General features: G+C 40.8%; 1 protein-coding gene, 1 long non-coding RNA gene and 1 other non-coding gene across 4 annotated transcripts; 2 read left to right on the top strand and 1 right to left on the bottom strand.

The window, feature by feature from the left end:
• Nucleotides 1-5,806: 5,806 nt before the first annotated feature.
• LOC126162772 (uncharacterized) lies at nt 5,807-102,743 on the bottom strand. Of its 2 annotated transcripts, none has more exons than XM_049919474.1 (6): nt 102,591-102,743; nt 79,724-79,882; nt 51,749-51,993; nt 37,886-38,057; nt 26,889-27,340; nt 5,807-9,682 (listed from the first exon to the last, which is right to left on the bottom strand). In XM_049919474.1, exons 1-6 carry the CDS (start codon nt 102,624-102,626, stop codon nt 8,755-8,757), a joined length of 1,992 nt encoding a protein of 663 aa, XP_049775431.1. In that variant the 5' UTR covers nt 102,627-102,743; the 3' UTR covers nt 5,807-8,754. The 2 variants fall into 2 exon arrangements, with proteins under 2 accessions (XP_049775431.1, XP_049775430.1); XM_049919473.1 differs by having other exon boundaries at nt 102,230-102,707.
• Nucleotides 102,744-119,112: 16,369 nt separating this feature from the next.
• Nucleotides 119,113-119,818, top strand: LOC126162775 (uncharacterized). The gene is made up of 3 exons (XR_007535111.1): nt 119,113-119,198; nt 119,352-119,462; nt 119,622-119,818. It is a non-coding gene; the product is annotated as an uncharacterized LOC126162775 (long non-coding RNA).
• Nucleotides 119,819-138,109: 18,291 nt separating this feature from the next.
• On the top strand, nt 138,110-138,184 carry Trnas-uga (transfer RNA serine (anticodon UGA)). Its single transcript has one exon. It is a non-coding gene; the product is annotated as a tRNA-Ser (tRNA).
• The last annotated feature ends 3,621 nt before the right edge of the window (nt 138,185-141,805 follow it).

The raw sequence follows: 141,805 nt of genomic DNA on the forward strand, positions 1-141,805 counted from the left end.
CTAAACATATTGCAACACCATCTTTTTCTGTAAACAGATACAATTCCTCCCAGTGGGGGTTGAACTGCGAAATCATGGTTGGGGTTACACAACGGCGACTTGACATGATTCTTAACCAGCGGAGTGACTGTTATCTGAGCTGATCGTAGTACTTTAAACGTTCCCAGTCGGCGCGAATTCAATAGGCACGCTGCGGCCCTATTCAAGCATGCGCACGCATTTCCCCTTCCTCCCCTCCCTCCCTACTCAGCGACCTAGCACCTGCTCGCGAGCACGTGCCTGAGCAGACGCGAGTACTCGCGCTCAAAACCGGCCAGTTGTTAAGCCCTGCTCTAGACGGCCATGTGGCATTACCGAGAGGGAAGACCATCATGTTCAGCATGGCTCTAGTGCATCTTACTGCATCTGCAGCAGCAATATGAGCTGTAATTGGCACCACAGTGACAAAACTAACTGTTACAAATTGGTTACTTCAACGACATCTCCAAGCCAGAAGTGCTGTAGTATGCATTTCACTGACCCCAAACCACCGCCATTTGCGACTTCAGTGACGTCAAGTGAGAGCTCGCTGTAGGGCAGTCTCGTCTTTCACAATGAAAGCTGATTCTGTCACGGTGCTAGTGATGGCCGTGTGTTGGTTTGAAGGAGTCTAGTTGAGGGCCTGCAGCCAACTTGATTGTGTACTAGACACACTGGACCTACACCTGGAGTTAGGTCTGTGATGCTACTGCCATTCATGAAAAAGAATTCCAGGAGGTGTTTCCTAGCAGGATAATGCTTGCCCATACCGCTGTTGTAACCCAACATGCTCTATAGTGTCAACATGTTGCCTTGGCCTGCTCAGTTCAAATGGCTCTGAGCACTATGGGACTTAACATCTATGGTCATCAGTCCCCTAGAACTTAGAACTACTTAAACCTAACTAACCTAAGGACATCACACAACACCCAGTCATCACGAGGCAGAGAAAATCCCTGACCCCGCCGGGAATCGAACCCGGGCTGGCCTGCTCAGTCACCAGATCTGTCTCCAATCAAGCACTTATGGGACATCATCGGACAACAACTCCACTGTCAACCGCAACCAGCATTCATCATCCCCCATGTGCAATAGTCACGGAACTCCATCCCAAAAACTGGTATCCGTCACCTGTACAACACAGTACCTGCACATTTGCGTGCTTGCATTCAATGTTCTGACAGTTACGCCACTCATTATTATACCAGCATTTGACATTTGTATGAGATGCAAACTATGGGCCTCATTGTCTGGTGGGAAAATTAGGGTAATTGGCATAACAGAACCAAAACTTGAATAGCACGTCATCAATAAAGTGCTGCCTTGTTTGAGCAGCCTTCTTAAGTCTTTACAGCATAAACAAAGTCAAACAAGCCCAAAGGCATGATAATAGCCATTTCATGAATATCGCCAGGATTCATAGTGGTTTGCAGGTATTGCAGTCAATGACACTAAACACAGAGGCATTTGTCAAAAAGTTTGTGAAATCGGGGTTATTCAGAACTAGGTGCTTGTCCAGCACAATGCGCGCATTGAGAGCTCTGTAATCACCATACAACCTGATAGATCCATCTTTCTTTGGGAACCAATTTGATGAGTGAAGCCCAGGAACTTTCAGAAGGTCGTCAGCAGTAGTCTACAAGGTCTTTGACACACCAAGGGACTGGACATAGTGATGATCTTATGAACCACTCTGTTTTTAATGGCAAAAGCACAAACTAGCCTTGTGGGGAAGAGCACAAAGACGTGCCGGTCAGAGACCAGCAATATGTAGGGGTCTGAAGAATATCTCTATATTCTTCATAATACTGTATAATGTAAACGAATGGAAAAAGAAATCCACTCACAAAGTGGCAGCAGGAAAGATTCTTTCTTTCACATCTTGTCCAGTACATCTCCTCTGAACTGGAGTTCTGGGTAACTTCTAAACTGTACCCCTTGTCCTAAACCTCTCCAGTCCCTTTCCTTCCCCTTCAGCTCTTCTGCTGTAAGAAGGAGCCACTGGCTCTGGAAGCTTGTGAAAGTTAAATCTTTTTGTATGTGTGTGTTCCACAGCCACCACTTGGTGAGTAGATTGTTTTTGCTGTCCATTTACATTATATTATCTACATTCTTCATGTAACACTGTTACTGAAACTTTGTAGAGTAGGCTTTTGCTGGACAGCTAGCATCCCTAATCAATCATCTGCCAATTTAGAATTTTCACCATTTCTTTCAAGCTCTCCTGTAAGTCAGACAAATGCATCCAAAAATATGGTGCTCCAAATCTATTTCATCACTTTTACAATAAACAGAGCTCTGGTGGCAGTGACAAGGTTCATGAAATTGTTTCAACACTTATAAAACTTAACCAATATTTGAATATTAACACTACAACGTATCACAAATCGCGTCATCGCAAGCGGACTGCGATTTAAAAAAAAGATTATATCACACACCAAAGCAATGGATTAATTGTTATGTTAACTTTTATTAATTCTCAGATTACCATGTTATTAGCAAAGCAAACAATTGCCTCCAGGACACTGACGTTAGTTTTGTCATCTTGTTAAATAAATTTCGCTTTTATAAATTTAATTTTTTCACTGCCCATTGATTGCCTAAAATGGTCTATTCCTTTCCACGGAGGGTGTCTATTGCTAGTGCCCAATTTCAACTGTTCACTTAATTTTATTTACTCATTTTCATTTTCTTGCAAGTACAGCATTAGCAGACCACATGTACGAATATCAATAGCTCCAATGGCAAAACAGTACTAAGCAAAGAAGAGAAAGCAGAGAGGTGGAAGGAATATATAAGGACCCATACAGTGTAAACAAACTTGTGGATAATATTGTATAAAGCGAATAAGTAGGTGAACATGGGACAGGAGAAATCCGTTGAGAATAACTTGACAGAGCGCTGAAAGACTTAAATGGAGTAGATACTTTCCTTCAGAATTAATGAGATCCTGAGAAAGCCAGCCATGACAGCACAATTTCACATGGTGTGCACGACATGAGACAGGGGAAATGCCCCCAGACTTCAGGAAAAAATTTGATAATTCCAATTCCAAAGAAGGCAGGTGCTGACTGGTGTGAATACTATCAAACTCTCAGTTTTGCCCCTAATGGTTGCAAAATATTGACACAAATGATTTACAGAAGAATGGAAAAACTGGTTGAAGCCAAACTCAGGGAAGGTCAATTTGGATTCTGTAGAACTGTAAGAACACGACACAATATTGACCCTAATTTTTATCTTAGAAGATAGCTTGAAGAAATGCAGACCTATGTTGTATAATTAGAGAAAGCTTTTGACAATGTTGACTGGACTACACTGTCTGAAATTTTGAAGGTAGTGGAGAAAAAATAGAGTGAGCAGAAAGCCATTTGCAACTAGTACAGAAACCAGATTGCAGCTGTAAGAGTCAAAGGATGTGACAGGAAAGCAGTAGATGAGAAGCAAGTAAGAAAGAGTTGTAGTCTAGCCCTCACGTTATGCAACTTGTACACTGATCAAGCAGCAAAGGAAACAAATGAGAAATTTGATAAAGGAATTAAAGTTCATAGAGAAGAAATAAAAACTTTGAAGTTTGCCAATGACATTTTAATTCTATCAGAAACAATAAAGTGCTTGGAAAAGCAGTTGACCAGAAAAGATAGTGTCTCAAAAAGAGATTATATGATCTCAATTCCATTAAATCCATATTTATTATATTCAATACACAGAAGCAGTGGAAAACGGGTGTTAGAGACATCAACAAAAGTAAGACAAGGGTAATGGAGTATAGTCAAATTAGTTGATGCCGAGGGACTTAGTTTAGGAAATGGGACACTATAAGTAGTAGACAAGTTTTGCTATTTGGGTAGCAAAATAACTGATGATGGTCAAGGCAGGGGGGACATGAAAAACAGACTGGCTGTACCACGAAAAGCATTTCTGAAGAAGAGGACTCTGTTAACACTGAATTTAACTTTAGATGTTACAAAGTTGTTTCTGAAGACACTGCCTGGAGTGCAGCCTTCTACAAAAGCGAAACATGAATGATAAGCAGTTCAGACAAGAAGAGAATAGAACCTTTTTAGATGTGTGCTATAGCAGAACTTTTATTACATGGATAGATAAGTAACTATTGAGTTGATACTGAATCTAACTAGAGAAAAAAAATGGTACAACTTGACTAAAAGTAGGGGTCAGTTGATAGGATACATTGTGAGGCATACAGGAACTGTCAATTTGGTTGTGGAAGTAAGTGTGGGAGGTAAAAATTGTACAAGGAGACCTAAGCATGAATACAGTAATCAGGTTCAAATGGATGTAAGATGCAGTAGTTATTCTCAGATGAAAAAGCTTGCACAGAATAGACTAACATGGAGAACCGTGTCACATCCGTCTTCGGACTTAAGATGGAGGCGTCAACGGCAATGGCATATCATCGTATGACACGATGTTGTGAATTATGGGGAAAATTTGCATCCCAAAAACCTCACCGAAAAGCGTAATGGCTGGTGAGCCTACTTCACTGTGAATCTGGGCATATCTGTGCACACTGTAACATGTTTCCTTTAAAGTGACTCAAGAGTCAAAATTGGTCATTACTACAAAATAAAACTTTTCATCCAACAGACACATTTTGACACCTGTGTGTTACTTTCTCTAGCTCTCTCATTATTTCTTAGTGTCATTTATGCCTTAAATTTATGGAACATAATTTTTGGTAAATTGTTGATTGGTAGAAAACTGTGTTTTTATCATCATAATGCATCTTCCATGAGTAATGTGCAAGACATGTTCATCAATATATTTTCATTAATACATACTAAAAAAAACTTTAGTTCACACATTCCAGGTGAGTTATTTTGCTACTGTTGTGTTCTACACAACTGTGTACAAATGCTGATAGTTTAATGAGGCAGCAGAATAATTTCGAATGAAAACTTTGCAGCACCACGTTCCTGAACTTTAATGTCTAAGACAAAGAATTGAGAGTGATGTGAAAACTGATAGCTCTGATATATGCCCTGTGTTGGAAACTAAATTGTTAGACTTGTGGATCCAAATTTATCTTAAGTGGCAGATACATCCCATTAAATTACAACTTGGACAAAATATGTTACATTAATGCTTAATATAGCATAAGCTCAGAGACTGTTCACACTGGTTTTATAGTATAATGTATGTCCAGATTACTCTCTCCAACTAGCTCAGACACTGTTACCACTTAGAAAGGAGCCATTACAGCAATGATCAGTACAAAGCCAACTGACACATTTACACCCTCTATTCCAAAATCAGTTCTTGCCAGTTGACCACAGATTGAGAAAATAGTTTGTTGGAAGTAACACCAATAAACTGAATGCCCATGGCAACAAATATTCTGTTATGAAAATTTCCTTTTGGAACAAAGAATTCACATACTTCACAACCCATGCCATCTGGATCTCACCCCCCCCCCCCCCTCCTCCTTCCCTTTCCCTTTCCCTCAGCTTCACAGACTGGAGTTATCCTCACAACACAGCCTTTGTTCCCATAATCCTTCTGGACTCATTCTCTTTTCGTTCTCTGGCACAGGTCGACCTCCACATGAAAGACCTATATGGTGCCAGAGGACCCTAACTCCGCTCATTCTGCACCCACAATGTCTTCCACATAGCCCCCACTTCCTCTGTTTTGTCGTCCCCTTATAATGCACTACTCCAGGTTATCACACTGCTCCCCACCTCCTTTCCCCCCTCAACACAACCTCTTACCCCTGTCAATGGCTGAACTGTAGTCTCTGTCACAAAACCGAAATAATAATTCAAAGTTATTTGTATACACATTTATTAGAAAAGAGATTACATAATATTCAAAAAGTGACTATACATAACTAGAAAAAGAGATCATCAAATACACATCTAAAAAGTCATTACACTTAAGCTATTGGAAGCTTATGTTGCTATTTATTCATTGATAATAATTTAGTATTTCTTGAGCACTGTTGGTGAAACCACCGCAGAACTTCCTATTCTGTTAAGTGTGGTTCAAACAAGTCATTTTGTTTAAACACTGATAAGTGCACAATTTGTTCTTTTACAAAAAAATTTCAAAAACAACTGAACAACATCAGTACAAGTTTATACAAATATTATGGAAAGAAAACCAGAAACACTACGACAGCATTATATATTGGATAACAAAAAGAGTCAACAAGAGTTCCTGATTTTAACAGATAAAGTAAATTTTAATTACCATCTATTGAGGAATAAAAGTTTTCCTACTCTTAGCTGAAATTAAGTCTGATGAAATAATTGTGACAACTTAAATTTTTATACCGGACTAGCATTCTCAACCTGGAAGAGGTGGGAAACATGCAAGAAATGAAAATCTTAAATCAGTCTGTGAGGCATGCACAATTAATGCAATTCAGCCCACTGTCAGGCAGAAGCAAGTATTCTGGTTCAAGTCCCAGTCCAGCAAACAATTTCAACTAGTCACAAATATTTCAAATTCATTTCCATCTACTGACTCCTTTTACACTCCAAATTGACAATTTCCATGCCAGAAATTCCCAGAAGGTAATAAAAAAATTACAAGTCAAACATTCATAAGCCGATGAATGAAGGATGATGCTTAGGCACACTAAAATTGAAAAAAAAAATAAAAATAAATAAATAAATAAAAATCATAGAATTGCACTACAAAGTAAAGTAGTTCTCAACTTGAAAGTTGGTCTGAATGTGGCAGTGCTTTAGAAAGGTTCTGCTGTAGTGGTATGTCCCTACTGTAGTGGTATGTCCTTGCCTTCCTCTGATCTTTGAACTGACTGACCTAGACAGAAAGAGAGGGACCTACAGATTAAAGTAGACTCTAAATCACAATACAAACTTACAATTTTCATATAATAAATCATTTACAGGTGAAAGAAGTGATAACTGGTAGGAAAAAATATCTTATGACCAACCAAGGACTGGATCCTGGACCTTTGGATTCAGTCTGACTACTGTGTCACACTGAGGTGACCCTTTAGGTGTGCCTGCATGCTACCCAAGATTCATCTGCAAGACAATTGTAGTCATCTTCAACTTTTGTTCAGTACTACACAATTGTAAAGGTGGTTCGATGAACCCTCTGCCAGGCACTTAAATGTGATTTGCAGAGTATTGATGTAGATGTAGATGTAGTACTCATTATCTTCAATGGGCAAGTAAACATTGTTCTTCCCATCTACAAATCTCCAGTTCTTTAGAGAAATAAAGGCAAAAGAACACTAATACACTACTGATCATGATAAAAAAAAACTGTTCAAATTACAACGGAAGACAACTTCTCACATTAAATAAATACAGGCATTTTAAGAGACTCTCAAAAATATACTTGACATACTAAAAATTTTCTGTTTTAGTTATTTCCTGTAAATAATCATTTCATATATGAAAAGTTTACAGAATTCAAGTAATGGAAGCTTTACATACTTGGTGATTTTTGTTATATGGTCATTAGGCCACAATCTAAGGCATGCCTCAGTGCATAATGTTTTGTGAAAGCCTGCAAGGTATGGTCAATGGAAGCTTTAGTTTCATTCAGATATAAAATTCACAGACAAAGCTGCACAAACTGCTGAATGAGTCTCATTCGTGTGCTGCAGTGGAATGTTACTCATTAAAAAGTTAACTTACATGATTCAACTTTCTCATGTTCATGGATTCACTTGTAAGGCAAATGAGAGAAAAGACAACACTAAAACTGAAGGCAACAGTTGTATTATAACTGTTATTTTGTAAAAGAGACAATTGTGGAAGAATAATGTAAATACTTTGTTTCTCATCATCATCATCATCACCATCCAATTTTTGAAAACTGGCTACACACTCATGATTATTTCTCCCATTTTTTCCATTTTATAGAAAATAAAAAAAGTTCTTAGATTTTTTCAAAAATCTGTATCTGAGCTGTTTTAAAATATCTCAACTTATCTCAGTTTCATATCCTAATACTGGCACTAGGAAACACATATCACTTCGACACACACATATAGTAATCAAATGTTCAAAAAATTAATAAATACACACACTTTGGCAGTATAAAATCTCATGATAAGCATACCATACATTTTGTCCTCAATTTCTGTAAACAGTGTAATCTAGAAAGTGATAAAATGTAATTGGTAATTGAGACAGACGAAATCAATATGAACTACTGACAGTAAAACACACAATACACATTCAAAAGCTTAATTGGAAAGCAAGCATTATCTTTTGTGTTGTAAGACTATATAATTAAACCTATGACTATGTAACAGTGATAAAACTCTTATATAAGAATAATCATAAATAAAAAAAAAATAACAACCATTACAAAAATTTGTACACATAACAAATGACCACAAATCTCTGAATAAAATAACTGGTAACAACAGAAACTTAAGGGCTCTGTACCAGCCACATTTAAGTGCAAGACACTTACTTGTGGATACGATCATTATTAGCCATTACAGGCCATCCTAAATGCCCTATTTATATTTTAAGTTTTTACGCATCTGCAGAATTTGTATGTATTATACACATAAAAAGACTGCATTTAGCAAGGTTTTACCAAATTATTTACATAAGGCAAGTAAGAAAACCTGATACAAAAATCAGTTACAGGAAAAATAAATATATGCCTTTTAAGAACTTATAATATGCCCTTAAAAAGTCATTCATTACTGCTGATGACAGATAAATGACAAAAATAGCTGAATGTATGGAAAGTACAGTCAAAGCACACAGGTACCTAAACAACAACAGGTAATGACAGCTTGACAGACTTCCTAGGGCACGTAGAACTTTTGCGGCTTCCTCTGCGACGTCTTCTGTTTCCCTTTCCACGGATTTCAGTGTCATCACTGTCTGTACTAATATCTCTGAGAATGCCAGTTCCATCACTGTCATCACTCTCGGACCAAACCTTAGTGTGTGCCTTGAGATGAGCCACCAGGGTAGCATTGCGTGAGAATCGCTGCCCACAGACGCAACAACTATACCGTTCAGAATCTCCAGCTGATGTACCTGCTTTGAATCTTATCTCACCACCAGTTTCTGTCTCACTGCTATTGCTTTCTCCCCCTTCATCACACATGTGGCTATATGCAGTCTCCCGAGTCACAAACATACGCTCACAAGCTTCACAAGTGTAGATATCACACGCAGCTGGAATACGTGTGACAATAATGCCTGGCCGCTCTTCCATTGTCTTATTCTCTTCTAATGGTTCACTTGTCAGTTCTGACGATTTATGGAATTCTTTACTGCTTCTGTTTACATTTCCATTATCGGAATCCCGATTTTCTTGAGAATTACAAATATTATTACGAACATCTTCGCTGGCATCAGAAGCTCCATCTGTGAGGCGATTCTTTGGAATGGTAATTTTTAAAACATTTTTAGGAGCTAGTACTCTTCTTTCTCCCTCATCTGGCTTGGTTGCATAATTAGTATCTTTTTCTTGTGATGTAAAAAATGATCCTCCACGTTTTCGGTTTATCTTTGACAGTTTTGTAGCTGCACTGCCAGACATGTCAGCCTGCTGAGCACCAGGTCTTCGCCGTCGACAGCCAGATGGGCATCCTTCTCTGCTAGCACTGGTCCTTCTTGATCCAATGCTGACCTGGAGGGATTTCTTCTGCTGCTCTTTCATCTGCTTCCTCACATGTGCAATGCCCCTGTACAGAGAGATGTATTTATAAGAATGCACCCACAACTTGAATTCAGTGTTTCATTTTATCACATGAAACATAATTACTGAGATTCAATATCATGTCAAAATGTAAACCTTTTTTTAATTTATGGTTATCATGCTACTGAAGTAATAGTAACCTCAAATAAAACTTTCCCTTAGCTTACAATAAAAGAATTTGGAAAATATTTCGAGTAGATTTCCCCACCATGTTATAGTTCTGGGTGGAGATTTTAATTTGCCAGATATAGACTGGGAGACTCAAACGTTCATAACGGGTGGCAGGGACAAAGAATCCTGTGAAATTTTTTTAAGTGCTTTATCTGAAAACTACCTTGAGCAGTTAAACAGAGAACCGACTCGTGGGGATAACATATTAGACCTTCTGGTGACAAGCAGACCCGAACTATTTGAAAAAGTTAACGCAGAACAGGGAATCAGCGATCATAAAGCGGTTACGGCATCGATGATTTCAGCCGTAAATAGGAATATTAAAAAGGGTAGGAAGATTTTTCTGTTTAGAAAAAGTGACAAAAAGCAGATTTCAGAGTACCTGTTGGCTCAACACAAAAGTTTTGTCTCAAGTACAGATCGTGTTGAGGATCATTGGACAAAGTTCAAAACCGTCGTACATTATGCGTTAGATGAGTATGTGCCAAGCAAGATCGTAAGAGATGGAAAAGAGCCACCGTGGTACAACAACCGAGTTAGAAAACTGCTGTGGAAGCAAAGGGAACTTCACAGCAAACATAAACATAGCCAAAGCTTTGCAGACAAACAAAAATTACGCGAAGCGAAATGTAGTGTGAGGAGGGCTATGCGAGAGGCGTTCAATGATTTCGAAAGTAAAGTTCTATGTACTGACTTGGCAGAAAATCCTAAGAAATTTTGGTCTTATGTCAAAGCGGTAGGTGGATCAAAACAAAATGTCCAGACACTCTGTGACCAAAATGGTACTGAAACAGAGGATGACAGACTAAAGGCCGAAATACTAAATGTCTTTTTCCAAAGTTGTTTCACAGACGAAGATTGCACTGTAGTTCCTTCTCCAGATTGTCGCACAGATGACAAAATGGTAGATATCGAAATAGACGACAGAGGGATAGAGAAACAATTAAAATCGCTCAAAAGAGGAAAGGCCTCTGGACCTGATGGGATACCAGTTCAATTTTACACAGAGTACGCGAAGGAACTTGCCCCCCTTCTTGCAGCGGTGTACCGTAGGTCTCTAGAAGAGCGTAGCGTTCCAAAGGATTGGAAAAGGGCACAGGTCATCCCCGTTTTCAAGAAGGGACGTCGAACAGATGTGTAGAACTATAGACCTATATCTCTAACGTCGATCAGTTGCAGAATTTTGGAACACGTATTGTGTTCGAGTATAATGACTTTTCTGGAGACTAGAAATCTACTGTGTAGGAATCAGCATGGGTTTCGAAAAAGACGGTCATGTGAAACCCAGCTCGCGCTATTTGTCCACGAGACTCAGAGGGCCATAGACACGGGTTCACAGGTAGATGCCGTGTTTCTTGACTTCCGCAAGGCGTTCGATACAGTTCCCCACAGTCGTTTAATGAACAAAGTAAGAGCATATGGACTATCAGACCAATTGTGTGATTGGATTGAGGAGTTCCTAGATAACAGGACGCAGCATGTTATTCTCAATGGAGAGAAGTTTTCCGAAGTAAGAGTGATTTCAGGTGTGCCGCAGGGGAGTGTCATAGGACCGTTGCTATTCACAATATACATAAATGACCTGGTGGATGACATCGGAAGTTCACTGAAGCTTTTTGCAGATGATGCTGTGGTGTACCGAGAGGTTGTAACAATGGAAAATTGTACTGAAATGCAGGAGGATCTGCAGCGAATTGACGCATGGTGCAGGGAATGGCAATTGAATCTCAATGTAGACAAGTGTAATGTGCTGCGAATATGCAGAAAGATAGATCCTTTATCATTTAGCTACAAAATAGCAGGTCAGCAACTGGAAGCAGTTAATACCATAAATTATCTGGGAGTACGCATTAGGAGTGATTTAAAATGGAATGATCATATAATGTTGATCGTTGGTAAAGCAGATGCCAGACTGAGATTCATTGGAAGAATTCTAAGGAAATGCAATCCGAAAACAAAGGAAGTAGGTTACAGTACGCTTGTTCGCCCACTGCTTGAATACTGCTCAGCAGTGTGGGATCCGTACCAGATAGGGTTGATAGAAGAGATAGAGAAGATCCAACGGAGAGCAGCGCGCTTCGTTACAGGATCATTTAGTAATCGCGAAAGCGTTACGGAGATGATAGATAAACTCCAGTGGAAGACTCTGCAGGAGAGACGCTCAGTAGCTCGGTACGGGCTTTTATTGAAGTTTCGAGAACATACCTTCACCGAAGAGTCAAGCAGTATATTGCTCCCTCCTACGTATATCTCGCGAAGAGACCATGAGGATAAAATCAGAGAGATTAGAGCCCACACGGAGGCATACCGAGAATCCTTCTTTCCGCGAACAATACGAGACTGGAATAGAAGGGAGAACCGATAGAGGTACTGAAGGTACCCTCCGCCACACACCGTCAGGTGGCTTGCGGAGTATGGATGTAGATGTAGATAGATGTAGAATGCAAAATTTTTTTTCCTTTCACTACTGGGATGGATACTGAAGCATTTTTCATAATGACCATATTGTATTATGCAGTGACTTTGCATTTATTTCTCTATGCGAAGTGTGGGTCAAATTCTGTTAAGAAATAGAATTATTTCTCCTTGAAAATTGTTAAATATTATTATTTCAAGTACGGTTCATTTTTAATTTTGCAGATGTTGCTCAGCCCTTTCATTATGACATTTACTGTTTAATTTGCAAGAGCTTATCAGTTCTGAAGTGATTGTATCACAACTGTTAGCTGATGTGATGAGCTGAATCTATATCTTTGTCAGTTTTCTTCATGTGATACCAGTGTAACTAGCTCTTTTTGTTGAAGAGACACTACTCTCAGTTGAGATTGTCTCCCCCGGTACACGATACGTTTGGAGTCATCCAACTGCTCATTCTTACCAGACTTCAGTTCATAAGTGAACAGGCTGGACAGAGGCTTCCACTGTTCCAATAATCAAAATAAACATTTGCTCAACGGAAGCAATGGGTGCAAACGTTCTTCAAAAATTTCTCACTTCTTGACATTATACAGGGTGAGTCACTAACTATTGCCACCAAGAATAGCTCCGAAAGTATGACAGGAGCTGAAAAGCTTGTGGGACAAAAGTTGCATGGGACAACAGGGGCCATAATATGACAATGGTTTTTTATTGCTAGGTGGGGTCGCATCAGAGATATGAAGGTCAACTTTGTTTTTTTAAATGGGATGCTATAGTTTGGTGCTTATTTTCTGATAGCGGCTCTCGAGACGAATCCAATGATGTGTAACAGTAAGGTCTTTGAAGGTCAACAAAGGCCACAAAGGTGGCATGAACATCCATTTACAGAAGGTGTTCGAAGTGATGACCACTGGTATCAATGCAGTGTTGCAATCTTCTTATCATGGATTGAGTGGTATTCCTTATCACATCGGCACTTGTCGAAGCTCATGCTCTGACAGTTCTCTCTCGCATATCTTCAGGTGTAGTTGGAACACCTATGTATACAATGTCTTTTACGAATCCCCAAAAGGAGTAAACAGAAACAATGGATGTGTGGCTAAAAGCTTGCATAGTTTAATTTAATTGTTGTCGATGTATACAGTATGACAGCAAAGGCAATTAACGGGGGCGCGGATGCAGGAGCATTGACTCTGACTGCTTGTTCCTGTTCCTCTTCTGTAATGATTTCGCTAGGCACTGGCCTCTCGGTTAGCGATTGATTGCTTGCAGTTCTAGGTCGAGGTCAATCTGTGTGACATGCAAACTATATCGAGTTGGAGACCACCCATCTAAATTTTTAAAATATTGTAAACATAGAGTGAAAATACCCATCACCATTAGTTTTTTGTTAAAATATGCAATAACTGGTGAAAAGGAGCCAAATATGCAAATGCATATGCAACATGCCAATGCATATAATCCGGTCTATGTACTATCCTACTTCAGAATGCTAAGGAGTGTTCCTACATAAAGACCAGTGGAATACCCTTTTGAGTTACGAGTATTAATAAACTGCTTTCAATTTTTGGGTAGTCTTATGACAAATGGTAATAAATACATGATATAGCTCAGTTGGTAGAGCACTTGCCCGCAAAAGGCAAAGGTCCCAAGTTCGAGTCTTGGTCCGGTACACAGTTTTAATCTGCCAGGAAGTTTCATATCAGCGCACACTCCACTGCAGAGTGAAAATCTCATTCTGAATATATGATATAAATTAGAACACTGTTTGTTGGTACTGTCAGTTGAAATAGAAAATGGCCTGTCTTTCAAAGTTTCTATGATTTCTTCTTGTTCCTTTTTTTGCCATTTCTCCTATAACTGCAACAGTTTTTGTTCTTGCACACTTTTTCCAAATATGTGACTCACATGGCCAGTGCAACTGATTGGCAAATTGTGTTTTAAAATAAATTATTTGAATAAGCATTCAACTTTTATCATCCCATCACTTTCATTTGTTCAAACATTCCAGTCCTTTATTGTTATTCACATCTTAATGTTTTCTTGGTGCTCTTTTGTTTCCATGTTTTTTGAAACATGCTTTCGCTACCATGTGACATACAAACATGACATCGGTAAAGAGCACAAAATGCAAACAATGGACCTTTCCTAGATTTGATAATACATGGAAACTATTATGGAATCTTTTTCAAGAAAATGGAGTTATATATTTTTTGGTATAATGAAAAACGAAACACCAAATAAAAACACTAAGAATATTATGATACTGTGAAAATGATAGTTAATACAGCGGAGAAGCTGAGTTGCAGACAGGCACAGCCGAAAGACTGTCAGAAAGTAAGCTTTCAGCCAACATGGCCTCTTGAGCCAGAGACTGGTCGTGTGTGTGTGTGTGAGTTGCATTTGCAGAAGTGTGTATGTGTATTTTGCCTATTTCTGACAAAGGCCTTATTGGCTGAAAGCTCACTTTCTGACAGTATTTTTGTTGTGCCTCTCTGTGACTCAGTTGCTCCGCTATACGGTGAGTAGCAACTATCCTTTTAATAATACTGTTACGTTCCATCCTGGATTTTCCATTGTTTCAGATTATTATGGATAAGACAAATGTGAAACAACCTCTTACAAAAAAATAAAGCTGTTCAAGGATTCAGGTAAGAAACACTGACAATAATAAGTGACAGGATGGAAGGACACGTGTTGCGACATCAAGGAACAACCTCTATGGTATCGGAGGGAGGTGTAGAAGGTACACTCTGTAATGGAAAACAGAGATTGGAAGACATAAAAAAAACTGAGGACATAGGGTGCAAGGAAGAAGAAGATGTAAGTTCAATAATAAATGACTTCAGTTAAGCACAATGACAATACACAATCTTAGGTCCAAACAGAGCATAACACTGACCAGCAGAAGTATACATTCTACAAAATGCATGGGAAAGAGAAAAAATAACAATCAATATACAACAGGTCATGCATGACTTCCTGATTTCTATGAACTTCAATATGTATATCGATTATTAATGACTAATTAGTGAAGGACTTCCAGCCATTGTCCAAAGAAAATTGAAATGCAGGGTTTTTAAAAAAAATCTTAGGTTTGTCGATAATTATGAGTAGCTAACAATCATGAGAGCCAATGGCCTTGTTGCAGTGGTAACACCAGTTCCTGTCAGAACACCGAATTTAAGCGATGTCGGCCTGGGCAAGCACTTGGATGGGTGACCATCCAGTCTGCTGAGCTCTGTTGGCAATCGGGGTACACCCAGCCCTTGTGAGGCAAACTGAGGAGCTACATGATTGAGATGTAGCAGCTCCGGTCTTGTAAACTGACATATGGCCGGGAGAGTGGTGTCCTGGGGCCACATGCCCCTCCATATCTGCATCCAGTGACACCTGTGGGCTGAGGATGCACGACAACCAGTTGGTACCATTGGCCTTCCAAGGCCTGTTCGGACGGAGTTTAGTTTTAAAGATCACGAGAAATAATGGAATAACCAATAGGCATGGGGAAAAAAAAGGACAATAGGAAGCTTCCCATCTTAATTGGGAGACCTGGTAGGTATGCAAGTGAATAACTGATGAAATGCAATGTTCAAGGTGATGTAAGAGAGATGGTTATGGAAAGACAAAGACAGAGATGGTCTTGGAAAGACAAAGACACAGATGGAGGGAGAATAATGTACAAATCATGAAATAATTTATTTAGAAGGGAGACTGGATAAGTAAAAGACAAGTGGTTGAAGAGTAACTGACAAAGAACATACAACTTAAATAAGCAATGGGGGTAGGAAATTATGTGCATGAAAACTGAGGAGACCGTGTCTGTAGGAAGAAAAGAAACACAAAGTGAATGGTAATTGATTCAAAGGGCGAATTACAATAAGTGGTCAATAAGAAGTGTTGGATGGATGGAATGAGCACAGCAAAAAGATGATACAAGGCACTTACCTATTAAAGAAGAACAACTGGTGGATGGAGATATATATATATATATATATATATATACCTAAAAACAAAGATGATGTGACTTACCAAATGAAAGTGCTGGCAGGTCGACAGACACACAAACGAACACAAACATACACACAAAATTCAAGCTTTCGCAACAAACTGTTGCCTCATCAGGAAAGAGGGAAGGAGAGGGAAAGACGAAAGGATGTTGGTTTTAAGGGAGAGGGTAAGGAGTCATTCCAGTCCCGGGAGCGGAAAGACTTACCTTAGGGGGAAAAAAGGATGGGTATACACTCGCGCACACACACATATCCATCCACACATATACAGACACAAGCAGACATATTTAAAGTCTTGGTCTTTAAATATGTCTGCTTGTGTCTGTATATGTGTGGATGGATATGTGTGTGTGCGCGAGTGTATACCCATCCTTTTTCCCCCCTAAGGTAAGTCTTTCCGCTCCCGGGACTGGAATGACTCCTTACCCTCTCCCTTAAAACCCACATCCTTTCATCTTTCCCTCTCCTTCCCTCTTTCCTGATGAGGCAACAGTTTGTTGCGAAAGCTGGAATTTTGTGTGTATGTTTGTGTTCGTTTGTGTGTCTGTCGACCTGCCAGCACTTTCATTTGGTAAGTCACATCATCTTTGTTTTTACGTAAATTTTTCCTTCGTGGAATGTTTCCTTCTATTTTATATATATATATATATATATATATATATATATATATATATATATATAAGAAAATATAATATATTAATATAAGAAAAAAATAAAATTGCTACTTTCGGTATAGATGCCATGCTAAGCTGCAGACAAGCACAATGAGAAAGCACTTACACATTGGCTTTCGGGCAAAGCCATTGTCAGAAAAGCACACACACACACACACACACACACACACACACACACACACACACACACACACACCTGACCACCATCTCTGGCAGCTCAGACCAGAATGCCACTGTCATGTAGAACATAAGCAACAATCTAGAAGGGGACGGGGAAGAGGAAGGGATAGCAGGATATGGGTGGTGGAGAGAACAGTGTTGTCTGGCAGAGTGTGCAGGGACTAGGATGCCAACAGGCGCAGTGTCAGGAGCCTGTGAGGTACAGAGGTGGGGGGGGGGGGGGGAGAGGAAGAAAGGAGAGCAGTGGGGAAGGGGAAAGATGGGCGGGTGTGTTGGCAGAGTGGCAGAGGGCAGCACACAAATATAGTGGGAGATAAGAATAGGGAGAAGGTAATTTATGACAGAGGGTAAAAAATTTTGGGTGAAGGGTGTGGGAACAGTAGGTTAATGTAGGTTGAGACCAGGATCATTTTGGGATTGGAGAATGTGTTGTAAGGATAACTCCCTTCTGCAAGTCCAGACAAACGTGTGGTAGAGGGGATCCAGATGGCTCGTGTAGTGAAGCAGCCATTGAAATCAAGTATACAAGACTGGAATAGAAGGGAGAACAGATAGAGGTACTCAAGGTACCCTTCGCCACACACCGTCAGGTGGCTGGTGGAGTATGGATGTAGATGTATGTTGTGCCACAGGATGGTCAATTTTGCTTTTGGTCACAGCTTGGTGACAACTGTTCATCCTAGAGGGTAATTGGTTGGTAGTCATACCAACATAAAAGGCTGTGCAGTTATTGCAGAGGAGATGGTATACAACAAGGCTTCTTTCACTGGTGGCCCAGCCTCTGATGGGGTAGGATAAGCCTATGACAGGACTGGAATAGGATGTGCTGGATGGGTGGATTGGGCAGGTCTTGCAACTGTGTCTTACACAGGGATACGATCCCTGTCGCAAGGGGTTGCGATTGGGAGTGGCATAGTGATGGACTAGGATGTTATGGAGGTTGGATGGGTGATGGAAAATCACTTTTAGAGGGGTCGGAAGGATGTTGGGTAGGATGCTCTCCTTCCAGGCAAGATAATACGTAAGCAAAGCCCTGGCTAAGAATGTGGATCACTGTTCCAGTGCAGGATGGTATTGGGTGATGAAGGCGATACTCCTTTGCACTTGTTTCCTGGGGGTGATATGGGTATGAAGAGAAATGGCACAGGAGATCGTTTGCACACTAGGTCTGGTGAGCTGTGCCTGTCTGTGAAGGCCTTGAAGACCTTCAGCATAATACTGAGCACAGGAGTTCGTGTCACTGCAGTTTCACAATCCATGTGTGGCCAGCCTGTATCAGAGGGATTTTTTTGGTGTGGAAGGGGTGACAGTTGCCAAAATGTAGGTACTGTTGTGTTGGTGGGTTTCATGTGGACAGAGGTGTGGGTGGAACAATCAGAGGAGGAGGTCAGCGTCTGGAAAGGTGGCACGCTGAGTTGAGGAGGACCAGGTGAAGTGAAGTGGATGGGAGAGAATGTGTTGAGGTTGTGAAGGAATGAAGGTCGGGCACCTTAGCCCTGAATCCAGATCATGAAGATATCATGAATGAACCTGAACCAGACTAGAGGTTTGATGTTTTGGAGCCTAGGAAGGTCTCTTCTAGATTACCCACAACAGGTTGGCACAGGAGGGTGCCGTGCAGATGCTCATGGCTGTGATGTAGATTGGTTTGTCTGTCTTCCCTTCAGAGGAGAAGTAGATGTGATTTCAGATACAGTTAGTGAGGTATATGAGGAAGACGTGGTGGATTTGGAGTCTGAACAGTGTTGGGAAAGGTAGTGTTCAATAGGAAGGTGGCGTCAACAATGACAAGTAGGGACCCAGGAAGTAAAGGGGTGGGGTTGGTGGAGAGTCAGTAAAGGAACTGGTTGATATCTTTGACACGGGAGGTTAGATTATGGGCAATAGGTTAAAGATGTTATTCAACGAGGAGTGAAATTCTTTCAGTGGAGGCACAATAACCAGTTTCAATGGGGCATCCAGGATTGTTAAGTTTCTGGGTTTTGGGGAGCATGTAGAAGGTGTGAGGTGAGTGAGTAGAGAGAGGGGGGGGGGGGGAGGAATGGATTCAGGGGAGAGGTTCTGGGAAGGGCTTTAGGCTTTAAACAGGGACTGGAGGTTATGTAATTGGCAGAGGCCTTCTGCCAAGTAATCACTGTGATTCATAACAACAGTGTTGGAACCTTTTTCTGCATGTAGGATGATTAGGTCAGAATTTGTCTTGAGGTCGTATATTGCTGTCCTTTCTTCTGCTGAAATGTTGGTATTTGGAGTACGGGACCTGGGGAAGGATGGTGAGGCCAAGTTGGAGGTAAGGACTTCCTGGAAGGTGACCAGAGGTTGGTTAGCTGGGAGGGGGAGTATCAGATTTGGAGGGTGGTATGAACTGGAAGAGGCAGGGTTCAATATTAGGATTAAGTTGGGTTGGTTGGCAAAGACGTGTTTCTATTGCAGGGACTGGGAGAAGGAGAGTCTATCTTTGCATGGTTGGTTAGTTGGTAGAGCTAAGACGTCATCAGTCCCTTGTTCCTAATAAAACAATGCCACAAGTGTGAGAATAAAATGCAAGAGACATGTAACACAAAACGGAATAAAAAGAAAGATGACAAGAATGCAGAAAAGGCAACGAACACTAAAGGGAACAAAAGAGGACAAGAAAACAACAGAGAGATGCTAGAAACAGAAGAGAATAAAACAAGAAAGCAGATTACAGTGGCTGGCAGGCCACGAGAATAAAAAGGAAAAGCCTGCCACTCTGCAACACTTTAAAACTTCCTCCCTAAAAACACTAGGGTGGAGGACACAGAGGAACAAAGGACATGCGCTAAAACCTACATAGAAGTATAAAACCCACTCTCACAGATAAAATATAAAACCAAAGCTGCTGCTGAGGCGTCATCATCCAACACCGAAGGTATGGAGCTGGGAAAGCTAAAAGTCTGCCAAAGAGCGGCTAAAAGTGGGCAGTTCAGCAAGAGGTGGACAACCGTCATTTGGGAACCACAGTGACACAGAGATGGGTCCTCGCGACGGTGTAGGTAACCACGCGTTAGCTGTGTATGGGCAATGCGGAACCGGCAGAGGACAACTGATTCCCTGTAAGAGGACCGCATGGAAGACTTCCACATATTTGTAGACTCCTTAATGACACACAATTTGGGATGTGTACTGTTATGCTATTCCATCTCCCAAAGCCGGAAAACCATGCGGTGTAAGACAGAACGCAGGTCAGCATCAGAGATTCCCATCTCCAGAAGCGGTTTCCGCGTCGCCTGTTTGGCCAGCCTGTCGGCAAGTTCGTTGCCTGGGATTCCGACATGTCCTGGAATCCACACAAACACCACTGAGGTGCTGCCAGCACTTCTGCTTAAGCTGACGAAGATGAGGAAGCCAAGTCAATGGAGCATCGAAAACCAGTCCTAAGAATAGTAGAGCCCTGCGGGGCGCCGTTCTCCTGGATATGGGGAGAACTATGGGAGGCACCAACTTGGACAGTGAAAGTACGAAGTGACAGGAAATTTTGGACGTAAACTGGGAGCAGGTCCCGAAGACCCCACTCATACAATGTGGCAACAATATGTTGTCGCCAGGTCGTGTCATATGCTTTACGTAAGTCAAAAAAGACGGCAACCAGGTGTTGGCATCTGGAAAAGGCTGTTCAGATGGCAGACTCGAGGAATACCAGATTATCAGTAGTAGAGCACCCGTACCCAGTAGCTGAGCGGTCAGCGCAACAGAATGTCAATCCTAAGGGCCCGGATTCGATTCCCGGCTGGGTTGGAGTTTTTCTCCGCTCAGTGACTGAGTGTTGTATGCAGTTTCTACATCGCCTGTTTGGCCAGCCTGTCGGTAAGTTCGCTGCCTGAGATTCCGACATGTACTGGGATCCACACAAACACCACTGAATGACGGGACCGTTCCAGGGTATAGATGAACTCCTGGATGGATGCTACCAGAGGATGGTGGGATAGCACTGGTCGATAGCTTGTAGGCTGCTCAATGAGTCACTACACAGGAGAAATGATGCACTAGGGCATGAGCGGATGTGCTCAAGAGCACGGGATATGGCCGCCAGTTCTGCAGTGAAAACAATGCAGCCATCTGGCAAGGACTGCTATTAAATATGTACTCCATGAACATATGCAAAGCCTACATCGTGACCATCAGTCATTGAGCCATCAGTGTAAACCACGTCACAGCCCCAGAACACGTCAAGAATTGAGGTGAAGTGACAGAGGAGAGCGGTGGGGTTAACGGAGTCATCATTTCATCCCCATTGATGCAAGTCATCGAAATGGTGTCAAATCGAAAGACCTGCACCTGGCAAATGGTCTACCTGACGGGAGGCCCTTGTCACATGACATTTTAGTGGTAGAGCAACCCTGGCTGAAGCCACCGTGGCATGGGGGCAGGAGGCTATGTGACTCCAGGACCCAACTTAACTGCTGACACACCATACGTTACTGCTGACACACCATACGTTCCAGCAGCTTACAAAGTACGTTGGCGAGGCTAATGGGCCAATAGCTAACCACGTCAAGCAGGTTCTTACCAGGTTTGAGCACCAGAATGACGGTGCTCTCACGACATTGTGATGGAAAAACACCATCGCACAACATCCGGTTGAAGACAACGAGAAGATGCCGCTTGTAGTCAGGCAAGAGATGTTTAATCATCTAATTGTCGATCCGATCTGGCCCAGGAGCTGTGTCGGGGCAACATGCAAGGGCACTGAGGAGCTCCCACTCTGTAAATGGGGCATTATAGGGTTCACTGCGGCGTGTGATGAATGACAGAACCCTCCCTTCCATCCACCATTTGAGGATGCGAAAGGCTGGGGGATAATTCTCTGATGCAGGGGCGCAAGCATAGTGCTCAGCAAAGTGCTCAGCAATTGCATTTGCATTGGTAGACAACATGACATTGATGTGAACACCAGGGACACCCGTTGGGGTCTGGTACCCAAAAAGGTGTTTGATCTTCGTCCATACTCGGGAAGGTGACGTGTGGCACCCAATGGTTGAGACATACCTCTCCCAACACTCCTGTTCCATCTTTGTACAAGTTGGAGAACACGGGAATGGAGCCATTTAAAGGCTATGAGGTGCTCTAGGGAAGGGTGCCACTTATGTTGCTGTAGAGCTCGTCAACACTCTTTAATGGCCTCAGTGACTTCTGGCGTACACCATGGGACTGTCTTTCGCCGGGGGCTCCCTAGAGAATGAGAGATCGCGTTTTCCGTTGCAGAAACGACTGTTGCGGTGACCTGGTCAACCACAACATTGATGGCACCATGAGGGGAAGATTCAATGTTGACAACAGAGGTTAAGACATCCCAGTCTGCCCTGTCTAAAGCCCATCTACATAGGCATCCATGCCAGAGGAGTGACAGGAAGATGGGGAAGTGGTCACTACCATACAGGGCATCATGTGCTCTCCAGTGGATAGAAGGGAGGAGTCCTGGGCTGCAAATTAATAAAGCAATGGCTGAGTAAGTACCATGAGCCACAATGAAATGTGTGGCGGCCCCAGTATTTAAGAGGCAGTAAGCACGGTACTACCCCACAAGGGGTTGTGGGCATTAAAATCTCCCAGAAGTAAGAAAGGTTTAGGGAGTTGATCAACGAGTACAGCCAGGACTTTCAGGGGTACCACACCATCTGGAGTAAGATGTAAGTTGCAGACAGTTATTTCCTGCATTGTCCTTATCCTGACAGCCACAGCTTCAAGAGGAGTTTGAAGGGGTAGAGGTTCACTACACACCGAGTTCAGGACATAGACGCAGACACCATCTGACACCCTATTATATTCGCTACGATTCTTGTAATATCCCCTATAGCCGCAGAGGTTCATATTACCAGGAACCAGGTTTCCTGGAGGTCAATGCAGAAAGCAGGTGTAAAGCATAACAACTGCCATAGCTCAGCCAGGTGGTGGAAAGACCCGCCGCAATTCCAGTGGAGGATGACGTCAATGTTAGGATGGGAAGGCATGAAGTGCTGAAGGAGGCAAGTTATGCCTCAGGGTCACCTGCTGCCACTGTTTTAGTACCTGTGCGATCAACATCTATTGTCTTTGAGGGTTCGGCGAGATCTAGGTCCTCAGCGGATGCCAGAATCTCCACCACATCCTCAGATGCAGAACTTACAGGGAGCGGTGGTAGGGGTGCCACCACAAGGTCTGGATTCTTGGGTGCCTTCTGCTCTTTTGGTTTCTCTTGCTGTTCCTTTGGGGTTTCTGGCTGGGTGGGCTTCACTGGGTCAGTCTCAGGGACTGAGGAGGACCGTGAAGCCCTACGACCAGCTACCTGTGGTTGCTTCAGCCACTGGTGGGTATCCACTTTTCCACTGGTCGGAACCTGGGAAGGGAGTGACCCAAGAGACACCTTCCTGGCAAGAGGAGCCAAAGAAGACTTATGCTTCTTCAGCTGAGAAGTGGAGACTGATGTCCCCGATGGTTGGAGAGGGAGGGGAAGTTGCTCCCAAAGAAGGTGGTGCAGGAGCAACAGGGAGGAAGTGCCCCCTACCATCAAGGGGGCACGTGGAGTCTGACGGCTCTGAGAGCCAACTGGATGTGGCAAAATGGAAGATGGTAGAATCGTTGTTGTAGCGACAGCATAGGTTGATGTTATAGGCACAGGATGGAGTCTCTCATATTTTCACTTAGCCACAGTGTAGGTCAGGCGGTCCAGTTTCTTGTATTCCATTATCTGCCATTCTTTCTGTAGAATCCTACAGTCCGGTGAGCATGGGGAATGGTGCTCTCCACAGTTGACACAGATGGGAGGTGGGGCAACATAGAGTATTGGGATGGGAAGGACATCCACAATCTCGACAGGTGGCGCTGGAAGTTCTGGGGGAAGACATACTACCGAATTTTCAGCACTTACAGCACCGCATTGGGGGAGGGATATATGGCTTGACATCACAGCGGTAGACCATCACCTTAACCCTCTCGGGTAATGTGTCACCCTTGAATGCCAAGATGAAGGCACTGGTGGCAATCTGATTATCCCTCGGACCCTGATGGACGCGCTGGACGAAGTGAACACCTCGCCACTCTAAATTGGTGTGCATCTCGTCATCAGACTGTAAAAGAAGGTCCCTATGGAATATAATACCGTGGACCTTATTTAAGATCTTATGGGGCATGATGGAAACAGAAACATACCCCAGCTTGTCACAGGCGAGTAATGTCCATGGCTGGGCAGAGGATGCTGTTTTTATTAAGACTGACCCAGAGCGCATTTTGGACAAGCTCTCCATCTCCCCAAACGTGTCCTCTAAATGCTCCACAAAAAACTGAGGCTTCGTTGACATGAATGATTCCCCACCAACTCTCGTACAGACAAGGTACCAAGGTGAATACGCTTCACTGCCATCCTTAGCCATGCTTTCCTCCCATGGTGTGACCAGGGAGGAAAACGATTTGGAGTCATACTTCTGCGCATTGAATTGAGCCCTGGAACGCTTAGAGACTGCTAGTGGGTTGCCACCAGCAAGGGATGACGTATCACGTTTCATTGCATGTCATCCACCCTGATGCTACCCACTCTGACCAACAGCCCTCCCCACGGGCACCACCCAGCCTCAGCAAGGGCCACCTGGCAGGATGGCCATTGCCGGTAGTCGCGATGACCCAGGGAGATAGGCATCTACTCCTTGGCATACGTGGGGAATTAACGGCGCAGGCATCAGAAGAGCGATCCCTGTGTTGTCAGGGGGCTACAACCATCAGGGTACATGGTGGCCCCACCACCACGGACTGGCTACCATGCTGGATATCAGGTGCAAAGAAGTCCATGGTCATCATCGGCGCAGGAAATGGCACTGCATAGTGCATGGTGGGAAATGCATCCAGGAAGGTGTCCTCGCCCAAAAGATGGAGAACGGGTGGGACTGCAATGCAACGACGAGAAAGTGGGCTAAAGATCTCAATGCATGATGGATACGATGCAACATGTAAGGTGTCCTTCCCCAATTGGCTCGCTCTTTGGAAAAATTTTTAAGAATGGAGGTCAAACCCTACAGGGGGCCAACACATAAAGGCCGAAATGTGTGAGACTTCTTTGGAAAAATTTTGAAGAATGGAGGTCAGACCCTACAGGGGACCAACACATAAAGGCTGAAATGTGTGAGACTCCTTTTAGTCGCCTCTTATGACAAGCATGTATACCTTGGGCCTATTCTTACCCACGGACCCACAGGAGGTCTTTGACAGGTCCAACACAGTTAAATTTGAGTGTAGGGCTAAAGGTGAAGCCTGTCGATAGCACTGAAAATTCTGTGGGGCTGAGGGTTTTGGTGGAAAGGTTAACAACAGTGTTATGGGAATATTTCGGCTCTGGATTTGGTAGAGTGTTGGTATGAAGTTTTGGGGGATCTGGCAATTTGAAGAGGTCAGATAGGCAGGGTTTGTGTGGGGTTAATAAGGAGGAACATTTTGTATGTAATGAAATATAGAAAAGGTGGAGTGGCCAGAAGACTTCTTCACAACTGCAATGATTAAAAAAAAGTGAAGCTTCCACAACCGTCAGCCTAGTAGTAAGTGCAGTAAAAGTGCTAATGAGATTGTTAAATAGGAGGATATACCCAAAGAGAGGGAGCTGTAATGATGAAAAACAGAATTATTTAAAGAACATTGGGAGCAAGAGATGTAACTGGATGATTGATAATAAGAGGAGAGAGAGAAATCCAGACAAGAACAGTAAGGATATATTGTCTGTGTTGTCTGGGAAAAAGAATTTGATAGAGCAGAATAAGATAAGATCTTACTGAGTTATTGGTTTTGAGAGATAAGAGAATGGGTTGGAAGGAAAGATATTCAATTACTGCCTGACCATAATATTATTCCATCTGTCCTCCCGTGGCCATATTGGAAATAGGCTGTGATTTTATAGTAAACAAGTACAGTGATGAGAAAGGAAAACACATCATATGGTGAATAACTTCAAAATAGTTATGGAATGTACTATCATGCAGTCCGGCATGTCCTTGTGAAATATGATGACAAAATTCAAGCTACATCGGCTGAAGTACCTTCACACAAGGTGCAATAATATTGTGGTAAACTAATACGAATCTATACGCGGAGCAGAAAGTCAGGACACAGATAAGAAATATTGCCTGCTTCTTACCCACCCAATATTTACTTAGAAGAGACTGTAAGAAATGTTCACTGCAAGTAAGTATTTTGATGTGAAAACTTTGGAATTTCACTTAGCAGTTTCACATGAAGATGAAATAAGATTGAAGTCCATGATACAAAATGTAAATCCAACATATCAAAAATATGAACTGAATATTAGGAAAACCAAGAAGTTTCATCATTGCGACAAAGAAAAAGAAGGCAAACATAACAATATCGCAAAATAAAATTGTGAAAATAAAACAACTCAAACTGAACACAGAACAGAGAAGCGGATTGCTACATTACTGCTCTGAGATCCAGTACCCAGTATTTTTTCAGAAAGCAAGAGTTCAAAAGCTGGCACAACACTCCACGGTGTGAAGATATGCACATCATAGTGGTCAATAAAATCTAAGGTAATTATCAGTATCATCAGCAATACCCACTTAACTAAAAAAGGGTGTCTTCTCCAAAAGGCAATTATCTGCTTCTCCTCAAAGGTGTAAATGAACCACTGAATTGAAATGGAAAACTGTGAATTAGTCTCTTTAGATTATTATGTCCATGTTGTTTCCAGCAAAACTCAAGACTGAATTATATGTACCAACAACTTAAAAGTATATCAGCTCACCTTTCACTGAGATATGCTGTATCTTCAGAAACAGAGGTCGTATGCAGTGCATCAGTATATACTGTTCTGTCCTCCACATCACACTCCAGTGGTTTTTGGGCCTGTGTTAGTAGAGCGCTTTGTTCCTGGCCACCTTTAAGTTTTTGTTGTTGTGCTTGTTCCCCTGTCTGTTCTTCTGCTTTTTGGTGTTGTTCTTGCTCTTTATGGTTTTTCACAACTAGTTTACACTTCCCTTGATCTTCCTTATTTAATAATTTATCCTTTTGTTTAACAATACAAGGCACTTCATTTTCCTGTTCATCATACACTGTGTAGACAAGTACATTCTGATGCTGCTCCTGTACATGCTGCTGTTCGTTTTTAGAGTTATTTGAGAGAGAATTTTCAGTTTCATTAACAACCTTGGTGATTACGCTCTGTGTTGTAGATTTTTCAGCCAAGGTGTTTATAGCCTGTGGAAAAGGCAGCACAATTTTAAATAAAATCAAAAATATGAAAATAAATAATAAACATTAAAAATGCATGTTTCTCAACTAGTTTTCAAAGCCTTTATCTGTTTCTCCCATTGAAAGAAGAGATGAAAAGGAACTATCAGTATGAAATGCAATAGGAAGAGATGGCAGGTACTGGTGGGAAGGACAGCTGTATCCAACTGTGAATCAGGGCATGCTCAAGGTGCAGGAAATAGGGTCTACAGTAACAACGAATTAAATGCCAACACATTCACATTTAAGATTATTATTAATATGTAATATGTAATTGATAGGGTGAATATGCTTCTAAATTAGAATGAAATCACAGAGTGCAAGTGTAAACAACACAAAGGTGCAGGAAATAGGTTCTACAGTAACAACGAATTAAATACCAACACATTCACATTCTAGATTATTATTAATATGTAATTGATTGGGTGTATATGCTTCTAAATTAGAATGAAATCACAGAGTGCAAATATAAACAATACAACGTCACTTCAGAAAATTATGGACCACGTCTAAAAGGGAAACATTCCACGTGGGAATAATACAGGGTGATTCAAAAAGAATACCACAACTTTAAAAATGTGTATTTAATGAAAGAAACATAATATAACCTTCTGTTATACATCATTGCAAAGAGTATTTAAAAAGGTTTTTTTTCACTCAAAAACAAGTTCAGAGATGTTCAATACGGCCCCCTCCAGACACTCGAGCAATATCAACCCGATACTCCAACTCGTTCCACACTCTCTGTAGCATATCAGGCGTAACAGTTTGGATAGCTGCTGTTATTTCTCGTTTCAAATCATCAATGGTGGCTGGGAGAGGTGGCCGAAACACCATATCCTTAACATACCCCCACAAGAAAAAATCGCAGGGGGTAAGATCAGGGCTTCTTGGAGGCCAGTGATGAAGTGCTCTGTCACGGGCTGCCTGGCAGCCGATCCATCGCCTCGGGTAGTTGATGTTCAGGTTTCATAACTAACCTTTTTCGTAGGACTCTCCATACAGTTGATTGTGGAATTTGCAGCTCTCTGCTAGCTCTGCGAGTCGATTTTCCTGGGCTGCAAACAAATGCTTGCTGGATGCGTGCTACATTTTCATCACTCGTTCTCAGCCGTCCAGAACTTTTCCCTTTGCACAAACACCCATTCTCTGTAAACTGTTTATACCAACGTTTAATACACCACCTATCAGGAGGTTTAACACCATACTTCGTTCGAAATGCACGCTGAACGACTGTTGTCGATTCACTTCTGCCGTACTCAATAACACAAAAAGCTTTCTGTTGAGCGGTCGCCATCTTAGCATCAACTGATGCTGACACCTAGTCAACAGCGCCTCAAGCGAACAAATGTACAACTAAATGAAACTTTATAGCTCCCTTAATTCGCCGACAGATAGTGCTTAGCTCTGCCTTTTGTCGTTGCAGAGTTTTAAATTCCTAAATTTGTGGTATTCTTTTTGAATCACCCAGTATATCTAAAAACAAAGATAATGTAACTTACCAAACGAAAGCGTTGGCATGTTGATAGACACACAAACAAACACAAACATATACACAAAATTCAACAGTTGCTTCATCAGGAAAGAGGGAAGGAGAGGGAAAGACGAAAGGATGTGGGTTTTAAGGGAGAGGGTAAGGAGTCATTCCAATCCCGGGAGCGGAAAGACTTACCTTAGGGGGAAAAAACGACAGGTATATACTCGCGAGCGCGCGCACGCACGCGAACACGTGAACACACACACACACACACACACACACACACACACACACACACACACACACACAGATATATCCATCCGCACCTATACAGACAGATGGATAGCCTGGGCTTCAGCAGTGGTGATGTTGAGAGTAGGATTAAGGTTTTTTAAGAAGGACTGAGACGCAAGGCTGTAAGTGAGAAATTCCTGGAAGGTTTGGAGAGGGTGATTTTGTGGAAGAGGAGAGGTGGGTCCCACTGTCACAGAGGACAGAACTGTTCCAGGCAGGGTTCAATTTGGATAGTGTCTTGGTGAGTTGGATCATTAGGAGTAGGATTAGGATTATTTTTCTTCATGGCAAAGTATATTTCCAGCAGAGAGTACGAGTGTAGGACAGTAAATCTTTGACGAGGGCTGTTTGGTTGAATCTGGGAGTAGGACTAAAGGTGAGGCCTTTGGATAGGACAGAGGTTTCGGATTGGGAGAGAGGTTTGGAGGAAAGGTTAACTACTGAATTGGGGTGTTGTGGTTCCAGATTGTGTCGATTAGAATTTTGAGGTTTTGGGGGGAGTGGAGCTGGAAGTGGGAGATCGAGTAGATGGGAGAGACTGGGTCTGTGTGCAATAAGAGGAGGTTGAGGTTTGCTGGAAAGGTTGTGGAGGGTGAGTGAGTTGCCTTTCCGGAGGATGGAAGCCAGGAGATTGGATAGTTTTTTGAGGTGGAGGGTAGCATGCTGTTCTAATTTGCGGTTGGCCTGTAAGAGGATGCTCTGAACAGCCGGTGTGGATGTGGGAGAGGAAAGATTGAGGACTTTTATTAAGGATAGGAGTTGACGGGTGTGTTCATTGGCTGAGTTGATGTGTAAGTGAAGGATTAGGTGGGTGAGGGCAATGGATTGTTCACTTTGGAACTGGTATAGGGACTGATGGAAAGAAGGGTTGCAGCCAGAGATGGGAACTTTGGGGGTGATGCCAAATGTCAGACAAGCCTGAGTAAATAAAATATGGGAGCGTAATCTGGCTAGGGCGAAGGCATGTTTGCGGAGGGAATGTAAATAAAACTTAATGGGGTCGAAGTGGGGATGTTGTGAGGGTGACATGGTATTAGAAGGTGGAAAGTGTAACATGAGGCTGAAATGAAAATGAAAATAAAAATATAAATATATAGGGAGAGATAAAGGGGAACTAGAAAGCAACTGGAGATCAGGTGTGGAAAAAGCCGAAAAAGTCGAAAAAGTGTTGGTTGGAGCTGAGCTATGTTGATCCTGTGGTGAACTTGGGTTGGTAAACTACGATGTGCACAAAGGTTAGGTGGTTGTATTGCCGCCAAAACACGTTAAAGGGTGGAGAAATTTGGGAAAATTTCGAAAAAACTGCGTGTAAATGTATTAAAAGGAGTGGTTTTGTGGTGGCAGATTATGAAAATGAGGCTAACAATTGTCTGACGAAAAAATAATGACGTAAAAACCTGTGGGAAGCAGCGAAAAATGATCAGTGATGTGGGAAAAACGGAAATGGAAATAAAGCAAAAGTTGTTAGAACTAGCCGAAATGGTTGTTTAATAGGTGAAAGGAACTGTATGTGAACTGGAAATAGTGGATTTTATAGCATCGGTAATGTTGAAAGCGGAAAAAAATTTTTGGTTATGGTTTGGAAGTGGGTTACGTATTATTGAGTATATATACGGGGGATAAAATTGTATGGTAGATTACAGTAAAAAGGAGAAGGTGAATTCAAAGTGAAACTACCTGCAAAAACAGAAAGTAAGATGACAGAAAAGATTTCAAAATGCAACAGTGACAATAACAAACATAATTGTTGGGTTCAAATTAATGATATGAATATAATAGAGGGAAACATTACACGTGGGAAAAATATATCTAAAAACAAAGATGATGTAACTTGCCAAACAAAAGTGTGGGCATGTTGATAGACACACAAACACACACACAAAATTCAAGCTTTCGCAACCAACGGTTGCTTCATCAGGAAAGAGGGAAGAAGAGGGAAAGATGAAAGGATGTGCGTTTTAAGGGAGAGGGTAAGGAGTCATTCCAATCCCAGGAGCGGAAAGACTTACCTTAGGGGGAAAAAAGAACAGGTATACACTCGCACACACAAACATATCCATCCGCACCTATGCAGACACAAGCAGACATCTGTAAAGGCAAAGAGTACGGGCAGAGATGTCAGTCGAGGTGGAAGTACAGAGACAAAGATGTTGTTGAATGACAGCTGAGGTATGAGCAGCGGCAACTATAAATTAGCGGAGGTTGAGGCCTGGTGGGTAACGGGAAGAGAGGATATACTGAAGGGCAAGTTCCCATCTCCGGAGTTCTGACAGGTTGGTGTTAGTGGGAAGTATCCAGATAACCCGGACGGTATAACACTGTGCCAAGATGTGCTGGCCGTGCACCAAGGCATGTTTAGCCACAGGGTGATCCTCATTACCAACAAACACTGTCTGCCTGTGTCCATTCATGTGAATGGACAGCTTGTTGCTGGTCATTCCCACATAGAAAGCTTCACAGTGTAGGCCGGTCAGTTGGTAAATCACATGGGTGCTTTCACACAAGGCTCTGCCTTTGATCGTGTACACCTTCCGGGTTACAGGACTGGTGTAGGTGGTGGTGGGAGGATGCATGGGACAGGTTTTACACCGGGGGCGGTTACAAGGGTAGGAGCCAGAGGGTAGGGAAGGTGGTTTAGGGATTTCATAGGGATGAATCAATTGGTTACATAATCTGCCAGCACAAAACCACTCCTTTTAATACATTTACATGCAGTTTTTTCGAAATTTTCCCGAATTTCTCCACCCTTTAATGTGTTCTGGCGGCAACACAACCACCTAACCTTTGTGCACATCGTAGTTTACCAACCCAAGTTCACCACAGGATCGACATAGCCCAGCTTCAACCAACACTTTTTCGACTTTTTTCACACCTGATCTCCAGTTACTTTCTAGTTCACCTTTATCTCTCCCTATATACTTATATTTTTATTTTCATTTTCATTTCCACCTTCTAATACCATGTCACCCTCACAACATCCCCACAACGACCCTATTAAGTTTTATTTACATTCCCTCCGCAAACATGCCTTCGCCCTAGCCAGATTACGCTCCCATATTTTAGTTACTCAGGCTTGTCTGACATTTGGCATTACCCCCAAAGGCCTCACACTTAAAGTTCCCATCTCTGGCTGAAACCCTTCTTTCCATCAGTCCCTATAACAGTTCCAAACTGAACAATCCATTGCTCTCACCCACCTAATCCTTCACCTACACATCAACTCAGCCAATGAACACACCCGTCAACTCCTATAACAGCATGCTACCCTCCACCTCAAAAAACTATCCTATCTCCTGGCTTCCCACCTCCGGAAAGGCAACTCACTCAGCCTCCACAACCTTTCCAGCAAACCTCAACGTCCTCTCATTGTACACAGACCTAGTCTCTCCCATCTACTCAATCTCCCACTTCCAGCTCCACTCCCCCCAAAACCTCAAAATTCTAATCAACACAATCTGGAACCACAACACCCTAATTCAGTAGATAATCTTTCCTCCAAACTTCTCTCCCAATCCAAAACCTCTGTCCTATCCAAAGGCCTCACCTTTAGCCCTACTCCCAGATTCAACCAAACAGCCCTCGTCAAAGATTTACTGTCCTACACTCATACTCTCTGCTGGAAATATCACTTTGCCACGAAGAAAAATAATCCTAATCCTACTCCTAATGATCCAACTCACCAAGACACTATCCAAATTGAACCCTGCCTGGAACATTTCCGTCCCCCGTCACGGCGGGACCCACCTCTTCTTCCTCAAAATCACCCTCTCCAAACCTTCCAGGAATTTCTCACTTCCAGCCTTGCGTCTCAATCCTTCTTAAATAACCTTAATCCTACTCCCAACATCACCACTGCTGAAGCCCAGGCTATCCGTGATCTGAAGGCTGACCGATCCATCGTCATTCTTCCGGCGGACAAGGGTTCCATGACTGTGGTACTTGATCGTTGGGAGTATGTGGCTGATGGACTGCGTCAGCTTTCAGACAACACTACATACAAAGTTTGCCAAGGTAATCCCATTCCTGATGTCCAGGCGGAGCTTCAAAGAATCCTCAGAACCTTAGGCCCCCTACAAAACCTTTCACCTGACTCCATCAACCTCCTGACCCCACCGACACCCCGCACCCCTACCTTCTACAAACTTCCTAAAATTCACAAACCCAATCATCCTGGCCGCCCCATTGTAGCTGGTTACCAAGGCCCCACAGAACGTATCTCTGCCTACGTAGATAAACACCTTCAACCCATTACATGCAGTCTCACATCTTTCATCAAAGACACCAGCCACTTTCTCGAACGCCTGGTATCCTTACCCAATCTGTTACCCCTTGTACTCCTTGTAACCATTGATGCCTCTTCCTTATACACAAATATTCTGCACGTCCAGGGCCTCACTGCGATGGAGGACTTCCTTTCCCGCCAATCACCTGCCACCCTACCTAAAACCTCTTTCCTCATTATCTTAGCTAGCTTCATCCTGACCCACAACTTCTTCACTTTCGAAGGCCAGGCATACCAACAATTAAACGGAACAGCCATGGGTACCAGAATGGCCCCCTCATACGTCAACCTATTTATGGGTCACTTAGAGGAAGCCTTCTTGGTTACCCAGGCCTGCCAACCCAAAGTTTGGTACAGATTTATTGATGACATCTTCATGATCTGGACTCACGGTGAAGAAGAACTCCAGAATTTCCTCTCCAACCTCAACTCCTTTGGTTCCATCAGATTCACCTGGTCCTACTCCAAATCCCATGCCACTTTCCTTGACGCTGACCCCCATCTGTCCAATGGCCAGCTTCACACATCCATCCACATCAAACCCACCAACAAGCAACAGTACCTCCATTATGACAGCTGCCACCCATTCCACATCAAACGGTCCCTTCCATACAGCCTAGGTCTTTGTGGCAAATGAATCTGCTCCAGTCCGGAATCCCTGAACCATTACACCAACAACCTGAAAACAGCTTTCACATCCCGCAACTACCCTCCCGACCTGGTACAGAAGCAAATTACCAGAGCCACTTCCTCATCCCCTCAAACCCAGAACCTCCCACAGAACCCCAAAAGTGCCCCACTTGTGACAGGATACTTTCCGGGACTGGATCAGACTCTGAATGTGGCTCTCCAGCAGGGATACAACTTCCTCAAATCCTGCCCTGAAATGAGATCCATCCTTCATGAAATCCTCCCCACTCCACCACGAGTGTCTTTCCTTCGTAACCTCTTGGTTCATCCCTATGAAATCCCTAAACCACCTTCCCTACCCTCTGGCTCCTACCCTTGTAAATGCCCCCGGTGTAAAACCTGTCCCATGCATCCTCCCACCACCACCTACTCCAGTCCTGTAACCCGGAAGGTGTACACGATCAAAGGCAGAGCCACGTGTGAAAGCACCCACGTGATTTACCAACTGACCTGCCTACACTGTGAATCTTTCTATGTGGGAATGACCAGCAACAAACTGTCCATTCGCGTGAATGGACACAGGCAGACAGTGTTTGTTGGTAATGAGGATCACCCTGTGGCTAAACATGCCTTGGTGCACGGCCAGCACATCTTGGCACAGTGTTACACCGTCCAGGTTATCTGGATACTTCCCACTAACACCAACCTGTCAGAACTCCGGAGATGGGAACTTGCTCTTCAGTACATCCTCTCTTCCCGTTACCCACCAGGCCTCAACCTCCGCTAATTTCAATTGCCGCCGCTCATACCTCAGCTGTCGTTCAACAACATCTTTGCCTCTGTACTTCCGCCTCGACTGACATCTGCCCGAACTCTTTGCCTTTACAAATGTCTGCTTGTGTCTGTATAGGTGCGGAAGGATGTGCGTGTGTGTGTGCGCGCGCGCAAGTGTATACCTGTCCTTTTTCCCCCCTAAGGTAAGTCTCTCCGCTCCCGGGATTGGAATGACTCCTTACCCTCTCCCTTAAAACGCACATCCTTTCGTCTTTCCCTCTTTCCTGATTGCAAAAGCTTGATTTGTGTGTGTGTGTGTGTGTTTGTGTTTGTTTGTGTGTCTATCAACATGCCAACGCTTTTGTTTGGTAAGTTAGACCATGAGAGAGAGAGAGAGAGAGAGAGAGAGAGAGAGAGAGAGAGAGAGAGAGAGAGATTTCATAATTAATGCACACTTTTTTGTTTACCTTACTGTTTGTTTATTTTCCGGTATCTCTCTACAATTCTTCAATATACGTTCCCACTGCCTCTCAATTGCCATGTTCCAAAATCTCAGAAACTCTAGTGTTCCATCTGGGACACTTTCTCTGTTCATTTGTCACATGACTCAGTAATGGTGACAGAATGCTCTTCCAGAGGAGGAAAAGACATTTATCCACAGGTTGTCCAGCTCTGAGAATACACTGAATTATACACTGAAGAACCAAAGAAACTGGTATACCAGCCTAATATTGTGTAGAGACCTTGCGAGTGTGCATAAGTGCCTAACACAACGTGGCATGGGCTCGACTAATATCTGAAGTAGTGCTGGAGGGAACTGACACCATGAATCCCACAGGGCTGTCCATAAATTTGTAAGAATATGAGGGGGTGAAGATCTCTTCTGAACAGCACGTTGCAAGGCATCCCAGACATGCTCAATAATGTTTATGTTTGGGAGTTTGGTGACCAGCAGAAGTGTTTAAACTCAGAAGAGTGTTCCAGGAGCCATTCTGTAGGAATTCTGGACGTATGGGGTGTTGCATTGTCCTGTTGCCCGAAACCATCGGAATGCAAAATGGACATGAATGGATGCACATGATCAGACAGGATGCTTATGTATGTGTTACCTGCCAGAGTCACATCTAGACGTATCAGGGGTCCCACATCACTCCAAATGAACACACCCCATACCGTTACAGAGTCTCCACCAACTTGAACAGTTCCCTGCTGACATGCACGGTCCATGGATTCACCATGGATTCATGAGGTTGCCTCCATACCTGTAATGAGGTTGCCTCCATACCTGTACATGTCCATCTGCTCGATACAATTTGGAACAAGACTCATCTGACAAGGCAACATGTTTCCAGTCATCAATAGCCCAAGGTCGGTGTTTATCAGCCCAGGGTGAGATGAAAATATTTGTGTCGTACAGTTATCAAGGGTACACAAGTGGGCCTCCAGCTTTGAAAGCCCATATTGATGGCCCTGCATTGAAATCCACAGCAATTTGTGGAAGGGTTGCACTTCTGTCATGTTGAATGATTCTTTCATCATCGTTGGTCCCATCCTTGCAGAATCTTTTTTCAGCTGCAGCGATGTCTGAGATTTTTTGTTTTACCATATTCCTGATATTCTAGGTACACCGTGAAATCATCATACAGGAAAATCACCACTTCATCGCTACCTGCTGTTTTCCATCACTTGTACACTGACTATAACACCATGTTCAAACTTACTTAAATCTTATTAACCTGCCATTGTAGTAGCATAACCAATCTCACTTGTTGTCTATATAGGTGTTGCCGACCACAGTGCTCTATTCAGCCTCTTTACATATCTCTGTATTTGAACACACATGCCTATACCATTTTCTTTCATGCTTCAGTGTAGCCGATTCATGTTCGGACTTAGGGAGCATGAGTTAACACTGTCCAGCCATGTTCACACAGTTTTTCATACAGACAGTATTTCTACAGTTTTAGAGTGTTGTCTTTGAGAATGAGTAGTCTTTCCTCTAGCAACCGAGGTCGTGTTTTGTACATTTTTCTTCATGTAAGTCGTAACACTGCTACAGCGATATTTATTCCACACAGTAACCATCACTTGTTTTCTCTCTGACCTGAAAATATTTTATTTTTGTTCTTGTGCAGTTGTTGTACCTCTCCATTCATTGGACTGTCATTTCACATTCTGCTCGAGGCATTTAACTCTTATTTAATCAATAATGACAATTTAAAGCAAGAACACTACGGTTTTATTGCCAATACTTCACCTGAGGCCAATACTTCACCTGAGCAATGCACGATGTCAAGTTGCTTCATCAGTTGAGCTATCAAGCAGTGAGGGATCCATCATGTTTAACCTATAATCCTAACAGTGGACTCCCTGTAGTCTCAAAAAATTCTTTGCACGTCGCACAACAATCTTCATCAAGTGCACCTAAACTACATTTATCTGTTTGTTTGCAGTTTTCCTGTACTACTGTTTATGTTCACACAAACACCACCAAAATAATTATACCAGTGAGACACTGTACTTCAGTCTACCGTTAGCATACTTGTAACTTCATTTAGAGCAATACTGATTTCTGTTAGCTTTTAGCCATGTAAAATTTCAGTCTTACGGTCTATGGTACAACCTTCAATCTTCTACGGTCACTATATCAGGGACACATGCAGATCCATTTCTGGCTAACATAGAGGATGCTATGGACAAGACAAAACACTTGCATCTTCCTCGTGTCTTCTACTGTAATTTGCATAATTTTCACAATAGTTGGGCTATCTAATACTATGTGTTGGCAACCTGTGAATCATTAATTAAATCACTCACACTGATTGGATAGGCATTTGCCTTCTGCAAAGTTTGGAATTATGGCATTCAAAGGTGGAATACAAATCACAGGTGTTGCAAAAACTGTTACCACGGCCATTGCTGTTATAATGCACAGCATGCTCAGTGACAGAACACAGCATATTGCTGGTGCAGGTACTAAGATTACCTGAGGACACAGTAATTACTTTAAACACTGCATCAGTATCCTCCTGGTAAAGAGTTTTGACTGACATACCATTGTACAATCACTGCTGCTGTTTGCACTATTTTCCTGTACCACAGCATCTGTAGCTGACAAATCTTTCGGTTGTTGCATTTTGCTCTTCTTCTGCCTCTTCTCAATTCTGCTTTTTATAGCTAATAGTGTTCTTGGTTCTGCTGGCATATTTTGTTCACAGTCAGGAGTTCTGGAATAGACAACAGACAAAAAGATTATGAATGTTACAAGTGTGATTCATGACTATGTGATTATCAGACAGACAAGCAAGGCAGTCTACTCAAACTTATGGACTTACAGATGAAGTTAGTGTTACAATTTTACAGTGCTAGACTTAGGAGATGCATACAGCAAGATTCTATGCACTGTGCTGATTGCCCACACTTTTTGAATCTGCCACTCAGCCGATCATTTGAAGGAAGTCCGTACTGCGGCCCCTAAAGGGAATGGTCAGTATGTTTAGCCCTGATATTGGTGCAGCACTCGCAGGCAAGTAGAGAGCAAGTCAAGTGGGTCTCAGCAACAGTACATACGGGGAGAGAGGTTGCAAGTTGTGACAAAGAGAGAGCTGTTTTGGAAGCAGCTAGCAGATGCTGTTGGATGGTGGGGCTTGAAGCTATCTGTTGCAGTGATGAACTCTGAGCAGGAGAGCATAAGAGATGACAATACGGATGGTGGCAGTTTTTGAAAACCATGGGGAACATTGTGTGTTCAGCAGGAGTGAATTATAATGCACTGTATTGATCTTTCGGTCTGCCGTACCCACCTGTAATTTGGAGTTTACTTTACCATTCTTTTTGGAATACACAATAAGCCACAAAAAGAGAATGATGATGGCGATGGTGCTTCTAAAGTCATGAAAATATGTTGCTCAGGAATCCAGCAGGTGTCTTTAGCAGCTGGCCAGAGGAATGAATGGACAGAACCATGTGGGTGCATAAAGTAATTGAGGACATCTTGTTGTTCATGAAAAACTTCATACACTTTTCCAACCCACAAAAATTGTCAATACATACATGCAACATACTATCCTGGATGTAAACTTGCAGTCGAGATTGCTGGAATTTCTTCATCTGCTTCAGAGCCATTAACTGTGAATGCTGGAACACCATTGGAAACTCTGCCTACTCTGAGGGGATCACAATTAATTTGCTTAAACTGATTTTTTTCTCTTGTTCCAGATATTGTATGGCCCATAGCAAACCTGGATTTTTTTCCAATATCTTCTTTTGGTACATTCTTTATTCCTGGAATACTATTATCACAGAATTTGAACAAATCATACGGAGTCAATACCTGGTTATCTAAGGGCCTCGGCAAACTAGCACAGGCTGCTAGTTTTTTGTTGTTCTCCCAATGTCGTCACAAGGCAATGGTATCATGATGGAGACAGTTGCTGATCATACAAATGCTATTACTCTGACACTCTTTGCCATCAAAATAAATAACAAATGACTATTCTCCCAATGAAATCCTTGCACAGCATCTTGAACAACAAATGAATGATTCTCAGCAAAATCCATCAATATAATTTAATTCAATTTCTGCAAGATTTCTTCTTAGCTGCTTAAGGTATAGACTATAGTGTTTTGTCACAAAGTGATAACTTCTTAAGCCAGTAATTTTCAAAATCAGTGCCTCATGAAATCTTGAACAGTTCTCTGACATGTCTCCAATGTTTGCTAGTATGGACCTACTGTTGGTATTGCATCGTTTCTTCAGGCTCAGAGTCTTTAAAAGCATTTTGAAGAAAAACCTTTAGTTGTATTTTTCCTGGACATTACTTGCAACATTGTAGTATACAATCTTTTGATTCCAAACTGCATACAGTTCTCTCTCTCTCTCTCTCTCTCTCTCTCTCTCTCTCTCTCTCTCTCTCTCTCTAACCCCCCCCCCCTCCAAAAAAAAAAAAAAAAATATTGTAATCATCTTGGATGGATGTTTCTGAAGCCAACATTAATTTTACATTTTGATGATTTGCAAACACACATATTGAATGCGATCCAGAAGCACCAACTGTAGTACACCATTTCAGCCTGAACTCACAAAAGTTTGAGAAGCTCAGTTGTTTTCATGCTACTTACAATAAACAATGAACATTTCTTTCAAATTTCAAAGGAGCAGATGTTTCTGCTTGTGAATCTTTTTCCCATTTATTTTTACTGTAACACAACCCTTTTAGCCTGGGCATAAACAAGAAATCATCATCATCTTAAAAAAAGTGAGGACATTTTGTTTTACTTCTTCATTGAGCTTTCTCCCTTTCCAGTTTGCGGATGTTGCCAAAATCCCATCTTCCATCTTTCGTTTCCTCGACCACTTCTCCATTTTAGTCAAAACAGCTAATTCTTTAGCTGTTTTTTGAACAGTCTAGCTATTTGGGGCCAGGGTCTAAATTTCAACTTAAGTGCAGTTTCTTGAAGCCCGAAGCTTATCTTCAATTAACATATCCATATCTCTAAATTTTTGGCACTCTTCCATTTGTATTTGAGCAATATCTACCAGCAGCTGTGGCAATTACCTTAGTTTTTCTGCCTTGGGCTTTCAGAACTTTGCCTTCATGTACCCCATTGAATCCCTTTTGCCAAGACATTGAACCTTTAATGGTGACTCTCCAAAGTGATGATAACGAAGTATTAGCAGTAAAGCAAGCATCAACAACATCCATGTCTTCAGTGGATGGTGATTCTTGCTTATCCTGGTGGAATGATTCTTTTTGGGCCACTTCTTGTCTACATTTGGTACAAATTTTTTGACCAGGTTTAAAAACATTAGTCAGTAACTTCAGCCTATCAAACATTGCAATGATTATTGCTGTTCAAACCTTCTTGGTTACGTGTTTTTCTTTAACAAATGTGTTGCAGCAGATTTTTAAAATCAAGTCCAGACCTAAACCGTAGAAGCTCCTTGTCTATTGGTGACGTTTTCTTAACTGATTGTAGTTGACTTTTGTCATAACAGAATGGTGATGACTTATGGCAATCAGCTCCATCTGTTCCACCAAAATAGCTGGGTAAAAGGGTCTTTTGGTTCATTTTATACAATAGTTTTTTAACCTATAACAAGTGATTTTGAAAGCTTATGAATATCTGGGTTTGAAGCATTGAAGATTAAGTCTTGTTTGTACATAAAATACATAAATTAAGCTATCAAAACATATTGTTTTAGTGCTTACCTTCAGATACAACAATAATTATTGATTATTCAAACACTCAGCACCAACACTAAGACTGTACAATGTCAACACTACAGATTACATGACACAGACGACTGACAAGCGAAAATTTTCAATAATGAAAGCAACAACTGAAAGTGGTATTTCAGCAATGTATCACGGCTGCGAGAATCGAGCCTTAAAAACTACTGCTGTTTTATAATGTCAATGGAAATTGAGTGACAATGCATAAATGCACCACCATGCATTGTAGGGTTAGAACATCCTAAACAACGGAACATTCCATTCATCTAGATTTTATGAACTTAAGAGCATTTTCTGAGGTTTTATTACATTTATATTCTATACTGTAAAATATTGTACAATACACTTATTAACACAGTTACATTCCATAAACTGCAGGCAAATCTTGTACTATCAAAAGACACACTTACACATTTTTTAATTTACAATTTCAAATTGTATTAATTTTTTGTATTCATCGATAATCCATTTTCCCTACTTTTGAATAGGTATTCTTACTCATCAATATGCAAGGTCCAGAAATTAAACAATATAACTTTGAAAGCTTAAAGCATGTTCTTTCCAGCTGTGGCAAGAAAAAGAGGATTGAATTAGACGCAGTTGACATACTGCCCCCCAAAAATATCCTAAAATTTGCACATATAAAATTTTGGCTAACTCTGCAGATGTGTATGTTTCCTTCTAGGCATCCAATGTTAATTAATTTGATTCACATACAGACATCATAGGTAGGAATAACCCTCTGAAGTTTTTGGTGTGATTGCTTCATACGAAAAGTAGCAATGGTCGGTCAAACCTTGGCTCTCAGAATAGCACGATGAATTTTTTAGCCACTTTAGGTGTAGCTAAATCCCAAACTTTTACCATGGTGTGATTCAGCATAAAAAGTTGTCAATGTATGATAAAGCAAGTGACCAAATGTGTGCTAGCACTTAAAAAAAAAGCCTAGCAAACTTGGCGCATCTGCACCTTCGTACATGATGCAAGGATGAGTAGCCTCTCTTTAAAAATCCCTAAAAATTTGACCACCGACGATACTGGACTGAAATTTGGTGTATAACCATCAAAGACCGTAAAGAACCTGCACACCAAACTTCATTAAATTTGGAGATGGTCGAGTGGGGACACTTTTAATATTGGTCCCCTTGACATGGAATGACTCTTAGGCATTATGGCAATACTGTGTTGTACCTTTGAAGTGAACTGCTGGTACGCAACTGATCCGTGCAAGGTCCAGGATCTATAGTTTCTCTTACTCTCTTTGCTAACTTGCAGCAAAAGTGTTTACCTTCTGCATCCACAGTGGGCAGCATATCTGTCACTCTCACATAGTAAGTCATGTACTGGAGATAGTTGTGAGGTTTACACCAGTGGTGGGCTGCAGGTGCTACAGTGCCCTGATTCCATGTTGTGGTCAAATGAGGAAGTTCTACTGGAGATCATCTTGCAAAATATAATATATGGATAACTGAATTTTCTACTGCAATCATCATCAGCCAATTCAGTCATTAAATGATGTGGCCTCTACGAGTCGTGGATTCAGGTACCATCAAACGGGGTGATTTCAGATGGTTTTGTCATTATTTTGATTGTAACTTTTGTATACATTGTTAAATTAAATTGATTGTTATGGAAGTGGTAGGGTACATGTGTAATGAATAAAATATCCCAGAACCAGAAAGTGTATGTGTAGGTATATTTATCTGAGTCACTTAAATAAAGTGTCCGAAGTCACCCCATCAATTGGGGTGATTTCGGACACGTGTTTTTTAAATCTCTGTCTGAAGTTACTGTGTATAGAGGGCAAATTCGGACATTTACTGCCTTTTTTAAAAAATTCTACATGCTTGTTGTTTGATTTTGGTGACATTTTACACACTGATCATGTTGCTAGGTGGGAGATTTTCTAGCTTTGCCTTGATATTAGAGAAAAACATCTTAACAGTCTCTTTGTTCACTTCTGCACGAGCTTGTTTAATATTTTCGCTTAAGCGAACAGAAAGATCTTCTGACTGTCATTTGAGGAATAAACGCACCCATTCTTCTCCTGGCAAATTATTACGAAATTTCTTCTCTTTTTCGGCCAGATTTATCAAGGTAGCCTTTAACTAAATACCTAATATCCAGCTTAGTGAAGGGAAATCCCCAATGTGTAGTCCTCAAGATACCTTGCTTCAACATTTCTTCTTCTTCTTCTTTATTTAGCACTGGCTGTCCTCCCATTTTTTCGGATGTGCTTCCTGCACTTTATTTTGTAGGGTTGATTTAGGTATTCCATACAAATTACACACTTTCTGTATGGTAATTTACCACTCTGAATATCACAAACAGCTTTATCTAAAAGTTATGGGTCATAATTACACCGTACTGTAGCACTTCTCCTGCTCTTATACGTTCTTGGCATTGTCCGAAATAACCCCACTCCATACACAGTTTTACAAAAACCGACGTTATTTTATAACCTTGCACGAGAAACTCGACAAAATTGTACAGAAACTGTCTCAATGCTGTTAGCTACTGAGTGCATCGACAATTACGGTTACAATAACTTCCCGCTAGGCGCAACAATAGAAAGTTTCCACTTTACAATAATGCATGGATTTTTAACACTGAGACTGTTCGTCAATTATTCACCTAGGGAAACAACTGACGCAAAATAAAAGTTGTGGAAAGCAATAAATGCAATCTTGTGCTTTAAATAACTGGCGCATGGACGTTAAAATAAGCAATTCTTTGTTTCTATGTAGTGGCAAAGAGCAAATAAGCCATACTATCCGAATTCGCCCTGGTGTCCTAAATCACCCCGTTTGACGGTAGGCCTTCAGCAGTCCTCTCCAAGTGGAACAGTCTTGGGCAGTTTTGTGCCAGGTGCTACCAGTGATCTTCTTGATATCTTTGTCCCATCTGTCTGGTGGTCTTTCTCTAGGCCTCTGATGGTCTCTCTGACTCCACTCCTGTACTGGCTTCGTCCATCTGCTGTCTTTTCTTCACGCCATGTGGCCAGCCCACTGCCATTTCAAGGGGCCTACTGTCTCTAAATGTCCTTAACCTTCGTCACAGACCGGATGTCTTCTGCCCTTTTCCTATCCTTTCTTGTATAGTCCAGCATTGAGCTTTCCATGGCTCTCCGTGCTGTCCTAAGTTTCCCTTCTGTAAATGTGTTCAGTGTCCATGTCTCGCAACCATACGTCAGAACAGGAAGAATGCATTGATCAAATACTGTTTTCTTCAGATTTACTGGCATTTTTGATCTGAATACTGTTGAATTCCTCCCAAATGCTTGCCAGCCAAACTTGATGCACTGATAGATTTCTGGACTTACATCTTCCTTCATATTTATAATATGGCCAAGGTAGATATATTCACTGACCTCTTCTAATGGACTGTCCTTGACTTTCACATCTCCAGCTGGGACCCATTTGTTGCACATTACTTTTCTTTTGAAAAGGTTCATGTTCAAGCCAACCAACTGACATTCCGACGCAAGATCTGGAACTAAGTTTTGGAGCACTGCAAAGTCATTGGCCAGTAAGGCAATATCATCAGCAAATATCAAGTTGGTATGCCTTCTTCCATTAATTCTAATTCCCTTACCTTACCAGCTCAGCTTTGACATAGCCAATTCCGGTACAGCTGAGAACAACTTTGGGGAGACGGGATCATCTTGTTTGACACCCCTCATAACGCGGAATTTTTGAGTTGATTCACCGATATTAACATAAGCTGAAGAAGTCTCGTAGATATTGCTGACCACTTCAATGTATGCTGCCCCCACTCCTTGCTCACTCAAAGCCTGGAGGACAGCTATATGACTAACTGAGTCAAACACCTTTTCAAAATCAGCAAAAGCAATTCAGAGAGGCAGCTGTTATTCGTTTGCTCTGCTTATCGCTTCACTAACTGTCAGAATGTGGTCAATAATGCTAATACTGCTTTGGAATCCTGCTTGTTCTATATGTTGGGCTGAGTCTAGGATGGAACTAATTCGATTTAACAGGATCTTTGTGAAAATTTTGTACAAAACTGAGAGCAGGCTGATAGGATGATAGTTTTTGCTATTGTGAATCTTCCTTTCTTGTGTATAAAAATAATCTTTGCCTTGTTCCACGATAGTTGGATTGAAGCATAGTGCAGCAGGAAGTAAATACTTTTGCCAAGTGATTTATTGTTACCTCTCCTGCCAGTTTCATGATGTCAGCACTGAGCTCATCACTACCCGCCACTGTTCCCTTCTTCAGGCTATCTAGAGCGCACCTGACTTCCAATGGGAGTATATCTGGAACACTAGGCACATCATTTAATTTAGATACACTTTAATTTTCCCTTGGTTTGCTATACAAATTGCTATAAAAGTCTCTGGTGAACTTCAAAACCATCTCCTTTTCAGTGATTCGACTGTCATTTCCATCAAGTGCAATAATTTGCTTTTTACCAATTGTGAGTTTGCGTTTGGCTGACTTAAAACTTGTCTTGTTCTATGAGCTTGCTTGTAAGGTGTCTTCACTGAATTTCTGCATATCAGTTTTCATTTCTCTTCACAATGCCTTACACAATTCAGAATACGCTACCATGTCGCGATCGGTTTGGATTTCATTTTCCTCCTCTGTTGTAACAGGTTTTCAGTTTTGGCACTGAATTTCTTTGGTTGTTTATTCTTTTGGTATAGGCCACCAACTTCATGTGCACTTGAAACAATCATTTCCGCCAAATCTCCATCTTTAGTCATGTGGAACTTGCTTTGGAGGACTTCTTGGAATTTAGACGAATGTTCTTCCAGCTTTTTGAGGTTGATTACACTTCTCTTCCCTTTCATAAGTTTATTCCTTTCATCTCTTACACTGAGTTCAATGCTTGCTCGCACCAGACAGTGATCACTGCCAGTGTTGAACTGATTTAGCACCAATAAATCTTTTACAATCTGCAGAATGTTTGACAGAATAAAGTCTATCTCATTTTTGACACTGAAATTTGGACTCCTCCAAGTCCATTTTTGGTCAAGCTGCTTCTTAAAGAATGTATTCATGGTGGACTTATTGGTGTACTCAGTAAACTGGACTAATCTCTCACCTCTATCGTTTAGGTCATCAATCCCTTAGTTGCCCACCACTGTATCACCTTGCTTCTTGGTGCAAACTTTTGCATTAAAATCACCAATAACCATCTGGAAGTGACAATTGCTACCTTTTTTACAGATGCTATCCAGGCTTTCATAAAAAGATTCTATTTCTTCCTCAGTGTGGTTTGAGGTGGGTGCTTACACCTCATCAATCTGTATTTTATACTTATTCGACACCTTAAGGACCATTTGCGCTATCCTCTTAGAAGCTCCTTCTAAGATAGATACTCTATCAGTGATATTCTTGTTAATTAAGAACCCGACACCATTGAGTTTTTCTTCTGGGTCTCCACAAAAGTAGAACAAGTTGCAGGAGTGCAAACAGAGACAGTCTTCCCCTTTGCTTAAACCAACCATACTCCAGTTAACCATACTCCAGTTGATTTTTGTAAGCTCTTTCTTGACCTCTTCTAGTCTGTTGTTGCCTATTAGAGAGCGACAACTATATGTACAGACTTGAAAAATCTGCATCTTTTTCTCAGCACATCTTGGTGTTTGGACATCAAAGTTGCTCCCACCCAGAGATCCGACTGTGGGGCTATTACTCCAGAAAATTTAATTTAATGTCACACATCATGACTCAAAGGTGAGAAGCATAATTGCCATGCTTGCTTCAGAATGGATTGGCGATATAATTTCCAGGCCACCCCTGACATGGGGAACAGACGCCTTTGATAGGCTGCTCCATTAGAGTACAGACGCAACCACGTTGCTCGTTTTGGTCCACCCTGGGTATTGCATTTCCCTGGTGCCACCCATATCTGAGAGGCTTTCCACTATCTGCCACCTGGGGAGGTGCCCCTTGGGGGACTAGCAATCCCACTATTGCAGTACTAATTAGATGATATCACGTGAGCTAGTACAAATTTAGTGATGGCGTTCATTATACAGACTGACATTCTGACTTTACAGTAAAGTAGTTCAAATTCTACGAAACTAATTAACCTACAAGATAAATAACAGTAGTCCAGAAGCAGGTACATTTTACATTGCAGATTTTGCTTCTGTGTATGTTGGATGCCGACCTTTCCCATTGTAATATCATTGACCCGAATTTTATACACAAGGTGGCATACATCATTAATTAATTAATTAAGCCATTAATTATGAGTTTTGCATAATTTACCATAACTTTCAATATGGCACTTGTACTTGTGGATAGAGTATTCCCAATGTGGAAGTATAAAATGGCTTCATAAACTTTGCTAAATTTCTAGACCATGAAATATTTCATAAATAAATTTATTGTTAATAGTTACAGTCTTCTGTGAGTTGCAAAGTGTAACCTAGCAGTATTTGAAATGACTGTGTAGTTCTGAAACAACTATTTGATCATACCCAACTCTTTCAATAGTTGACATCGTCCAAAACAGTCGGTCTGTAGTTGGGAAGGAAGTGCATAACATCTTCATTGTGAAAGTCAGTTGCCAAATGTCAACATGCTAACACCTCTGTGAGAGTCCTGGTCAACAAGTAAATACACAACACCTACATCAATTCTGCTCCCAGTAATCACTCAGTTGACATTTATGTGACAATTTGGTGTATCTACAATAATATGCGTCTGAATAGCTACCATTTAACTTCTGGATTTGTAGGTTACTTGACAGTGATTTGTGATGAGAGGTGGGGTTGCAAATCTGTGGGCTGTAGGGTAACATAAGCGCCAGCCACATGGCTGTCCCCTTAAGTCTTAAAAAAAGGTTTGAGTTACTGCCTGCTGCTGGAAGTATGTCTGAGCCAGCATGGGACACCTCACCTGTTGGACTGTGGTCAATCTTACTGAGATGTCCAGACAAACACAGAGGGTGTGATTGCCTGTCACTGGAAGCTCCAGTTTTAGGTGGGTGATGGAGCCCCTTAGGAAAATTGTGGACTGATCAGGAAAGAAGGCCAGTATCCACTCTGTATGCTTGCCGGGGGTGGGGGGTCTCATCCAAGATGTGGAGGATGCTCTGCCAGCAGGGACTGAGCACACTGGGTGCAGCTAGCAGCAAACTGCAGTTCACATAAGCACAAATGATGACTACCATCTGAGTTCAGAGACCATCCTCTGTTCCCACATGTGGCTGACTGTATGGGTGAAGACAGCTAGCTTCGCCATGGGGTGGAAGCAAAGCTATTGTTTTGCAGCATTGTTCCAAGAACTGACTGCGGTCCTCTGGTTCGGAGCAGAGTGGAAAGTCTAAACCAGAGACTAAGGTGATTCTGCAATTACATCAGATTTCTTGACCTCCACTATCAGGAGCAGAATTGTCAGGTTCTCTTTCATAGGTCACACATACACTGCATGCAGGAAGTAGCTATGAGGGTAGTAGAGTGTAGGTGGTGAGCACATGTGGTTTTTTTAGAATAGAGAAATCTCTGACAGCCTTGATGAGATGTCTTCTCAGTCCAGAAAGAGTAGCATTCCATCACAGCAGACTGGAAAAAGAAAATGTTAACACAGTATTAATTAACAGCAGGAGCACCGATGGAGAGGTCTTCGAACTAATCTCGCTTATAAACAGTAACAATGCCCACAGAGTACTTGGCACAGAAAGCTGGCTGCAACCAGAATTCAGCAGCAACGAAATTCTAAATCCCAATTGGAATAGGCTGAAGGCTGGTGGCAGAAGCATGTTTATAACCACAAAAAAATATGATAATATTTAGCGAGATTAGTACAGATTCCAAATGTTAAATAACTTGGGTGAAAACAAGTGTTAAAGACAGATCAAAAATGATCATTGGATGCTTTTATAGACTCTTGCCTCACCAGCAGTAGTGGTGAAAGAGTTGATTGGAAACTTCAAGAATATTTCATGTACATTTCCTGGTCACATTATATTTTAAGTGGCGATTTTAACATACCAGTTCGACTAGGCGAGTTGTGATTATGATGGATGGTAGGGACAGAGGATCACGTGAAATTGTTCTAAGTGTTCCATAAAAGTTTGGGCATGCAGCTGTATAAATTCAGCTTCTTCTTCTAATATTTAGGCTGAATACCGCCCACCCATCTTCAGAGTGAGCTGAGGTAACTAGTGCTCCAGCACTTGCTCCGTCCTTTTAAACCCGAGGACCGAACCACTGCACATCTGGGCAAAGATACACAAGGTGCCAGAGATGTAGATTGGCAGCAAAGAGGTGTAACATATGCATGGAAATTAAATCTATGGCTGCGCAGTCGACCCACACGGCGATATAGATGTGTCACGAAGAGCTGTACTGTCGTGACATCTTTGTGATTTAATTACAGAAATTGTCGGATTCCATGATTTGTCCCAGCTGAAGCCACTATCTCTATTTATTAAATTTGTTGCCAACCAAATAGAGTCCCAGAAAGATGAAGTCAAGCCTAAAATTTCGACATTATCACACACCATAGAGTGCCCAGTGTCAATAGTGTTTCGCCACCGCAAATTTATTAGGTTGTAAGAGACGGGTGTACCTGCGGTGCTCTGTGCATCTCTCCTGGACTGTATGTGTCGTCTGTTCGAAGTATGAACGGCTGCACTCACAGGGGATCTTATAAACCCCAGGCTTCCAAAGCACCAAATCATCTTTAACGGAAACCAAGAGAGCTGCAGTCTTTGGTGGAGGGTGAAATATCACTTTCCACTTTGTGTTTACTGAGGATCTGTCCTATTTTCGTCAAAAAGTGTGACGATGTATGCCAGGGGATGGCCTGAAGAGAGAGTGTGTACCAAAAGAGGTAGCCAGTAGGCAAAACAAAAAAACTGCAACTATTATTTCTGAAATGTATTGGACCCTTTTTTAACCAACAGTATGTCGAGAATATTTAAATATTAATGATAATAAAATGAGTTCACTCTAACTTTAATTAAATCTCTTAAAATGAAGGAAAAGCATTACAACTGAAACTGCTTTTATAGACATTTCTCTTATGAGGAGTTGTGTGAATCTACTTGTGTGGGAGGTATTACAGGGTGGTTGTAAATAAGCTATGTCTAAGTCATTGGCCACGGTCATCAAACCAACAGAATCAAGTAGAACCTTGCAAGTTGCTGTACCCACGCCTTTCCCAGCTGATAAGTTGTAAGCGAGTTTTTTGTATGGATAATAGATTTTACTTAAATCATAATTATTGAAATCAAAGGCTCCAGTTGTTAATTAAGTGACAATTTCATTCACAAAACCAGTTTTGACAGAGTTATGAATCATTCTGAAGTGTATTCAATGGTATGCAAAGAACAGTAATCACATACTAAAATGATTTTTACTTCTTCTCAAACTAAGGCATGTAATTCTATTTCATACTTTCTGCTGTGTGGCTGCGCTTAATACACACGAGAATGATTTGTATTTTAATTTAAACTAGTTATGTGAATAAAATTTCAGCTTAACTGACAACTACAGCATTTGATTTCAATAAACATTCTATTAACTGTTGTGGAGGATCTCCAGTCTTTTGAGGAGTGGCAACTAAACCACTTTCTTAGCAGAAAGGCATTTAATCATGTCATGAAATTGTATCACCTATGAATGACAACAAATACATGAATGAATTTGTGAACATTATCATGTACAGAATATAATGGTAACTTTACAATCAGGACAACTATCCTAGAGCTGATTAAGTTCCTGTAACTTGGTAACAGCTTCTGTTCTTTTATATTATATTGTAAAGTTTACTCTACTGTCAGTGTGAGAAGTACTAGATAATTAGAAATAACCTACTTGAATTTCCTTCTGGAAAGATACCGACACTTGGTGCGCAAAATAACTTATGAATCTAAACAAAAGCACTGGCAGGTCGATAGACACACAAACATACACACAAAATTCAAGCTTTCGCAACAAACGGTTGCTTCGTCAGGAAAGAGGGAAGGAGAGGGAAAGACGAAAGGATGTGGGTTTTAAGGGAGAGGGTAAGGAGTCATTCCAATCCCGGGAGCGGAAAGACTTACCTTAGGGGGAAAAAAAGGACAGGTATACACTCGTGCGCACACACACACACATATCCATCTGCATATACACAGACACAACCAAACTCTTTGCCTTTACAAATGTCTGCTTGTCTCTGTGTATATGCGGATGGATATGTGTGTGTGTGTGTGTGTGTGTGTGTGTGTGTGTGTGGGTGTGTGCGCGCGCGCGCGAGTGTATACCTGTCCTTTTTTTCACCCTAAGGTAAGTCTTTCCGCTCCCGGGATTGGAATGACTCCTTACCCTCTCCCTTAAAACCCACATCCTTTCGTCTTTCCCTCTCCTTCCCTCTTTCCTGACGAAGCAACCGTTTGTTGCGAAAGCTTGAATTTTGTGTATATGTTTGTGTTTGTTTGTGTGTCTATCGACCTGCCAGCGCTTTTGTTTGGTAAGTCTCATCATCTTTGTTTTAGATATATTTTTCCCACGTGGAATGTTTCCCTCTATTATATTCAAATAACTTATGAATATATTTTTACCTTTTACACTAGGGCAATTACTGTTAAAAGAATCAGCTGCAATCTGATATAAGTACTCATCTTTGGAAATCAATGCAAGAATGCTATTTTTAAGATAATACCCTTGCTTAATACTAACAATCTCATATAGAGATAAACTGGACATAATTTCATACCCAGCTTTGCCATCATTAATTTTGCTGGTAGGTCTTGAACCATTTGCATCTAGTTGCCTTTCCTCAGGTTGGTCTGAACTGGCAGTCCTATCATTAGATTGACGAGGTCGGCAAAATACATCCACTATTTGAACATCATCATCGGCCTCTATCATGTTGCGAGCAACAAACCACTGCTCCATGGTGAACGCATTCAGTGTTGGTGAACTTATGTGTACCATTGGCTCTTTATTCAGTGTTGAATCCTGTAACAACATTATATACCAAAATCAAATTAAATAAACATATTTCAATGATAATTATTCACCAAATAGTAAGAATACCCAACATTCACAGCACGTGGTTTCAGAGTGAACTGACTATTGGAACCACAAATATGCCTCAAAATTAGTTCTGGAAATATATATTCAGATACTGTATGTAGTAAATAAAACTATATGAATTGAAATGTTCATCAAGTCTTATGTTGATATTATTACAGTTTGAGATTGCAGGTGAGAGAGAAGGGCAATTGGAGAAAGAGTGCAAGAGAGGCATTTGGCAATATGGTTGGTGGGGGAGGGTTGGGATGGGAGCTGATAAATATGGTATGAGAAAAAAAGAGGGGAGGATGAGGAATAATGTACATGGGAAAATCAGAAGTGATGAACACAGCATGAAGGTAGGGGGGCGGGGGGGGGGGGGAGGGGGTAAAGAGGTAGAATGTGGAGTGGGGCAGGAAGGGCCAAGACAGAGACAGAGAGAGAGACAGAGACAGACAGAGAGAGAGAGAAAGAGAGAGAGAGAGAGAGAGAGAGAGAGAGAGAGAGAGAGATAGAGAGATATAGAGATAGACGGTGGGGGGTGGGGGGTGTTAGGAACAACAACGACAAAGGGAAGATCATGAGATACTTGATTTTCACTTCCCTTACGCTGCTCCATAATATGTGATGACTTCAAATCTTATCAAATCTCACAAATTCAATTAAGCTTGTTTTTAAAATTTGTGTCCAACCCTTCTTTCTTATTCTTCTTACTAGTTGCTTCAGACTAGCTATCATAAACTGGATTTATATCGTTGTTGTCCATGTTTCTTTTTTTGACAATTGCCATTCATGAATGCCCACTTTCTTTGCAAGAACCATTTCTTCAGCACCTTCATCAATGTAGTCTTTCCACATCGTCCGAGGCCTCCGTGTCTCCTGTTCCCATCCACAGCTCCTCTGAATGTCAATAGTACAAATTAGTTTTCTGGCATCCTCAATATGCACCCAGCCTAACTATATCAACACTATTTCACTTTATTTACAATGCTGGGACTTGACGGCTGATCCAACAGCCCTTTGTGTTTTAATATATTCTACTACCTCCCCATGAACCATGGACCTTGCCGTTGGTGGGGAGGCTTGAGTGCCTCAGCGATACAGATGGCCGTACCGTAGGTGCAACCACAACGGAGGGGTATCTGTTGAGAGGCCAGACAAACGTATGCTTCCTGAAGAGGGGCAGTAGCCTTTTCAGTAGTTGCAGGGGCAACAGCCTGGATGATTGACTGATCTGGCCTTGTAACACTAACCAAAACGGTCTTGCTGTGCTGGTACTGCAAACGGCTGAAAGCAAGGGGAAACTACAGTCGTAATTTTTCCTGCGGGTATGCAGCTATGCTGCATGGTTAAATGATGATGGCGTCCTCTTGGGTAAAATATTCCGGAGGTAAAATAGTCCTCCATTTGGATCTCCGGGCGGGGACTACTCAGTAGGACGTCATTATCAGGAGAAAGAAAGCTGGCGTTCTATGGATCGGAGTGTGGGATGTCAGATCCCTTAATCGGGCAGGTAGGTTATAAAATTTTAAAAGGGAAATGGATAGGTTAAAGTTAAATATAGTGGGAATTAGTGAAGTTCGCTGGCAGGAGGAACAAGACTTTTGGTCAGGTGAATACAGGATTATAAATACAAAATTAAATAGGGGTAATGCAGGAGTAGGTTTAATAATGAATAAAAAAATTGGAGTGCAGGTAAGCTACTACAAACAGCATAGTGAATGCATTATTGTGGCCAAGATAGACATGAATCCCATGCCTACTACAGTAGTACAAGTTTATATGCCAACTAGCTCTGCAGATGATGAAGAAATTGAAGAAATGTATGATGAGATAAAAGAAATTATTCAGGTAGTGAAGGGAGACGAAAATTTAATAGTCATGGGTGACTGGAATTCGAGAGTACGAAAAGGGAGAGATGGAAACATAGTGGGTGAATATGGATTGGGGGTAAGAAATGAAAGAGGAAGCAGTCTGGTAGAATTTTGCACAGAGCATAACACTTGGTTCAAGAATCATAAAAGAAGGTTGTATACATGGAAGAATCCTGGAGATACTAGAAGGTATCAGATAGATTATATAATGGTAAGACAGAGATTTAGGAAGCAGGTTTTAAATTGTAAGACATTTCCAGGGGCAGATGTGGACTCTGACCACAACTTCTGGTTACGAACTGTAGATTAAAACTGAAGAAACTGCAAAAAGGTGGGAATTTAAGGAGATGGGACCTGGATAAACTGACTAAACCAGAGGTTGTACAGGGTTTCAGAGAGAGCATAAGGGAACAATTGACAGGAATGGGGGAAAGAAATACAGTAGAAGAAGAATGGGTAGCTTTGAGGGATGAAGTAGTGAAGGCAGCAGAGGATCAAGTAGGTAAAAAGACGAGGGCTAGTAGAAATGCTTGAGTAACAGAAGAAATATTGAATTTAATTGGTGAAAGGAGAAAATATAAAAACGCAGTAAATGAAGCAGGCAAAAAGGAATACAAACGTCTCAAAAATTAGGTCCCCAGGAAGTGAAAAATGGCTAAGCTGGGATGGCTAGAGGACAAATGTAAGGATGTAGAGGCTTATCTCACTAGGGTAAGATAGATACTGCCTACAGGAAAACTAAAGAGACCTTTGGAGAAAAGAGAGCCAATTGTATGAATATCAAGAGCTCAGATGGAAACCCAGTTCTAGGCAAAGAAGGGAAAGCAGAAAGGTGGAAGGAGTATATAGAGGGTCTATACAATGGCAATGTACTTGAGGACAATATTATGGAAATGGAAGAGGATGTAAATGAAGATGAAATGGGAGATACGAAACTGCGTGAAGAGTTTGACAGAGTACTGAAAGACTGTAAGGTAACAGGGGATAATATGGAACTCTTTCAAGTAGTTTAAAATTTAAAGCACGGCAGCAGAGATAATATGCTGGGCAAAAATAGACCGGAAAATATTTGTTTGTGTTTTGATGGACGTTGTAGTTCCGTTGGATAGTGTTTTGGTTTTCTTTTAACTGCAACGAATTATATAAGTGTGGTGATAATTTGTAAAATTATATAATGTATTTAGATTTAAGTATTTAAATATTATAAAATACTGTAAAAGAATTGTGGCCATGTTTAGCAATTATTTTGACTACTGTGGTGTCATGTGACCCGACTGAGGACTGTGGATGTGAGCGGGAAAATCGGGGTCTTTTGTGGTTGGCCGTTGTGGTGGTGAGTTGGGAGCGGCAAAGTGCCGCGAGTGCAAGCATGGACGCCAGGGTATGCGAAGGAACAAAGTGAAAGTGTGTGGGTGTGAGACAAACAGTGTACGAATTGCACCAATTATTATTTGTGAACTTAAAAATGCATGGCCACAACGTTATAATTGCAACTGAACTCAGGCTCGTTTACTACCTATTTTGTCACGTGGCTCATCTGTAAAGGGGTTGGTAGTAAACGGTTGCATTATCGCCCCTATTATTGAGTCTGATATTGGCTGGCTTTTGAAGAGCAGTGAACTGAACTATACACGTTCAGATTGAAACTTATTTATTCAAAAGAAACACTTTAACGTTGTGGCCATGCATTTTTAAGTTCACAAATAATAATCGGTGCAATTCGTACACTGTTTGTCTCACACCCACACACTTTCACTTTGTTCCATCGCATACCCTGGCGTCCATGCTTGCACTCGCGGCACTTTGCCGCTCCCAACTCGCCACCACAACGGCCAACCACAAAAGACCCCGATTTTCCCGCTCACATCCACAGTCCTCAGTCGGGTCACATGACACCACAGTAGTCAAAATAATTGCTAAACATGGCCACAATTCGTTTACAGTATTTTATAATATTTAAATACTTAAATCTAAATACATTATATAATTTTACAAATTATCACCACACTTATATAATTCGTTGCAATTAAAAGAAAACCAAAACACTATCCAACGGAACTACAACGTCCATCAAAACACAAACAAATATTTTCCGGTCTATTTTTGCCCAGCATATTATCTCTGCTGCCGTGCTTTAAATTTTAAACTACTTGAAAGAGTTCCATATTATCCCCTGTTACCTTACATACCCCCACTTCATGGAGACATTACCTTAGTAACGGCAACATGAAGTAGCACCAAATGGAGTGAACCCATATTACTTTATATATTAAACATTTTAATTATAACTATAATGGCACCAAAACACGTAGAACAGTGTTATAGTGGTGAGTTAATCAGTGTATGTACTGTCATTAGGAAACATACATACATAATCCAACAATGTATCCAACTCAAATATACAATTAGATAGTATCCTATTGAATGACTGGGCAGGCAAAATAAATGCCCATGTTAGTCTATATGTAGGTTGCCCACCACTGCACATTAACACTTCCACTTTTTACACAGTTGTTTCTGTAAGTTGCACGAAGTTGTTGTAACCAGATCCTTTTGTTCACAGATTTATGCATTGGAATACAGTCTTTCCAAACTTGCCAGCCAACAGCACTGTGCTTCCTCTCATTAGCCAAGCCATCCTATCCAAATTTAATCAAATCCTCATAAATCTTGCCTAGACATGCAGACCCACATTTCCCAGGAATCAGGCTATCCAAATCCTCCCTGGAACATCCTGTTTTCACTGATCAGTTCTTATTGAGGTTTGTACAAATGACAAACATGCACATAAATCAAACACAAACATGGCATAGTTAAATATATTCTATTTCACCCTTCAAATGTTCCCAGATCAGGACCTCCGACACTTCTACCCCCACGCACCAGTATCAACTCCAGGTGCCACAGATACATTAGAAATTTTAATCAAATCTCATTTTTTTTTTTCAAACTATTTGCAGATTTCCTCCCTCCTATATTCTCCACATATTTATACAGAAATAGACTATATGTACAGTAGGTTTCAGTTCCCGTATGACTTTCAACAAGGCTTCTATCACACCCACACCAGTTGTGCAAATCCATTGGACAACAGATTCCCTTATTGCAAAAATATACAGTATAATGAAGTTTGTTGACCACCAACAATGGCATCGCAACATACACAGTAAAACAAATAATACTCCAATTATAAATACACGTATACATAGCCCCCAATAATTTTTTTAACTCGACAATAGTGTACATGGGAATCTCACTTCCTTAACTTTTATTCTTTTACCACATATTTTTTCAACTCTGTTACATTTCTCAGTCCAAATGGCTTTTTGGACACTGGATATACCAACCTATATGCATTAGGGTGTGGACAACCCGTTATCTCAAAGGGTCCATGGTATAATTCAAATAACTTTTTGATTTCGCCATCAATGTCACTGGATTTTTTCTTGTTCCTCACCAGCACCTTATCTCCCTCCTTGAACTTTGTTGTCTTATACCTTTCTCCATGCCTCCTCTGTCTCTCATGTCCTTTCTTTAACATTTGCTGTCTGGCCACCTGCATCTTCTTTTGACTTGTCAAGTCTTGAGATGGAGGAAAATCTATGTGTTCTGCTATTAGATTGTCAGGCTTGATATCTTTCATGAGCTCATAGGGTGAGAATCCTGTTGCACAACTCTTCACTGTGTTCATAAGATCCTCAAACACAGTTATATATTCTGCCCAAGTACTATGCTTTTTACTGCAATATGTCCTACATAGCCTACCCAGCTCCCTCATATACCTCTCAGCAGGGTTTCCCGCAGGGTGATACACTGAAATCCTTATATGCTTAATCCCAGATCTTTGCATAAACTTCCCCCACACACTAGATACAAATTGTGCTCCATTATCAGACAGAACATTCTCTGGTTTTATAACATTCACAAAGTAATCTTTCTCTAGCTTGTTAATTATATTCTGGCTAGTGGCCTTTTTCAGTGGATACAGCCTTACAAACTTTGAGAATACATCAACAGCTAAAAGAACATACTTTACACCCCCTCGACCTGTTGGCAGCCTCCCAAATAAATCAATAGCCAGCAGTTCACCATTTCTTTTAGGAACAATATTCTGCATCTCTCCTTGTACTGCAATAGTATTATACTTCACTTTTTGACATCTGTCACAAGAAGCCAACTGTCTCTTTACTCTCCTGGCCATGTTGTTAAAACTAACATAGTCCTGCAGTATTTCCAAACATTTTTGAGCCCCATAATGCCCATGGCTAAGGTGGATGTAATTTATTAATTTTTCCACATGCTCATCTGGAAAACATACCTTCCACTCCTCTTTGTCCAAATTTCTTTGTCTAAATAAAATACTTTTATAAATTCTATAATATTTAGCTATTTTTTCATGTTCTTTACTTCCAAAGTTTGTTTTGATAAACTTCAAGGTTTGGTCCCCATTCTGAAGTCTCCTCATGTCCTTACAGATGGATCTGATTTCCTTCTCTCCACCCACTCCTTTCATATACAATATCTGTAGTTCTTTCTCGTCTCCATTCGCTTCATGTTCTTCTCCAATGAAAGGTAATCTTGATAAGGCATCAGCCACATTGTTGTCTGTGCCCTTAATATATCTTATCTCATAGTTAAACTGCTGCAAAAACATGGCCCATCTCACGAGTCTATTATTTAACAGCTTACATTCTTGCAAATAGCTCAGAGCCTTATGGTCTGTGTAAACAATCACTTTCCTACCTTCCACATATATCCTGAACTTCTGAAATCCAAAAACTATGGCTAAAAGTTCCTTCTCTGAGATACCATACATCAATTCATGTTTGGATAGCATTCTGCTTGCAAATGTGATTGCCCTGTGCTCGGTCTTCCCATCTACTACCCTCTCCTGAAATAGCACTGCCCCTATCCCATACTCTGAGCTGTCTGCCCCAATACAGAAAGGCAAAGACAAATCTGGATAGAACAAAATTTTGCTGTTTTTTAAGCTATTCTTGATGGCATTAAATTCCCGGTCACAGTCAGATGTCCAGCACCAGGTTACACTTTTCTTTAATAGTCTACATAAGTTAGGTGAATTCAGGCTATAATCACTTATGTACTTCCTATAGAATGAACATAGTCCTATAAATGATTTCAATTGTTTCCTGTTCGTTGGCACCTTGCAGTCAACAATAGCCTTGATTTTCTCTTTATTGGGCAGAATGCCATCAGGAGTTAACTGATGACCGAGAAATAGTAATGTTGCTTGAAAAAATTCACACTTACTTAACTTAAGGGTCATCCCCCCTTTAGATATAGCCTTGAATACATCCTCCAACAGCTGACAGTGCTCTTGCCAATTGCTACTCGTAATCAAAATGTCATCTACGTACACGGTCAATTTTCTCATTAGTTCATCACCCAACACATGACTTAAAGCCCTTACAAAAACTGCTACAGATATTGATAAACCAAATGGCACAACTGTAAACATATAAGTCCTGCCCTCAAATAAGAAAGCAGTGTACTTTCTGCTCTCTTCAGCCAATTGCACCTGCCAGAACCCTGAAGTCAAATCAACACTTGACAGAATTTTAACATTATAAAATTTTTGCAACAGCTCATCCATGTTCTCTGGCTGATCATTTTCTTTGACTATTATTTTATTTAGCTTTCTTGCATCCAGTACTATTCTTATAGAACCATCCCTCTTTTTCACCACTCTTATTGGATTACAATACTCACTCCTCCCCATTTCCAGTATGCCCCACTTCAACATCATCTGTATCCTTGCCCTTACAGCCTCTCTATTAGCTATTGCTATAGGATAAGGTTTGGCCCTTATCACTTCATGTGGCAATACCCTCAAAACATAACTGAAATCTACGACTTTTCCAGGTCTGTCAGAGAACACATGCTTATGCTTACACAACAAACCTGTAAGCTGCACCTTTTGTTCCTCATTTAAATGTCCCATTTCATTCACTTTGTCATGTATCTGCTGTTCAGTGCAGATCTCATCACCTACCTCTTCTATCCTTTGTAAATGAGTAATAGTCTCACCTCCTTTTAATTCCCCTTTAAATTTTATTCTTCGTCTATTTCCACCAGCATCAAATTCTACCATTCTGTCCTTTACAAAAATGCTACAGTCATACTTGTACAAGAAGTCCATACCCAAAATTACATTCAATGCCAAACTCTTCACCACAAAGCAACTAATATCAAAACAATACTCATTACTATTAAATTCCAGTAATACTTCCCTGCTGATGGGCTTGCTACATGTCCCAGTTGCTGTCTTAATTTTGACTCCTGTAACTGGTAATTCTATTAATCCTAAACCTTTAATTTGCTGCCAGAAAGATTCAGAGATTGCAGATAAACTTGAGCCAGAGTCTAATAATGCTATATCTGCAACTCCTCCCACACTGATATCAATTATTGGCTGTATCACCTCTATTTCTACTCTGCTCAGCCCTGATTCCTGTAATAAATCTCTTTCTACTTCACTCCTGCTTTCCTCTTGCATAATGCAAATATCTTTAGGTCTTTCTCCAAAACATACATCAGTATCCCCTTCAAACAGATCCTTAATAGCAAACTCAACATTCTCTTCTTCACTTAATTCTTCCAATTTTCTGGCAATTTTAAATTTTATTTTACCCCATTCTTCAGGCATCAAAGCTTTATGTAATTTTGCATAGGACACCCAATCACTCAAATCATAATCAGCCTCCTCCTTTCCTAACCATCCACAATTAACATCTTTGAGGCTTGCATCATCAGTTAAGAAAACATAGGTTTCAATTTTATCTTCTGGGCAACCTACAGCAACATTCTCCATATCATTACACATTTCCATATCCACACTGAAGTCATTATCACTACCACAGTTAACATCTGCACCCACAAGCACAGTAACCTTATCAGTAGGTGATTTACCAGCATTTTCCACATTGTTAAATACACCACTCATATTAGCCTTTACATCACACTGAATAACCCTCGCCTCACCTTTTCCACAATTCTCCATACTATTTCCAATAGACATCTCTACCCATTCATCACACCCATTATTACTGTGAACATTGCCCCTTAATTCCATATCCACTTCTGTTCCCCCTTTTGATGAAACTACCTCTGTCTCTGATCTTTCAATGAATTTTGCTGCACACAAACCAATATTGTCCTCCTCTGCTTGTAATTTCTCTTCCCTTTTAAACATGTCATCAATGTAAAACTCCCACTGTTCATTGCTGATATTAGCCTTGTTCCCTTTTTTTCTCTTATACCTTTTATCTGTATTTCTATAATTGTTAAAACCCCTCCATAGATTTTCATTTCCTAAGACAGCATCCATATGACATATCCCAATTTTCCTTGCTGACTTTATTACTCATCCCATCATGTCCTTGTCTGGCCCTGTTCACATAATTACCAGCCCCCCTGCGGACCTTAAGCGAGGCATCAATTAGTTTTTTGATTGCCTACCCTGTCCATTTGCATCTGGCATTCCTACTCTCATACCTTCTCTATCACTCCTCATCTGATCAAAATTGTCTCCTCTCCCTCCAAAATTTCTGTTATACCTTTGTGGCTTGCTTCTCCAATCTCTATCCTGATTATTCTGATCACTTCTATCTTCTCTCCACCTGTTATGGTTATTACTGCATTCATAATTAATACTGTTTCCCCTTTCATGATACCTTCCACTCTCCCTATGTTCCATGTATTTAGGTCTGTAACACAATGCCCTGTCCATATTATCCACAAAATTAAGAAATTCTTCCACTGAATCTGTTGCACTGTGAATCAAATCCCATTGCAAATGCTCTGGTAATCTTCTCTTTAGTGTAGATATTTCTGTTAATACGCCCAGTGGCCTATCCAGATGATTTAATTTATTCAGTTCTCTAACACAGAACTCTCTCATACTTTCCTTTCCACTCTTGTAACTGGATCCACTCAAAAAATCGTTTTGCAATCTTAATTGTTTTGCTTGGCCCCAGTATTTGTTCAAGAACAGGTTTTCGAAGGTTTTGAAATCACAAAATTTATCATCATTTTGGTTTACCCATGTTTGAGCTCCCCCTTCCAACTGCCTCTTAACATATTTAATTTTTGCCTGCTCACTCATCCCTGTCACAAAGTTATCCTTACACACAGCTAGAAAGTCAACTGCATGGTATTTATTCTCCCCATTAAAAGGTTTTGACTGAAATCCATGCCCCAGAGGATATCCCAACAATAAATTTCCATTCCCTGCTGCCACAGTATTAACTGTTTCCCTCAAGACATTTATTTCCCCTTCTAATTCCTTCTTATTGTCAGTAATTCCCTTATGGCAATCCAGCACTCCTATCTTAATGGATTCAATGTCTGCCTCTGTTTGTCTTTGAAATAATGTGCATTTCTGTTCCTGTACCTGAATCTGCCCCACAAGATTACTTTGCACAGTGTCCACCTTGGCTACTAGGCCTCTTTCAACCTCATCAACTCTCTCAATAATTCCCTCAACAATTTTAACTGTGTTTTCAACTTTATCTGTAATTTGAGTGAATTTGAGATCTAGCTGATCAAATTTTTCACTCACTGTCTTTATTTTATCACTAAGCCTTAATTCCATATCCCCTATTTTCGAATCCATTTCTCCAACTATTGCAGTTTTTATATTCCCTATTTTCGAGTCTATTTCTCCTAATTTACTAGTAAGTTTTACAAAAAATGTGCTGAGGTCACTTCCTGGTATCCAGCCTATTTCTTTTGGCATGCTAGGGCTACTACAGGTACTACTAACATCCACTGATTCGCCTTCACTTTGAGATTCACGCGTCTCATCGGCCATGGCTAATGAAAAGGACACAATTTTGCAATGTAGCTGCTGGCTGTACTTATCTTTTAAATCCTCGTGTGACGCGACGTCTGCAGTGAGCACCGCAGCACAGCTATGCAATGAATCTTAATCGGCGACGTGGACACACAGCAAACTCAATCAGGAGCGAGAACACGTTGCGTAGGCCCCTGGCAGCATGTAGTCATGTTGGTCGGTGGCACGGACGACGGCGTTGATCGTCGGCAGCACGTGGATACAGCTTCGACTGCTTTACCCGTAACAACACATGGACGTGGCACGGACGACGGTTTCTTCTCGCGGCAGCACGTATCGCGGCACGGACGACTGTTTTACCCGCGGCAAACACGTGGTCGACTCATCAGACTGTGTAACTGATTGCTTCACAATCGTGGTGGCCTTATATCGGCGTAACCACGGGGCAGCGCGTATCTTGTCCAGCACAAACACTCCGGTACTGCTAATGCACCGATTTAGCTCAGAGCCCCCACACTGACTGTTCAAAGCCTAACATCAGACGGACATTCGATTCCGAAATACTATGGAATATGGAAGAAAGTCCTATCCCGGACGAGCCCCCAATTGCAACTGAACTCAGGCTCGTTTACTACCTATTTTGTCACGTGGCTCATCTGTAAAGGGGGTTGGCAGTAAACGGTTGCATTATTGCCCCTATTATTGAGTCTGATATTGGCTGGCTTTTGAAGAGCAGTGAATTGAACTATACACGTTCAGATTGAAACTTATTTATTCAAAAGAAACACTTTAACATTGTGGCCATGCATTTTTAAGTTCACAAATAATAATTGGTGCAATTCGTACACTGTTTGTCTCACACCCACACACTTTCACTTTGTTCCATCGCATACCCTGGCGTCCATGCTTGCACTCGCGGCACTTTGCCGCTCCCAACTCGCCACCACAACGGCCAACCACAAGAGACCCCGATTTTCCCGCTCACATCCACAGTCCTCAGTCGGGTCACATGACACCACAGTAGTCAAAATAATTGCTAAACATGGCCACAATTCTTTTACAGTATTTTATAATATTTAAATACTTAAATCTAAATACATTATATAATTTTACAAATTATCACCACACTTATATAATTCGTTGCAATTAAAAGAAAACCAAAACACTATCTAACGGAACTACAACGTCCATCAAAACACAAACAAATATTTTCCGGTCTATTTTTGCCCAGCATATTATCTCTGCTGCCGTGCTTTAAATTTTAAACTACTTGAAAGAGTTCCATATTATCCCCTGTTACCTTACAAGACCTGAGTCGAAACAAGGCCCCGGGAGTAGACAACATTCTATTGGAACTACTGACGGCCTTGGGAGAGCCAGTCCTGACAAAACTCTACCATCTGGTGAGCAAGATGTATGAGACAGGCTAAATACCCTCTGACGTTAAGAAGAATATAACAATTCCAATCCCAAAGAAAGCAGTATTGACAGATGTGAAAATTACTGAACTATCAGTTTAATAAGTCACAGCTGCAAAATACTACGCGCAATTCTTTACAGACAAATGGAAAAACTGGAAGAAGCCGACCTTGGGGAAGATCGGTTTGGATTCTGTAGAAATGTTGGAACACGTGAGGCAATACTGACCCTACAACTTATCTTAGAAAATAGATTAAGGAAAAGCAAACCTACATTTCTAGCATTTGTAGACTTGAGAAAGCTTTTGACAATGTTGACTGGAATACTCTCTTTCAAATTCTAAAGGTGGCAGGGGTAAAATACAGGGAGCGAAAGGCTATTTACAATTTGTACAGAAACCAGATGGCAATTATAAGAGTCGAGGGGCATGAAAGGGAAGCGGCGGTTGGGAAGGGAGCGAGACAGGTTTGTAGCCTCTCCCCGATGTTATTCAACCTGTATATTGAGCAAGCCGAAAGAGAAATTCGGAGTAGGTATTAAAATCCATGGAGAAGAAATAAAAACTTTGAGGTTCGCCAATGACATTGTAATTCTGTCAGAGACAGCAAAGGACTTGGAAGAGCAGTTGAACGGAATGGACAGTGTCTTGAAAGGAGGATATACGATGAACATCATCAAAAGCAAAACGAGGATAATGGAATGTAGTTGAATTAAGTCGGGTGATGCTGAGGGAATTAGATTAGGAAATGAGACACTTAAAGTAGTAAATGAGTTTTGCTATTTGGGGAGCAAAGTAAGTGATGATGGTCGAAGTAGAGAGGATATAAAATGTAGACTGGCAATGGCAAGGAAAGCATTCCTGAAGAAGAGAAATTTGTTAACATCGAGTATATATTTAAGTGTCGGGAAGTAGTTTCTGAAAGTATTTGCATGAAGTGTAGCCATGTATGGATATGAAACATGGACGATAAATAGTTTGGACAAGAAGAGAATAGAAGCTTTCGAAATGTGGTGCTACAGAAGAATGGTGAAGATTAGATGGGTAGATCATATAACTAATCTGGAGGTATTGAATACAACTGGGGAGAACAGGAATTTGCGGCACAACTTGACAAAAAGAAGGGACCGGTTGGTAGGACATGTTCTGGGGCATCAAGGGATCACAAATTTAGCACTGGAGGGCAGCGTGGAGGGTAAAAATCGTAGAGGGAGACCAAGAGATGAATACACTAAACAGATTCAGAGGGGGAGATGAAGAAGCTTCCACAGGATAGAGTAGCATGGAGAGCTGCATCAAACCAGTCTCAGGACTGAAGACCACCACAACAACAACAACTACATATTCTACTAGCGTTACAAGGTCCCCCAGAGAGACTCCCCCCCGGGAGACTTTCATTCAGAAACTGCCTGTTTATATCTAATTTCCTCTCTGAAGGTTAATCTTTCACTTGAAGAAAAGGATACTAGTTGAACAGAGAATTAGCACAGTCATTTAATGACTTAGTCCACTGATCCATTTCTTAGCATATGAGGTAATTCAAAATATGCTCTATTAGCTGTTGATAGTCTTGCTTTAGTTATGTTTTAAATGATTAATGGAAAATCTCATATAAAGATGTGAAACAAATACTAACAAAGAGATAGAGGGGCTGGCCAGTACTTACCTCAGCTCAGTACAGCCGATAGATACACATAAAACAGAACCGAAAATTTACGTTCCTAGCTTTCGGAACAAATGTTCCTTCATCGGGGAGGAGAGAGGGGAAAGAAAGGGAAGAAGGGAAAGGAGATTCAGTTACTCACAACCCAGGTTATGAAGCAACAGGGAAAGGAAAATAGGGAGGGTAGCAAGGATGGAGGCATGGTTGTCAGAGGGAAGCCAAAGATCTTTGGCTTCCCTCTGACAACCATGCCTCCATCCTTGCTACCCTCCCTATTTTCCTTTCCCTGTTGCAATATGTTTTTACGTCAGATCACTAACTGCTACGGATGCTTTTCATAGTCGCTCTTACTGATGACCATCTACTCTATTTTCCCTTCACTGCTTTACAGTCCTGTCTTGAACATCACGTTCATGAAGCTGTGTCTACTTTCATTTATTAGTACAATGTCATCATCAGCTTCAGCAAAGTGGAATAGAGTTACTCTTCCTGCTTTTACTCATTTTGATTGGCATTCTGGAATTCTAACTCAGTTTCTTTCTAGCTCTAAACTGAGTAGAACTCAGGATAATGTTCCTCTTTTTGTGAGACATGTTTTGACTTTCAACACTCTAAGTTTCCCCCTCTAGTTCTAACTCTGAAGAATGTTCTAAGCATCCAATTATAGTCTTTTTGTTGTTCCTGTATGAGACTCAATATCTTCTCTACATGGTGAGTAGAAATGTACCCTTTTCATAATACTGTCAATGGCTAGTAGAATTACCTTAGTGGGAACTGGAATGTTTAACAGGATTGGTCTGTGCATGCTCTGCTGTGCCATTCTGGAATCTATTACAGCCAGGTGAATTTCAAAACTAAATTTCAATCACTCCTATTTTAGCTGACCTATACTTTGTTAGGTATTTTTCATCCCTCCATAACTATATGATTACTCCAGAAACTACATATTCTATCTCCATTCTGCTGAGGTTTACGTCTTTTTCACTATCTCCCTCTCTCTATTAGCTACATGGAGGATTCTGTCATCCTCAAAACACACTTGAACTTACAGGTTGCTGAAGCTGAGTAATTCACATCTAACTGTTCTGGAAAGTTACTCCCCAGCTCTTTTCAGATTTACTTTCACTCTTCCGAGACACATATATCACAGTATGCACTTCTGTAAATTCCCACATGAATTTTGCTATTAGAGAAACAGTCTCTGAATGGAAACATCATCTACCACGTAAAAGTATGCCCACAGGCAGACATTACAGATCCCCTTGATGTTATCTATTGCAAAGCTAATTAGCTGAATGTCAATGTAACTACTAGTTTAATGGACACTAGCGTTCCCTACAACTGGCATGACTTGAGACGTAACATATCACTTTGGAGAAAGTGAAGTGTTTGTTTTGGACTGCATATCATGCAGAAAATTTTCTGTCTCTTTTGTGCATGTAATTTGAGAGCAACCGTGAGCAAATTATACCTGCAAGGCAGGGGCGATGAGCACAAGGATTCCAACACATAGACACACCTGCTGGTCACGGCAGTTATTTCATGAAAACAATGTACAACCCCGGAGGTTCGCTGCAAATCACGGAACCTTGACATGCACGACAATGATCATAACATCAGTTGTCACGGAAATTCAGAGAAGCCATACAGAGCGGAAATGACAAAGGCTAATATGTATTATGAATCTTGTTAAATTGTATGCTGTAACATGGAATGTATGTAATGGAGGTGAAATACACACACAATAAAGAAGGAACACGAGAATTTATTCTGCAGTGATTGGCATTTGGGATTACCAGCTGGCAAGGACTTGGCGTCTTCAAGAGTCTGCTGCCTCAAGATACAGCAACACAGTCCAGCCAGTTATTACAGGTAGGTAATGGTGACCACAAAAACTTGTACATAGTCTACCTCGATAAGACACCTGAACAACGGTTGGCTCATTTTATGACATTCTGGCACCTTTTGAAACAGGACTTTTGATGGGCTTGTGCCACTGGATAAGAAGATTTAATTGAAAGAAAAAGAAGATGTTTGATTTAAAATGCAAAAAAAGGATCAAAGAAGAACAGTTTTGTCAGTACGCAATGTTGCTGACCATAGCAATGGAGGCAACAACTTGGATTTCCAACAGTGTATAAACTGTTGTTTGTGCTGCAAATAAACGAATTCTACAAAAAATAAATATGTTGCAGGGATATTGCCGAATCCCTCGAGAGACTTCATTAAAGGAGCAAATAAGTACACAAATGGGAAGAACAATATATGAGTTAGCTGTAAGCTGCTATCATCTCCTTGGCACAGTGCCAACACACCTGCAGTCAACCACAGTTACATTGGCAGAAAATTCCACCCAGGCTGCAGTCGCAAAATGACTAATTGCCAGCGACGTGGTCTGCCTCGTCTGGCATATCAACTTTTCACTGACAACTTGAGGTGACAAGTGCTGTTCTCAATCTTTGGTGAGCTGTATTTGAAAGCAGGCTCGCATGTGTACTTACGCTAATGTGATCACAACAGGTTTGAGTAACCAAAATTTTCCTTTCTTAGGTATGTACAGAGTCTTTGTGGTGCTGCAGAAGTAGGCACCGAGTTAGGAACTGGTGATACTGATTTTGTTAGTGCATGCCAGCAAATAGTACAGTCATGGCAACAAATGACTCTGAATGGTTAAAGGAATAAGAGTATATGTCAAAACTTAAATTTCTTGTATTACTGGCTTAAGAAATGAATTGCATTGCCTACTAGAATCAGTGCTATTGCTGGGACGAAAACAAGTTCAGAGACACACAATAGAGAATCTCGACAAAGAAATAAATGCTAAAATTACATAGTTACAAACTGAAATTAGGATGTTAAGTGGGGAGTAACATGACAAGATACATAAACAGTTCGATCTAGTAAGACAGGTCAATGAAGTTTCATGAAGTAAATAATGAAAATGCAAGAATTTGTGACAGAGCAATTTAAAACAGTACAGCAACAAATCTCAGACACACAATTGAGGTTTACTGCATTAGAACAAACCAAATAATCAAATTTAACAGTTATTCCCAGTTCCGCCTTTGCTATTTTGGAGGATCAATTAACTGACTTAGAAAAGCAGAAAGCACAAAAGAAATTCGAATCAACTGTCAATACAACACAACATGCAAGCACTCTCAGATAGGCACGGTGAGGAACTCCAGAAAATCTGGGACAAGCTTTCAAAAACATAAGAGGAGTAGCAGACTGCCAGGAGAGATAATTGAGGAACTGCAACTAGGAAATGGAACAAGTTTTTCCAAGCAATTTCCAGAGTTAAAACTGGAGGGAGATGAAAACACAAAGTATTTTTTGGGCATTTCCTAGGTCACTAGCTAAATTTTGGGAACATTCAACAAGGATTACCCACATTGTGTCATACACTGTACGCTCTACATATGCGATTTATTACTAATAAGTGGAAAATTGTTAAACAGCAGGGCATGTGCTCAGCACACCGCTCTTCCAGCCGTATGTCAGTTTGCTAGACTGTGTCGCTACTTCTCAATCAAGTAGCTCCTCAGTTTGCCACACAAGGGCTGAGTGCACCCCAGCTGCCAACAGCACTCGGGAGACTCGATGGTCACCCATCCAAGTGCTAGCCCCACCCGACAGCACTTAACTTGGCTGATCTGACGGGAACCAGTGTTGCCACTGCAGCATGGCCATTAGCAAATTAATGGTTTAACTGGTGATGAAATAGTATTCTTTCTTCAACATATTCTACACACTACATTATATTAGTTACTGCTATTAGATCATGAAAAAAGTAAAGTAAGAATAAGATGAATTACATAAAATTAATGAGCTAACGACACAAACAGTGTCAACCAAATCTATGAATAAGTTTAATTTAGAAAGTGCATGATATTTAAGTTTAGATATCAACGATGCAAAATATAATCGTGCCACTGTACCCCAGATGCACAGTTCAATTAAGAAACAAATAATACTAGGCTGTTATTCATGGGTTCACAAGGGAAAAAAAAACACCCTGAGGTGTTACTGACATCACATAAAACAGAGAAGGGTTACAAAGGCCAATATAAGCATGTACCATAGCTAATGACCTGGTAACATCCAAGCTACACTCAAATGACGAAGGTGTATGAATGTCCGAGATTCCAGTTTCTTAACACTTGGAGGTCTGCTCCTGAACAGCCTTAGTGGATGTTGAAATTCAAGATGTAGACATGGGTCTTAGATACCAAAAGGAGTAGGGTCTAGGTTACATAATGCAAGGTAGATAGATGCTTCATAGGGCACGAGATAATATACACTATATTTGTGTAAGAGAAAAGTAGGCATGGACCGAAAGGATGACCAACACCAAAACAGGAGTGAAGGGGACACTATCTCTGTAAAGAATTATAAGTACCTTTCTGCAATAAGTGTTGTATTTAACACTGTTTATAAGGGTAGTACACCACCATTAATTTTTTTTTTTTTATTTACTCCAAGCTAACTAGCAAGCTCTTGAATGAACAGGTGGAAATACGAAGTTGGACTAACTGACAGTCTGTAACTTTGAAAAAGTTAGATAAAAAAGAAGAGGCAGGCATCTGATCTCTGTTACCCAATCGTGGCATAAAGTGAATCAGCAGCGATAAAAGTATGCAAATATCATTCAGCATTTAAAAGCCCTGAACTGAGAACAGGGCAATTACGAATTCAATTATACTTCCATAAGTATATGTTGCAGAGCACATCCCAGGGAATCATCTAGGATCAAACCTACCTCAATAACAAAGAATTACTAAGTTTTATTTTATCCAATGCACAGAATATATGCCAACGACCTCGCCACAGTGGTAAGAGTGATTCCCTTCAGATCACTGAAGTAAGCGCTGTCGGGCTGGGGTAGCACTTGGGTGGGTGACCATCCAGTCTGCCGAGTGCTGTTGGCAATCGGGGTGCACTCAACCCTTGTGAGGCAAACTGAGGAGCTACTTGATTGAGAAATAGCAGCTCCGGTCTCGCAAACTGACGGGAGAGCAGTATGCTGACCAAATGCCCCTCCATATCTGCATCCAGTACACCTGTGAGCTGAGTCAGTACCATTGGGCTTTCCAAGGCCTGTTCGGAAGGAGTTTTTAGTTTAGAGAATATATGTGTCTCAGTAGGCAGACTATATGTTATAAGGGGATTAATTGCTTGTACATGGGAAATTTTCTAGTTTTATGGAATATAAGAAGCACAAGGAACTAGTACACCTGCCTAATATCGTGAAGGGCCCCCACAAGCATGCAGAACTGCCGCAATGTGACGTGGCATGGCTTCGACTAAGGTCTGAAGCAGTGCTGGATGGAATTGACATCACGAATCCTGCAGGGCTGTCCAAAAATCTATAAGAGTATGAGGTGGTGGAGATCTCTTCTGAAGAGTACCTTGCAAGGCATCCCAGATATGCTCAATAATGTTCATGCCTGGGGAATGTGATGGCTAGTGTAAGTGTCTAAACTCAGAATAATGTTTCTGGAGCCACTCTGTAGCAATTCTGGATGTGTGGGGTGGAATGCACAATGGACCTGAATGGATGCAGGTGATTGGACATGATGCTTATGTACACATCAACTTTCAAATTCGTATCTATACGTATCAGGGGTCCCATAACACTCCAACTGCATATGTTCCACACCATTACAGACAGCCTCCACCAGCTTGAACAGTTCCATGCTGATATGCAAGGACCATGGATTGATGAGGTTGTCTCCATACCCATACACATCCATCAGCTTGATACAATTTGAAATGAGACTCATCCGACCAGGTAACACGTTTCCAGTCATAAACAGTCCAATATCAGTGTTCACAGGCCAAGGCAAGACATAAAGCTTTGTGTAGTGCAGTCATCAAGGGTACACGAGTGGGCCTAAGGCTCCGAAAGCCCATATTGATGATGTTTCATTGAATGGTTCACACACTGACACTTGTTGATGGCCCAGCATTGAAATCTGCAGCAATTTGCGGAAGGGATGCACTTCTGTCACACCGAACGATTCTCTTCAGTCATTGTTGGCCCCATTCATCTACATCTACATACATACTCCGCAATCCACCATACGGTTCGTGGCGGAGCGTACCTCGTACCACAACTAGCATCTTCTCTCCCTGTTCCACTCCCAAACAGAACGAGGGAAAAATGGCTGCCTATATGCTTCTGTACGAGCCCTAATCTCTCTTATCTTTGTGGTCTTTCCGCGAAATATAAGTTGGCAGCAGTAAAATTGTACTGCAGTCAGCCTCAAATGCTGGTTCTCTAAATTTCCTCAGTAGCAATTCACGAAAAGAATGCCTCCTTTCCTCTAGAGACTCCCACCCGAGTTCCTGAAGCATTTCCGTAACACTCGCGTGATGATCAAACCTACCAGTAACAAATCTAGCAGCCCGCCTCTGAATTGCTTCTATGCCCTCCCTGAATCCGACCTGATCGGGATCCCAAACGCTCGAGCAGTACTCAAGAATAGGTCATATTAGTGCGGAGCGGAAAGACTTACCTTAGGGGGAAAAAAGTACAGGTATACACTCGCACACACACCCATATCCAACCGCACATACACAGACACCTGTATGTGCGGTTGGATATGGGTGTGTGTGCGAGTGTATACCTGTCCTTTTTTCCCCCTAAGGTAAGTCTTTCCGCTCTCGTGATTGGAATGACTTCTTACCCTCTCCCCTAAAACCCACATCCTTTCATCTTTCCCTCTCCTTCCCTCTTTCCTGATGAAGCAACCATTGGTTGCGAAAGCTTGAATTTTGTGTGTATGTTTGTGTTTGTTTGTGTGCCTATCGACCTGCCAGCGCTTTCATTTGGTAAGTCACATCATCTTTGTTTTTAGATATATTTTTCCCACGTGGATTGTTTCCCTCTATTATATCCATATCATTAATGTACATTTATCTATATTTAGAGTTAGCTGCCATTCTTCACACCAATCACAAATCCTGTCCAAGTCATTTTGTATCCTCCTACAGTCACTCAATGACGACACCTTCCCGTACACCACAGCACCATCAGCAATCAGCCGCACATTGCTATCCAAAAGATCACTTATGTAGATAGAAAACAACAGTGGACCTACCACATTTCCCTGGGACACTCCAGATGACACCCTCACCTCCGATGAACACTCACCATCGAGGACAACGTACTGGGTTCTATTACTTAAGAAGTCTTCGAGCCACTCACATATTTGGGAACCAATCCCATAGGCTCGTACCTTAGTTAGGAGTCGGCAGTGGGGCACCGAGTCGAACGCTTTCCGGAAGTCAAGGAATATGGCATCCGTCTGATACCCTTCATCATGGTTCGCAAGATATCATGTGAAAAAAGGGCGAGTTGCGTTTCGCAGGAGCGATGCTTCCTTAAAATACTATGTTAGATGAGAATGAAGAATCTTATGCATTCTATTTGGACACCTAAGAAGTGTGTGGTAGTGCTGGAGTTTTGCCGAATATTATTTCATTCTCTTTACCAATTAAATGACACTCTCTACTCATCTCTTTTTACATCTGAACTGCAACTGCGCTGTTCATTACCAGTCAGCTGGTCCAGGTGGCCGGCCAGTGCTGTCCAATTTAAATGTGCCCGTAAAAAAGTTACCCCGAATAATAGCTCAGTCTATGTGCTTATAACACAGCATAAAACATATCCCTATGATCATACCTGACTATACTGGACATGGCTTGGTTTCTGCTCCACATGAAATGAAATCCAATGAGATTCAAGCAAACACAGAAAACTGCATAGGGTAATATTTTCATCAGGTTTATTCTTATGACGAACACAGTATAGAACATAGCATAGTGCTTGTAGTTTAACCTGTATATCACATGACTCGTTTCACACGTAGTCTTGCCTTTGATGGAATGTGATTTTTGTGACTGGACTGGAGTAGGTGGTGGTGGTGGTGGTGGTGGTGGTGGTAGGCTGTATGGGACAGGCAGAAGGTCTCCGCCAGCTGTCAGATTCATCCACCTACAAACCTTGTCACAATGCCCCATTCCCAAAAATACAGCAGCATTTCCAGTCTCTCCTTAAACCTTTACACCCATCCCAAACCTCTCCCCGGAGTCCATCTCTCTCCTCACCCCTAACACTCCCAGCAATCCTACTTTCTACATGCTTCCTAAACTCCATAAGCCCAACCACCCAGGTCATCCCATTGTGGCCAGTTACTGTGGCCCCACTGAGGGAATCTCTGCCCTTGTAGGCCAACACCTTCAGCCTATTACCTGCAACCTACCCTCCTACACACAAAAGATACCAACCATTTACTCAACCAACTCTCCACAGTTCCTGTTCCTTTACTACAAGGTGCCCTGCTCATCACTATTAATGTCACCTTCCTTTACACTAACATCCCCAATGACCATGGCCTTATCGCTATTGAACACTACCTTTCCCAACACCCGATGGATTCCAAACCAACAACCTCCTTCCTAGTTGCCATGACCAACCGTATACACACCCACAATTATTTCTCCTTTGAAGATATTACCAACACACAACTCCGGGGTATGGCTATGGGCACCCGAATGGCAACATCCTAAGCCAATCTATTCACAGACCATATAGCAGAAACCTTCCTGAACACCCAGAATTCCAAACCTCTCACCTGGGTCAGATTCAGTGATGACATCTTTGTGATCTGGATCCAGGGTGGGGACACCTTATCCACATTCCTCCACACCTTGTCCTACTCAACCCAACAAGCCACTTTCCTCAGTGTTGACCTCCAGCTCAAAGATGGCTACATCAATACCTCTGACTGTATAAAACCTACCAACCACCGGCAATACCTCCACTTCGACAGCAGCCATCCTTTCCATACCAAGGAGTCCCTTTCGTATGGCCTAGCCACACATAGCTGTCACATCTGTAGTGATGAGCAGTCCCCCTCAAAATATACAGAGAGTCTCACTGCGGCCTTCACAGATCGTAACTACCCTCCCAACCTTGTACAGAAACAGATCTCCCACGCCTTATCTTTCCAGATGCCCACCACATCCCAAAGTTCACAAAGAAGCATTCCCCTGATGACTCAGTACCATCCAGCACTGGAGAAACTGAATTACATTCTCCGCCAGAGTTTCAACTACCTCTTGTCGTGCCCTGAAATGAGAAATGTCCTGCCAACTATCCTTCCCACCCCTCCCACAGTGGTATTCCAAAGCCCACTGAACCTACACACTATCCTTGTCCATCCCTACACAACCCCTAATTCCAACCCCTTGCCTCAAGCCTCATATGCCTATAGTAGATCTAGATGCAAGCTTTGTCCCATATACCCTCCCATCACCACCTAATCCAATCTCGTCACAAGCATCACCTATCCCGTCAAAGACAGGGCTACTTGTGAAACCAGTCACGTTATCTACAAGTTAATCTGCAACCACTGTGCTGCATTCTATGTGGTCATGGCAAGCAAAAAAAACTGTCTGTCTGCATGAATGGCCACCGAAAATCTGTGGCCGAGAAATAGCTGGACCAACCAATTGCTGAGCACATTGCCCAGTTTGAAGTTCTTCATTTCAATTACTGCTTCACAGCCTGTGCCATATGGATTCTTCCACCAACATCGATTTTTCCGACTTGCACAGGTGGGACCTCTCCCTGCAACATATTCTATGTTCCCATAACCCTCCTGGCCTCAACCTTTGTTAGTCATTGTCCTTACCCATCTAGCCCCTTCCCTGTTCCAATTCTGGCACTACATAGCCCTCTGTTAAACCAATGCACTGTCTTTTTACTACTCTCCTTTTCTATTATCCCCTCCCCCCTGCCCTCTGTCTAGCTCCAGACTGCACCTAGGTGCCCCACCCTTTCTCCACCTTGTCCCTGCTCGCTCCCATGAGCAACAGTTTACCATCCCCCACTCCTACCCTGCTACCCTCCCCATCCCCACCTTCCTCCTTACCCCAATTGCCTTTCCTCTCCCATCATGCGCCTCTGCTGGCAGTCTGGTCTCAGCAGCCAGACAGTGGTCATGTGTTTGTGAGCTGTGTTTCCCCAAAAATGTGTGTGTGTGTGTGGGGGGGGGGGGGTTCTATTTTCGACAAAGGCCTTGTTGGACGAAAGCTCGCTTTTCAACAGTCTTTTTATTGTGCCTATCTGCAGCTCAGAATCTCTCCTATATAGTCTATATAGTTAGTAGCAAGTACCCTTTTCATAATATTGTTAAACATATTTTTAGCCATTTACACAATAGAATTGTCACATTTTTCGTCTAAGGGGGGGGGGGGGGGGGGGGAATGAGCTGTTAACATATCACTTTGGAGAAAGTGATGTGTTATTCTGTCTGCCTCTGTAATCGACAATGGGCAGTCATGACCCTGACCAAGCATTTGTTATTTTATAAGTAAGTGTTTTGGACTTCATATCAACACCTGCTGGTTGGGGCAGTTATTACATGAAAATACTCACCCACCTCGGAGGTATGCCATGGACCACAGAACCTTGCTGTGCATAATGATGGTCATGACGTCAATTGTCAAGGGAAACTCAGAAAGGATAAACAGAGCAGAAATGACGAAGACTAATATGTATTGTGAACTCTGTTGAAGTCATATGCTGTAATATGGAATGTATACAGGGTGTTACAAAAAGGTACGGCCAAACTTTCAGGAAACATTCCTCACACACATATAGAGAAAAGATGTTATGTGGACATGTGTCAGGAAACGCTCAATTTCCATGTTAGAGCTCATTTTAGTTTCGCTAGTATGTACTGTACTTCCTTGATTCACCGCCAGTTGGACCAAATGAAGTAAGGTAATGTTGACTTCGGTGCTCGTGTTGACATGCGACTCATTGCTCTACAGTACTAGCATGAAGCACATCAGTACGTAGCATCAACAGGTTAATGTTCATCACGAACGTGGTTTTGCAGTCAGTGCAATGTTTACAAATGGGGAGTTGGCAGATGCCCATTTGATGTACGGATTAGCACGGGGCAATAGCCGTGGCGTGGTACGTTTGTATCGAGACAGATTTCCAGAACGAAGGTGTCCCGACAGGAAGATGTTTGAAGCAATTGATCGGCATCTTAGGGAGCACGGAACATTCCAGCCTATGACTCGCGACTGGGGAAGACCTAGAACGATGCTTAATTTCCATGTTAGAGCTCATTTTAGTTTCGTCCACCTACGCTCAATGGAGCACGTTATCATGATTTCATATGGGATACTCTACCTGTGCTGCTAGAACATGTGCTTTTACAAGTACAACACAACATGTGGTTCATGTACGATGGAGCTCCTGCACATTTCAGTCGAAGTGTTCGTACGCTTCTCAACAACAGATTCGGTGACCGATGGATTGGTAGAGGCAGACCAATTCCATGGCCTCCACGCTCTCCTGGCCTCAACCCTCTTGACTTTCATTTATGGGGGCATTTGAAAGCTCTTGTCTACGCAACCCCAGTACCAAATGTAGAGACTCTTCGGAGACTCTTCGTACTCGTATTGTGGGCGGCTGTGATACAATACGCCATTCTCCAGGGCTGCATCAGCGCATCAGGGATTCCATGCGACAGAGGGTGGATGCATGTATCCTCGCTAACGGAGGACATTTTGAACATTTCCTGTAACAAAGTGTTTGAAGTCACGCTGGTACGTTCTGTTGCTATGTGTTTCCATTCCATGAGTAATGTGATTTGAAGAGAAGTAATAAAATGAGCTCTAACATGGAAAGTAAGCATTTCCGGACACTTGTCCACATAACATATTTTCTTTCTTTGTGTGTGAGGAATGTTTCCTGAAAGCTTGTCCGTACCTTTTTGTAACACCCTGTATAATGGAGGTGAAATACATGTGCGTCAAGGAATTTATTTTGTAGTGACTGGTATTTGAGATTTTCAGCTGACATGGACTTGGTATCTTGAGAAAGGAGTCTGCTGCGTCAAGGTACCAAAACATGGCCCAGTCAAGACAGTTAGTACAGATAAGTAACTGCAACCACAAAACTTGTATGTAGCCCACCTCTATATGACGCCTGAGTAATGGTAGTTGCATTACATTCCATCTTAATATTGTGTTTTGAATAAGTCTACTTGACTACAGAACTGATCCCTTAGCTTTTCTTCATTGTTACAAGGAGCATTTATATTCAGAAAAGTCATACCAAACATCTGGGCCATTACAGTTATACAAGAGCTTCTACTGGTTACTGATTTGCATTCTTTTAACATGTCTCTTATTGATCTGTGCACATAAAGTCCAGTTTAAAACTTGTGTCTTTGTACAGGATGTGAATTTTATGGTGCCTGTATCTTTACAACTAATTTCCTTGAAGAAATACTAGTTTCAAGTGGTACTTTGCTACTATGTAACTAAATTTTGGGCACCTTCTGTCTGTATATAGCACATATCGCCTGGTAAAAAGTAAAACTGTTTTTCGAAGTGTTTGGGCAGCATGCAACTGAGGCAAAACCTGGAAACAGTGCAGTATTTACGTAGGTGGATGTGGGAAACTGCATAAAAACCAAATTCAGGCTAGCTGGCACACCACTTCCTGTTGTTAACCCACAATGCAGATTCGATCTGGAATCAGCATGCCTCCCTATGTCCCAGAAGCAGGTGCTTAACACACTCAGCTATATGGGTGTGTCTTGTGAAACATTATAAACTGAAAATAGTGAAAAGGAATTAACAGGTAATGAAATTTCTGACAGGTTACTTTAGAGTGATTACTTAAATGTGAACACTTGAATTTAGTCACAGTGCTCAAGTAACTGAACCATCCAGCAATCCTGACAGAACAGCTTGCTGCTTCTATGTGCCATTATAACTCTTAACATCTACCTTTGCAACTTTAGTCTACAAACCAATGTAACATGCCTGGAAGAGTGTAATTTCAGTTGTAGCTAGTATTAGGGTTTCTTCCTGCTCCATTTGTGTATAAAGGGTAGAAACAATGATTGCTTCAGTGCCTCTGTGCGTGCTGTAATTAGTCTTTATCTTTGCAGTCCTTAGGGGAGTGTCATATAGGCAGCTGTTTCATAGTCTTAAATCCCTCGCTTAATGCAAGTTCTTTACATGTTGTAATTAGGGTTACGGGGTTGTCTCTTCAAGCGTCTGTCACTTCCGATTTTTCAACTTTTCGACAGTGCTCACCCATAAGTCAAATAAATCTATAAACATGTGTTGTTCTCTTCTTTGTGAGCCTTCAATACTCCCTGTTAGTCCTAACTGATATGGATCCCACACACCTGAGCAATGTCTTAGGATGGATTGCACACGTGTTTAGTCAGCAATCACCTTTGCAGACTGGTTGCATTTTCCCAGTATCCTGAAGTCATCCACTTTCTTTAAATATGAGTGAGCCTATATGACCATTCTCCTTCCATTCCAGCCTCAATGGAGGCTCCTGCTAACTTCACAGATTTAGTATTCTTGGAATACCAGATTGGTGGAGAGATTGGCTTTTTCACAGCTGTAAGAACATTCAAGACCTATAATACAATTTACTTAAAATGAATTTCTAACATGTGTATTTACAGAAACATGCTGCATGCAAAGGTCTCAACCTCACTGCTGAATTAAAATGTCCTCTTTGGCAAACTTGGTGCATTTTTAATACTTGTTAGATAATCACATGATGGAAGCTTGTCAAAATCACCTCATGGTACTTTTATCTATTTATTTATTCATTAATTTAGTCATTCATTCATCCATCCACCCATCCATTGTTTCACCAACTGGCACAACAGTACATGCCATGTCACATATATCACAGAAATAATATACACACACATATAAAACCCACTTCTCCTGAATGTAAGTGCATTAACACTGCCTTAGCCGTCTTGCTCTATGTTACAGAGGACTATGCTGTCCTCTAAAGTGTTAGTAAATAAGCTAAAAAAATTGAAACTCACATCAGTGCTCCCATTACTTGCTTTACGTGGCATCCATGGAAGCTGTAATTTTAAGTACTGTTCAGTCTTCAAACAATTTTCTCTAAATTCATAAAAGCCATCAACTTGGAACATACAGCGATGGCACATTTTCTTTGGGAGAGGGTCATACTCGTATATCTGCAACAATAAATACTGTGGGTTAGTTTTGACTATGCACCAACATTGTAGTTGTTTTTAGGAAAACCAATTTTCTTACAACTAACGTTGTTCACTAAAAAATCATCACATTATCTACATAATAGTTCACACACTTTCAGATGTTTTAGATGTTTGTGTCTCTAATTATCAGAACTGAACTGACATTGAAAAGTTCATGTTCTGAAATAATCTATGAGAACAGGCCACAACTCACCAAAATAGCAGTGCTGAACGGCATGAAAAAGAATTGATATAAATAAAGTAAAGCAATGTCCTTGGTGGAGTACAGCACGTTGAATTCGACCTACTAAAATGGACATGTCAAATGTGGTAGTTTGCTGACAGAGCCCGCCTGCTCTAGCTGTGTTTTATTTATTTATTTATTTATTTATTTACACATCTCAAGTTCCGTAGGACCAAATAGAATAGCAAATCTCCACGGTCATGGAACGTGTGACTACATGAAATTACAACATAAAAGTAATAAAGATGTAAATAGAATATTTATGAACCCAAAAAAGTCAAGCCATCAGTTTAAGTAAAGCAATCAACAATATAACATGAGAATAATCTTAATCTTTCAAGGAATGTCTCAACAGAATAGGAGTGACCCATGAGGAAACTTTTCAGTTTCAATTTGAAAGTGAAAGGATTACTGCTACGATTGTAGAATTCTTGCAGTAGCTTATTGAAAAATGGATGCAGCAGTATACTGCACACCTTTCTGCACATGAGTTAAGGAAGTGTGATCCAATTGCAGATTGGATTTCTGCCTAGTATTAACTGGGTGAAAGCTGCTAATTCTTGGGAGAAAGCTGATATTGTTAACAAGAAACAACAGTAAAGAATATATATATTGAGATGCCAATGTCAGAATACCAGACCAGTGCACAGGGGTCGACCAGAGGTTTGCAAACTTGCACCACTTATTTCCTGAACTGCCCGTTACTGAGCCAAAAATATTCTTTGAGAATGGGAAAAGTTAGCCCAAAATATAGTACCATATGACATAAGTGAATGAAAATAAGCAAAGTAAATTAATTTTCGTGTCGAACGATCACTTACTTCAGATACTGTTCGAACAGTAAAAATGGCAGCATTAAGTCTTTGAACAAATCCTGAACATGGGCTTTCCATGACAGTGTACTATCTATCTGAACACCTAGAAATTTGAACTGTTCAGTTTCACTAATCATATGCCAATTAGTGAAATTAAAATGTCGGGTTTTGTTGAATTGTGTTTTAGAAAAGCAAAAACTGAATCATACTGTGATTTAGTGTTAGTTTATTTTGTTCAAGCCATTAACTTATATCATGAACTGCACAATATGAAACAGAGCCAATGTTGCACACAACATCCTTTACTACCAAGCTAGTGTCATCAGCAAACAGAAATATTTTAGAATTACCTGTAATACTAGAGGGCATATCATATACATAAATAAGGAACAGGAATGGCCCTAACACTGATCTCTGGGGCACCGTCCTATTTCCCCCCCCCCCCCTCTATTTGACTGTGCCCCATTTAGACCTTACATCACAGCCATTCTCAGCACTGTGAATAATGACCTTTTGCTGTCTGTTGTTAAAGTAAGAGGTGAACTAATTGTGAGCTACTCCTCATGTTCCATACCAGTCCAATTTCCAGAGCAATATTTTGTGATCAACACAACCAAATGCCTCAATTAAATTAAAAAAAAAAAAAAAAAAAAAAGCCTAGCGTTCTAAACTTTTTCTAACCCATCCAGTACCTCACAGAGAAAAGAGAATATAGCACTTTCAGTTAAACTGACTTCTAAAGCCGAACTGTACATTTGATAGCAAATTATGTGATATAAAATGATCAATTATCCTTACATACAGCCTTACCAATAACTTTAGCATCACTGATGGCATACAAATAGGTCTAAAATTGTCTACATTATCCCATTCTCCGTTTCTATACAGTGACTACTTTAATCATTCAGGAAACTGACCATTCCTAAAGGAAAAATTACAAGTACATCTAACTACAGGGCTACCAAGTGAAGCACAGTACAATGTTCTGCTAGGCACTCCATCACATCCATGAGAGTCCTTCAGTGATGTAATTACTGACTCAATCTCTCCCTTGTCTGTATCACAGAGGAGGAGGAGGATATTAGTGTTTAACGTCCCGTCGACAACGAGGTCATTAGAGACGGAGCGCAAGCTCGGGTGAGGGAAGGATGGGGAAGGAAATCGGCCGTGCCCTTTCAAAGGAACCATCCCGGCATTTGCCTGAAGCGATTTAGGGAAATCACGGAAAACCTAAATCAGGATGGCCGGAGACGGGATTGAACCGTCGTCCTCCCGAATACGAGTCCAGTGTGCTAACCAATGCGCCACCTCGCTCGGTGTATCACAGAGGAGTATTTCAGACAACAATCTAACGGTGGGCTCAACTGGAGCACTCAGTCTGTGGAGAGCCAAAGACGGAAGACTCAATAAGAGAACAACAGAGACAGCAGTGTGCATGATATGGACAGAGCTGCAAGTTCACTTGGTCAGTAGTGGGACAGACTGGTATGAAGTTTAGGCCTGAGCTAATGGCAACTTATATGCACACAGACATGGGTTCCTGGCATTTTGCCTCCAGTGAAGACTGTACATAACTGAATACCACCTATGGTGTGCGCATTTGAACAGCTGTGTACTAGAAGAGTGTCGTACCGGTTGTGCTCGACAAAAAAATCAGTTGTGAATTCACCGGTGGTTTGGCTGTGATTCACCTTTATGCTATTTTAACAGTTGTAGTGTTTAGTGTTTTCCAGTGTACTATTGTCTTAATGGTGGAGCCACTGCAAAGACAGGTTGTGCCTGCCTGAAATACATTGCAGTTACAGAAGGTTCAGTGTCAAATTAGGCCCTGGGGGTATATTACTGTTATGTCATTTTAACTCAGTAATTTTTATAATATCTAGGCTGAGTGTAGTGTAAGCACTTTCCTGTGCTGTTGAAACTATTTCCTCCTAATTTAGTTTTGTTTTGCAGAATTAGCCTTAGCTTTTGGATGTATCTGTCCTCTCCCATTATCTGTTACTTTGAGCTTGTGCCCAGCAACTTTTTTTTATTACAGTTATTTTCCAGCTTATAAAGTTAATTTAGCTTAAAGCACCATTTACTTAAATGATCAAGATTTCTCTCAACATTAACGTCAGATATACTGCTTCTTTTTTGCTTGTTGGAGTCATGTGCAAGTAATATTTCCTTATTTTGTTATTTAATCCTTTAAGTGAACATAACAGATATATACATCCATGGCCTTCTCATTCTCAGTAGGTTTGTCGGATGTATCCATCCACAGCATCCTGTGTGAATGACGAGATCAGGTCAGCATGTGTTATAATGCTAATAGCTAATGATTCCTGTACTATATGGTACCTCTTGTCAGTCGAGGCAATGCATTACTGACCAATTAAAAGTTATAACAGTTTTCAGCTTTTATATTGGCAAAGGCATGAACTCTGGCAGCAGTCTTTCTTGCAGAGAAAATAACTTATCAACCCCCCCCCCCTCTCTCCCCCTCTATCTTACTCTTGATTTGCTGTGTGCTCTGTTTACCTCGAAAACTGGTGCACTAGACCATATGAGATTGATAAACTAACGAGTAAGAACACCAAAGTTGATGGCCCAATGAGGTGACACACAAAGAAGTTTCCCAATTTCATGAAAAATGAAAAACTGAAGAAGTGAATACGTAACTGTGTACAGATTGACTGATTGATTGAGAGGGGTATGGGACCAAGTGGAGAGGTCATCAGCCCCACAGTTCCAAAGTGAGTTACAGAAGGTTCAAATGGTTCAAATGGCTCTGAGCACAATGGGACTTAACATCTATGGTCATCAGTCCCCTAGAACTTAGAACTACTTAAACCTAACTAACCTAAGGACAGCACACAACACCCAGCCATCACGAGGCAGAGAAAATCCCTGACCCCGCCAGGAATCGAACCCGGGAACCCGGGCGTGGGAAGCGAGAACGCTACCACACGACCATGAGATGCGGGCAGTTACAGAAGGAAGGGGGGGGGGGGGGGGGGGTCTGTTACAAGTGGACAGATCCAGTCAAGGGACTCAAATTATAAAATAATGAACATTAAACACACACAGTAAAAGCATAAAAGGTGAGACCAGATCTAAAAACTGGAAAAAAGGGGGCGCGGTCATGGGGTCACAGATCGAGAAGACTGCAAAAGTAGTCCCAACCACAACCAACCCGCCCTGCTCCAAGACTGAAGGAGAACCTTATATCTTGAAATAAAAACCACTTTTACGGAGGAAACTGAGGACCAGGTCAACCATCTGTGGATCATCTGCTAATATTAAATTTAAGGAATCAGGAAGACTATACTTAACACGAAGAGCCAAAAGAAGGGGACATTCCACCAATATGTGAGTTATCATCAGTCTGGCTCCAGAACCACATTTTGGGGGTGGGTGGTTACGTAGGAGGAAACAATGGGTGAGCCAGATATGACCAATGCGTAAATGGCATACAACAGTGGACTCCTTCCGGAGCGCCAAACTGCAGTAGACTCCTTGATTGTGTGACGTTTTATTACTATGAGCAGTAGCAGTCCAGATGGCATTCCACTGTTGGGCAAAGCGAGATTTGACGTAGAACCGCATATCCGCAGCTGGAATCATGAAAGGAAATGGGGGGGTAAGTATCTGCTTCTCTAGCCAAACGGGCAGCCAATTCATTCCCTGGGATGCTCACATGACTTGGGACCCAGAGAAAGACGACTGAACAGGCAGCATGGATAGCATAGACCAACGGGTGACAAGAGTAGCATCGATTGATTGCCTGCAGGCTGCTCATGGAGTCTGAACAAATTAGAACACATTGCAGGGAGGCCTGAGAAACAAAAAGGAGGGCCCTGCGAATAGCTAGAAGCTCTGCTGTGAACACACTACATGATCCCAGCAATAAATGATGCTCAAAGCCAGTAGAAGGGGTGAAAGCGTATCCCACCTTATCAATAATCTTACAAATATCAGTGTAAAAGATGGTGGCACCCTGGAACTCTGCAAGGATAGCACATACAAGACGCCAGTAAACTACAGGAGCAACAGAGACCTTAGGACCCTGGAATAGATCGGTCCTAATCTGTGGGCTAGGGGAGGGGAGGGAAGGGGGGGAATGGGAGGAAAAACACAAGATGCAGTCCAGTGAGTGGAGATGGAGATCCCGACAGAGGAAAGAGAGAAGCATGCCAACCAGCAATCCCACTTATGGGCGGGTGTTAGGAAGGAGACATCTCTCATTGGCAAAGAGCACAGGGTACACAGGATGCTCAGGGACCTGGTGAATGGCAATTGCGTAAGAAACAAGGAGTTGGCTCCGTCAAATGTGTAGAGGGGGAATCCCTGCTTCTGTGAGGAGACTATCAACAGGACTGGTGCGAAAGGCTCCAATAGCCAGATGCACTCCCCAACGATGGACAGGGTCAAGGAGTTTCAAAGTGGAAGGAGCTGCTGAGCCATAAAACTGACTATAACAAACTAGTCTGATCAAGACCAGAGCTCGGTAAAGATGGAGAAGAGTGGAACGTTCTGCACCCCAAGATGTGTGGGCCAGGAGGCAGAGAGCATTAAGCTTCCGCAAACATGTAGTTTTTGGATGGCGAATGTGGGGTAGCCAGGTCAGCTTGTTATCAGAAAGGCCCAAGAAACGGGTCTGTGTTACAACGTCGAGGAACTGGTTGCCTAAATAAAGTTCTGGATTGAGGTGTACTGTGCGTCGACGACAAAAATGCATAACCTGCATTTTGGAGGGAGTAAACTGGAAGCCATGGGCAATGGCCCCACACAGAGGCTCATCGGATGGCACATTGGAGCTGGCGCTCAGCATACGTTACCGAGTGGGAGCTGCACCAGATGCAAAAATCGTCAATGTACAACGCCAGAGCAAACAGAGGCCCAACAGAGGTCGCAAGCCCATTGATGGCAATGAGGAAGACTGTGACACTTAGCACAGAAGCCTGTGGGATACCATTCTGCTGAATCTGTGGGCGCTGCCAACTCAAACCCGGAAGTACCGGTAAGATAAAAACTCGTGGATGAAAGTCGGAAGGGGACCACGGAAGCTCCAGTTGTAGAGGGTAAATAAAATGTGATGGTGCCAAGCCATGTCATACACCTTATGTAGGTCAAAGAAGACCGCGACAAGGTGCTGGCGGTGAGTTAAAGCCTGTTGAATGGCTGATTCCAATCAGAGTAAATGGTCAGTTGGAGATCGCCCTGCCCGGAAGCCACACTGATACGGAGGCAAAAGGCCCCGAGATTCGAGTAGCCAACATAATCTGAAGTTGACCATTCTTTTGAGCAGTTTACATAGTACATTCATAAGGCTAATTGAGGCGGGGGTGGGGGGTAGCTGTTGAGAAACTTTGGGTTTTTCCCGGGCTTAAGGACGGGAATAGCTATACTGTCTCACCACAGTGACAGAAAATCACCTGTGAGCCAAATGTGGTTGAAGACCCTGAGGGGCTGTTGCCTCTGGGGAACATCCAAGTGTTGGATCATCTGGTTGTGGATGGAATCCGGCCCTGGGACTGTCTCTCGTGAAGAGCTAAGGTTGGTCGGTTGGTTTAAAAGAGGGGGGAAGGGATCAAACTGCTAGGTCATCGGTCCCTTGTTCCAAGTAAAACAATACCCCAAGGGTGAGAATCAAACAAGCAAGACTGACAACACATAATGGAGAGAAAGGAAAAACCATAAGAACGATGGAAGGGCAACAAACACTTAAATGGAAAAATGGGGAGAAGAAAACCACAGCAATGCAAGAAACAGGCAGAAGAGATTAAAACAACAAAACAGATTACCATGGCTGGCTGACCATGAGAATAAAAAGGAGAAGCCAGAAACTCTGCAACACATTAGAGAAACTACGGGAGGCACCAACTTTGACACAGAAAGTACGAAGTGACAGGAAATGCTGGATAAAAATCGGGAGCGGGCCTCAGATATCTCACTCGTATAATGTGCCAATGATATAATGTCGCCAGGTGGTATCATACACTTTTTGTAAGTCAAAAAAGATGGCAACAAGGTGTTGGCATCTGGAAAAGGCTGTTCAGATAGCAGACTCAAGGGACACAAGATTATCAGTGGTAGAGCTACCCAAGCGGATGCTGCCCTTGCACGGAGCCAGTAGGCCATGTGACTCCAGGACCCAACCCAACCGCCGACACACCATACGTTCTGCAGCTTACAAAGAACATTGGAGAGGCTGATGGGCCAATAACTATCCACATCAAGTGGGTTTTTGCCGGGCTTGAGCACTGGTATGATGGTGCTCTCCCGACAGTGTGAATGAAAGACGCCATCACACCAGATCCGGTTGAAGATCATGAGAAATGTCGCTTGTAGTCAGATGACAGATGTTTGATAATCTGATTGTGGATCCGATCGGGCCCGGGAGTTGTGTCAGGGAAATGTGCAAGGGGAATAAGGAGCTCCCACACTGTAAATGGGGCGTTATAGGATTCACTGCGGCATGTAGAGAACAAGAGGACTTTCCCTTCCATCCACCGTTTGAGAGTGTGAAAGGCTGGGGAGTAATTCACCAACACAGAGGCACAAGCATGGTCTCTGCAATCGCGTTTGCATCGGTAGATAACACGCCATTTAAGTTAACACCAGAAACACCTGTTGGGGTCTGGTACCCAAAAACTCATTTGATCTTTGCCCAGACTTGGGAAGGTAACGTATGGCACCCAATGGTCGACACGCACCTCTCCCTACACTCCTGTTTCTGCCTTTTGATATGCTGGCGAATGTGAGCATGGAGCCGTTTAAAGGCTACAAGGCGCTCCAGTGAAGGGTGCCACTTATGAGACTGTAGAGCTCGCTGATGCTCCTTAATTGCCTCAGCAACTTCCGGCGACCACCAAGGGACTATCTTTCGCCGGGGGCACCCAAAAGAACAAGGGATCACGTTTCCCGCCGCAGAAACGATCGTTGTAGTTACCTGCTCAACCACCACATCGATGTAACCATGTGGGGGAAATTCAATGGTGACAGCACAAATGAAGGCTTCCCAGTCTGCCTTGTTTAAAGCCCATCTGGGGAGGCGTCCGCAGGCCTGACGTCGGGGCAGTGACAGGAAGATGGGGAAGTGGTTACTACAGCACAGGTCGTCATGTGCTCCCCAGTGGATAGATGGGAGAAGGCCAGGACTGCAAACCTCAATGGCCGAATGTGCGTCATGTGCCACACTGAAATGTGTGGCGGCCCCTGTATTAATGAGGCAGAGGTTGAACTGAGACAGTAAAGTTTCAACATCTCTGACTCGGCCAGTAAGAACTGTGCCACCCAACAAGGGGTTATGAGCGTTAAAATCTCCCAAAAGTACGAAAGGTTTAGGGAGTTGATCAATCACTGCAGCCAATGCATTCAGGTGTACTGCACCATCTGGAGGAAGATATATGTTGCAGACAGTTATTTTCTGCATCGTCCTTAACCTGACAGCCACAGCTTCAAGAGGGGTTTGACGGGGCACAGGTTCACTGCATATTGAGTTTAGGACACAGACACCTGACACTCTATTATAGTTGTTACGGTTCCTGTAATATCCCTTATAGACACGGAGGGCAGGGGTCCACATTGCCGGGAACCAGGTTTCCTGGAGGGCAATGCAGAAAGCAGGTGTAAAGCTTAACTGTTGCCATAGCTCATCCAGGCACTGGAAAAAACTGCTGCAATTCCACTGGAGGATGACGTTATCGTGAGGCTGGGAAGCCATGAAGCGCACAAGGAGGCAGGTTATGCCTCAAGGTCACCTGCTGCCTCCGAATGAGTATTTGTAGCCATTTCTACGGTGGATGAGGCATCAGTGAGCTCCACGTCAGCAAGGGACACTAAGATCTCCCCTGCATCCTGAGATGCATAATGGATAGGGCATGGTGGTGGAGCCATGAGAAGGCCGTGTTTCTTAGCAGACTTGTTCTTAGTTTGCTCTCTCACTTCTCTTCAGGGGCTTGCTAGGAAGATTTCTCCGAAGCAGCTTCAGGCATGGAGCAAGACTGTGAAGCTCTTCGTCCAGCATCTTTTAGCTCCTTGAGCCACTGGTAAGTGTCCCCCATGGCATTAGTGGAGACCTTGGGAGAGAGGGCCCCAATGGACCCCATCCACATGAGAGGAGCCAGAGGAGGCTGTTGCTTCTCCGGTAGGGGGAGGGGACCAATGTCCCCTGCGTTTGATTTATGTTAGTTCTTCTTCTCTGTCTGAGGTGGAGGAGAGAGGGGCACAGGGGGAGTAGAGGCTTCTGCAAGATCGGGAACCGAAAGAGAGCGGGCGACCTTGGGGCGCACAGATGGTGCACCTCGTGGCCGAGTGGTGGTAACAGTCTTCTGGTGGGGGAGATGGCGGGGAGAGGGGTCCCAGGAGGGAGCCCGATCACCGGCAGATGCCGGAGAAGGGGGGCACTTCTTTGGCCAGGGAGGGGGAGCAGCTCCCTGAAGTGAGGTCATGGGAACTGAAGGAGAGGGGGAGAGGAGAGTGGGGTTGGGCTGGGGTAAGAACAAAGGGGGGGGGGGAGGAGGGGGAGGAGGAGGAGGAGGAGGAGGAGGAGGAAAGGAAGTAACGGAGGCAAAAGTTGAAGATACTGACACTGGATGGAGTGTCTCATTCTTTTGGCAGGCCTCAGCATAAGACAGGCGATCCAGGGATTTTTATTCTTGGATCTTTTTTTCTCTCTTGTGAGTCGGGAAATCCGGCGAGCAAGAGGAATGGCCGTCAGCACAACTGACACACACAGATGGTAGAACACAGGGGCTTTGCTCATGGAGTGGTGGCCACAGTCACTACACAAAGGGTCCGCCATAGAGTGGGAAGACATATGCCCAAAATGCAAGTACCAAAAGCACCGCATAGGTGGAGGGACGTACAGCTTCACATCACGTCTGTAGCACATAACCTTGACATTCTCTGGGAGGGTATCCCCCCTCGAAAGCCAGAATGAAGGCACCAGTATCGGTGCGGTTGTCTTTGCGACCCTTTCGCACACGTCGAACAAAATGAACAACATTCTGCTCCAGATTAGCCTGGAGTTCCCCATCAGTTTGTAGGATGAGGTCCCTATGGATAATTACTCCATGGACCATATTCAGAGACTGGTGAGGAGTGATACACACTGGAACATTGCCAAGACTATCACAGGCATGAAGACCTGCAGATTGGGTGGCAGAAGAAGCTTTGATCAACAGGGAGCCCAATTGCATCTCACTAAGAGACTCCACTTCACCAAACTTGTCCTCGATATTTCTCACAAAAACAATGGTTTTGTGGCGGTGAATGTGTCCTCAACCGTCCTAGTACAGATGAAGTTATGGGAAATGGGTTGCATCCCAAGACGGCGAGCCTGGCCCACCTCCCATGGTGTAGTCAGGGAGGGGAAGGTTGCCGGGTCATATGAAGCAGCATTTAATGATAATTCAGCATTCGAAGAGACGGCTGTTTGAGAATGGCCAGATTTTTGCAGCTTGATACACTTCATGCACCAAGCATCTGCCATGATACCACCCAATCCGATCAGGGGCTCTCCCCACGTGTGCCACCCAGCCACAGCGAGGGCCGTCCAGCACAGTGGCTGTTGCAGGGAGTTCTGATGCTCCAACAAGATAAGCAACCACTCCCTGGAATACATGGGGAGAGAACAGCTCAGGTATCAGTAGTGTGATCTCTGTGTTGTCAGGGGGCTCAGCCATATGGGTAAATAACAGCCCCACCACATGGACTGGCTACATGTGCTGGTGACCTAGCAGGGTGGAAGGGGGCTACAGTGGGGAAGGGAGAGGGGAAGGAAGGGGGGAGAGGAATCCACACCGTAGATGCTAGAGAGGGAGTTCTTCCCCATACGGCTCACACTAAAAACAGGAAATTTTGAAGTGGAGGTCGAACCTCAAGTGGGGATCTAAAAGCCAAAAGGGTGAAAGAACAGGCAAGAGGAACAAAATTGCAACCAATACAGGTAACCAGATGGATAGCCTGGTTGACATAAATCAAAACACCGAGAGGGGGTAAGGAGGTGGCGATGGGGAAGAAGCGAGGATACGGAGAGAGGGGGCAGGTTGAAGGAATTGCAGCCAGGGGGCGAAGAATGGGCCGTAACAGCTCAGGGCCCCATGTGCACCATGCACGAACTCACGAAAGAACCATGAGCCCCCTCGTGGGGAACTGTGTACAGAAACAAACTGATGTTGAGTGTACGGAAAGCAAGAGGGACATTGTTATAGTCAGGAGGTTTCATGACGATACATTTCAAGAAGTAATTTTGAAGAATGCCATCAGGTAAAGCCAATTGTTATCAAGGATTACGGGATATGGGAGAGCTCAATAGCACTGACTCCCAGTTGCAATGACAGCAAATGACTAGAAACAAACTGAAAAAATATTATCAGAGGGTGTTTGGCGATTCATTGCATGTTTCAAGCACACATTCTGTACAAAAAATATGGCAGTGAAAAAAGCAGATTGGAATTCATTATTAATATTGGGGAATATCTGTCCGAATCCTCTCCACAACAAGGGTTACCAATTGGACACGCACCTCAATCACCAAAAGTGAATTGTCTTGCAGCCAGGCATTTTCCAGAGATTTTGCCATGCACAATGATGTAAAGACCAACAAGGATGTATGGAGTATGCATTAAGAGTCCTATGTGCAACACCACATTTTAAAATATTTCACACAGAAAACAATCTGTAGTAACGCAAAAAATGAAATTTAATTTCTCTTTTTCGTTCCATAGCACTTCAACCTAACTGTCCTCTGTACTTGTCCACAAACTAAAATGAAGAAAGAAATGTTTTAATGACTGGGCAAGACACGTGGCACTAGCCAGTGCTAGCAGAAATTGCCAACTGAGGCAGAGGAGCATGCTTGAAAAATGTCCACTTAAGGGATTAAGCTGATGTGCTCTAATTAGATGGGTTATATTATAAATAAAAGTATTGAAGCTGGTAATTACTTATGCCTCCACAGCCCCCCACCACATACCACTTCGAACTCTTGTTGCACAACAACCACTAGTAGGGTGAGGTTGCGTGTTGCTAATACCTAAGTGTGTGGAACTTCTGTGTCCTTTTGCTGTTGCTGTTTCTTACTTCATTATTCAAGCTGATGTGTTCTGATTATGTGGGTTGTGTTATAAATAAAAGTATTGACAGTGACAAATATTTATGCTCCACAATCCCCAGCTACTTACGAATGCCATTGTTAAACTGCAACACATGATTAAATGTAACAATTTGTGGAATAGCTGACATGATAGTCATCAACAGACACAAGAAAACTGAGAATGTTTCTAGCTTTTGAAAGATTCCTTCTTCAGAGTCAATGGAATATAAACATTTCAAAACTGTGACATAGTCCCAGCCGACTAAATTGTGCTGAAACTGTGTCTCTCTCTCTCTCTCTCTCTCTCTCTCTCTCTCTCTCTCTCTCTCTCTCTGTGTGTGTGTGTGTGTGTGTGTGTGTGTGTGTGTGTGTGAAACCTGCATCAAGACTGGGAGGAGGATTACTTGTGTACACACAGAACAAATATGAGGTCCCTAGTTCAAGTCTCCGTCTGGCACACAGTTATAATGTGCCAGGAAGTTTCATATCACTGCACACTTCACTGCAGAGTTAAAATTTCATTCTGGAAATTTTTTAATTTCACAGGTTGGACACAAGAATTTTTTTAAAGTCTTGGTACACATGTTCCTGGTGTATGCTGGCATTTTCAGCTGTTTTGAATATTTAGTTTATTGCTGACAGTCTGAAAGGTTATGTATATTTACAAGTGTTCAGTGAATTTTTACCTTTGAAAAAGATGGATCAAAGAATTTGCTCTAAATTTTGATTGAAAATGGAACAAAGTACAATACCGCATTCGTAGTGTTGCCTGTGGCTTTTGGCAAATATACTATGAGTATGACAAGAATTTAAGAGTGATATAAACATTTCAAGTAGAGTCAAGAAGATGAGCACAACGACCCCCTGGACATCCTACTACATCAATTAGTGATGACAATGTGAAAGATGTAAAGAAAATGGTTTTGGAAAAATTGCCGAATCACCATTAGAGAGGTTTCTGATGATGTCAGCCTATCCTTTGGCTCTTGCCAAGCAATGTTTTGGGGAGTTTTGGGCACGAAACATGTAGTAGCAAAGTTTTTTCCTATATTGTTGAATTTCAACCAAAAATGACGTTGCATAGACATTGCTCAGGAATTCCTGAATGAAGTCAACAATGATCCAGAACTTCTAGAGAAGCTTATAACAGGTGACAAAACATGAGTACATGGGTATGACGTTGAAACCAAGGCCCAATTGCCCCACCGGAAACTGCCTGAAGAACCAAGACTGAAAAAATTTCAACAAGTTCGATCTAATGTGAAAGTTCTTCTCACTGTTTTCTTCAATTACAATGAGATAGTACATTACGAGTTCCTGCCCTAAGGTTGTACTGTCAATACGGAATACTTCCTAAAAGTTATGCGCCGTTTGCATGAACCAATCTGAAGAAAATGACAAGAATTGTGGGAAAACCACTCATGGAAATAGCATCATGCCAGAGCTCCTGTTCACACCTCAATACTTATTTAGGATTTTTTGGAGAAAAAGCAAAACCATTATGTTGCCTCAGGCACTGCACTCATCAGACATGACCCTCTGTGACTTCTTTCTATGCCCAGGGCTGAAGGGAACCATGAAAGGACGTTAGTTTGCCACCAGTGATGATGTAAAAACAGAATCACTGGCAGAGCTGAGCATCATGATGAAAAGTGAGTTCCAGAAGTGCTTCCAAGACTGGAAAAACTGTTGGCACATGTGCATTATATCTGAGGGGAATTACTTCAAAGGGGACAAAGTTGTTGTTGATGAATAAAAAAATATTCTTTAAGAAAAACAAAAATTCTCATTACTTTTTTTTTTATCACGCATTTATGCATTGTATTGACAATCATTTGTCTTTTAAGTTACTGTTACCTTAAATTGAGATCTCCCAAACTTACAGTACAAGAATGGTCAAAAAATTACATATAGAAATTAATTGTCAGGACATTCAATGTTTTGGACAGAAAAGTGATATCTTATTTCAAAATTTTTAAATTTGTTTATACTGTTTTTGTTAAACTTGTTATCTACGATGGGTTCAATTCTAAGAATGTGTTGGAAAAAATTACACCATATAACCTGTTTCATTATTTCAATAAATTTATAGTCAACAGTACTTAAAACCTTTCAACACCCAGAATGAACAAACAAGATCAGAAACCAAAAATTAAAAATCAAACTTTGTTATTGTTGTTGTTGTTGTTGTTAAGATCTTCAGTCTAGAGACTGATTTGACACAGCTCTCCATGCATCAAACTTTACAATACAAAATTAATGACCCTATAAACAGAAAACAAAAGTTGATGATAATCTACACATTTCAGCCAATAGCCTACTGGCTATGGGAGCACTCTGGAAAAAAATTAAGGTCTGTTTATATGCCAGCATGGATCTACTTCCATTATTAGTAGCAGTAACTCAATTTACTTTTAGTACAACTATGTCTGCTGCCACCTATATATCTGACCAAATCAGTGGAATTTCCAAATAGTTTCCAAAGCAAAACACAATCTGAATATCATACGCTCCATGCTACTTGTATTTTCTAAATCAACTAACCCATTATAAAACATTAAAAGTAAAAAGTAGTACTGCATTAAGAATACTACTGCCTAACATTGCGTAATATTTAAGTAAACAAGCCTATGCTGTTCACGTAAACAGTGGCCCCAGGAGAGGATCATAATGATGGAGATGATGCAGGCAAAGGTGACAGTCGATTCTGATATGTCATGACTGCCACAAGCAGCAGTCTCAACAAATACACCAAGTCTCTTGACAACTTTTCCATGCCGGAAACAAGTTTCAAATACCCTGTTTATAGAATTCTATAGGCTGGATGCATAGCCAGCAACATATGAATCTTGCATCTGACCAGTTGTCGAAAACTTTAGTCAGTGAGGGGAACAAATGGAAATACAACGGTACAACATTGAGTGAACTGCGCAACTGTTGCACAAATGGAAGCTGCAACATGAAGTCAGTCAACAATCTGAACATTTCCTGTCTGAACACCAGCATGTTTCACGACTTCTGTGTGCTACGTGAGAGGCACTCAAAGAGTCAATAACAACCATCTGGCCATGGTGAATCACTTGCCTTTTGTTCATTACACAATGTCTTCTGATGCAATACGACTGTTGAGAACTTCATCTATAGGCAGCTATTTCTGGAGCCTACAGCATATTGTATACACCACCTCTCCATAAAGAAAAATAATGAGATGGGAAATACGAGGGCAGTTCAATAAGTAATGCAACACATTTTTTTTCTCGGCCACTTTTGGTTGAAAAAACCGGAAATTTCTTGTGGAATATTTTCAAACATTCCCGCTTCGTCTCGTATAGTTTCATTGACTTCCGACAGGTGGCAGCGCTGTACGGAGCTGTTAAAATGGCGTCTGTAACGGATGTGCGTTGCAAACAATAGGCATTGATCAAGTTTCTTTTGGAGGAAAACCAGGGCATCTCAGATATTCATAGGCGCTTGCAGAATGTCTACGGTGATCTGGCAGTGGACAAAAGCACGGTGAGTCGTTGGGCAAAGCGTGTGTCATCATCGCCGCAAGGTCAAGCAAGACTGTCTGATCTCCCACGTGCGGGCCGGCCGTGTACAGCTGTGACTCCTGCAATGGCGGAGCGTGCAAACACACTCGTTCGAGATGATCGACGGATCACCATCAAACAACTCAGTGCTCAACTTGACATCTCTGTTGGTAGTGCTGTCACAATTGTTCACCAGTTGGGATATTCAAAGGTTTGTTCCCGCTGGGTCCCTCGTTGTCTAACCGAACACCTTAAAGAGCAAAGGAGAACCATCTGTGCGGAATTGCTTGCTCGTCATGTGGCTGAGGGTGACAATTTCTTGTCAAAGATTGTTACAGGCGATGAAACATGGGTTCATCACTTCGAACCTGAAACAAAACGGCAATCAATGGAGTGGCGCCACACCCACTCCCCTACCAAGAAAAAGTTTAAAGCCATACCCTCAGCTGGTAAAGTCATGGTTACAGTCTTCTGGGACGCTGAAGGGGTTATTCTGTTCGATGTCCTTCCCCATGGTCAAACGATCGACTCTGAAGTGTATTGTGCTACTCTTCAGGAATTGAAGAAACGACTTCAGCGTGTTCGTAGGCACAAAAATCTGAACGAACTTCTCCTTCTTCATGACAACGCAAGACCTCACAGAAGTCTTCGCACCCGAGAGGAGCTCACAAAACTTCAGTGGACTGTTCTTCCTCATGCACCCTACAGCCCCGATCTCGCACCGTCGGATTTCCATACGTTTGGCCCAATGAAGGACGCAATCCGTGGGAGGCACTATGCGGATGATGAAGAAGTTATTGATGCAGTACGACATTGGCTCCGACATCGACCAGTGGAATGGTACCGTGCAGGCATACAGGCCCTCATTTCAAGGTGGCGTAAGGCCATAGCATTGAATGGAGATTACGTTGAAAAATAGTGTTGTGTAGCTAAAAGATTGGGGAATAACCTGGTGTATTTCAATGCTGAATAAAACAACCCCTGTTTCAGAAAAAAAATGTGTTGCATTACTTATTGAACTGTCCTCGTATGATGTGCGTCAGTTACTTTCTGTGATAAATGAATGAAAACAATTAATCACTAAATTCTGTTAATGAGTGGAACAGCTGACGTGATATGCCTATTTATAATGAATAATGCAGTCACTTTTAGTCATTTTGCTACGGAAGTCACCTTTCCTGTGTGGGGGTGTAATACAGGGAAATTATTTGTTTCCATACAAAATGCTCACAATAATTTCTGCACTGCCTCTTTTGAATGTGTTGACTTTTCATGCATGCTCAAGTAGGTTCATGTGAGTAGATGCTACAGGCTATTCCATTCAGCTGAATCCTACCTCATAGAGGGAGGTGTTCATGAGCTGTGCATAATGTGGTTGTGCATTATATTGAAAGAATAACTCATAACTGATATATCCATTTTAAGCCTGGACCGTAGGCTGGAGGATGCTTTCATCAGGACAGCAATGAATGATATGCAACATCCTTAAATGATAAGCTGACTGGCTGGCCACTGTTTCTGCTCAACCTTTGAAACTGCATGCCTGAGACACGAACTGGTACCTGATCCCATAAGCTCTCCTCCACGACGATTCTCAGGCAGCGAATAAATCCTCCCCCCCCCCCTCCCCCAATACCACTGACCCTGGTTCTATTCCAGTAGTCTCCTTTCCCACCCTTCTTGCACTAAAGTGCTGCGGACTTGTAAGGGATGCCTAGAGAACAACTTGCTCATGTGGAGTGGTTTGTGAACAGTGGACAGTCATTCACTAGGGTTGTTGAGTGTGGACGACCAGTATTAGGCATATCTTCAATGTGGTGCATCACATGATAACAGCTGAATGTTCATATCACGTAGCTGTGATGTGTGACAATCTGTAGGGAGAACTTATGTTTTCGAACCTTCTTGCTGTAAAGTGACAATACACACATGGTACAGATTACATTAGATTAGATGCATTTTTTGTTCCAATAGACACATTGGGAAGAGTTACTCCAGGATGTAAAACACGTCAGAAAACACAAATACGCAATAAATGTTTACAAAGACAAATGGATATGCTAATATACCTTCCACAGATCCCAAGTGAAATGGTACTCACTGGTGTGAAATAAGTCAAAAAATCTTAAGGTTGTTTTCATCTAAAAGGTAACAACAAACTTTTCACAAAACATGTAAATATTCAATACACTGAGGTGCAAGTGATAATTCTTAGGCTATTGTAGCCCTGTACCATTAAAAACAGAAAAATCATTTTATATTGTAAATGGATAGATAATAAATCTACTTTCCAAGCAGCAGCAGGGAAACACATACACAAAAGTGTTTAACTTTTATAAGCTTTCGGAGCCAGTGGCTCTTTCTTCTGGCAGAAGATTTGAAGGGGAAGGGAGCTGAATGAGAAGGACTGGAGATGTTTACGGAAAGGGGTACAGTTCAGAAAAGTCACCCATAATATCAGTTAGGGGAAGCTTACCAGACAGGATGAGAAAGAAAGACTTTATACTTACAAACTGTTACTTCACCTTAGAGGGGCAGACATACAAACAGATCAGGGGTACGGCCATGGGAATCAGGATGGCTCCTTCCTATGCCAACCTTTTCATGGGTTGCTTGGAGGAGCTTTCCTAGGATCCATAAGCCTTCAGCCCCAGATCTGGTTCAGAGACATTGATGACATCTTTGCCGTATGGACTCATGGTGAGGCTGACCTGTTAACATTCCTGGAACGTCTAAATACATTCACCCAATTAAATTTCACGTGGTCCTATTCTGAATCCCATGCCACTTTCCTTGATGTTCATATCATCCTCACCGAGGGCCAGCTACACACTTCCAACCACATCAAACTCACTAACAAACAACAGTACTTACATTTTGACAGTTGCCATCCTTTTCACATCAAATGTTCCCTCCCATACAGTCTTGACATTTGAGGCAAATGGATTTGTTCAGATGCAGACTCTTTACAGTAATACACCACCACTCTCACTTCAGCCTTCACTGGACATAATTATCCCAACAGCCTAGCTCAAAAGCATATTTCCTGGGCCATCATATCCAATCCTGGTACTGTTGATCCCTCCAAAAAACAACTTATGAACACATCACTTGTCACCTAGTATTATCCTGGTCTCAAACATATTAACCAGCAACTTCAACAAAGCCATGACTTCCTAAAATCATGCCCTGAAATGAGATCCATTCTGTATGAGATTTTGCCCAGCACACCTAGAACAGCTTTTCATCGCCCTCCCAATCTCCACAATATCCTTGTCAGACCCTATGATCCTTCTGCACCGATCTCCCTACCCTATGGTTCCTACACCTGTGACCATTCCTACTGCAAGTCTTGCCTTATGTACTTTCCTACCATCACCTATTCCAACGCTGTAACTGGCAGAACATATACTATCAAGGGGAGAGCCACCTGTGAAACAACACATGTCATATACCAGCTGATATGTAAACACTGTTTGGCCTTTTATGTTGGCATGACTAGCACCTAGTTATCAGCCAGGAGAGACAATATCCTGTTGCAGAGCATACTGTACAACATGACAGTCATGGTCTTGGTGCCTGTTTCACCACATGTACCATCTAGATTCTTCCCCCACACACCAGTTTCTCATTACTCCACAAGTGGGAACTAGCACTACAACATGTCCTTGGTTCTCACCACCACCTGGCCTTAGTTTATGTTAATTTCTTCTGTCTCAGCATTTATTCATAGTAACTACTCCTTTCTCCACTCCATTTTAGTTTTCTACATCTTTAATTTTCTGCATTTTCTATTTTTTACCATCCCTCCTCCCACCTCTTGTTACTTACAATGCACTTAGCTTTTCACTCTTATAAACTTGTGCACGATATTTCAGTAGTAATCTCTGTTGTGCATATTACCCTGTCTTCCATCTTTACACTCTCAGGTTTTCAAATCTTGTCTGGTGCAGTTACCAACAATTGGTCTTTCCTTCTCATCCCACCTGGTAAGTCACCCCTGACCCGGGCTTCTGGGTGACTTCTTTGAACTGTATCCCTTTCCCTAAACCTCTCCAGTCCTTTTCCTTCGCCCCTCTTCCTCCCCCTTAAACTCTTCTCCCAGAAGATGGAGCCACTGGCTCCAAAAGCTTGTATAACTTGAACCTTTTTGTGTGTGTTCCCCCCCTCCCACCACCTGGTGAATAGATTTTTTATATATCCATTTACATTATATTATCAAAACTGATTATTTTCATTGTCATAGAAAAATCATTTTACAACAATTATTTACAATGAGTGCATTACTGCACTAAATTTCAACAGAAGTCAGATTGTACATAATACTTGTATCAGTAAATATTATTAGTAACACATACACATCAGTTCATCCTAATAAGAAAGTCATCAGTGGAAATGACTCTTCAAGGCACACTGAAGGACTGAACAGTCTACACAAGCCATATTGCCTCATTCACTATAGGCGAGACAGTTGACTCTGCACTGAAAATTTAAGTTCATCCCCTCCGCCTCCCCCCCCCTTTTTTTTAACTGTTCAGATCTTCAAAATAAGATGCTTTACATCTTTTTCTGTGCACTTCTGTGGCACCTTTAGTATCCAGATGTATTTCCGTAGTTACTAGTGACCAGCATGCTTCCTCGTCATGTCAACTCTTATGGCTGATCACTGCTGATAGACTGTCACCTCAACAAAAAAGGGTCATGGCTAATCACATAAAGTCTGGCTGGCCCCTCCTACCAACACAAGAAATACAAAAATTTACAGCTGGCCACCAAACAATGGACCAGACATATCATGGCCAAATAGACAAAAGGCAAAGAACACATCAAATTTTACAATTCTTATGTATTATTGTAACACACATTTATTTAAAATAGGAATTTAAAAACCCCGCTTCCTCTCTGTAAGTTTAGAAACAATTTTTAAGCACATACATTAGTCTGTAAAACTTTTTGTAGGCTATTCTCTAGTCATCATTTAATCTGTCAATGTCAAGAATATTGTCTTCATAAGAATTCTAAGTATCAAAAGCTTTCCAAACCAAAAAAGTTTAATTCTGAGAGCTCTGTTCAGCTATGTATATTTTAAACCAAGATGCCCATTTGAAATTAACTTTGTTTCTTGCTTTTCTTTCAGACCATGTAGGGTTTGTTATTCAATTTGTCTGTTTGCTTGAAACACATTTAGCTGAAAACTCTCAGACATACAGTTTTTGAATATGAGGCTGATAAGGGAGGCCTATATGAGGGACACCCAATATGCATACTCTTGACATTCAGAACACACTGTGCTCCCATCCATTTCCCAGTGCAACACTACAGATTACTAATTCTAAATGTTTACGTAATTCTTTTGTGGCATTCTCCTTATGCTGATGTGTTAGAGGAAGAGACAGCCTATTCATTGATCACTGTCTTTCAAACTTGTGCTTTTTGAAGAATGTGGGTACATAACAAAATAATATTTCTTCAAAGTAGAATGAAGCATTCCCCTCTTGATTAACATCATATATGAATACTTAAATAAGTATAATTAATAGTGAAGTATATAAATAGCTGTTTCTGAGCAACGAATTTTGCACTACCAATGAGACTCATCGTCATCATCATCAGGAATGATGGTGGAAGTTTGTAAGTCATCGCTTGTGTTTTGTAGATCTCAGCATGAAGAAGAAAAAACAAAGGATTGAGGCATGGAACAGAGAAGCAACTGTTTGTATGTTACACTATCAATTAAATCCCAATACTTACAAGGCTAAGAAACAACAATTGTTACTTCCTCAATGGAACCAGCCCTGCACAAGCAGATTTAAGAAACCTATTAGATAAACTACAATGTGATGGCATTTTTGTATCTACAGGGTTGTCTTAAGCAATGCTCAGTTATGAAACAGGTACATGTAGTTTCAGACACCAAACAATCTACATGTGAACATTCTGTCAATTATTATTTTATGGGCTAAAATGTAACTTTCTGGACCTATAACATAAATTCTCAGAGATAAACAACATTTCAAACAGTGTCACTATTTAGAGTGCATCACCCGAAGCCTTCAGATTATGTACACCACATTCAAAGTAAATGTGTAAAATTAATAGGTATTTCAATTTTGGTGCTAATCACGTGTGCAACTAATTTGACTATATATTTTGCCACGAGCAAAATTTAGTGTAACTGTAATGTTGGTTCGCATCAAATAAAATCTATTCTGTTGTAGCTAGGCACGAATTTATCTTGAGTGGCCCTTGAACAAACAATTATCACTGCCTTTTTTACAATTTAATTTAAATGTGATATCCACCAAATGCAAGCTGTCATCTGCGAACAAAGTAATATTCTATAAATGCTATAATTAACTGTGAATTTAGAGTTTTGCTTTCGAGTGTGGTGATATTAAAATGGGTATTAGAGCGACCGTATTCGGGAATATAAAGTACATAATTATTGACTATAAAGTGTGCTGACAGCCTGTTTCACTAGGGCGATGATCTCGCAAACGGCTGACAAATTACTTTAAAACTCTCGACGTATGACCATATTTTCGAACTTATCGCAATTTTATACTGCACGGATTATAAAACTCTGTTTTGTTTCATTTACAACTAGGGCACCTGCCACAACAAAAGAAAGCATACATTACAGAACCTTACCGCAACTGGTAGCAATGAATGGATTTTCTTCTGATAATTGTGTTTTTCATCAAATATATCAACTTTAAGGCCATCTGCTTTACCACAAAGTCGGCACAAATTCGGATCAATTTCCGGTTCCAAAACCATCATTTCTTCTCTTATTTCACTCCATGAAAACTTAGACGCCCGTCTACCGCGGGTGTTTGGTGAATACCACAGACAAACTTTATTGGCGCGTACCTTCCTTCTTATACGACTTCTACACTTTCTCTATACATTATTAGCGAGAAAATTTAGTAGGTCGTAACCAATTTACAGACAATAATGTACTTTATTTTAGCTTGTTTTGAGCTATTCAAAATCTTGTGGTTCTTCGTACCGAATAGGGAAATGTTGGCAGAATGTTAAGCATCATTATATTGTATTCCTAATGTAAATATATTTTCACGGTGTCTTTTAACCAATGGTCAAAGAACTGACCAAGAAATAAACCATATCAACAATGCACTCGTATTTTAAGGGGCCAGCACACGTTCAGTATTTATTGACAATACTATACTGAAGCGACCTCGCACCATCAATAACATTGACAAAAATTGTCAATTGACGACGCGGTTTTACAAGGCCACGATGTATCTTAAAGAGTTCACACTTTTCCCGACTAGTCCTGCACCGTATCGGCTCAACAAGTTATTAATTTTGAAACGAGATAAAACAGGGAATCAAGATACGTAAATGAGAGACGCAATCGCAGTCAACGAGAGATTACGAGTATATTTGATATTTCTGGCGACGTTCTGGTCATTCGAATGCTCGAAGTCTTGTTCTGTAATATCAGGAAACACAATTACTATAATTCTATTATATCTGTGAAACAATTATACCCGACTAGCAAAAATATTTTCTAACAACAGGCGTAAAACATTTTTTTTTTACGTTTTGTAATAATTTGGTGAAATTGAAGTGTATTTCGCACACCTCATACCAGTAATTGCAGATATATGATGTACTTTCGAAGCGGAAGCGTTTTTCCAAACTGCTGTGTAATTCTGTCCTAATGTAAGCAGTGTCATAGAGACCCCTCCGTTCACCATCCGAATGTGGTATGTGCTATGATTTGCCTCTCATAGGTCTGTTAAAATTGTTTTATGTTAAAAGACCACTTGAAAAATTGAATCTGATGTATGATACGAACAAAGGCGAACTGAAAAGAAAAGGCGCTCACTAAAACGCCTCGTGATTGATACACGAAGCTGTCAACATCACAATGGAGAATATTGTCAAACCGTCAATACTTGACCTCACACGTTCAGTATGTATTGACAGTACAGAGAATATTTTGAATGCCATCAATACTGCTTGTTCATATTTCTAGTACTGACAGTACATCAATATGCGCCCTTTAGACGTTCAATATGTTCACGCTTTGACATTATTATTAAACAGTGAGCTCAATACTAAACCGGAGAGACATTACTACGCGAAGCAAAGCCGTGACGCGTGACGTCAGTCACCATGATAACTCTTTCAAGTCTGGTGGTACAATTTGTGTACCACACTATGTTACACTGCAGTTGAAGAGAGACGGGACCCCTCCACCCCCGCACCAACGTGGTGCCCAAACCAAAAGTTCTACTGTCACCTCCGTCAACATGTTAGTTATCTAGTAAGTGGATCACAGGATGCTGGGCCGCAGTTGGATGGTGGTACATTATTTGTACCACCATTCTGGATGCGTATAACAACACACCTTGTGACACATTACTTTAACTACTATCAGGGCACGTTCTGTGTAGTTGTTAGATGTATGCATCAGTTGGCAGTAGTAATTTAGTTCTTACAACAGCCCTAGTACTTTGTGTATCTACGTCAGTCGCGCTCAAGAACACTGTGAAGGCATTGTTTGTGCAACATTGTTTTTTGCTAGCTGCTAAGGGAAGTTACCAACAAAATTTCGTTTGTAATATGTAAGTACATTTGTTTATTACAATTTTTTGTGTTGTTCAGACTAATTCTATGAAAAATTATTAAAATGTAGTTAATTATTCTTCGGTTCAAAATATGTACCGCCATACCATAACACTCGGCCGACCGGTGAACTGTGCTATGTAATGCACTCCTTTCCGGGCGGGAAGATGTACAGGTCCCCTGAACGAATCCACCCGGCGGATTAGTGTCGAGGTCCGGTGTGCTGGGCAGTCTGTGGATGGTTTTTAAGGCGGTTTTCCATCTGCCTCAGCGAATGCGTACTGGTTCCCCTTATTCCGCCTCAGTTACACTATGTCAGTGATTGCTAAGCAAACGCTTTCTCCATGTATGCTTACACCATAATTACTCTACCGCGCAAACATTTCGTCTCGTATGAGACGTTTCCAGGGGGGAGGGGTCCACTGGGCACCGAACTGCACAATAACCCTGGGTTTGGTGTAGGGCGGTGGTGGGATGAGTGGATTGCTGTAGCCTGTTGTGTGGTTGTGAAACACTGAGGGCTTTGGGAGGAACAAGGCCTCTCCATCGTTTCTAGGTCCCCAGTTTCATACAATACAATACAATACCATAACACTCAGTCTACTTCAAGCATGGGCAGATCTTAATCTTTACTTTTCAGTGATAATGAGGGGCCACAGAAAACTGAGTGAGTCTCAAATTTTGAAAGCCCTTGATACTGCGGAAAATGATGACAGCAGTGACCACATCCAAAAATATTCTGTTTGATTCTGATACGTCAATTGATTCGGAGGATGAGTGCCTAACTACCGTTTTAGTGATTAGGCCACCAAACACTGAGCTAAGCTAAACTGTCACAGCGCATCAGACTCCATCTGAGACTGCTGATGATCAATCGGAGACCGAACATTAGTGGAGCAAAACTGAACGCCCTACTGATGCCCCTGCATTTACTTCCCAGTGTGGTCCCAGTGATTTTATTGTGGAATTAGGTACACCATTACCATCTTGGTTATTTGGCATTCTGCTTTCATATGATATTATGGAGTTAATTTTATATCAGATGAACTTGTATGCTCTACAGTCATCTCTGACTACTGGTAAACCTTATGTACCAGCATCCAAGGAAGAATTAAAAACTTTCTTATGGATAAATATTTTGATGAGCATAAAACAGAGGTTACTGGAGTTCAGGTACTGACCTACATGATAGTTTGTGAGTCTGCTAATGTTAAGGAGATGTTTCAAGTGGTTTCTCACCAACTTGCATTTGAATGACAACAGTAAAACGCAACAACAAGTACACACCAACTATGATAAACTTCATAAGTAGCGTCCTTTTCTAGAGAATGTTGCACATATCTTTAAGAAAGCACTAAATCCAAATGATTTGCATGGCAGTGAACCAATTCATGATTAAATTTAAAGGCAGATCTTCTACAAAACAGTAATTGCCAAAGAAGCCTATCAAGAGAGGCTACAAGGTGTGGGTACTAGTGAGCAAATCCGGCTATGCCTGGGAACTTAAAATTTACACTGGAAAGACAGATAATACTGTAGAAAAGAAATTAGGAGAAAGAGTTGTGAAAGCCCTCACTGAAAATATTAAATTTAGGATCGCAGGGTTTATTTTGATAATTACTTCAATAGCCCAGATCTCCTTCGAGATTTGATAGAGTACAATATCCATGCTTGTGATACGGTGAATGCAAGTAGAAAGTCCTTACCCATGATGAAATGTGACAAGAAATGAAAAGAGGTGACTATGATTGGGCTACTAGCAATACAGGCCTGAGTATGATGAAGTGGAAAGATAAGAGATCCATCCATCTGCTTTCAACTTCGATGATCCAATTCGAACAACAGAGGTTACTAGAAAGGAAAAAGATGGAAATGAAACAAAATTTTCGTGCCGCATTGTTTTCTCCAATTACAGTGCCAACAAGAATTGTGTCAATAAATTTGACCAGCTGACGGGAGTATATGAAACTGTTGGTGAAAGAGCAGAAAACGGTGGCACAGAATATTTTGGTACTTCATTGATACCACTGTTGGTGAAAGAGCAGAAAACGGTGGCACAGAATATTTTGGTACTTCATTGATACCACCGTGGTGAATGCTTTCATCATCCATAAAGAAATGAAGTTCCCTAAGATGACTATGAAGGATTTCAGAAGAAAAATCGCCAGGGCCTTAGTGGCTTCTGCCTTGGTAGCTTCAAGAGGAAAAAAGCGAACTCGGAGCAGTATTATCCAGTTCAACAAGAAGAAACCCATTGTCCCGAAATCTGTGCATCTTGAAAGTTCATCTCATAAGCCAGAAAGATGTATAAGGAGGCGATGTGCAGCATGTAGTCCCAAGAAACAACATATTCACACCAACTGAATGTGTAGTATGTGTAAGGTTCCTCTACGTTGAGGGAAAAGGAAATCTTGCTTCCAAGACTACCATGCATCTTAATGCATGGTGGTACAAAAAATGAACTACCTCCCTTGTGACCAGCAATGATTACAAAAAAATTAAATTTTTATGTAGAATGGTAATAATTATGATCATTCTATTATAAGTATGTTGCTTATACGATTTTTGACAATAAAAGTAAGTCATGTACTTCAAGAGCTGTCTTTTTGGTCAAATTCTGTATACCTGAAAGAGTTAAAGAGGTGCAAGGTGCCAAATTGTTCTGCTATACAGAAAAAAATACCATTACTATGTACACTATATGATGCTGTGTGTGATTAAATATTGTTCACTGTTAGCTCATGCCTTGTATCTTCTAACCCTTCATTGCAAGATCAATTTCGCAATTATTCTGCTGTGTTTACACACGTAATTTTGGTACTGCCGCTAAGGCTGCTGACAAAATTATGCTTCTCAAAAAGCTTGACTCTGCCCAACAGATTTTTTTATTATCACTTGTCGTATTTTATTTCCTTAATGACGAAAAAGTATAGCGATATAAATGACGAAAAGATTAGATTAGATTGAGTTTTGTTCCAAAGTTCCAAAAAAATGAGATGATTCTCGTGGGTGTGGAACATGTCAGAAAGTATAACATAAAAAATATAACAAATTTGAATATAATACTTACTACTCTGATCATTTGTCAGGAGATGGTCAAAATAGGTAAATACAATACAATAAACTGGGTCAGCAAATATTTACATAATTAATACACTGTCAGAATGAAATATTGTTATGCACTTTTAATAAATTTATCATACACAAAATACTTAAAATTGACTGTTGTGAATAAGTTCTATCAAAAACTGAAATCTAACGGAAATTTTTACTTAAGCTGGATTAACAATCTCTGTTAAGATATTCATATATAAAGTAGAAGGAGTTACCTATCAAAAGGTCATTCAAATTCTGTTGAAACCGTATCTGAAACCAAGTTATTAATGGTTCCTGGCAATTTATTGAAAATGTGTTTTCCTGAATATTGGAAACCATTTTGTAAATGTTAAGTGTTTTTATCCTAATATTAATACTATGTATTGAGCTATTGGTTGAAAATAGAGAGTTATTGCTTGCAACAAATTTCATCAAGGAATAAATCTACTGGTTGGAACAGAAAATTCGTTCAATAAGATTCTACAAGATGTTCTTGAATTTACATCACAAATGATTCTTACTACACGCTTTAGCATGCTAAAAACGTTTGCTCAGTTTGATGAATTACCAGAGAAAATGATTCTGTATGACATAATTATATTTATGTCCCCTACTACTGCAAAGATAGACTTGTATAGGCGCTTAAGCAATTCTATGGTATGCCCTTCCTAGCTCAATTTATTATCAAGTTGTAGTCCCAGAAATTAAACACTGTCAACTTATTCAATCTGCTTGTCTTCATATGTTATACACATGCTGGAAGGAAATCTCTTACGGGTTCTGAACTGCATATATGTGTCTTTTCAAAGTTTAATAACGGTGAATTAACTTTAAACCGTTTATTAATTTCAGTGAAAATTTGATTAGCAGCTATTTCTAAATCTGTACTCGACTTGCTACTTATTGTAATGTTTGTATCATATGTAAACAAAATAAAGTTAGCATTTGGCAATGTAACAGACGAGAGGTCGTTAATGAACGCAAGAGAAAGCATTGGACCCAAGATGGAACCTTGAAGAACACCATATTCCCAAGCAGATGAAGACTGCCGCTTACTGCACAGGTATTTCACAATGATACTCTTTGCGGTAAGTTCCTATGGGACCAAACTGCTGAGATCACCGATCTCTAGGTTTACACTCTCTGTAATCGAACTTAAACTAACTTATGCTAAGGACAATACAAACACACCCTTGCCCAAGGAAAGACTCGATCCTCCGATGGGCTGGGGGGGGGGGGGGGGGGAGCCGCCCGAACCAAGGCAAGGTGCCTTTGTTTTCTGTTACTTAGATGAGATTCAAACCATTTCGCAGCACTGGCAGTAACACCATAATATTCTAAGTTACTTAAGAGAATGGTGTGGTTTGCACTGTCAAAGGCTTTTGACAGGTCACAGAAAATGCCAGTAGTACATTTTCACTGTAAGTGTATATAGCTTTCTCTATATCAGAACCTTTAAGAAATCCAAACTGTGACTTGGACGATATATTATTTGCAGTCAGATGCTTAAAGAGATGCTTGAACACAATATTTTCAAATATTTTTGAGAAAGCCAGCAAAAGTGAAATTGGTCAATAGTTTGATGATATTTCTTTATCCCCTTCTTGTAAAGAGGCCGAACTTCTGGAAATATTCCACTGATAAGAGATTGATTGCATAAATAACTTAAGTGGGAACTCAACTCACATGAATACTCTTTGATTAACTTCATCGATATGTTATCATATCCTCTAGAATACTTAGATATTATGATGGATGCTACTTCTCTGGGAGACATGTGTTCATTTTCATTTTACTAAAGTTAGTTTTAAAGATTGGTCTCAGATACTTCATTGCACTGTTCACCAAACCTGATAACGCCAAGCTGTCAGTAACAGTAATGAAGTACTTGTTTAAGAGATTTTCAACACTACGTTCACTTGTTACCAAAGTCTCATTTATTTTTAGAGTTATCTGTTCTTCTTCGTTTTTGGCCCCACCTGTCTCTCTCTTTACTATATGCCATACAGTTTTTATTTTGTGGCCGGATGTAATTATCTTCTTATCATAATAAAGTTGCTTTGATTTCTGGATTACTTGATTTAATATTTTGCAGTATTCTTTATAATGCATTACAATGCTAACATCAGAGCTGTTCCTAGATAGTAGATACAGTCTCCTTTTTTGTCCCACATGATATCTTTATTCCTTGAGTAATCTATGGTTTATTTTTTGAGTTATGTGTGATTTGAGTTATCTTTAGGGGAAAATAATTTTCAAAAGTGGAGGGAACTTTATTAATGAACGCTTTGTATTTTCCATTTGAACCAGAAGTATTGTAAATATCCATCCAGTTCATGTCTTTGAGCAATTTCCTGAATTACTCAATTTTTGACTTATTTATTACCCTCCTGTAATCAGATTTAGTAGATTTTTTTATACTGACAAATTTCAACATTTAACGCAAGATGCTGCATGTCATGAGCAGATAGCCCATTTACTATTGGTTTTGTGACAAAACGTTTTTCCTAGATTTTTTTACAAAGATATGAGCAATAGCAGTCTCAAAGCATTTACATATCCTAGCAACAAAGTTCACAGTAAACTAAATTGAATGATAGTGTTACTGATTGTGATAATTGTTCATTGACAGAGATTTTCAATAAAACCACATTAAAATCACAAGCAACCACTATTTCCTTGTTTTTGTTTTTACTGTGAAATAGGACAACAGGGCTTCCAGATTTTTTTATGAAGAGGTTAAAATTTTCTGAAGGTGATCTGTATATACCTACTATTATAAAGGACTTATCATGAAACACTACTACTGTTGCACAAGCTTCTAAGTGCTGCTCTGAGCAAAATTTATTAACACTTTACCATCTACACATCTCTTAGAAATTTATTCCAGGACATGGACAAAAAAAAAATTCCTGGATTATTCCCAGATATCCTATTTAAAAAATATACTTTTTCCAATGCGAAAATACACTTTTTCCATGCTAAGTGACAGTATGTTTTCCATACACCTTTCCCTCAGAACTGTAAAACTTATCAATCCTTGGACTTGTACCACTATTGAAATAAGCCCTTCATATGCCTCCGTGTTTATGTGTGTTTTGCATTCAGTATGTACAGGAAAAATGTTTTATGGTTGTATTGCGACAATGTATATTCTTATTCTTCATTTGCTTGATGACCAAAATATACACATAGACATACTAATAACTAAATCATTTCTTTGAGGTGCAGCCCATTTTTTCATTTGGTACCTATAACACCCATCGTAAATCTCTACTTCTGCGCCATGTCCATGCACTGGTCACTGCAATATAAAAAAGTTATAACGAACTTAAAAACTAATTGCGTTTTGTAGCTCATAGGCCACTCATATACTCGGTCATCACATTTGCTCACAGATGTTTTACCATAATTCATTCTTATTTAATTCATATATATATTCACTTGCATTTTAATTCCTCTTATTCTTTTACCATGTTAAGAAAGTTATTGCTACATTTTCTACGGTATCTTATCCTTTTGTTAGCTAACATGTACTGTATGTTTCCTCATAATGATTTCTTTTACTATTACTTATAACTTATATATTTTAGTGTTGACATAACTTTGCATATTGATATAACATTATATTCTTTCATTCCCTGATAGTAGAATATGGTTGTTCCATGTTAATATTTGTTCTGAAACTGGGTTTGTCGTTTGTGTAGCTTCGTGTTCCTAGCTCATTGCACTGCGAGTTAGCCTATTGCGCTTGCACTAGGTCAATGTCTCTTCTCTAGTACTGACATAAACAAGCATTGTTGAGTGTGCACAGCTGATTCGTATGCACCTCCTGTTTGCATTTCACTTCACATGAAGCTGTGTTTTTATACTTCCCTCTTGTCGAATTTCTGTTTTTGCTTTGTAGAGGACAAGGGGTTATTTTTAGGAAATACAGTGCGAAGTTGTGATTTAGTGTGTTTCAGTGTGCGATGCGCCAGCCTCACGGCAAACGGCGGACGAAGGCTGGCCAGCGCGTTATGCAGGTGACACAGTTTTGCAACGAGCATTGGTATGTGTGTACGTGTGCGGCAGCCATCAGAGCGCAGCATTAGCAGAATTACTCAGGCGCGGGCTGTGTGTGTGTGGCACGGTTGCATTAGCCAACTCATCGAGAACCTTCTAATAAACACGCCGCCGCGTAACCGGCGGATTCAGCAGCGGTCTGCACTATTTAAGGGCATCAGAGGTGGGCCTCGGTATTCGGTTCGACCGACTGGGCGTTCGGTCGCTGTCACGTCATCGTCATCAGTGACGCTGTCTCCGAGGACCGGTCGGCGGGGGCGTTGCCCGCTGCTGCATCGCCGACTCCCGGAGTCGTCACGAGCCGCCGCGTCTGCGAGCTGGGCCGCGCCTGGTGCTGCTAACCTCCTGCGCAGCCGCTGATCGAGCGCGGCGTCGCGTTCCCTGGACTGCATGCATCAGCTCGTCTCCACCACGACATGAGCGGTGGGGCTGAGCTACCGGAAAATGTATTGGGAGAACCAACAATAAAAAGGAAGATTGCTAAAAACAGCCACCTTCTTCTACCCAGCCACGCCTTACAACCCTGACCACGTCACCCACTCCAGTCATCCCATTACAGCTTATAAAACTAGAAAATTGCTTGAGTCTATACACATTTCATTAAATTTTTATAAAACTATAACATTTACTTATACGACTATTTTATACATGTCTCTACAGGATGGAAAACTCCAAAACGACAAGGAAAACTCTCAATAATGTAACAAAGGGTAAATGCGGCACAGAATGTCAGAGCGCGATCCAGAGGGATCTGTAGAAGTTCACTACAAAAATCTCAAAAACAGCAGGGGGTGCTGGAACCAGATCGCAAATGTGAAAATTCAAAATAACATCGCTCTCGCCTGGTAAAGTAGCCGGATGGAAGAACACAAGAAGAAACACTCTGAAAGGATGAAAAGTTTTCGTGAAGCAAAGAAAAAAAAAACTACCAGAAATGAAATTGTGAATTCAAGTTCAATCACTCTCCAAAAATAAAATGGGGGTAATCGTTATAGTCCGCAGCTCGTGGTCGTGCGGTAGCGTTCTCGCTTCCCACGCCCGGGTTCGATTCCCAGCGGGGTCAGGGATTTTCTCTGCATCGTGATGACTGGGTGTTGTGTGATGTCCTTAGGTTAGTTAGGTTTAAGTAGTTCTAAGTTCTAGGCGACTGGTGACCATAGATGTTAAGTACCATAGTGCTCAGAGCCATTTGAACCATAATCATTATAATAATAATGAAAACCATGACATTACTTACACATACTTTTTTCTCTGACAACAAAACTGCTGTGATAAAGTGTCACTACTCGTGAAAAGCCTTTAAATCTTTGTGTGGATGGGGACTTTTGTCTTATCCAGTTCTTTCATATACTAATCTGTAAGTTCCAGGATAAGGTATTTTTGTAATAATATACAGTCCTGAGTACAGTAATTGCCAATTTTTGTTGAACTTACCGATCTTTGTCGATTTGGGATGTGTTCTCAATAAGACTCATTGCCCTTCAAAAAGATGTATAACTCGTTTTAACTTTTTGTTGTATATTCTCTTTCTGTATTCTGCTCTATTCTCCAGCGCAATTACTGTTTGTTTGATTTTATCCTGTAAAGTTAGCTCTGTAGTAGGTAATTTTGGTATGGGTGATTCCCATTCGTCATTTTGCTTTGTGTTAAACATCAGTTCATTACGAGTGAAACCTGTGGAAGAGTGGGGTAGATTGTTTACTATTTGCATAAATGGAGTAACGTATTCAATCCATCATGAATGTTTATTAATGTCCTTATAAATCTATTGAATTCTTTAAACACTCTTTCCAAGGGACTTGCTTCTGGGTGGAAAAAACTCCCCAAGATGTGTTTAATGCCCTGTGTGTTCATGAATTGTTTCCATTTTCTTCCCACAAAATAGGCTGCATTGTCTGTTAATATGACTTTGGGTTTCCCTACTATTCGTAATCTTCGCCTTATGATGCTACTGGCTGTAGTGGTTTTGATAGCATAAAGTTTGATGTATTTTGTGAAAATATCATAAAGAGCTATTATGTATTTGACACTTCTTTTTGCTCTAGGATATGGCCCTGCGATATCCAGAGAAACTATTTCCAGTGTAGCTTTCGTTTAGTATGGGGTGTAGTTCTGTAAACTTAAACATATTGGATGGTTTTGTTCCTTGGCAAATAGCATACTTTCTTAATATTTGTGAAACACATCTTCATAAATAAGGAAAGTAACAAAGTTTGGAAATCTTGTCTCTACATTTTGTTACTCCATAGTGTCCCCAATCTTTGTGTGTATGTTTGATAAATTCGTCGATATATTCCTCTGGAAGGCATACACACCAATGGTTACAACTTTCGTGCTCCCGGTGAGATAAAACGCCTTTGTATAACTGATACCATTTACTTACCTTGTGGTTTGCATTTCGATTAATATTTTGTATTACCTTTTTCCACCTATTGTCTCGGTGTTGTATCATTCCCATCTGCATACAAAATCTTTTGTAGTCTTATTTTTGTGTACTAATTTGCATCAATAATGTTCGGATTTCTGAATCGTAATCAGACAGTTCACTGAACTCGTCTAGTCCCTGCAGCAACCTGGAAAATGCATCTGCGATAATATATTGACTGCCCTTTATGTATATTATTTCAAAATTAAATTCCTGAAGGTACAAACACCATCTCGCTAGTGTTTGGTGTAACAACTTACGTGTTAACAGAAAAGATAATGATTGGTGATCACAATAGATTTTAGTGTTTTTACCCCAAAGAAAATACTCGATATTCTTAAACGCCCAAATCACTGCAAAACTTTCCAGTTCTGATACGGAATATGATCATTCTGCCTCTGATAAAGTTCTGCTGGCAAAGCTGATGACTTTGGGTACTGTTTTTCCTTCTTCCTCTTGCATCTGGAACAAACATGTCCCTAGTCCCTGAGAAGAGACGTCCGTGCTTAAACAGATGTCCTTAGACATGCCAGGATGACTCAAAATGTTTGTTAATATTAACGCATTTTTAATTTTGGTAAAGTCCTCCTGGCATCTCTCATCCCATAACCAAGGCTTATTCTTTCTTAACAGGTTAAGTAGGGCATCGCTATTCATAAGCTGCTGTGGTATACATTTTCGGAAAAAGGAAGTTAGTCCTAGATATGCTTTCAATTGTTTTTTGTTTCTTGAGGTGGACAATTACGTATGGCATCTAGTTTCTTTGGGTCTGATAATATACCCTGTTCAGATATGATATGTCCTAAAAATTTTACTTGCTCTTTGCCAAAGTTCTTTTGGTTTGCTGTTACTTTGTACTCTGTAAATCTCTGAAATACCTTTTCCATTATACTGATGTGTTCTGCTCAAGTTGATGTGGCTATTAACATATCGTCAACATAAACGGTAACCTTACTGAGCAATTCAGGTCCTAAGACCCTGTCCAAAGCTGATTTAAATACGCCTGTGCTAATGTTAAAGTCAAAAGGTATAACTTGAAATTCATAACTCCGGCCATTGCAGACAAATGCTGTGTATTTTCTGCTCTCCTCATGTAACTTTATTTCCTAGTAGGATTTTTTAAGGCCGAGGTTGCTGAAATATTTGGTGTTATGAAATTTTAACAATTGTTCATCTAAATTACCTGGTTTTGTTCTTACTGGTACTAGAATTTTGTTTATGCCTCTAGCATCTAAAACTAGTCGTACTGATCCATCAGATTTGCTATCTGCCAGAAATGGGCTGCAATATGGTGAGAATGATGGCTGTATGATCCCCCATTTGCACATTCTATTGATTTCCTGCTTAACTGCTTCACGTTTTGTCCACAGTATACAGTAAGACATAACACAAAATGTTTCGTGGGGGTAGACATTAAGTTTATCTTCATAATCTTTGATTACTCTTGGATTCTTCTTAAAAACATTTGCATATTTAAATAGTAAGTCAGGAAGCTCATGTCGTTGTGTAGCATCTAGAATATTTTATTCATTCAATTTGTTTCTACCAATTCCTGGTTAAGTTCAGCATCGGCCTCATGTTCGTTATCACACTTGTTCAACAAATACAGCGTGGGATATGAATACTGAACAGTGACATGGGGTTCTGGGTTTACTTTGTCATACCTCTCCAATGTGGTAATCAGGCTGATAGAAAATCTTTGGTCCTTCACAAAGAAATGGCACTTACCATTACCTATGTCTATTTGAGTTTTAAAGGTTCTAAATGTGTCCATACCCATCAAGCAGTTGACCATAAGTTTGTCTACTATTAAAAAATGACACTGCACAGAAAATTGTTCAATGTGCACGGTGATAAGCTTGGTGTTTTACTAACTTGACTTTGCCACCGATAGAGGTTTGTACTTTGGAGTTTTGTACTGGCCGAACAGAAAATTTATTCTGTCTTTTTAATTCAGTGAAAAATGCTTCAGACATTAAATTAGTTATGGACCGTGTATCAAGTATTAACTGTGTGTCTATAACAAAAATTTTCACTCTGATTATTGCTTGCACTTGATCTTCCAGTGCATTTTTCGCCGATTTTAGTTCACGTTGGTATAGAACGTCCTTTATGTCTCCTTGTTCATCGAATCAAACGAAACATGTTTGAAAATTTGATTTGCCCCCATCTCTTACAAGGTCTATTGGATGGGGCTCAACTACGATCGATTCAGGTTTTTCTACGGTGTAGTCTGATCTACTTCGGTACATGGGACAACTTCTGTCAATTGCACCAACGTATCCTTGCAGTTGCCGTGTCTGGCTTTTTGTATTGACCATTCTGATAGGTTGGTGTGGTGTTTGGCTGTCTTATGCCGTATTTGTTACTGATTTCTCTCCATATATTAAGTCGATTGAATCTAAAATGGATAGAAATTATTCTGTGTCGTGCTCAGGTATAGTATTTAATTTTTCACGAATGTGTGATGGCAAACGATCTTTTAAAATTTTTAAAACATCAATATGAGAAATAGGAGTTGTCCAATAACGTGTTTTATTGAGATACTTCTCAAAATACCCTCGCAAGCCCAATTCTTTTGTATGTCTTTTCTGACCAGTATTTGTCAAGAAATGCCCGTTCAAATTGTAAATACGTGGCACAACGCTCAGCTACCTCGATCGCCCACAAATGTACATCGCCTTGCATGTACCCAACAACAAATCTGATCTTTTGCGCTTCCGCCCAATTTCTAGAAAACACATGTCGAAAAGCATTAATAAATACAACAGGATTCATCTTTTTACCTTCGCTCATGAATGTTGGAAACTGACAGTGTCTTAATAGGCCTTCATCAGCAAATATACTAGACAAGCTGTCTTCATTTTGTGCTGAGTTTACATAATTGTCATACTTGTTTACATTTCTCATAGTTACTGGTTCTGGTGTCATGCCATGTAAACTTACACTTTGTGGTCTGTCATTACTATTGGCACTGTTTGTAGGGTTTGCAATGATCTGTGTGCATACATTACTTTGGTTTGCTGTGGCTGGCACTTTGTTTATGTTTACAGATGGGGTCTCTGTATCAGTTTCACCTAAGTAGTTGCATATCCTGTACTCTGTAGCCTGCAAATTGGTGTTCAGTTTGTCGATAATGTCATTTACCTTTCGTTGAATAAACCTTTCACCTATATAATTGATTAATTTACATTGCTTCACTACCTTTCCCACTGCAGTACTGGTTTTGTCTAAAGTACCTGCTTCAGCTTGTGAAATTACGTCAGATAAATTTTCATTAATTTTGTCTTTTTCCTTTTTGGCACACACTGATTCGATTTCAAGTGATGCTACTTTTAAAGTGAGTTCATCTATTGCTGGTGGTATATTTTCGTAATCCATTTGCAGTTTGTTTACTATGGTAGAGATGTTCTTTACTGTGGAAATTTATTGCGTTTGTGTAGTTTCCAGGTTTGTGAGTGTGTCTTTCATCGCTTGTATTTGCTGCTTTACTGTATCGTTATATGTGTGTAATTTCTGTTTTGTTTCCGTAATTTCATTGTTTACTTCGGAAAGTATATCTTGTTTTAGCTGTTTTTCCATGTCTCTAAATTTTACGTTCATTTCCTTGTGAAAATTCTTTGTCAAATCACTGATCTGCTGTGTGCGTGTATCCTGAAAATCTTTTAAAACTCGTTTCTGCTCTTGCTTTATTTTGTTTATGTCTTGTGTTACTAAGAAGGGAACCTCCCCATCGCACCACCCTCAAATTTAGTTATAAGTTGGCACAGTGGATAGGCCTTGAAAAACTGATCACATATCAGTCGAGAAAACAGGAAGAAGTTGTGTGGAACTATGAAAAAATGAGCAAAATATGTAAACTGAGCAGATAGGCAACATAAAGGATAATTGAAGCACAGGAGCGTCGTGGTCCCGTGGTTAGCGTGAGCAGCTGCGGAACGAGAGGTCTTTGGTTCAAGTCTTCCCTCACGTAAAAAGTTTAATTTTTTATTTTCAGTTTATGTGACAAACTATTATGTTTTCATCAGTTTTTTGGGATTGATTATCACATCCACAAGAAAACCTAAATCGGGCAAGGTAGAACAATCTTTTTACCCATTCGCCAAGAGTACAAGTTAGGTGCGTCGACAGCAAATTCCTGTCATATGACGCACATGCCGTCAGCAGTGTCGTATAGAATATATCAGAAGCGTTTTTCTGTGGAGGAATTGGTTGACCTATGACCTTGCGATCAAATGTTTTCGGTTCCCATTGGAGAGGCACGTCCTTTCGTCTACTAATAGCACGGTTTTGCGGTGCGGTCGCAAAACACAGACACTATACGTATTACAGTGAACAGGGATGTCAATGAACGAACGGACAGATCATAGCTTTGCGAAAATAAAGAAAGTAAATTTTTCACTCAACTTAAGACTTGAACCAAGGAGCTCTCGCTCAGTAGCTGCTCACGCTAACCACCGGACCACGACGCTACTGCGTCTCCGGTCTCCTAGATGTTGTCTATGTTGCACATGGACTACTCAGTTTGTATATTTTGCTTGTTTTTTCATAGTTCCACACAACTTCTTCCTCTTTTCTTGGTTGGTGTGTGTTCAGTTTTTCAAGGCCTATCCACTGTGCCAACTTATAACTAAATCTGAGGGGGGGTGCGATGGGGAGGTTCCCTTCTAAGGTAAGGTTTTGCGACAAACTGTCGAATTTTGTATTCATGTCCGTTCGCAAATCAGTGTTTATATTTTTTATTTCTGCACGCAAACTGGTGTTTGTATTTTGTATGCCTGCATGCAAATTGGTGTTCATGCTATCTAGTTTTTGAAGTATTATGGCAAGTGTGTCATTTTGGTTGCCATTTAATGTACTTTGGTTGTTGACAACTGTACTCTGCAAATCAATAATTGAACTTCGTGTGATGGGTGACGCTAAACTGTCGTCAAAAATTATGTTATCTGCGCTTTCTGTTTTTCTGTGTGAACGGAATGTTGCTCGCGGAGTCTCATCTATTGTCATCAACGTGTCCTCAAAGTTAGAACTCTGTGAAAGCTCACTAGCACTTGTCATTTCGGTCATGTTCATCTCTGAACTATTTGATATGCCTAATTGTGGAAGACATGGCGCTGATACTCTAGATTAGTGATGGGCTAAACTGCGATTTTCCGATATCAGTGATTTCTGTGAATGCTACTTTTCAGTATCTGTTATTCTTAACTGTGATTTGCCGCAGTTAATAGTCGCAGTTAAGGAACGTAGGTCGTGTATCCCTCCGCCACTGCTATTTCTGCGATTTCTGCTACTTCCGCGATTTCTGCTACTTCTGCGATTTCTGTGACTTCTGCTATTTCTGTGATTCCTGCGATTTCTGCGACTTACCACCGTATGAAAAAGTTACATCTGTCAACACAGAAAATTGCATCTCAACAAACCTTTCATTGATAAGTATGTTTTACGTTTTTTCTTCCGTTGGCTTTAATTTTGTATTAAAGAAACAACTGTGAAAATATTAATAGTGTAATAATATGTAAGTAGCCGTACAGTACCGTAATAGTTCGTATTTAGAAAATGAATTCTACCATATTGTTATATTCACAGGTACCTGAACTACATTTCAGTCACTCAGTAAAGTGATAACTCAAAATATCATTGTCAACAGATCTGAAGAAATTGCCACTGCGTCTTTAGACCGTTTTCGTCAGACGAGAGGTTAGTTTCTAAGCGTTTCGATGGACTTAATTACTTCAGTGAGATCGTTCTTGCAAATGTGATATTCATTATAGCAAATATTAGCAATCTACTCTGTCAATTATATTGCTAGTAATTAATGACAGCAAAAGTTGTTTAATAATCCTTGTGTTTTTGCAGACACAGTTCTGACTCTGATTACTGGTTGCTGTACGTATCTATCCACATCAAGGCTGTTTTTGAGAGAGACTCGTGAAGATTCAAGACAGCTCTTAGAGGATTTGCAGTTTAAAAGTGAAATAATTGTGAAATAAGTGTGTGAATGATTAAACTGTGTTTTATTGAAGTAGTTGTGCGATTTTAAAGGAATAATAAATGTCAAATACAGTGAGTGAATAATAAAAATCTCATGTTCCACATGTTTAAGCCGTCCTATACCCATAATTTTCCGCCACTTACTTATTGGTAAACACTTGTTGGAGAGTGACATGCCGCCCCCCCCCCCTTTCTCCACAATCTTGGTGTGACACTGACCTGTAACATATCCCGAAGTCTACAATATGCATTTTGAGGCTGTTGATATGAAAGTGGGAAGTACAGATCTTCCAGTTAAATCAGGAATAGCTTAAGTGCATTACTTGAAAGTAACACAGGAAAAGCTTACTTATGTAGGTGGTAGTAGTGTCGGCAAAAAGTTCTTGTGTGTGAAGTTGCCATGTAGAACACCAGGTGTAAAACTTTTCTCCCGAGTCTTGAACTGTGTCGGAACAAAAGTGAGGCATTCATATGACTGTTTTCATTTCTCTACACTTATACAGATGATTGAGTTCTGCTGTGTTAACATTGCAAAGTCCTGTAGGCATGTGGAGTATTAACCAAAACTGTCATATTGGAAGCAGAATCAAACACATTTGTTACATTACTTGATATTTTCAGGAGAAAAAGGCAATGTTGCTTCTTATTAATATAATACATTCAGAGTCACAGCAGTATTTGACCAACCATAACTGATGCTGAATGTGCATGTCGTCATATAATATGAAGGGCTTATTTCAATAGTGGTACAAGTCCATTACCTCCACTTTTCTGTCTATAATGCTTCTGAAATTAGTGATCCAAACAAACATAAATAAAGGTTCACCTCTAGCAAGAAGCCATATGCTTGAATGTTTCTGGTATCTCAAATGCAGATTTGTCAGCGCTCATTTAACTTTACTACTCTGTATCTCAAAATGAACAAAGATGGACTTGTACCACTATTGAAATAAGCCCTTCATATGCACACACAGCACATTGATCTCGTGAGGCACAAGGCTCTCATAACGAAGTACGTACGTCGGTCAACAGATGACACTAGGAAAAGTATGTTAACTACGCTTTTTAGTTGCTACTTGCGACTCTTAGTTGCGATTTGTCACAGAAATCGCAGTTTGACTCTGTAGCGAATAGCGTAGTATGAACTTTGCTCAACAGATGGCAGTGCTAACTCCGCTTTTTAGTTGTTACTTGCGACTCTTAGTTGCGACTTGTCACGGAAATCGCAGTTGGACTCAATAGTGTATCGCAGAGATGGGCGTAGTACGAACTTTGACCCACAGATGGCACTGTTAACCGCGCTTTCTAGGTGCTACTTGCGACTCTTAGATGCGACTTGTCACGGAAATCGCAGTTAGACTCGATACCGTATCGCAGAGGTGGACGTAGTACGAACTTTGGCCAACAGATGCCACTGCTAACCGCGCTTTTTAGTTACTACTTGCGACTCTTAGTTGCGACTTGTCACTGAAATCGCAGAAAGCAGTGCTAAATTCGACCAATAGATGGCTCACGTCTTTGAATATGAAATACTACTTGCGACTGCTAACTGTGACTGAAATCGCAGTTAGATTCTGTAAAGTTGCTACTGTGATATCTGTGACTTCTCTCACAATAATGGAAACTGATTTTTGTGCCATATTTGCTTGAATATTAAAATTAAAATTTTTGGCAAACAGAAAATCGAAATATATTATTTTGTGAATTTAAACATACGATTTACATGTCGTCAAGCGTTATTTATCTACTTTTATGACGCACGAAATGTTGTAACACAAAAAACTTCACTCTCTTCTCTCATTACTCATTACGAAAATTTCTGAAAAATTGACTACAGTTCATCTAGAAAGGGAAATTAAGGGAAGGTATATTTAATTATGACGCAGGAGGCGCTACCAAGCATAGCTAAGTAAGTGGTTGCGTAGCAGTCCTACCTTTACTGAGATGAAACAAACAGCATATTGTCGAAAATTTTCCGTAAGTTCCGGTTCCTTTTTGGATTGGTTTTCTTCACAAGAATTTTTGGTTCTGGTTATTTTGCTCCCAGTCGTGATGTTGCACATGAAAATTTTAAAAAATAATTAGTACATGCAAAAATTTTTCATACAATGTCGTAAATAATGTTGTGTAATTTACACAACTGGTTTCATGGCCTTTTCAATGTCATGTCACCAGGTCACCAGTTGTGCAGTTTTTTTAGTAATAATGTAAATACCTAAATAAGGAAGTTAAACTTTTTTGTAACTGGAAGTCAATTATTTTGCTTTGCAATTAATGGCCAAATTCTGTAACTTCATATCTTCTCTCCTTTGAGTCCATATTAAGTTGAACTTACTGCCATGTTATCTGTTAGGTGCTTCTTCCTCCGACGCCGCAAAACGTCTCATTCTTGACCGTGTAGGTAATGTAATTTTCATTGATCGGCTTTCTTCCTCATATACAGGCAGCAGGTGTGACGTGACATTTTCGTGGAGTGCGGAAGAAATTAAAAAGGTCTCATATTTTTTCACTGAGAGAAATTATTATTCAGATACCGTGTAATCTACTACACGAATCTCATATCTAAACACTTCCTATCTCCACGAGAACTCAAGATATAAGGTGATAAAAAATGGAATGAGGTCTTTATCTCTTGATATCTCCTTCCGACGTAGCAAAATACATCTTTTGCGAGCGCTTACAGCGGTTATTCTTAGCTTTTCCTACGTAGCAATACATGTAGACACGGCGAAACCAGTATACACTTCAGTTTCGTCGTTCTGTTGGTTCCTGAGTCGTATCTTAAATAAAAGTTTTGGCAGCTGCATGTCGCACGAGTTGTGATGGAGTTAAAGCTTGTTGCGTGGAATCGCTGCATAAGAAAAAAATAAGAAACGTGTTTCGATTCGTGACTGGATGAAGGAAAGATGTCAGCTCAGTTGCTCAGCATCCTTGCTGAAATAATTTATACTGGAAGTCCAAGAAGTTCTTTTAATTATCTTAGAATCTCGCCATAACTGTTCACATTTCTTGTAAATAGAGTTAATTATGTGATAAGGAATAAAGATACTCTAATGCGTGAGGCACTATTGCCAGAACTGAAATTACATATCACATTACATGCATAACAATCGAGAACACTTGGCATGCTATAAGATGCCGTTTTAGTTGGTGATGACGCTTTTTCATTAACACCAACAATTTTTATCAGCAGTAATTATTCGAAGCAGGCCGCATAAAGAAGAGAATGGTTTGCAAACTACACTCTTAAAGATAGGTCTTATAAGCTCCCTGCATCTTGGAGATTATATGGGCTAATTAACGATTATGTTACAATCCTGTTGCTGTAGTTTGTGGCGAAATAAATAAAAAAACATTTGATTTTTATTGTGTTTTTTAACTTTATAATTTTTGAAAGGCTTTTTGACGGATCGTATTGACTGGCTTGAATGCGGACAAATACAGTGCTGCGTGAAATATGCCTGTAATCTAATTTACCATTTCGATTAATTACATTTTGAATTCTACGTCATTGTTGATTTAATCAGAGTTCTCACCTTAGACGTAGAGTTAGTCCTTCTGCCACAATATTAATTCATCAGTCGCCATCGAAGTTCTTCTCTTTGTTGACCGTGTGTATCTTCCTAAGTCGGCATCGGTTCACTTCACGAAGACGGTGGAAACCAGAGAATACAATGCTACGTTGCTTTAAATAATTTTCGTAACACTTCGATACTTCTCACTATTTTTTATTCACAAGACAATAAGACTTGCTCTGCTCATCGCACAAACCATAATTACTAACTACATGGCTGCCTTTCTCACAGTCCAAAAATCACGTCCATCCTCCACGAGGCAACAATCAAAAGTGTCCCTTAGCTCCTTGGAGTATGAAACAAAAGAGAATACAATGTGAACTTTACAAAGATTATAATATACATGCCTCTCAATTTATCTTTGGCGCAGCTTTTAAGATATTGTATGTCTCTGCATAGGAATGTGTCATTACAACTGCCCCCCTACTGTATACTGTCACTAGAAAATTTTATTTGATTGACAGGATACAGTAGTCGACCTTGCAATTGATAGGTTTGGGGGTCTTTTATTTACAACCTTCATTTTTATTGTCTCATTTTCATGGCACTGTGAATTCTTTGGTCTTAATGAGTGTGTGTCAGTTTTTTGGTATACTTATGCTAATATTTACAAACCTTAATCCTAATATACAAAGTTTTGGTTAACACTGAGAAAACAACATCATGTGGTAAAGTTTGTACAATAAAATATACAATGAACACGCCTCATCAGAGGTGAAAATTAAGTTCTTGTATTGCCTTCTGTATTTATTCTGGGGTGACGAGCTTTGTTCGCTAGACCCAGTGTTGAATATGGGCGGGTGATACGCGCGCCTGATTGTTTGGTCGTCCGTTAGCGGGCGACGTTGGTTGAATGCGCGCGCCAGTGCACTGAATATACACCGACGTGAGGGTACCGTCAAGACTTCCGAACCTCAGTATGCGTGTGCTTTTTGTAGTTCCTTCCAGTACTTAGACTGGATACGACGAGGTACATTGGAATATGTGCCCCGAAGAACACACCACACTATGTGCGAGGTGGCGGACGATCCCGTCGATGCCGCTCCAGGTAAGAAGCGTACCATGTCAAACTTGTTTGGCATTGTCCTTTCCTATTGTGACGCCATGGGTCGTTTGACGATACTAGCTTCAATTTTTCGATGTCCCTTGTTTAGGCTCGCTGACACTTGCAACGTAGCACTACTTTGCACAATTTCAATTTCTACACACACCACTTTAACCGCCAGTATTGCGATCGAAACTTCCTTTTTCACTACACTTTTTTCTTCGCATTAACCCCTTTTACCTATTGTACCGAGATTCATTCCCCTCAATACTTCTGGTCAATGTACATAAATATTCACAAATTTGTAAGTCACGGAACTTGGCATGAAATACAAAATACATCACATACAATGGAATAACATAAAACACATACAATACATATGTTACATTAATTACAGGAAAAAACTATCGACGAAAATTGAAAAAATTTTTGACCACTCATAGTGGCTTCTTCGTCTTGGATTTTACTGACACACACACCTTTTTCCATTAATCAGTTAGAAGGAACAAGTCCTTTGTTTTCTTTCTTGAACTCGAGTGTAAGTTAAGGTTTACCTTCGTTACGTATTCTTCATACGCAACGACATGCATCAGCATGCAGAGAATACACCTGTAGCCGCTCCACTGCACCTTGGGAAGGGAATTTTCTACCTTCTACTTAGGGTAATGGCAACGACTACGTGTATGCTACGGTTTTTACCTATAAAATATGAAAATGCACGAAATAACAACTTGTATGTAGCATAATCCTAATATGTACAGTGTTTTGTGCTTAAGCACGTTCTGGTGTGCTTGTAAATCATTACCTTTAATAAAATTTCCTACATTAACATAGACATATAAACATACAATCTTGAAGTTCAGGGTGTAGCAACTATTAATATGTACAGTGTTTCATAATAGCAGCACGCCCTTGTGTGCGTGTATCATTTTCAATTTAAGTACGCTTATATGCGTCTTGTGTTATCATGGGAGAAAAAATACAGACATTTTAATGCATCGGTTGTCATGAAAATCTATGTACACGAATAATCAGACTTGCATAGCTTCAGTGCAGCATGAAATTCTGTATGACGTTCTTTTTTTTTTTCCACAGTTTATTTTATAGACGATTCCTTTGCTTACAGGTCGTCGATCACACTACTTACCTGTTTCTCGTACAGCGGCGATATCATTTTCATTCTTTGTGACTAAATCGTGAAATGTATGGAAGATATAGTTTTGACATGATTTATCATTTCATGTTTCAAGTGTGTAAAGTAATTCATATCTTCCTTCCGCATACATGAGTGAAGAATCGCTAATGTTGCACTTTGTATCAGGTTTTTCGTATTTTCTGGTAAACTCGTAGAGTCTTACGGTTTTAATTGTTTCTTGACGTTAGGTATACCTGTTTATACGAGATTGTCTTAGAGTTTAATTTTCCTTATACACTTCTACGTTGTTTAAGTTTCGTACATGTACAGAGCTTCTTTCGCCTTTCACACATTCATACATACGTTTATACACACAAAAAAAATATCTACCACTAAATATACACATTGCTGGTGGGGCCCTTTTTCGGTACCCTGCACCCTTCCCTCAATATTCAAAAATAATTCAGGGCGTGCTGAGCATCGTCCCTTATACTAATAATACTTACAACTAAATATTTCTTCTTACATACATAACTGCCTTACGGTCCATTAATGCGCAATCATTCCATATTTTCCTCCTTTACACTTTAGCCTTCGTACATATAACCTCGTGTATAGCTTATATATTCTACAAAGTTGTTTGCTGAGTGTTTTAGGTGTTTCCTAACGTTAATGTGTGTCTCTCTCTCTATAAACCCTAGGTATTTGTTTTGAGGGCGATTCAGTTCGTTACTCACGTTGCATAGATCTGTTTATTATTTTCCTATTTTAAAGCTTGTGTCATTCTCTTCCTTAGTCACAAAAATTCACACGTTTACCTTATTGTTCATTCTGAAAATCGCAAGCTACTGTGTAATGTAAATGTATCCGTTATCTCTTTGCTGCTTTTTCCCTATATGTAATTGTGTTTTGTTCTCGTGTACATAGCCTTTCTTCCGGTTATATATCTGCATTATTTTTTTTTTATTTTCCTTCTCCTTCCGTACAAGCTAAGATTTTTACTCAGTATAATATAATATTACAATACCGTCCATGACCAGTATGTACTTGTATGTTCACTTTTATTACGTAGTACCAGGTTATAATTAAATTTTCTAAGCTACTATTTACAAGACTTGTGTACCATTTTCTTTCTTGTTTTTGAATGGCTTTCATCACTGTGTCTCATAGTAAGCGTGGTCTCAAAACTTTTAAACGTTCCGCGCATCCGCGCTTATGTACCATGACTGGACTGCAGGCGCGGGGAAAACTCTGCATTGTTGGTGAACATTATTCGTGATAGCCGCCATCGTATAATATGAGTCACGTGTCGTCTGGACTCGACCGCGCATGCGCCTTCGCGCTTTGTATACACTCAGCTGATCGGACAGGGAAGGGGGAAGATTTCTCCCCGGCTCGCTGCCTACAGCGCGGCCAATGACCTTGTCTTGACATGCAGCTATCGCGTGCACATCAGCTGAGCGTTGAATTGCAACTTCGACGCGTGGCTTGTTGCTCATCTCAAGCGAACAAACCCTGGCCTTCGCGTTAATTTGTCTTCGTTCCTCTCTCTTAAATAACTGAGTTAGACTACAAAAGTGCCGTATGGTTTATTTTATAGCGTTAAGACTCACAGTAACACATGTTTCATTAGGTGTGGTTAACTATGCGTTTTTTAGCTGGCATATGCCCCCAGTTGGTTACTAGTTTCGATGTTTAATTGAAACTTCAGTTATGTTTTCTAGTTTAATGCATGTTTTTCACAAACTGACCGTCTTTTTCAATGTACTTCTTAAACTACTAACACCGGACTTAAAGTTTTTTTTTTCGCAAGTTTCTTAGGATAATGACAGCAATTTTACTATGTGATCCAAGGTTGTATAATTTTAATTTTGCTAAAATAACATATAACCTTTAATGAAAAAATTCCTTGATATCCTTGTGGGGGTATAACCCTTTCACCTTGCCCGTTCGTGTGTTACCTAACAGATAACATCCTGGGTGGGGTTTGTCTATTATATTGAAATGGCCATCATACAACAACTGCCACTTAATACTTTTTGACTTGTTACCTACAGCTGTCAAGATTTTACAATTTTCCGTTGGCAACACTGGTACTTTTAATGCTTTCGAAACTTCTTTGAATAAACTGTTAGAAATAATATTCGTAGATGCCCCTGTATCTAAAATTACGTTGGTAATTATAGTTCCTATCTTTGCTGTTATTACAGCCTGCACGAGGTCACTTACCTTGTCTGGTGCTTTCATCTCTTCTTCACATAGATCATCTTCTACGGTCGCATCCTGATCATATCTTAAAAATAATGGTCTATGATGTAATGTGTGCTTGTTTGTGCCCCCTGTTGTCAAATCGGTCGGCCGGTGGGGGCTCATTACGACCGATTGTTGTTTACCGGGGGAGACAACGGCGTTGCTTCAATACTGTCCGTTACATCTACAAAGTGTACTGAGTGGTTATTCTGTCGCCAATTAGTTTCCGGACCGCTGCGTGCAACATTTTCTTGCGACCGGCCGTCGCTATTCCTCCTTGGTCTGTCATTCCTATTACTGTAACTATTGTAATTTTCATTTGTGTGCCGCCTTTCATCACGCGGGCCTGACCAATCATTCACGTGATTTCTATCATTTCCATACCGGCGTGGACCGTAATCTGCACGATACCTTCGGTCTTCACGTCTCTGTGGCGCCGAATTCTTCCGATTTCCGTAATTCCAGGTTCCATTACTTGGCCTTGTCGGATACGGATGCCAACTGTGTTGGTTTTGTCCATTGCCATTAAAATGATTCCCGTTACCGTTGTTTTGATTGGTTCCGGAATATTCATTCCGATTACTTGTGCTCGGCTCTTCGTATATTAGATCAATTGAGTCAAGCACGGAAAGAAAGTATTCAAGGTCGTTTTCCGGTATGGTTACCAATTTTTCGCGTAAATTCGCGGGTAGTCTGTTTTTCAGAATTTTGAGAACATCTACGTGCGGTATTGGATTGTTCCAATAGCGCGTCTTATTCAAGTACTTTTCGAAATACTTTCTCAACCCGCCGTTTTTGAGGTTGAACGGTTGTGGGTTGAATACCTCACGTCGCAGTCTTTCTTGGACCCCAGCAGACCAATATTTCTCCAAGAAAGCCCGTTCAAATTGTTCGTAGGTGACGCACTGTTCAGCCATGTCTGTGGCCCACAAAAGTGCGTCGCCTTGTGTGAAGCCTACTACATATCTAATCTTCTGTGCCTCAGTCCAGTTTCTTGGTAAGACATTTTTAAATGCTCTTACAAATACGACTGGATGAGTTTTTCTGGATTCTGTGGAGAAAACTGGAAACTGTCTATGTTTCAACAGGCTCTCATCGACTAGAATCGTCGAGATGCAAGGCGACACGCCTACTGCCTGTTGCAGCACCGCGTTTGGCGAATAGCCATTGTTTGCCTGCGCCGGTGCGTGCACATACGCCGAACTGGGCGCGTGATGTTCTGCGTTATTGACATCGTAATCTGGCACGGGTAAATAAGTGTCAGGCTGCCTGTTGCTTGACGTAGGCAAATCATTTGAAACATTTAGTCTACCAGCAATTTCCTTACGTATTCTGTCCTCGGCTACTTTGATTTCATTACCTAATTTTTCAAAAAGTTTTGTTTCCCGGTCAGTTATTGATTCATTTACATTACCGTTTTCTAAAGTTTCATTTATTTTGATAATGTCCGCGTTGATACGTCGAGTCTCCTGTTTCAGAAAACCGACTTCTTCGTTAACTTTATTAACTTGGTCAGGTATTTCTTCACATGCGGACTGTACTCTTGTTAAATTTAATTGAATAGCCTGTACGTTTTCATGTATTTCTTTTTGTACGGTTTGTGTTTGATTGTGTGTTTCTACTATTTCTGACAGTTCCTGTTCCTGTTTGTTTGTAAGATCTGACAATTTCTTTTCTAAGTCATTTGCTAATACATTGTATACACTATTGACGGTTTTGATGACTTTGTCTTCGATCTTTTGATCGATTTCATTGGTGAGTTTATTTAAGCGTTGATCGAAATGTCTGTGCATGTTCGCCAGTTTTGTGTTCGTTGTGTTGTGGCTGACTTCTAGATTCGCCAGTTTTGTGTTCGTTGTGTTGTGGCTGATCTTTAAATCAGATAATTGCTCGCTCACGTTTGACATCAGACTATATAATGCCTCAAGCGTAACTGACGAAGCTTGTGTGTTTGTATTTATGCCATTATTTGTAGCCATTGTTTCTCTACCACGATCTGATTGAATCGAAACCGGGCTAGGTTCACTGATTTCACGCGAAATATTTTCATCTGATCTGGTAATCGATGCTTCATCGACTGTGCACAAGGTTTCATTTGCAAGTGGTTCATTATTGTTAATCCCTGTGGAGTGCAATTGAATCGTATTTACTTCTACATTATGTTGTGCTGAAAAACTAATTGCGTCATCATTTACGTCACTATTGTCAGAATCGGTGACGAGTCCATGAACATTTGTCAAATTAAAGTTCTCCGATTCCATTGTGGAGATAGTATTTTTATCTGTACTTTAATGTTAATCTAAATCTTTAAATTCTCTCGCAGTTTAATTAATAAAAATATCTCGCGATTGTTATTTGTTGCGCGTCGGAAATTTACAAGATGGCGCACTACGTCTTCTAATTCTGCGATTGTTGAACATAAAAAGTAATTATCAAAGTGTAATTGTGTGTTGCCACAAACACTACCAGGATTTTAATATGGAAAGGAAAAGGTTCTGCTTTAAGTGGAGCTAAGCCAAGGTGCAGCCACTGCATGCGTTTGCGCTTTCCTACCTTAATTCCGGCTGAGCTGCGTCACTCACGATTACGTTAGTTTTGTAAATCCTTGTCCTTGTTCCTTCTGGTTATTGTGCCATCCGTTTATACAGTTAATATTGTTTCACCTTATTCGTCATTTTCCATGTGCGTCATGTAACAGAGAAACAGTAATTAGTACAAGTACATTTGTAGCACAACAATCAAGTACTTACTCTTTGTTCCACCAGCACTGTCCCTGTCAGCGGTCGCCAGTGTGGCGAAATAAATAAAAAAAATTTTGATTTTTATTGTGTTTTTTAACTTTATAATTTTTGAAAGGCTTTTTGACGGATCGTATTGACTGGCTTGAATGCGGACAAATACAGTGCTGCGTGAAATATGCCTGTAATCTAATTTACCATTTCGATTAATTACATTTTGAATTCTACGTCATTGTTGATTTAATCAGAGTTCTCACCTTAGACGTAGAGTTAGTCCTTCTGCCACAATATTAATTCATCAGTCGCCATCGAAGTTCTTCTCTTTGTTGACCGTGTGTATCTTCCTAAGTCGGCATCGGTTCACTTCACGAAGACGGTGGAAACCAGAGAATACAATGCTACGTTGCTTTAAATAATTTTCGTAACACTTCGATACTTCTCACTATTTTTTATTCACAAGACAATAAGACTTGCTCTGCTCATCGCACAAACCATAATTACTAACTACATGGCTGCCTTTCTCACAGTCCAAAAATCACGTCCATCCTCCACGAGGCAACAATCAAAAGTGTCCCTTAGCTCCTTGGAGTATGAAACAAAAGAGAATACAATGTGAACTTTACAAAGATTATAATATACATGCCTCTCAATTTATCTTTGGCGCAGCTTTTAAGATATTGTATGTCTCTGCATAGGAATGTGTCATTACAAGTTGAACGTGCATATCGAGACTTCATTTATTGTTAAATGCAATGATGTGGTACTAACTGATGGAGACGCATTAAGAACTGGTAAAATTTAATTTATTTCCTTTATCACACTGCACAAACATAAACACACTATTATTCAAACTGTGTGCCACTACTATTAAATTCAAACATGTGTGAATGGAGAGTACTGCTGCGACGTTTTAAATAGATGAATATTGAATAATCGATGGAGCTTCTTTGCCTTGTGTAGCTTTAACTCCTGTCAACAATATTCCTTAAAAAAAAAAAAGTGTCAGCCAACTCGAACGATGGGGTTTTGGTCTTCTAGAAGACAGCATTTCCACAGCTAGAATTATATTTGCTTGTATTTTTCTTAATTCAGCTGTATATGTGCTCCTAATTCAATAAAGTTTGCCCTGCTACTCAGATATTGTCAAACTTATCTATGTTCTGATCGCACGTGTCGGTCTCAGGAGCAATATGCTACTTATTTTTGTAATCCCACAAACACACCTAGGCAAAGCATACAGATCCACTTCATATTTCAGTTTGTCTACACTCTACGAACACACGTAACCTCAAAACTCATGCAGTTAGTGTCGCCAAAGTTCGAACACGCCGAAAGTGATTAGTTTCACCGACGAGTTGCGCAAACGCGCAGTGCGCATGCGCAGTGGCCGGTAGCGCAGTTTCCTGCAACCTAATGTCGTCGTGTAAACTAGGCTTTAGTTTCCGAAGCGTTGAAATCGAGACTGCGATGTCCCTTTGTAAGCCAGTCGTATCTCATGCCACGTGATCACGCCAGCCGATGGCAACAAATATTCAGAGCATAGGACACGTGTTCTAGTCACCCAATAGCAAGATCATTGTTACATAGTGTGAACACACAGAGACGTGAAGTTAATGGTTTACATTAATATACATACTATAGCTACAAGAAAAGCTAAGCTTTCATATACAATATTGGTTTGGAAGACTAATAAGCTTCAAGAGAAGCTTAGCTTTTACATGTAATATTGATTTTTTTTTTGCATGGTATACTTTAAGATACATCACACATATGTGTCAGTAAATTTAAAATAATGACAAATGACTGGTCTACTGGGCTCGAAATTCTTGTAAGTGGCTGGTTTTCAAAGTGTTCAGTTTTAAACGCTCATCCCACTTTCTCACACGTAACATAATTCATCTTGCGTAAAAAGAAATTTATTTTGAAAGTAATGCTTTTCGAATCACCGCTCGCAATACTATCGCGAGACTTAGAAATAGGTTCGATTTAGCAGTTGCCAGAGAGCGCTAGAAAATCTGCATTATTGCGCTTGCACAGCTGCAGTGGTGTAGGAAGCTCACATGTTAGTATGTATAAAGCACTAAGAGAAAAGAAACAGGACATCAAGAGATACTCCAAGAGCATTGGAATTTCGTAAACCATACTAAAATGCATAATTCGGTTTGAAGCGCACATTGCTTTTTTCGAGATTCACAATGAAGTAGGTCCCAACTGACATTAAGGGGCTCCGGAAAGGCTCAAAATCATGAAAAGTTCAATTTTTACTTTTTTGCGTTTTCTGAATCTGCAGACTATTACCTTTTAATAGATATATAATTTATTCAATTCCGAAGACTACAACTATTTTTAAATTTTTTTTGAAATGTGTTCTACATGGGCGTGACCCACTGTGGCGCTGTTAAACTGAATAATGTCCGTGTTCATCAGGTACATTTTAGTGATGTGAGATAAAGTATGTGTTGTGGCTAACCTGTGATGGTTCAATATATATCGCTGGTGTGATTGTCGATTGTTTCATGTTTATTTACTCCAGTATGTATACAGGGAAAGTTTTAGATGTAGCGGACTAGCGGTAATATCGAAGTATTGTAGATGTCCACAAAAATATAAAGGTACACATTGAAATAATTGCAAAGCTAACTATAGTGGCAGTAGTGGAGGAATGGAAGTGGCTGGTGTTGCCAGTATATTCCAGCGTTCTGAGGCGTGTGATAAAGTGCGATATGCTAATTACCTTGGTGACGGTGATTCTAAAAGTTTCAAACATGTTCAAGGACTGAAGCCCTATGGTGATGACGTTGTAGTGCAGAAATTTGAATGTATTGGACACGTACAGAAGCGACTGGGAACAAGACTTCGGCGACTGAAAGCTTCGTACAAAAAACAAAAACTCAGTGATGGTAAAGGGTTGGATGGGAAGGGAAGGTTAACTGACAGTGTAATTGACAAAATACAGAACTATTATGGAATGGCTATTAGGCAAAATACACAAAGTGTCGACGAAATGAAGAAGGCTGTTTGGGCTCTTTTTTGTCATACTTCTTCAACCGATGAAAATCCCCAACATAGCTTGTGTCCCAAAGAAGAAGACAGTTGGTGTAAATATAACAAAGGATTGCTAACTGGTGAAGTGTACACTCATAAGCATAGTCTGCCTCATGCAATAATGGAGGTGATAAAGCCTATTTTCAGAGACTTAGCAGCACCTGAACTGTTGAAAAGTGTATTCACGGAAAAACTCAAAACCCCACTTCACTTTGGTGTGTATGATGCTGTTGCGACTTTCAATGATGGCAACATTGTAAGGTGCAAGGTATTTAGAAATATGGAAATGAAGATAGGTTCTAACATGGTATGAGCGATGCTTGCTTTAGACAAGGAACGCCTTCGGGCTGCAGACAGGGCTGTAAAGAGTCTAGAAATACAAGCAAGAGTAAACAGGAGGAGGAACAAGAGGAAGCTGGAGTAGTAGTTTGCAGAGGATGAAGATAATCCATCCTATGGACCTGGAATGCACTAAAAAGTTAATCCAATCTTTGTCGCTCGATTCCCAAAACTTTTATTTTCTCATACTAATTACATGTTTTCTAAGGATCTTCCAAACATATTTGTTTCAAACTTTCAGTAAATGTTACACAGTACCTTCTGCATAATTTAACACAGCCTTTTTCCAAAAAACTGTATATTTTTGAATATATAAATAAAAAATTGCAAAAAAATGTAAATTTTCATTACAATTGAAAAAAATCATCTTTAACCCTGCTGTTCTGTTCGGGTCTATATGACCCGAAACGAATATGAACGTTATTTTACATTATGTAAATACCAATATATATTTATGAAACTTTGTGACTTTGTCTGAAAATGGATGAGCAGCATGTGTTTTAAAAGGTTTTAAAAAAGTTTAAGAAGTTTGGGCTTCAACTGTAATAGTTGCATATGTAATGTTCGGGTCATAATGACCCGACACAAATATGTTTAGTGTAACTCGTATTTATTTCTAAAATCTGGAAATGGCGAAAATTATTTTTGTTGTGTTGTGTGGGAATAGTGACTGCATCATTCCAACTTACTCTCAACAATCACCTAAAGCTCCATGCGTTCACAACAATGGGCTTGTTTGTTGCTTTCCCCAGGAAATAATAATTGGCAGTTCTCAATAATTGGAATGCTTTGTTTCTGCCCAGTTTGACTTGTGACACCATGGCGATGAGACCATTGAATGATCGTGAGTTGGAAGAAATAGTAAATGCCTCACCAGATGAAGGATCACTTTCTGAGTTTGAAGATCACATCAGCAATGCATCTGAAAGCGAGTGTTCCGATGACAGTTACGACAGTCCACAGCCCATACAAAATAGTGTAGAGACTTTTCTTTCTAAAAATGGGAATATAGAATGGCAGTTGCATCCACCAGCACAACATGGTCGCCTACCAGCTTCGAACATCATCAAGAGTACCCCAGGAGTTACCAGGTATGCAGTCAGCAGAATATCTGATGTAAAATGTTCATTTGAAGCAGTATTTCACACAGCGCTTCAAAATGAAATAATAGAGATGACAAATATTGAAGGGCAGCGAGTTTATGGTGAACAGTGGACAGATATTGATGGTTCTGTTTTCCATGCATACTTAGGACTCTTACTCCTAGCGGGTGTATATCGATCTCATGGGGAGTCTACAAAAAGTTTGTGGGATAAAGATACTGGGCGAAACATATTTCGAGCAACCATGTCTCATGAAACATTCTGTAAGATATCACGTGTCCTGCGATTTGACAAGAAATCTACTAGAGAGGAAAGACGACGTACTGACAAACTTGCCGCAATTCGTAGTATTTGGGAGAAGTGGGTAGAGGTCCTTCCTAAACTGTATAATCCAGGAGAAAATGTTACTGTTGACGAGCAGTTAGTAGCATTTAGAGGTCGCTGTCCATTCAAGCAGTATATCCCAAGTAAACCGGCAAAATATGGGATCAAAATATGGACCATGTGTGACAGCAAAACTTCATACGTACTGAAAGCCCAAATTTATACAGGAAAGGTGAGTGGAGCGGCACCAGAAAGAAATCAGGGAATGAGGGTGGTATCTGATCTCACTTCTGAGTTACGTGGTCAGAATATCACGTGTGACAACTTTTTTACGTCGTACAATTTGGGGCAGCTGCTTCTGAAAAGGAAATTGACTATGTTGGGAACTATACGGAAAAATAAGCCGGAGCTTCCACACAAAATGACCAACAAGGAGGTACACAGCTCTTCATTTTACTTCACAAATGACACTACTGTGGTTAATTATATTCCTAAGAGACACAAGAATGTTGTACTTATGAGCACTCTCCACCATGATGCGGAAATCAGTGACAGGGCTGATAAGAAGCCAAAAATGATTTTGGACTATAATTCAACCAAAGGTGCTGTAGACACGCTTGATCAGTTATTAGGTACATATACATGCAAACGAAAAAGTAATAGGTGGCCAATGATAGTTTTCTACAATATTCTTGATGTTTCTGCTTATAATGCATACGTTTTGTGGATTTCGGTTGACCCTAATTGGAATGCAAGCAAATTGACTAGAAGGAGAATATTCTTGGAGGAACTTGGAAAGTCACTGATAAAAGAACATATTGCATCAAGAACGCATTTCCCAAGAACAGAAGATTCTTTGAGAATGGTCACAAGCATCCAAAACCCGAATGATGTGGGTGGTGTGTCAGAATCGGTAACAACAAGAAAATCTACAAAACGTGCACGCTGTAAGTTCTGTCCATCAAGTAATGACAATAAAACAAACATGGTGTGTGGAAAATGTAGTAAACATATTTGCAAGAAACATGTAACCTACTTGTGTCCACAGTGCAAGCAGTAAGAAAAGAACTGTAGTATTTTATAAGATGATTGTATTGAAAATTCTGTTGTTTCAAATTTATGTGAATACTTGTGCCTAAACTACAATCAGTAAGAAGAGAGGATTCTAAAGTTGTAGTGCTTTCTATGTTGGAATGTAATAAAAAAACTGTAGTGTGTTCTGTACTGTAGTGTGCTCTAAGATGAATATCTGTAATGACAACTGTCTGTTGTTAGAAAATGTCAATACTTACGTCTAAACTGTCAACAATAAGAATAGAAGTATGGAAAAACTGTAGTGCTTTCTAAGTTGAATGCCTGTAATGGAAACTGTCTGTTGTTTCAAATTTATGTGCATATTTAAATGAAAAATATCCCTCAATAAAGTTGTATGCATTGTTATTATTATTATTATTACCATTATTATTATTATTATTATTATTATTATTATTACTAACAAGGTACTGGAATAGAACAACAATGTCGATAGCTAAAACTGTACCAAAATTTATGTTTCTAAAGCATTTTGATATGTCGGGTCATATTGACCCGAACAGTATATATGTCAAGTAAAAGTGAACAGAACAGCAGGGTTAATAACTGAACTAAAATTTTGTAAAATCCCTGTGTTAAGTTGTAGCCCATGTTCCAATAAATAATCTGTAAAAAGTTCAACTTCCTACCTCAAATACTTTGTGAGGAAAGATGTAATTTATAAGCGTTATTTTAACATTGCAAGTATAGGGCGTTCCGGAGCCCTTTAAGCTTTTCAGTGTGGTTTTTGGGATGTAAATTTTCTTGGAGTGTCAGTACTGTACTATCTCATATTTGGTTCTTTATTATGGCATAATGCCATACATGGCTGAAGATGAAAACGCGCACTTTAAATTCAGTGAACAGTTAGCATTAGCCAATAAGGTGGAATGCAACACTTCATTTCAAATAAATTGACTGCCTCAGCGGAAAGATTAGTAAAACCAAATCTTTTTAGCAAACTGACAAAAATAACTTCATTGTTCTACAAGGCAATTAATGCTTGACTGCTAATAACTTAGAAATAAAATAAAATCAGAAAACTGAAACTAATAAAATATTTTTGCCCGCTGTAATTATGTGAAGAATTTTAATTCACTTGATAGCTCCCGGCCACAGAAATCTGTTTTGTTTTCATTTGATGTGGGAGATGTAAACAAAGAGGAAACAGTGAAATCACTTGACGCAAACATGGGTCACGAGAAGACGACCCCCAACCCACTACAACTCAGACAACTCGGCACATGGGCGAATCTGGCAGCTATGGTGTGCGAGAAAAATTTTCTCTGTACCATCTGGCTGCTTGCTGCTACAGCTAACAGCCACACTTCACTTCAAGAGGCGGTAAGCGGGAGAAGGTATTGCTCACAAGCGAGGCAACTGTGCATGCGCACGAGTCCACCGACAACTGGTCAAATGAACATCATGTAAACAGATTAAAACTGTGTGCCGGACCGAGACTTGAACTCGGGACCTTTGCCTTTTGCTGGCAAGTGCTCTATCATCTGAGCTACCAAAGGACGACTCATGCCCCATCCTCACAGCTTTACTTCTGCCAGTACCTCATCTCCTACTTTCCAAACTTCACAGAAGCTCTCATGTCTCCGCAATATCCTTTCTTTCAGGAGTGCTAGTTCTGCAAGGTTCGCAGGAGAGCTTCTGTGGAGTTTGGAAGGTAGGAGACGAGGTACTGGCGGAATTAAAGCTGTGAGGACGGGGTGCGAATGGTGCTTGGGTAGCTCAGTTGGTAGAGCACTTGCCCGTGAAAGGCAAAGGTCCCGAGTTCGAGTCTCGGTCCGGCACACAGTTTCAATCTGCCAGGAAGTTTCATATCAGCGCACACTCCGCTGTAGAGTGAAAATTTCATCCTGGTTACAGGTTTGTTTGACCCACGGGAAAGTGGTACAATGATGCTGAAGAAACTGAACTGACAGTACTCGAATCACAGCATCCGAATGAGTACGCCGTATTTCGTAATTTTCAACAGATTGTCAACTTTAAAATTGAAGCGTCCACACCACAGTATCATTCCTTCATCAATTGAGATGATTTAACTTTGATTAAACGTTTCTTTAAATTTTTTGAAAAATAATCAATTACGAATTGCACTTTGAAAAGCCAGTTGGCATCATCCAGTTTATTGTTGTTGTCGGAAAAATGTAAAAACGATAATATTAGTTTGAATCGGTTGTGGGGCATCGTTTTGCGAAATATCAGCGTGTGTATCAACGGATTCGATGACCAATAATCATCGATCCTTGTTGTTGTTGTTTTTTTAACTGTTGCCATAAGGGTAGCAAGCCCAAACAATTTTCTAAGTTTGGGTCCTGTAACTTCGACAAATTTGGCATATTTTTTAAACCCAGTTTCTTTCTATTGCTATTTTGACTGTAGTAGTAGTTGGTCTCGTTGCTAATATATTCAAATCAATCGTTCCCAATATATAATTCTATGATATACTTGACGCTCTGTGTATCTTTCGGACAAGACGTCCGCACATTCATCGTATCATCTCTTTCGTCAGTCATGACGAAAGGGCACAAAACAAAAATCTTGATGACGTGTGCAACTTATTGTTACCTGAACAAAACACCAACAGAATGCAAAAGATAAGTGCTGTCGCCGGCCACTGCTCACGACACCACGGCTGTGTCGCTGGCCACTGAGCGATACTATCTATGTACACGACACCACTGTGTTGTCGGCTGCTGTTGATCGCTATTTCGTGAACGACACCACTGCGGTATCACCGGACAGCAGAGTGTCAATATCAGTATTCTTGAAATCAAAACAATTACTGACAAATGCGCCAACTCCTCCTTACTCCGTGTTTCCTCTACAGAAGTAAGAAGCTACCTTGAATCCTGCAACATTTAACATCTCTAAAAGTTCTTTATAGTTACCACATCAGGGATGTGGTGAACTTTCAGACACCACCACATTTCCAGAATGAGATTTTCACTCTGCAGCGGAGTGTGCGCTGATATGAAACTTCCTGGCAGATTAAAACTGTGTGCCCGACCGAGACTCGGAACTCGGGACCTTTGCCTTTCGCGGGCAAGTGCTCTACCATCGGAGCTACCGAAGCATGACTCACGCCCGGTCCTCACAGCTTTACTTCTGCCAGTATCTTGTCTCCTACCTTCCAAACTTTACAGAAGTTCTCCTGCGAACCTTCGCAGATTTTGTTTCTTACATTATCGCTCTTATATTAGCAAAATATGGCTAATATTTATATGACTAATATTTATTACCAGTATGTTGATATATCCTGGTGTACTTACTGTTTATTAATTTTCAAACCTAATACGTTTGGACTAGATATGTGCAATGTAGTGTTGCACTGTTTACTTGTATTTGCTTATGGGCTTGAATTGACCAGGGTTGATTGGACTGGCTTGGGGAATAATTATATTATTTAAACTGAGACACATTTTTCGACACATGTTTGCTGTGCAGTCGTAGTTCCTGTGTGCAGTGAATACTTTTCTCATTTATTTATAATATACCTTCTGCAAGATGTCAATGAGGGGAAAATTTTTCAGGTTATTGATGTTTCATCTGGCAGCTCTCATACAATACCCGCTCGATTGTAATCTTTATAAAATAACCACTTCAGATTTCTTCCACTGTAAAGTATTAGTCAGTAACCAATTCAACAAATGTAATTCTTGTAGATTTACAAATTTTTCAATTTTAATTTTTGAAGGTAGACAAATCTTAAGTTGAGAGGAAGCTTATGAGATCAAGAGTTTATGAACTTTTACAAAAATTTAGCATATGTTTTCATCTTTTGGTACATTAAGAAAGCATTCTTGTCAGTGAAAAATTGCCTAATCGTTTAAAATAAAATCTGTCACTGACGGGCAATGAGAGGAGCAGACATATGATTGCTGTGTTGAAATTGGGCAGAATATAATTACCTCATTTCATTCATTATATTTGTGGAATACAAAACATTCCTTTTCTCTAAACGTACTCCAATTTTAAAATTATTTACTCAGTCCTTACATATGCAATGAATATTTGTAGCTTGTAGTAAATACTGTACACCAACTCAACATGAATAAATTAAAATTTGTTGTTATGCTTTACTGGATTACTTATGAGGTTAAATGGTAACTGCACTAAATAGTGTATGCTGTTCCTAAGAATTGTCAGTTATTGGCAGCACAAATTATATGGACAACGTTAGTACTACTTGAACATATGCCCACCTCAAATGTAACTGCAATTGAATATGCTGTGAAATTGATTTTCCAGGTTACTACCTCATATTGCAGTGAGACTTTAGTGTGTGAGGTTGTAGACCACCTCGACCACAATTAAGTTGAAATTAACACCAGCCATAACTTTGAGGAAGATTTTTGTTGATATGAAGTGCAGTTACAGCTATAAACATTATAATTTCAGATAGAATCCCAGTCAACAATTGCATTTCATGACAGTACCGGTTGTACAGGTACATGATGAAAGACCCCCAGGATATCGTAAAGTTAAAATTTATTAAAAACAAAAAATGAAACCCCAATCGACCACAAGCATTGGCAAAGACGTTAATTATGAATGCACTGTAAGGCTCAGACAAATGAAAAAACCATAATTCATTTTTTTTGTTTATAATTTTGTTCCTCACTCTCTTGTATGTAGAAGTTCTGTTAAGAAGTGCCTTTCAGCGAATGATGGGCTAGGAATGTTTTGTATCATACAAGTTTCAAAATAAGTAAAAAAATTGACACCAGTATCAAATGAAGTGAAACCAAGTGAGGAGGATTTTCTTAATTATGACACACACTGGTGTACTTGGATTCTGCTGCCTGCATCTACAATTTGAATGTAAGAGTAGTAGTCTGAAAGCCTAAAAATTCATATACACACAGAACGTATCTAATAACGCTATTGTATTACCTCTTTTTAAATGTTTCTCATATGCATACATTATTTATTTATTTTACAACACAACTGTCGACCTGTGTGCCAGGGCTTCAGGGCACCGGTTGTGAATAGGGTTTGTTAACTATTGTTATACGAGGTTTGACTGAAAAGTAATGCCTCCACCTTCGTAACTCTTCAACAGTTTCAGCATTGGTATGCAGCAGATACTGGATTGTTCCAAAGCCTCTTCTCTACAGCTCCAGTTGGTGGGAAGCCTTAGCATTGAACAGTTGTGTTGTTACAGTGTAAAGTATGGAACCCTGCGCAGACGGTCGGTCAATGTAATTTAAGCAATATGCAGTCACTGAATTCTTGACAGCAGAAGGTGTCACCCCATAGGAGATTCATCAGAGAATGAAAGCAGTTTATGGTGATTTTGTTTATGTGAGTACTGTGCGTCATTGGGAGAGTAAGTTTGAAGATGTTGAGACGCGAACATCTGACCTGCGTGACAAACAGAGTTGGACGTCCTGTGACAGCAAATACCGA

Source organism: Schistocerca cancellata, chromosome 2 (genome assembly GCF_023864275.1).
Source record: "Schistocerca cancellata isolate TAMUIC-IGC-003103 chromosome 2, iqSchCanc2.1, whole genome shotgun sequence".
NCBI lineage: Eukaryota > Metazoa > Arthropoda > Insecta > Orthoptera > Acrididae > Schistocerca > Schistocerca cancellata.

What these genes read in the sequence shown, in the direction of transcription:
- LOC126162772 (XM_049919473.1), bottom strand. Translation starts at nt 102,361, where the DNA reads ATGATGGTTTTGGAACCGGAAATTGATCCGAATTTGTGCCGACTTTGT. An exon ending in ATTCATTGCTACCAGTTGCG is followed by an intron (nt 79,883 to 102,229) that starts GTAAGGTTCTGT and finishes TTATTGTTGCAG; the next exon opens with ATATACGAGTATGACCCTCT. An exon ending in GCAGCAGTGATTGTACAATG is followed by an intron (nt 27,341 to 37,885) that starts GTATGTCAGTCA and finishes CCTTTTCCACAG; the next exon opens with GCTATAAACACCTTGGCTGA.